Here is a 138,909-nt window from a genome sequence, read left to right as displayed (position 1 = left end):
CTCTGTCATCATTCACTAATGTGACATAGCAGAAAAACATTCATGAACCCATGCTAAGAAACCTTCATTAACAGAGGCCTCAGTATTGACTTTTAACAATTTGGAGAGGTATTAATATGGTTTTTATTGCACTAAGCTAGTACCGTACGTGATGATTAATAAACGATCGGGTCAGAATATTCCTGTTCACGCCCAGCCTATGCAAATCCCCTGTCTAGAGACCTAAAGTAGACCGGCACATTATGGTATTTATGGTGGCATTTACGGCGCTCTGTAGATATGCATGCAAGCATCACGCTTACCCAGAGAGAGCCAGTCCAGTCCGTCGTCATGGCTGTCTCTACCGCCGGACCGGCCGGCCGTCCACCAGGACCAGACCATGGTCCACGGGCATGTAGCAGCAGCAAAGGCGCATCACGCCGCAGACCCGCACCGTGACGGCCTCAACTGTTGACACGCGGGAGTTGAGTTCAACTGTGGTCTATGCAGATCCCATGAACGTCACGTTGCTGGCTGTTTTCGCTTACCTTGGCATACTAATCTTTTTGATCAAATGGTAATTTCTGCTCCATGAAATGCACTTCACATTTAATCTGCATTAGAATATGTGCAATTTTTGTAGTAGTGAAATGTACCGAAGCAAGACTCGTAAAAAGAGAGCCCATCCATGAAATGCAACCACACTTGAGATGAATTCACCCAACTAATGATGATAGTTAACACTTAACAAATTCTTAGAAAAAGTTGGCACTTAACACGATAACATCTCTCATTCTCTAATTAGTGTACTCGTAAAAATACACTCACGCAACATTTAAAAATTGCACTCCCCGTGGTATGCATGCATCTTGTAAGGAATATACAAAATCATAGCATCTCACTTCTTGCACACGACCGAAAACGGTGACCAAGGCAGGACGGCCCCATAGCCCCGAAACCGGTGACCAAGGCGGGGTGTGGGTGCTTTGCTACCGCTTAGAACATTTACATCCGTAACTTGTAAATTCAGCTTCTTAAATGTTCGCAAATATGTTTGGACATATAGGTAACATTGATCGTTCATGTCTTAGATAATGCATTTAATAAAGGAAAGATTGCCTTTTATCGGCCGATCGCGTGTGCCCGTTCGTTGGTTCCATGACCGGCCGATCTTGCGTTGATCATACGGTCAACAGCGTCCTTGCATCCATCGAAGCCGCTTGCATTTTCCTGTAACTCATCTGTTGTTTCAGGACATACATTCCTCATACTGGGTAACAATAGGGGTGTTTTGGGGATCGTCTAGCTAGGAGGGCGAGCGGCTGAATTTGATTTTTTTTCTTTAACATTTAGTCCTGAAAAAAACAAACCAGTTGCAGAAACAACGAACGTGTTGCAGAAACAATTTCTGAAACAACAACCACGTTGCATAAATCATTCCTGAAACAACGGTCGCGTTACCTAATTTTTTTTTCTAACCCATGTTGCACAAATTATGACATCTTTTGACTCATGTTGCAAGATTACGACATGTTATAAAAATTACGACATCTTCTTACCCTTGCAAAAATTACGTCATGTTTCAATAATTACGACATCTTCTTACCCATATTGCAAAAACGGTTGCAAAAATTACGACATCTCGTTTGTTGTTTGAGTTAGATCGAACGGATGCGGACGACTGCACGCGGAGATTCAACGGTTATATTGGTGGCGGATGTTTAATAGACATCTATCGGTAGACGGGTAGCGCTCCCCATTTTATAGTGGAATATTTTAAATTAGAAATTTCAAATCCATATTATTGCATCCAACGAAAACATAATAAACGGAGCTCGTCCGACTCCGTCATGTCCGTGTATGGCGGTCGGCTCCGCCCTCACAGTGTCGGTCCAGTCACCGGCGAGGTAGAGTAGGACACGAGACACGAGCCGGCTCACGGGAGTCGAACTCCCACCGCATTCCATGCCCTACCCTTCCTTGTCGGAGCCCATGACCCAGACAATGTCGGTGTTCATCAGGTCGATGACATATCCTTCATGAAAGGAGATGATGTCGACCGCAATGCGATTACGACGCCCGCACCCGTGCATTATATGGCGCATCGGAAAGTGTGTGTGATAGCCTGGCTTATTAGGGATGATAGACTACTCATATCAATAAGGAATTCCTTCCTTTTCGGGAGCCCATTCGAACAGAACTCTCAGGTTAAGCGTGCTCGGCTTGGAGTAGTTCTAGGATGGGTGACCGACCGGGAAGTTCATCCCGAGTGCACATGAGTGAGGACAAAGTGCGCAGAAAAGACTAGTATTGACATGTGGGGCCAGTCTAGATCCCGCCAGGAGTAACGACCGTCGGCCGGTGTCTTCGGGGCGTTACAGTGTGACTTTGCCTCTCCAACGTCCACTGCCGCTAGGGCCTCTGCCACCTCACGTGCCCGCTGCCTCGCACGACGGACACACCGTGCCATGTTAGCATCCGAGGACGCCCAAGGTGCTCCTGAGTGCTCCAACGGAGGGGTTGCGCGTCTGCCATGGCGTTCAGATGCCACACGAACCGCACCGCCTCACCCGAGAGCGGCGGAGCAAAAGCCGGACAACCATCTCCGCCTCAGGTCGCGTCGTATGAGCTCGTGGTCGATGGATATGAGGGTGAAGGAGTCGGATTCGATGTTCACCATGTCGGAGAATGCAGGATATCGTCGGAGGTTAGTTTGGGTGGCGGATGGGAGTGGAGTATAGTGGCTAGGGTTTGATCCGGTGAGCGGAGGGGAATGAATATATATGGAATCAATGCAGGCCAGCGCGGGCCAGTGCGAGCTAGTCGGTCGTGTGTGGGCGCGTCCGGACTACCCCATATTCGTCCCATATTTGGGCTGGATATAAAGGTGCCGTTCAGTCTGAACATTTGACAAAGTATTGACATGTGGGGCCAGTCTAGATCCCGCCAGGAGTAACGACCGTCGGCCGGTGTCTTCGGGGCGTTACAGTGTGACTTTGCCTCTCCAACGTCCACTGCCGCTAGGGCCTCTGCCACCTCACGTGCCCGCTGCCTCGCACGACGGACACACCGTGCCATGTTAGCATCCGAGGACGCCCAAGGTGCTCCTGAGTGCTCCAACGGAGGGGTTGCGCGTCTGCCATGACGTTCAGATGCCACACGAACCGCACCGCCTCACCCGAGAGCGGCGGAGCAAAAGCCGGACAACCATCTCCGCCTCAGGTCGCGTCGTATGAGCTCGTGGTCGATGGATATGAGGGTGAAGGAGTCGGATTCGATGTTCACCATGTCGGAGAATGCAGGATATCGTCGGAGGTTAGTTTGGGTGGCGGATGGGAGTGGAGTATAGTGGCTAGGGTTTGATCCGGTGAGCGGAGGGGAATGAATATATATGGAATCAATGCAGGCCAGCGCGGGCCAGTGCGAGCTAGTCGGTCGTGTGTGGGCGCGTCCGGACTACCCCATATTCGTCCCATATTTGGGCTGGATATAAAGATGCCGTTCAGTCTGAACATTTGACAAAGTATTGACATGTGGGGCCAGTCTAGATCCCGCCAGGAGTAACGACCGTCGGCCGGTGTCTTCGGGGCGTTACAGTGTGACTTTGCCTCTCCAACGTCCACTGCCGCTAGGGCCTCTGCCACCTCACGTGCCCGCTGCCTCGCACGACGGACACACCGTGCCATGTTAGCATCCGAGGACGCCCAAGGTGCTCCTGAGTGCTCCAACGGAGGGGTTGCGCGTCTGCCATGACGTTCAGATGCCACACGAACCGCACCGCCTCACCCGAGAGCGGCGGAGCAAAAGCCGGACAACCATCTCCGCCTCAGGTCGCGTCGTATGAGCTCGTGGTCGATGGATATGAGGGTGAAGGAGTCGGATTCGATGTTCACCATGTCGGAGAATGCAGGATATCGTCGGAGGTTAGTTTGGGTGGCGGATGGGAGTGGAGTATAGTGGCTAGGGTTTGATCCGGTGAGCGGAGGGGAATGAATATATATGGAATCAATGCAGGCCAGCGCGGGCCAGTGCGAGCTAGTCGGTCGTGTGTGGGCGCGTCCGGACTACCCCATATTCGTCCCATATTTGGGCTGGATATAAAGATGCCGTTCAGTCTGAACATTTGAGGCCCGTTTGAGAGGTCCGGTTTGATCGATTTTAAGTGACGGGTCAGTGACTTAGCGGCCTGTCCGGACATTCAAAATCGATTCGAAGGGTTGAGATGTAGATGCCCTTAGCTCGATTGGGCCTCGCGACGATCACTAACAACGACAAGCATGCTCTTATCATTTATAAATATGGACGTATATTGCATGGTACTCCCTCCGTCCAGGTGTGTAGCGCGACTTTTAGAAAGCTCGGCGATTTAGGCGGGGAAGGATTGGACGAGAGCGCGCGCAGTTTTTGCTAAAAAGGTGAAACAGTTTTGGAAATAAATCATGTCATTAGTGCTGCCGTTTCAGCTAAACCTGCATGCATTGGCTCTTTCCTTCTTTCACGAACCATGCATCCTGGTGGGAACTGAAGAAAGGAGAGGAGGTGGGTCGTAGTACTCCGATGGGCATTCAATTGAGTACGAGGTTGTTGAGATAAATAAGGACATTATATTGAATTACGCCTAACACTTTTGAAATTCTTAAATTCTTAAAGTCGCCCTCTGCGTTTGGACAGAGGGAGTAGTAAAATTCATGATAGAATACGTTGACACACGAGCCACGCAAAAAGGGGTACAGTGTCTTTTTTTTTTAGCTCGGTTGTTGATGTATTTCTCAATGAAATGTCAAATACAACTTCGTAGAAGAGAAAAAAAAACATGCGCACTGGACGAATTTAACGGAGGACGAGGGGGGCTAGGCCCCCTAACAAATTGATTTTTCAACTACAATAATAATTGTTGCAGATAAAAATTCATTTTACATGAACTCCGTCTTCTTCATGAACAAACCTGCTCTTTATTCATTCATGCTGGCTCCGTCGGTGGACAGCCCCGAGCGCTAAAAGGCAGTTCTTCGGTCTGTTCCTTGCTAAAGAAGTCTGAAACAACGTAGTTGCCGAAACCCTGCAACTTCCGCTAGGTGTACTCGTTTCCATCGTTTGGAGTTGAAAACATCCAACGTTTACGATAGGTGCACTCATTTGAATACCCTATTACAACAGAATCCGAGATTCGGAGCCACACTTGTGGACGCCAGAGCTCTACTACTACTCTGTAAAAAATATACACGGAGCTTCCAGCAGAAGCCATCTTGTCGTCAAATCGTGTTCCCACGCCTCGGCAGCAGGGCGTGGCAGCTTCGCGACGCCCGTTGGAAATTTTCCCTGTAATCACCCGGCGATGATGATGCCCCGCCGAAACACCACCACACGTACGGGCGCGACAAGGGGCCGCGCGGGTCAGCGGCGAACCCGGCGACGACAATTGCAGACGCAGCGAGCGTAGAAAAAGAACCGGCGCCCGATGCGCCCGCAGTAAAAGCCCGCGCGCCGCACGAGGGACCGCGTCCGTCCGGACACGCACCGTCGACGCCCCGCCCGCTGCAGGCCTACACACCTACTCCTACTACAGCGCTCCTGCCCCGCCCGCTCACAAGGTCCGGCCTTCCATACTGCCCCTCCCCCCTCTCTCTCTCTTGTTGGCTCTTTGTCAAACCTCTCCGGTCCCGAACCCGACGCGCCGTTGCTCACTCCAACGCCGCGCGCGCACCGGAGCGCGCGCCCGGCTCGCTCTGACCGGCGTGGTTTGTGCCGCGCTGCTCCTCCGGTTCGCGGTATAAATAGCTGCACGCGTCGCGTGTCCAGCCAGCCAGCTAGCTGGCCATTGGAGGAGGTTCCGTTCCAGTTCTCAACTTCGTCCCACGCCGACCCCCAGCTTGCTTGCTCCTCTCCTTCCTCTCTACTAGCTCGTTCTGTCTGCCCTGCCCTGCCCTGCCCTGCACCGTGGTGAAGCAGATGGAGGTAAGGCATCCATGCTAGTGCCAAGTTCATGGAGGACCGGTGTGGTGTGGTGTTGAGTGTTGACCTTTGTGGTCCGTCTGTTTTTGGTGTTGCAGAAGGCGAGGAGGCCTCAGGTGCCGGCGTTCGGGGAGTGGAACTACTACTACCACTACGACGAGCCGGAGGCGGCCGCGTGGTACGCCGTGCCGGAGCCGCAGGCATGCAGCGACGTCTGGTTCAAGTACCCGCCGCCCCCGCGCAAGCCCGCGCCCAAGAAGAAGCAGGCGAGGAGGCGGCGGCCGGCGGACTGCGACAGCGTGTCCCGGGAGCGTCAGAGCCCGAGGAGGCCGTCCATGGACGCCGCCGCCGCCGCGGCCAAAGGCGGCGCGTCCAGGCGGGTGGTGCGGCCCGTCGACGCGGACCTGTACCAGGTGCCGCCGCCGGAGTTCACACCCAACCGGCGGCCAACGAAGGTACGTACGCACTGTACGTACGCCCCATGAAAAGAACGAATGTGTAATTACTGCTGGAATTGGTTTCATGATTGTTGGAGCTGACTGATCCTGGTTTGAATGCGGCTTGTGCAGCAGAGGAGGAGCCTGTGGATGATGGGGTGCCTGGGCTGCGTCGCCTGAGCCTCTCCGGCGCTGACGGGATGCTGCATGTTTATACCGGAGTCCGGAGTAGTAGCAGTAGCAGGAGTAGTGTTTACGTTTTCACTTTCTCTCGTTGTTGAGCTCTCTCTCCCTCTCTATCCGATGTTCGTGCTGCTCTCTTGGCTTGTGGCAAGATGTTTATTACTACCAGTAATCTTTCCGTGTTCGAGTTTCTGCTCTTTTTTCTGCGTGATGATGTGCGTAAACCAGCATCTCGAGCTTATATTCTCTCTGTGCAATGTGGACTGAATGCAACACCTCGATCTGTCGTAGTACCACGATCACTCTTCGTCTCTTTTGATCAAGTTTTTTACATAGCGTGCAAACGAGAGGAGGCGGCCGGACAGACAGGACGCGGCGACTTTTGGCCCGGGCTTGGCCCTATGCATGCCATGCCATGCCATGCCATCCCGGGGTCGTGTGCTACGACAGTCTATCTACTGTATCTACGATAGGCAATGGGGTGGGGGTTGATGAATCATGACCGGCCGTGCATGCAGCAATAGCATGCGGGGCCGCCGAGCCTGACGAGGTCTGGTACCGGCATTGATACGTGGTGCAGTTGGATGTTTGCGAGGCCGGCCGGTTCACGCGTGCCTACTGTTTTCAGCTCACCCTACCCATGCTGCATGCCGCTGCGCAGCGCAGAGCAGAGAGGCGCTGCGGCGTGCCTGTGTTTTTTTGGGTCGGCGTGGATGATCTGAGCGAGGTCAAACCGTCAAACACGGAAAGCGCATGGCTGGCGAGGTCGTTCCTGGCTGCGTGCGATTCTTTCTTCAAGGGGTTCACATCTCAGCAAGGTCAGGTCGGGCCGGATAGTTTGAGCGAGGTGGTCAAACCGCCAAAGACGAAAAGCGCCTAGGTGCACAGTGCATACTGCGGCAAGGCCAGGCCCGAGCGACGAGCCATATGCATGCATGCATGCATGCATTTTTCCGTCAACGGAGTTGGCCAAATCTTTCCGTAGATCAGAGGAACGTTTAATAATAATTGTATTTATTTCGCGGGGAATGTTATTGCCATCCGGGTTTCACGCATGTCTTATCGGACAAGCCTTGTGAGTTCTGATGAGAGAGGACGCTGCCCACGCTTGAATGCTGCTTCCAACTGCGCTACTTGTGAACGATCCGCGTTCTGTTCATCGCCTCAGTCTTCAGTAACGATACGATCGACGTGACCTTTCATGCTGATGCTATCACCAGTCCGCCCTGTAACCTTGCAGTTTGTGTCGACCTGTGTTTGCATGTTTTATAACTTCTCTATTTCTGCCTGGACTCCAGTATTCATGAGACGAAAGGAATGGGTCGATTTGCACCAGGAGTCCATTTTTCCTGCTGGCGTTCAGTCACGAGCACTTTAGAGCAGCGTCCTCGCACCGGCCCCTTGGCTAAACCTAGCCGTCGCCTAAAAAAAAGACTAAGAGGATGCTTGGATCGAAGAGATTAAAATTAATCTTAATTAAAACTAGTCTTTTTAAGAGGTAAAAGTTCCAAGCATTCCTGACTAAAGAGAGGCTAAAACTAGTCTTGAGGCTGAAATATTTTAGTTAATGATACCCCTACTAAAATGTGTATTAGTCCTCTCTCTCCTCATTTAACTCCTAATGCAAGTTTTGGATTGGAGGTTTTGAAGGATAATAAATGCTCCTTAACTTGATTTTAGTCTCTTTAGTACTTAGATCCAAGCATGGATGAGGTAGCAAGTTTTAGTCTCATTACTTTTAGTCATGAGACTAAAACTTATTCAAGCACCCTTTAAGGCCTAGCCGCCGCCTCAAAAAAGCTAAAGCTCCACCGTCTTTCGTGGACGTCGTCGCTGATCCGCATCATTTTCGGTGGTCTTAAGGTCATGGAGGTGAAGTGGATCTTGCTCTTGACGGTGGAAGAGCTTCGTTGTTAGATCTTTCTTCAGATTTTGTTAGTGTTTGTTTTCTGTTCAGAAAGACGAGACGGTGGCGGCTTTCTGAAAAAGGAATAAAGGTCTTCCCGCCCAGGCCCGTTCCGTTGATGCGTCTAGCATCGTTGGTGAGCGTGTGGAGGTGTGTCTCCGATGAATCTATCTTTGGTGGATTTACTCGGATTTGTTCGTCGTTCGTCTTTGTTCGTGTGCTTTTAGGTTGGATAATTTCGATCTACACTCTTCATCCGCGACGGTTGCTGTTCTGGTGTGTTGGTCCTATGGGACCTTAGCATGACGACTTTCCGACTGTCTACTACAACAACATTTCCCCGACTCCAACGAGGGAGGGGCGATGACAGCGGCACGCCTTCGGCTCGCTTCAGTGCTGGTAGTCGTCGTTAGGTGGTCTTTGAATTTGGATGTAATTTTTATTATTTATAGTTTCGTTGTACTACCACGATTAAAGGTGAATAGATTGGAAGTTTTTTGCGTAAAAAAAGCACTTTAGAGCAAAGGGACATATATCTCGGTCCAACGCGCCAACGTAAACGTGCGTAGGGCTTAGGCGTTGGGGTGGGCCCGCTCTGCCAGGTGATCGGAGAGTGTGGCGCCGACGATTTAGACGTCACACAGTATATTATAGCGCTTAAGTATCGGACGTCATCCAAAAAGATCAGACGAGGTGAATTTTTTGCTTTTGGATTCACTTCGTGACTTCTTTGATTTCAAGGGTAATTTTTGTCAACTTTGCCACTACTGAACGATCCGCGTTCTGTTCATCGCTTCAGTCTTCAGTAACGATACGATTGACGTGACCTTTCATGCTATCACCATTCCGCCCTGTAACCTTGCAGTTTGTGTCGACCTGTGTTTGCATGTTTTGTATCTTTTCTATTTCTGCCTGGACTCCAATATTCATAAGACGAAAGGAAAGGATCGATTTGCAGAGTCCATTTTTCCTGCTAGCGTTCAGTCACGAGCACTTTAGAGCAGCGTCCTCGCACCGGCCGCCTTGTCTAAACGTAGCCGCCGCTCCAAAATAGCTAGGGTTCCACCGCCTTCCGTAGGCGTGGCCACTTGTCCATCCCGTCACCGATGGTCTTAGGATCATGGAGACGGAGTGAATCTCGGCTTTTGCTGGTGTAAGGGTTTCGTTTTTAGATTTTCTTTTAAGTTTCGTTAGGATTTATGTTCTGTTTAAAAAAATGAAACTCCATGGGCACTAGCACCCATGGTTTATTGATATAGAAGAAGCATCCCTAATGAGAAACCAGAAATTCGTCGTTCTGTTTAAAAAGTCAAGATGATGACGGCTTTTTGAAGAAGAAATAAAGTTCTCCCCGTCCAGCCTCCGTTTCGGTGATGCGCCTAGCATCGTTGATGGACGTGTGGAGGTGTGTCTTCGGTGAATCTATCTTTGATGAATTTGCTCGGATTTGTTCGTCGTTCGTCTTTGTTCGTGTGCTTTTAGGTTGGATAATTCCGATCTACACTCTTCATCTACGACGGTTGATGTTCTGGTGTGTTGGTCTATGGGGCCTTAGCACGACGGCTTCCCGACTGTCTATTACAACAACGTTTGTCTGACTCCAACGAGGAAGGAGCAATGACAACGGCGCGTCTTCGGCTCGCTTCAATGCTTGTAATCGTCGTTAGGTGGTCTTTGAATTTGGATGTAATTTTTATTATTTTTAGATTTTGTTATACTATCATGATTAAAGATGAATAGATTGAAATTTTTCCTGCAAAAACGAAAGCACTTTAGAGCAAAGGGACAAATATCTCGGTCCAACGCGCCAACGTAAACGGTTGAGCTTATGCTTTTTCGATGTTGTTTCTGTGATTATTTGATCCTCGGATAATCAATGGAACGCCTCAAATTAATTATTATAATTATCATATTTTCTTCCTAATTTTGATATGTGTATACGTCTTCATATCTTTTACTACTGGTTGTTTTTTTACACAATTTTTGGAACTTATAGTCTCGTATGATTTTTCACTAGTTTACTATAGATCACGATGAGTGTATACAATCATACCATCCCCATCCGCCCCTAGCCTACACCACAAACCTCCCGTCTAGAGACCTAAAGTAGAGTGGCACAATCTGGTATTAATAGTGGCATTTACGGTGTTCTGCAGCCATCCATGACGCTTGCCTAGAGAGGGTCAGTCCGTCGTCATGACTGTCTCCACCGCCGGACCGGCTGGCCGTCCACCACTTGCATGGACCAGCAGCGAAGGTACGTGCTCGCTTCCTCACGACTCCGTTTGTTGACATATCGGAGTTGAGCTGTGTTTGTATGTAGAATCATCTCAATCCTGTTGGAGTAAAACTCATTGTCGCAAGATCGACATGACGACCACGAAATGATGTGGGTTACATGGAGCTCCATGCCGATCGTTGAACGACACAGTATTGCTATGATCATTTACAATCGCAACTTGCAAATCCAATCCCTCAAACAACTGCGGATACTGATCGATCATACATCAAATAATGCATTACACATCAAATGTGATATCTAAAATCCATAGAAACAATGCAACTACTATATCGATGCAATATACACATCGTTCAACTATTTCATCACTACTAATATGCCATCACACTATTAAAACTTGAAATGTTTGACTATGATGGACATCCACAACGGCTCTCCTTGCCTTTCTCGGAGACCTTGTCAACCTTCTCGCCGAAGTACCGTTCGAAGACGTTGTACGAATTGAGTCGGATATGCTCGTCACGAAGTTGTCCTCGTTGTCGTTCACCTCCTTCCCCTCCTTCGACGACAATCCGGCCATTTCACGGACCGCCCGATTTTGCTCACGGGGTTAGGGCGTGTGTTTTCCTCTGCTGCCGTTGCTTTCAAATGCCGGTGTGGATGGCTTTCTCATCTGCGGCCGCCCACACCACCGCCTTCGCCAATTCCTCTGCGAGATATGCCTCAGCGATCCTTATCCTCTCCTTCCCACGGCAGGCAACCCATTCCCGATGTGACTCAAAGTCCGCCGGACGGGTGATGGGGAAGGAGAGATTTTTCGCCCGCCAGGACCTTGCTGATCCCGCCCCATAGGAATCGAGTGTCCGTTGAGCGGACACTCTGGAGTCGCGGCGGACAGATCCCGTCGTCTGCCGGGTGCTGTCCTCGCGTGAGTGACGGAGTGAAATGCAAACCGCCATTACCTCCTCCAATCCGCAGGGTACGACCCCCCAGTCAATGGATCTGGACTGATTGGAGTCGTATCCGTTGTCCTCCATGCCGGAGAAGGCTTAAGATCACTCGAGATGAGCTAGGGTGAAGTGGATGGGAGTGGAGGGGGTGGAGTGAAGTAGTTAGGGTTTCCTCGAGCGAATGGATAATGACGAATATATGTGGGAACGATGAGGGCCAGTGCGTGCCAAACGGGCGTGCGCGGACGCGTCCGGGCTTCCGTATGCACCCCATATTTGGGCTGAATATGACGGGTGTTGGTCACAGCACACATTTAAATCCCGTTTGAGGGGTTCAATTGGGTCATGTTTTTATGACCGGCCAATGACTCGACGGTCTGTACGAACATTTAAGACGGGTATGAAGGGTTTAATTGTAGATGGTCTAATAGTATGTGTAGTTTGATGATTAGAGCATCTCTAGCAGACCCCATATAATGCCCCAACCCATAAAATAATCGTCAAAATACGGGTCCGCACGGAAAAAGTTGTCCGATCAAACCCCATATCGAGCCGCAACGTGTGAAAAAATTGCGGGGAGCGGCAAAAGTTTTTGCTCACCCTTTATATTCACAGGGTGGGAGGCCGACCCGAGCTCGCCCTTATCCGCGGCGAGATTTGGCGCGAGGGAAATTTTTGTGTGACCGTTCCCGCTTTCTACCCCTTCGCCGCCATTGCTCTGCTTCGCCCACTCCGGTCCATCTTGGTCGGCCATTCTTCGCAGCCATGGAAGCCTCCCACACGTCCCCCGTCAATGTGGTTGTCGTGCTCGCGCAATCCCCTCCGGCGGATCTCGTCGCCGGCCATATCGCCCCGGCCGTCGCTCAAGGCACCATCACGCCTGTCCGCAAGAGGAGGGCAATATCGTCATCGAGGGCGGAAATCCGGCTGGCCCAGCCGGGAAGGCACGTGCGCCCGACACCGCGACCGCTGCACGATCTGCCCGGCCGCCGCCGGAGAAGAAGGGCAAGGTTTCGTAGGTGAAGCGCAAGAAAGTTCCTACGAAAAATTCGGCGACTTCATCCTCTGCCTCCGCCTCGACAAGAGGTATGCCGAAAATGCCCTTCAACGACGCTTCTTCCACTTCAAGCAAGAGGTTCGATGAAATGGTCGGTTCGAACGATGCCACAATTGAATTCGTCAACTTGTTGGACCGCAACACCGTTGACAGCGATCAAGCCCCGATCGATGATTTTAATTACAATTAAATGGATGGTTGATACGGGGCAAACCCATGGTGTTCGATCTTTTCATAGTTGGAGGGGGAAAAGGGAGAAAACCAAGAGAAACACATGAACTCAAGAATGATCTCCAATCACACATCCACTAGATCCACTCAAACACAAGAGATTCATAGATCCATTGACAACAAAAGGATACACGTAAGTGATAGTCTTCCCTACGAGAGGGTCCTTGTATCCGTGAGGGGATCTTCCCAACGAGAGGAGCATTAGCATCGCTATGGATCTTCTCACATGGAGGATATCTCCATGGGAGGAGGATAGTAGATGGATCAAACTCAACAAAGTGATTGTCAGTACATTAACTAACGGGAGATGGAGATTTGGGAGGAGTACATGGGTCATGGCCCAACGGCCTATGCGTAGACAAGGCTCGGACGTTTGAGAGGTGTTTGTAGTCCGGAGGCTTAGCAGGGCTCGCACGTCCGGACGGGTTCGGGCGATCGAGGACTTTGGAATAGTAGCGGAGGTCTTGGATTTTTGGAGCCTATTGGTCGTGCGAGGCTCGGTCGTCCGGTGGGGTTTGTATTTCCAAGTGTTTGGTTATGTCGTGGTGATTTCGGACATCGAGGTGGGGTCGGTTATCCAGGCGTTGTGGCATGAGGACTAGGGAGGCTCAAGGCACCTGTTGTCCGCACAAGCTTGGACGTTCGGGCGTTGGGATGACTCGGACGTCTCACCGAGCTCGGGCATTCAACCGCTGGGCGTTCAGCTTGAGCTCGTCTTCTTTGTGTTTTTTCGCGATTGGTCCATGGTCGCGTTCCGAGTACCTGAGTATGCAAGGAGTCCCCTCTTGAGGTAGCGACGATGTCTCGAGAGTATCAAAGGTAGGTGAGCAAGGAGGGATGTCACCTTGGTTTTAATGGCACGTGCATGGGCTCTCGTCATGGGACCACTTGGAGCTTGAGGTGTTGGTGACGTATCCGTGGGGATGATCATGGGATGCTCCGTATCATCTCACCCCTCCCCCCTTGTGAAGGATCCGACCTCGGATTAAAGTCTTCATCAGCATGGTAAGGCGATAGGTCCTTGATGTTGAACGCGTCGCTCACATTGTACTTGTCATGTGGGATGTCGATCTTGTAGGCATTGTTGTTGTAGCGAGCCAACACCTTGAAAGGTCCATCCGCTCAAGGGAGTAATTTTGACTTGCGTTCGGTGAGGAAGCGGTCCTTACGAAGGTGTAGCCACACAAGATCATCGGTCTAGAACACCATTGGGTGCTTGCTGATGTTGCGCTTGTTGGTGACGTGTTGCACTTCGACATTCGATGGTACGCCTTGTACCTTCATGCAACTTCTTGATATATCTTGCCCTTGCACTTGCGTCCATGTTCACCCTCTCTTGAAGGGGTACACGGAGTATGTCAATTATATAGATACATGTATGATAAGGGTTACAAGATCAACATGGTACACATACTCACAACAGTCTGGTTCGATACCAATCACCGTGGGAACACACCCATGGGGTCTATTCCATTTGCAAGGACCATATATCGAGTGAGCCCGCTCAGCCCAACCAGATATGCTCAGAATCGTCAGAAGGGGATATTCAAATCTGTGAGGACAACTCAGCAGTTCGATTGCAACAACATTGTCAAAGAATTACACGTCCTACTATTCATCTAAAGGTGTCGACACACGGAACAACCAAAATGTTGGACAAAAAACTCGAAGCATGTGTCCTCACATATGGGAATCAGTCAAAGGATAGACTCCCGTGAACAAGATCTTTCTCGCACAACCTCCGCCAGTCAAGTCAGCATACATTAACGGATGGAAGTCAGAGTAACATATGAGGATCGAGTGAAACAAACCACCTCGAAGCCACGCAGTGAGTCAGATAACCGAGCAGGAGCATCATACCAAGGCAAAAAGGAAACCCGAGTTGGAAACGGTTTCTTCAAGAAGGGATATTCATGTTTGACCCTCATCAACCAAAACTCGAGGACGATATTTCTTTAAGGGGTAGGTTTGTAACACCCTCGATTTTGCTCATTTCTTTTTCTTCTGATTTTGGTGTGGTTTTGCTTTTATGTGGCTTGATGGTTTTGGAACCTAAAGGGATCACCCTTGATTCCTCTTCCCTAGTGGCTTGCCAACCTCCAAACCATCCCAAGACCTTGCCATTTCCATATTGAGACAATCCCAATAATCTTTTCCCTAGGAATATTCCTTTTTCCATTAAAGGAATAACCCTGTTGCTCTGGGTTGTGAACCAACCCATATTTCTATCATTCCATAAATTCCTGAATAATTCTCATAAATTTCTTGGGTCATATCTTGCTCGGATATGACAAAATCCTTCCTTGCCATGTTCAAAAATATTCCTCAAATATTCCTTTTCTGATTCCTCGCTAGTTGTCAAGTTGTGAAGCAAGTACCCTTTATATGTGCTTGCTTTCTCTCAAAATGTGAGGGCACTCTTTCCTATCCATATCATTGTCTCATGCCAAAATTCAACCTCATTTGGATAGTAAATATTTCTTGGCAAATTACCAAAGTTTCTGATCCAGAGGAAGATTTGTTAAGCAAGTGCTAGCTAAGAGTACTCAAATGATTTGAAACTTTTCCATGATCTCAATATGCTCAATTCATGACTCTGCATCAAATTTGAGCATCACCTATGTCACCACAGCATCAAATCTTTGTATCTGGTCATTATTTTGGATTGTGAAGCAACTATACTTTATATTTCTCCATAATTTCTGAAATTTACGAACACATTCTCCTACCTATAAAACATCTCTCCACCAAATTTGGGCTCATTTTGTCTAGCCAATTCTTCCTAGTAATTTTCCTAAGATTCTGTCTAGTGGGATGTTGTGTGAAGGAAGTACCACTTTGGTTTATCCAGATGGTATGAAATTTATACAGTATCTTCATATGCCTAAATAACTAGCCTCCACCAAAATTCAGCTCAATCCAAGCAAATATGTGAGCTCTACCTCATATTTTGAAGTTCTGTCCAGTAGAGCCCTTTGAACTGCAAGTGATATTTATATTCATTCAAATGAGCTGAAAATTTGCATAGATGATTACCTTAGTATTCTATAATCCTCATCCAAAAACCAGAATCTATCCCCTGCTCAATCTCTCTCATTTCATTTCAAAAACTTTTTGTCACGTACCTTCCTAGAGTCCTAAAGTCCATTTGAGGGGAGATGAGATCAAACCAGTGGCATGGGATCCCTACTAGATGTCACGTCGATGCATGGGACAAGGTGTGCGAGTCCAAGTCACAGCCCGTGCGCCAGTGCACGCGGTGACCATGCGGCTGGCATGGCCAAATGCATGCTCTACACGCCGGAGCCCTCGGCAACCAGCAACACGGCGCGGTCGATCCACCTTAGCATCTCTCGACTTGTCCAGTGTCTTCGCGACATCCTACAACCCCTCTAGACCCCTCTTCCCCCTTATCCTTCGTTCCCCTCGGACCACGGCGATCGCCGCCGCAGTTCTGTTGTCTCATGACCCCGTTGTCTTCTTCTCCTCTTGGCAGCTTCCAAACTGATGCGTCGTGTCTCGTTAGGTCAACGCCATGCACGTCCAAAGCCACATCACCAGCGCTCCAGTGCGTGGCTAAGGACGCCACGGCGGCCGGACTTATCCATCCGCCCTAACACGGCTATAAATAGCCATGGCCGAGCCCTCCCCGAGTACTCAGGCATCTCCCAATCTCCCTCCCTCTCCCTTTGGATCTCTCCTGCACCCTCGTCGAGTCGATTCTGTCGCCGGAGCCCTCCAATTGACCGGAGTGGCCACCCGCCACCTCGGCTCGCCACTGCATCTCCGACCATCCTCCAAGCCTATGTCGCCCACCTTTGGATGTAGCGGACGCTGGCGACCCCAACCGCGCCCTGCTACCTCTTGAGCTTGCGTTGGATTTTTCCCTTGAATAGGAAAGGGTGATGCAACATAGTAACAGTAAGTATTTCCCTCAGTTTGAGAACCAATGTATCAACCCAGTAGGAGTATCAAGATGAAGCACCGTTATACCTGCATAAAAACAGCAGAGTTGCACCCAACGCTACAAAGGGGTTGTCAATCCCTTCACGATTGATTGCAATGTGAGATCTGAAGGCGGAAAATGCAACAAAGTAAAAGTATAAGGCGGAAAAATATGATGTGAAGTAGACCCGGGGGCCATAGTGTTCACTAGAGGCTTCTCTCAAGATAGCAAATATTACAGTGGGTGAACGAATTACTGTCGAGCAATTGATAGAACCGTGCAAAGTCATGACGATATCTAAGGCAATGATCATACATATAGGCATCACGTCCGAGACAAGTAGACTGATACTTTCTGCATCTACTACCATTATTCCACACATCGACCGCTATCCAGCATGCATCTAGTGTATTAAGTTCATGACGAACAGAGTAACGCCTTAAGCAAGATGACATGATGTAGAGGGATAAATTCATGCAATAGATATAAACCCCGTCTTTTTACCCTTGATGGAAATAACATGATGGAACTAACCCGGACTGACGTTGTTTTCAGCAGAATTGCCATGGTGTTGTTTTTGTGCAGAAATGAAAGTTCTCGGAACGCCCTGAAAATTTACGGAGAATATTTCTGGAAAATATGAAAAATACCTGCGCAAAGATCCACCGAAGGGGACAGGCCAGTGGGCCAAAAGCCGTGTAGCCGCAGCCTCCCCCCTGCTGCGGCAACCAAGCTTGTGGGGCCCACGTGGCTCTGCCGCCCCCAATTCCAGCGCATTTATTCCCTTTCGTCCCAGAAAAAAATCAAGAGAGAAGAGTTCATCGTGTTTCACGATCCAGAGGCGCCGCCACATCCCGTTCTTGCCCTGAGGGCAGATCTGGAGTCCGTTTTGGGCTCCGGATCAAGGAGATCGTCGCCATCGTCATCATCAACCTTCTTCCCTCTCCAATTCCATGAAGCTCTTCATCGTTCGTGAGTAATCTATTTGTAGGCTCGCTGGGCGGTGATGAGTAGGATGAGATCTATCATGTAATCGAGTTAGTTTTGACGGGGATTGATCCCTAGTATCCACTATGTTCTGAGATTGATGTTGCTACTACTTTGCCATGCTTAATGCTTGTCACTAGGGCCCGAGTGCCATGATTTCAGATCTGAAATTATTATGTTGTCACCAATATATGTGTGTTTTAGATCCGATCTTGCAAGTTGTAGTTACCTACTATGTGTTATGATCCGGCAACCCCGGAGTGAGAATAACCAGAACCACTCCCGGTGATGACCATAGTTTGAGGAGTTCATGTGTTCACCAAGTGCTAATGCGTTGGTCCGGTTCTTTATTAAAAGGAGAACCTTAATATCCCGTAGTATCCATTTGGACCCCGCTGCCATGGGAGGGATGGACAATAGATGTCATGCAAGTTCTTTTCCCTAAGCACGTATGACTACACACGGAATGCATGCCTACATCACATTGACGAACGGGAGCTAGCCACATATCTCTCCGTGTTATAAATGTTGCATGATGAATGTCATCCAACAAATCACCGATCCATTGCCTACGAGTTTGTCCCACTGCCATTGTTACTTGCTTTGCTCTGCTGCTGTTACTACTCTTGCTGCTACTGTTACTTGCTCTGGTGTTACTACTGTTGCTGCTACTGTTACTTGCTGCTACTGTTACTTGATTTGTCCTCCTGCTGCTGCCACTACTATTGCTACTAATGTTACTTGATGCTGCTGTTCCTTGCTACTGTTGTTACTTGCTGCTGCTGTCATTATTGTTGTTCCTTGCGACTGCTATTACTCGTTACACTCCTACTACCTGCTACAATACTTTTCTGGCGCCATTGATACTTCAGTTAGGAATAATCTGCCGTCAACAGATTCTTTCCTAGCACCGTTGCTATCATACTACCTTTGCTGCTTATATCCAGCTTGCAGATACTAATCTTTCAGGTGTGGTTGAGCCGACAACTCAACTGCTAATACTGGAGAATATCCTTTCACTCCCATCGTGTCGAACCAACAAATTTGGGTTAAATACTCTACCCTCGAAAACTGCCGCGATCCCACACGCTGGTGGGCCATTGCAAGACAATTGCTAATTGTTGAGCAACTGGAAGCAGTTATTTTCTGGCGCCATTGCCACGGGACTGCCAGCACCTCGCTACCCCTTTTCTCACTGGGTGAGGTCACAACATGGTATGAACCCAAAACCAAGCACTTCTCCCATTAAAAGAATCATACATCAAGTTGGCCAAACAAAACCCACAACTCGAACAGAATTACAAGGATATGAAATCATGCATATAAGAGATCAAAAGAAACTCAAATAAGATTCATAGATAATCTGATTATAAATCCACAATTCATCGGATCTCGACAAACACACCGCAAGAGAAGATTACATCGGATAGATCTTCATGAAGATCATGGAGAACTTTGTATTGAAGAGCCAAGAGAGAGAAGAAGCCATATAGCTACTAGCTACGGACCCGAAGGTCTATGGTGAACTACTCACGCATTATCGGAGAGGCAATGGTGTTAATGAAGAAGCCCTCCGTATCCGAATCGCCCTCCCGCAGGGCACCAGAACGTGCCCCAAATGGGATCTTGCGGAGACATAAGATTGAGGCGGCGGAAAAGTATTTCCGTGGATCTCTCTCGTGGTTTTGGATTTTTCGGGGATTTATAGGCGAAAGAAGTAGGGCAGACGAGCCACATGGGGCCCACAAGCCTGCTAGGCGCGGGCCCCCTAGCCGCGCCTAGGGGGCTTGTGGCCTCCCCTAGTGGCATGTGCCTTGGTTCTCACGCTCCCTGCGTATCTTTTCAGAAGTTTTTATTCCGTTTGAACATCGTTTAATATTCTCCTGTGAAAAGGGTCAAAAACACGGAAAAAACAGTAACTCGCACTTGGCACTGAGTTAATAAGTTAGTCCCAAAAAAGATATAAAAGGCATACAAAACATCCAAAGGTTGACAAGATAATAGCATGGAACCATCAAAAATTATAGATACGTTGGAGACGTATCAAGCATCCCCAAGCTTAACTCCTGCTCGTCCTCGAGTAGGGAAGTGATAAAGACATAATTTTTGATGTGAAATGCTACCTAGCTTATTTGTCCTTTGTAACTTCTTTCATGTGACATGATTTTTCAGATCCGTAAGATTCAAAACAATAGTTTGCTATTGACATGAAAACAATAATACTTCAAGCAAACTAGCAAGGTAATCATGAACTTTCGAAATAACAAGGCCAAAGAAAATTATCCCTACAAAATCATATAGTCTGGCTATGCTCCATCATCCCCACACAAATAATTTAAATCATGCACAACCCCGGTTTTGGCCAAGTAATTGTTTTCGCACTCTTACTTTCTCAAACCTTTTTCAACTCTCACGCAATACATGAGCGTGAGCCATGGATATAGCACTATAGGTGGAATAGAGTGTGGTGGAGGTTGTGAGACAAAAAGGAGGAGATGGTCACATCGACTCGGCGTATAAAAGGGCTATGGAGATGCCCATTAATAGATATTAATGTGAAAGAGTAGGGATTACCATGCAATGGATGCACTTAGAGCCGTAAGTATGTGAAAGCTCAAAAGGAGAACTAGTGGGTGTGCATCCAACTTGCTTGCTCACGAAGACCTAGGGCAATTTTGAGGAAGCCCATCATTGGAATATACAAGCCAAGTTATATAATGAAGATTCCCACTAGCATATGGTGGTGACAAAACAAGAGACTCTCAATCATGAAGAACATGGTGTCATTATTAAGCACAAGTGTGGAAAAAGATAGTAGCATTGCCCCTTCTCTTTTTTTTTGTTTGGGCACTTTGGCCTCTTTCCATAGCTCTCTCTCTCTTTTTGTGGGCAACTTTGGCCTCTTTTATTTTTATTTTTTTTCCTCACATGGGACAATGCTCTAATAATGATGATCATCACACTTTCATTTACTCAAAGCTCAATGTTTAGAACGATGATGACTCTATAGGAAATGCATCCGGCAGTGTACCGGGATGTGCAACGATCTAGCTTGGCGTATGACATCGAAACATCTCGCTATCTATCTTACGATCATGCAATGGCAATATGTAAGTGACGGCACAAGTCATGAGACGGAACGATGGGAGTTGCATGGCAATATATCTAGGAATGGCTATGAAAATGCCATAGTAGGTAGGTATGGTGGCTCTTTTAAGGAAGGTATATGGTGGTTTTGTGTACCGACGAAAGTTGGGCGGCACTAGAGGGGCTAGCAAGGGTGGAAGGTGAAAGTGCATCTATACCATGGACTCACATTAGTCATGAAGAACTCACATACTTATTGCGAAAGTTTTTATTAGTAATCAAAACAAAGTGCTAAACGCATACTCCTAGGGGAAGGATTGGTGGGTGTTAACCATCGCGCGATCCCGACCGCAACACAAAGGATGACAATCAATAAATCAATTATGCTCCGACTTCCTAACATAGCGGTTCACCATACGTGCATGTCAGGGGAATCACTAACTTCAACACAAGTATTTCTAGATTCACAACACCCTACTAACATAACTCTTATATATTACCAAATCCATCTCTCAAAACTATTTGAGAGGAATCAAACTTATCTTTCTAATCAATGCACATGAAGACGAAAGTTTTATTGTATCCTCTTTGGGTGCCTATCACCTTTGGGACTACTTTCATAGCACAAGCCAACTACCAAGTTACTCAGAGAGATCACTCTCAAAAAGATATAAGTGAAGATCGAGAGTTCTTATTTCTCCAAAATATGACACCGCCGTGCTCTAAAAAGATCTAAGTGAAGCACTTAGAGCAAAGTTATCTAGCTCAAAAGATATAAGTGAAGCACATGTGAGCTAAATTGCCTAACTCAAAAGATATAAGCGAAGCTCAAAGAGTATTCTAGCAAATTCACGATGAGTGCATATCTCTCTCAAAAGGTGTGCAGCAAGGATTATTGTGACACAACAAAAAGAAAAGACTCCTACGATACAAGACGCTCCAAGCAAAACACATATCATGTGGTGAATAAAAATATAGCTCCAAGTAATGTTACCGATGGATTGAAGACGAAAGAGGGGATGCCTTCCCGGGGCATCCCCAAGCTTAGGCTTTTTCATGTCCTTGAATTTGGCTTGGGATTCCTTGGGAATCCCCAAGCTTGATCTCTTTCCACTCTTTATCCCTTTGTCCATGAGAACATCACCCAAAACTTGAAAACTTCACAACACAAAACTTAAACAGAAACTCGTGATATCATTAGCACAAGAAAGCAAACTACCACTTCTTTAGGTACCATAGCAAACTTGATTTCTATTTATATTGGTATTAGATTACTGTATTCTCACCTTTCCATGGCTAATACCCCCTCCGATACTATCCATAGTTTCATCAAAATAAGCAACCAACACAACAAAATCAGAATCTGTCAAAAAGAGACGAGTGTGTAGCAATTTGTATACTTCGTATACTTATGGTATCTCAAAAATTCAGAAAAATTACGATAGTTTGGGCAATTGGCATATCAACGAGCAGAAAAAGAATCTACTCAAAAGCTCTTTCTGGATTAAAATTTAAAATAATTTTGTGAGCAAAAAGTTTCTGTCTTTTTCAAGCAGGATCAAACAACCATCACCAAACTAGTCATAAAGGTTTTACTTGGCTCAAACACAAAAAGAAACACAAAAGACACAATCATAACAGAATTATGATGGTGTGGACACAACAAAACAGAAAGCAAAAAGCAAATATAAATTCATTGGGTTGCCTCCCAACAGCGCTATTGTTTAACGCCCTTAGCTAGGCATAGGGTGATAGAATCACGTATCGCCGTCTTTGGTACTCAAACCATAAGTAGCCCTCATCATGGATTCATAAGACAATCTTATTTTCTTTCTAGGAAAATGTTCCATGCCCTTCTTTAAAGGAAATTGAAATCTAATATTCCCTTCCTTCATATCGATAACAACACCAATAGTCCTTAGGAAAGGTCTACCAAGAATGATAGGACATGTAGGATTGCAATCAGTATCAAGCACAATGAAATCCACGGGTACATAGTTCCTATTTGCAATAATAAGAACATCATTGATCCTTCCCATGGGTTTCTTAACAGTAGAATCCGCAAGATGCAAATTAAGAGAGCACTCATCAATCTCATTAAAGCCTAGAACATCACATAAAGACTTTGGAATCGCGGAAACACTAGCACCCAAATCACACAAAGCATTGCATTCATAGTTTTTGATCTTGATTTTGATAGTAGGTTCCCACTCATCATGAAGTTTTCTAGGAATAGAAACTTCCAATTCAAGTTTCTCTTCAAGAGATTTCATCATTGCATCGACGATATGATCGGTAAAGGCCTTGTTTTGACTATAAGTGTGTGGAGAGTTTAGCATGGATTGCATCAAGGAAATACATTCAATCAAAGAGCAACTATCATAATTGAATTCCTTGAAATCCAAAGTAGTAGTTTCATTACTACTCAAAATTTGATATGCTCTACTCCACTTTAAATGCTTTTAGCATCAAGATAGATAGACTCCGAATCATTGGGGCGTTTTTCAACCAAGGTGGATTCATATCCAGCCCCATCATCATTATGTGTGACACTAGAAAACAAGGATTCAATGGGAGTCACACCAAGCACTTTAAGATCTTCGTGATTCTCGTCACGAGAACACACCTTTTAAGCCATTCATGTCTAGCACGAATTTAGGCGGTTCTTTCGTTACTCTCATTCATGGAAACACGCATAGCTTTCAAAGTTTCATCCATATTGATCTTGGGAGGAGCACATCTAACTTTCAAAGCATCAATATCAAGAGACAATCTATCAACGCTCCTCGCCAAATCATCAATTTTGAGTAGTTTTTTTCTATGGACGCATTGAAAATCTTTTGCGAGTTGATAAACTCTTTAATATTACTCTCTAGATCAGAGGGTAATTTATTGTAATTTCCATGAGCATTGTTGTAGGAGTTGCCAAAGTTATTAGAGTGATTACTAGGAAAAGGCCTAGGAATATAGTTTCCTCTAAAAGCATTGTTGTTGCCAAAATTATTCCTACCAACAAAATTAACATCCAAGATTTCATTGCTACTCTCAATCAAGGAAGACAAGGGCATATCATTTGGATCTAAAGGAGCACCTTTACTAGCAAACAATTTCATTAACTCATCCATCTTAGCACTCAACGAGTTAATTTCTTCTATAGTGTGTACCTTTTTTACTAGTAGGTGACCTTTTAGTGTGCCACTGAGAATAGTTTGTCATGATATTGTCTAGGAGTTTTGTGGCTTCTCCTAATTTGATTTCCATGAAGGTTCCACCGGAGGCGGAGTCCAAGATATTTCTAGAAGCAAAATTCAAACCAGCGTAGAAGATTTGTATAATCATCCAAAGACTGAAGCCATGAGCGGGACAATTTCTAATCATCAATTTCATTCTCTCCCAAGATTGTGCAACATGTTCATGATCAAGTTGCTTAAAATTCATGATATCATTATGGAGAGAAATAATCTTAGTCGGCGGAAAATACTTGGATATATAAGCATCTTTGCACTTGTTCCAAGAATCAATACTTTTTTTGGGCAAAGATGAAAACCAAGTTTTTGCTCGATATCGCAATAAGAACGAAAATAGCTTCAATTTAATCACATAATTATCCACATCTTTCTTATTTTGCATATCGCAAAACTCATGAAGGTATTAAGATGGGATGTGGCATCTTCACTAGGAAGGCCGGAGAATTGCTCTTTCATAACAAGATTCAGCAAAGCAGCATTGATTTCATATGATTCCGCAGTAGTGGTGGGAGCAATCGGGGTACTAATAAAATCATTATTATCAGTATTCGAGAAGTCACAAAGTTTGGTGTTTTCAGTCATGGTGACTTCAGCAAGCAGACAAGCACACAAGCGAACAAAAAGCAAGCGAAAGAAAAAGGGCGAACGAAAAAGGCAAATATTTTTGTAAATTTTTGTTTTTCAGAAGTGGGGGAGAGGAAAACGAGAGGCAAAAAAGTAAAAGCAAGAGATGAGTTTGCGACGGTTACTTGGATAAGCTTCACTTGATGCTCCCCGGCAACGGCGCCAGAAATTGGCACGTTGACGGGAGACTATTCTTGACTTGATCCTCCGCGGCAACGGTGTCAGAAATTCTTCTTGCTACCTCTTGAGCTTGCGTTGGATTTTTCCCTTGAAGAGGAAAGGATGATGCAACACAACAAGAATAAGTATTTCCCTCAGTTTGAGAACCAATGTATCAATCCAGTAGGTGTATCAATATGAAGCACCGCTGTACCTGCGCAAAAACAACAAACTTGCACCCAACGCTACAAAGGGGTTATCAATCCCTTCACGATTGATTGCAAGGTGAGATCCGAAGGCGGAAAGTGCAACAAAGTAAAAGTATAAGGCGGAAAATATGATGTGAAGTAGACCCGGGGGCCATAGTGTTCACTAGAGACTTATCTCAAGATAGCAAATATTACGGTGGATGAACGAATTACTGTCGAGCAATTGATAGAACCACGCAAAGTCATGACGATATCTAAGGCAATGATCATACATATAGGCATCACGTCCGAGACAAGTAGACCAATACTCTCTGCATCTACTACTATTACTCCACACATCGACCGCTATCCAGCATGCATCTAGTGTATTGAATTCATGACGAACAGTGTAACGCCTTAAGCAAGATGACATGATGTAGAGGGATAAATTAATGCAATAGATATAAACCCCATCTTTTTACCCTTGATGGCAACAACACGATGCGTGCCTCGCTACCCCTTTTGTCACTGGGTGAGGTCACCACACGGTATGAACCCAAAACCAAGCACTTCTCCCTTTGCGATTACATCGGATAGATCTCCATGAAGATCATGGAGAACTTTATATTGAAGATCCAAGAGAGAGAAGAAGCGATCTAGCTACTAGCTACGGACCCGAAGGTCTATGGTGAACTACTCACGCATCATCGGAGAGGCAATGGTGTTGATGAAGAAGCCCTCCATATCCGAATCCCCCCTCCGGCAGGGCACCAGAACGTGCCCAGATGGGATCTTGCGGAGACAGAAGATTGCGGCGGCGGAAAAGTATTTTCGTGGATCTCTCTCGTGGTTTTGGATTTTTCGGGGATTTATAGGCGGAAGAAGTAGGGCAGACGAGCCACACGGGGCCCAAAAGCCTGCTAGGCACGGGCCTCCCTGGCCGCGCCTAGGGGGCTTGTGGCCTCCCCTGGTGGACTCTGCCTTGGTTCTCACGATCCATGCGTATCTTTTGTTCCGGAAAAAATCTTTTCAGAAGTTTTATTCCTTTTTGACTCCGTTTAATATTCTCCTCTGAAAAGGGTCAAAAACACGAAAAAAACAGGAACTCGCACTTGGCACTGAGTTAATAAGTTAGTCCCAAAAAAGATATAAAAGGCATACAAAACATAAAAAATAATAGCATGGAACCATAAAAAATTATAGATACGTTGGAGACGTATCACGCCCTAGCCCGTGTACTTGGACCACGCAGCGCGAGAGGCCTGCCGGAGCCGAGCTTCAGCTGCAGCATCAGGGGCGAGGAGGGAGGAGGAAGAAGAAGGAGGGAAGAAGAAGAAGAGAGAGGAACCCGACTGGTGGGCCCTGACCCCACCTGTCGGCGACTAGAAGCCCGCCAGCGTGGATAAGTGGAGGCGCCAGGATGCAAGTGCGTCTCCCCCTATGGGAAACGTATTTCGCCGAAGGCATTTTCTGTTTTTCGGCCATGGGCCTCTATGTGAATAAAACTTTTACAAACTAGTTTGTGGACTTCAAATGCCCATATCTTCACGATCCTAACTTCGATTTCGGTGATTCCAAAGCCCACGTCTTCGTCTCGTCGAGCCCGTCATGTTGGTATCATTTTCACTATGTGTTGACACAGTGTAAATGACCAGTTTGCCCTTGCCATAAACAGCCCCTCGTGCGAGAGAGAACTGTTTCCTGTGATTCCTTCCGCGAGCTTCTCGGACTTGTTCCCGGCGGATCCCTCATCCCAGGCAAGCCACAACCCTCATTTGCATAATTGCATTGAAATATCATAGTTTAACCAATTACTTTAATCGCAATTATAATTATTTGTAGTATGGATTAGATTATGCAATGTTTGAATAAATTCTTGAATAGGCAACTACCACGTTGAGTACGGGATTGTTCGTAACTAGTATTTTACCCACTAGTTGATGCCATGACATTGAAGATTATTGTCTATGATTGTTTTGGGTTTCATCCGTCAGTTTGTGGATATGAGTCAATAGCAATGGCTTGAGCTTATTGGTTATTGGATTACTACGATATCGGAGTGTCAGCCATGACAAAAATATTATTCGGGGATAAGATACTTAGTTGGTTGATCGAGAGTCACCTGTCTGGGCTTATCCCCGCAGCCACATTTTCCGGTATGGGACAACCTTGACTTGGTCTCATCGCGTACTCTTTTACCGGTACCACCAAAGAGGGAACATTATGCGTGCGCGCTGCCCTGGCCCGGTAGGAGGCGATAACCTTGTGAGCCATTTGAGTTGTTTGGGGTACCCATCCCCGTTTGGGACAGTTTTGTTTGGCCACGATGGTGGCAGGTGTCATGAGGACACAGGGGCCACCCAAGGCAGGACTCTGGGGAGGATGAATGCCGGTGGTACGATGAGAGAGTCACGGGTCAAACAAGTTTCGCTGGAGCAACACTCGTCCACCCGAATGGGATCACGAGGTCAGACGCTCCATGGTGTGGGTAAAGTGTGCAGCCTCTGCAGAGTCAAAAATCTATTCGAATAGCCGTGTTCGCGGTATTGGACAGCCCGTCCAGAGCTCAGTAGGTGGTCAACCATATCAGTGTTAATAGTGATGGAAGAACTCGTCTGAGTATGGTAGCACTTGGGCATCATGCCGGTGACAAGTCTTGGTATCCGTCTTGAGGATATTTGCTGAAGGTTCTTGGTGAGATCACGAGTTGGTCACGAGAGTATGGTGAGGGTAGCCTAGAATAGTTATTTTCAACTATCCCTTCGGCGATGATAAATCTTTACCTAATCTTGATTGCTATGATGTTGTCTTGCCTTAATGCCGATGTTTGTTGTGAGCTTGCGAGTACATTCAAAGTACTCACCTCGCGTGTCATGCCAGTTTGGAGGTCATGCCATGATTGCTAGTCGAGGATCCTGAGTTGCGAGCTAGGATACGCGTTCCAGCCAGAGTCCCTCCGGAGTGGAGTCCATCACCACCGTCGTTGTTCTATTGCTAGCGTAGAATTACCCTAGGCAGGTGTAGTATCGTCGTGGCAATGTAATCCAAGTACCCTTGTAACGTTTTTCATAGTAATAAATAGCTAATTTGTTCTATGCCAACGGTGCCGTATTCCAGAAGACTTGTCCCTGGGCTGGAATACGGGGCGTTCCGGTTTCCTCTGAACCGGGGTGCCACAGAACTCACATTTACCAGCCTCGGAAATTGCCACAAAGTCTAACCCATGTTCTCGCACACAATCACTCACGTGTTTATGTTTATCCCAGTCTAAAAGACCTATGCTATTCCAAAACATGCCTCTCATGTGGAAACTCGGGTCGGGGTGGAAACCTTCGCCTTCTTGGGCGTTTTTTTTGAGGAATGAGATTTAGATTTTCGCGAAGATGCCATGAAGTCATAAAACATAGACTCGGGTCTTGCGTCATTTAATCCAACCTCAGCAACCGAGTCAACAAGGTGAGAGAGCAGCAGACCATCATGTGTGACATCTGTCTCCTCCTCATCCCCGTCAACACAAGGTTAGGCAGTGGCGGACCCAGAAATTGGCAAAGACCGGGGCTAAGTTGTGATGGACAAAAAACTACCCAAAAAAATACCTTCTAATCTTCTATTCATATCAGAATATATAAGTCAACCCAAACTAAAATGCATAATTAAACTTCTGAAGTGAAAGTATGTCCAGCTTTTAACCAAATGACACTAGAAAAACACAAAAAATATATTGTTCCATAATCGCATAATTAGGACACATTTTAATACCTACAAAATGAAACTTTTCTCTTATCTTTAGCCCACCATTTCCTCATCAATCACCGGAGAAGAACCATAACCTACATCAAAGATAAGAAAATTAATCAAAAAGAAGTAATGGATGAATACATACGTACATTAATTGTATTGCTAAGTAAGTAACGTACCATTAGCTGCGCGGGGTATTTGTCTTTTGCGCGACCTCATACTTTGGAAATGCTCCAAAATCTTTTCATCTTCAATATTTGCAAATATATCTCGCTCAATATAGCATAACATACTATGATTCATCCAGCCGTCATTCATCTTGTTCCTCAAATCTGTCTTAATAATCTTCATGGCTGAGAATGCTCTTTCCACTGTAGCTGTTGCAACCCGCAAAATCAAGGCAAACTCAATAAGACGGTATACCAATGGAAAGGTCATGTGTCTCTCTGTTTGAACCATCTTCAGAGCAAGGTTCCCGAGATCAATACAATTTGCAAAGCCCGAATCATCTCTTGCATCAACAATAAATGTGCCAAGTTGGTCCCGAAGGACTATACACTCATATGGGGAGAAGTCATCCGCATACATTCTTGCAAGTTCAACTAACTTGTCAATATCAAAATTAGCAAAAGAATTCCGTGGATCAAGACAAGCTATGCACCTCAATAATTGAGTAGATCTTTCAGCAAAGCGATTATTCATCTCAACAATAATTTGATCAAGCACCACATTAAATATTTCATAATGGAAATGATCATAATAAGTTACTAACTGGCTGCCACGACCCCTCGAATGACCTCTAGCTGGTATTTTATCTTCCATATTTGGCACAACAATTTTATGCTCAAGACAAAAGCCCTTTGTTTGTTCAAAAATTTCATTCCAACCGGTGTTTCTCATATTCTCAACTTCCTTCAATGTAGTACCTATCAGCCCTAGAGCATGAACAATGTTTTGATCTTTCTTTTGCAAGCATGTTGATAAGTCATTAGTCTTCCCAAGAATTCTTATCATAAGGTGCATTATAAAAACAAACTCAAAGCTTTCCATTTTTTCCAATAAACCTGAAGCAGTGGTTTTCTGTGTTGCATTAGTGGCATCATCACTCAAATTCTCTAATACATGTAGGACAGGTTTCCACATGTGAACAAGACGACATAAGGTTTTATGATGAGATCCCCAACGAGTATCCCCTGGCCTTGCAAGATTAGTTTCTTGGTTCTTTCCTCTTCCTGTGAAGATATATCCGGTCTCAATTTTGTTCACAATCTCATCATGGTGACTTTGCAGCAATTTATCTTTTCTATGACAAGAAGCATTAACTGTGTTGACAATCATGGTGGCATAATTAAAGAAGTCCAAGACAGAGGAACAACACTTGGCAACAGACACAACCACTACCTGCAACTGATGGGCAAAACAATGGACATAGAAGGCATATGGGTTTTCATCTAATATGCGTCTTTGCAAGCCATGAAATTGTCCTCTCATATTTGATGCCCCATCGTAACCTTGACCTCTCACACTAGAGATGGATAAACCAAGAGATTTTAACATACCGTCCACAACTATCTTCAGTGAAGCAGATGTCGTGTCTGGAACATGCTTGACACCAACAAATCTTTCTATCACCCGTCCCTGATTGTTGACATACCTACATAAAAGAAAAACAAAATTAGCATACTTTATAATTCTGATTCACTCAAGTAGAAGAAATGTAGATGTCGTAGCGGCTAACCTCAAAACCATGGCCATTTGTTCCTTAATAGATGCATCACGTGCCTCATCAATAAGTACCGCAAACTTTTTATCCCCAATGTCATCAATAATAGCTTTGGTGGTAACTTCAGCACACGCTTTGCAAATCTGTTTTTGTATTGTTGGTGAGATCATTTGACGGTTTCCAGGAGCATTGTCAAGTAATTTTGCAACCTTTTCATCCTTCCCTTTATACCATTTCAGCATCTCAAGAAAATTACCTTGATTGCTTGAGCTACGAGACTCATCATGCCCACGAAAAGCAAGAGCTTGCAATAGCAAAAAATTTGCAATGCCTATCATAATTGTAACACGAGCTTTATATTCTTCCTCGTCCTTCTTGGTGGCAGCTGCGAACACATAATCCACACCTTGCCGCTGATTTCTAAAGGCGTCATAATATTTTCTAGCTTTATTGTGAGCACTATTCATATCCTTACCAACATGAAGATCACAAGCTTCAATTCCATTCTTCCAATAGCTAAAACCAACCTTCGTAAATGATTCTATACCAAAATTTTCTGCCCGTGGTTGTTTAAAGAGAAAACAGTGAAAACAAAATGCAGCGTCTTTTGCTACACTATATTCCAACCAATCATACCTTTTAAACCACTTATCCTGAAATCTCTGCATCTCGCTTCCAATTAATTTTGCAGGAAACTTATGACCAATTGATTGGCATGCACCCATTACCAAATACTCTCTCCTAGCAGCATCTCTGATGTTTACATCTAGCTCTTCAATCGGTTTGCGAAGGCCCGGATCCGCCACGATGTCATCTCGATTAAGCTCAACACTAGCATTCTCTTCATCTATGCTATTGTTATCATGTTCTAGATTAATAACATTGTGAGGATCAGGATTATCTTGTCGTTGATCGGTGGTTGAACTTTGCAGGATTGTACTAGCTTCTCTATGTCCAAAAATTGTCCCACTTTCATCGACATTTGTATCAGAATTTTCGGCAGCACTCTCACGAGGTTGGTTTGAATTGGCAAGTTGTGACAGTGACGGAAAATAGGACGACACCGGTCTTGCTGAACATGGCTTTGATCTCTTTTTCCCCTTCATCTTCTGTGTAATCAGAACAAATTAAATCAGTAAATTTTTTGAAACAGCTAGCTAACTACATAATTGTAGTATGTACTTAGAGCATCTCCAACAGCCGCGCTACGCGCCGCGCCTAAAAAACCTGTTTGCCGCGCGCTGGTCGCCTGGTTTGCCGCGTCGCGCAGCGCTGGCTCCAGCAGCAGCTTTAAAATGCAGCGCGCGCGCTCCGCTCCAGCAGCGCGCTAAAATGCAGCGCGCGCGCCGCTCCAGCAGCTTTCAAATATAGGGCATATGGACACAAAATAGTTTGAAACATTCATCAAAATGCAATGAACATGTGAAAATTTTAACACAAACAAGTTGATGAATAAAAGTCATGCCCACAAATTCATCCAACCAAGTTCAAAATGCAAACCAAGTTCAAAATACAAGTTCGTCCAACAAAGTTGAAGACATAAACACATCCGTCCGCCGCCTTCTTTTTCGCGGATGTTTTTCCTTTCTTCGGCTCCGACGCATTGGGGAGCTTTGACGGCGCGGCGGCAGCACGGGACGGCGCCGGCGCGACGCCACCCGTCGGCGTGGTCATCCGCGGCGGCAAGAAGAGGCTGCGCGCGAGGCCGACGGTCGGCGGAGCTCCGGTGGCGGCGGCGGCGCCAGCGCCAACGCTCGCCGCGCTAGGGTTTTCGGCGGCGGCGGCGGCGGCGGCGGGAGGGTCGCGGCTGTACAGCGGGGTCAGCGGGGCGCCGGTGTGCGCGTCCATGGTGGCCAGGGCGCTGGCGCCGGCGCGCGCGGGTGCGAAGGAGGAAGGAAAGGGCGAGTTCGCGCGCTGCGCTCGAGTCTGCCGCGCGCGGAAGTGGACGCCCGAAATTAACCGCGCGGGATGAGGCTATGGCCAGCGCGCCCAACTCGTTTTAGCGCGCGCGCGTTTTTTTGCGCCCGCTGGAGCTTTCGGCCGCGTTGCGCGCGCTATAGTCCCTTTTTTTGCGGCGCGGCGCTAGTATAGCGCGGCTGTTGGAGATGCTCTTAGTAGTTAGTACTCTGTAGGCTGTAGCAGTTCTTCGAACGTTTAAGAAGAGGCGGTCTCTTTGGTGGACGGTATAAACCAAATGTTGTCTGTAGACTGTAGGCTGTAGTCTTGTAGCAGTCTCTTTGGTTAACTGAACAAAAAGAGAAACTACCAATTAGAAGAGCAATCTGGAGGACTGAACAAAAAAAGAAACTAGAAGTCTAGAACTGCTACAGAGTACTACGGCGAGCGTTGGTACGACGGCCAGCGGGCATGAAGAAATTACAAGACAAGCGGTGGTGCCCGGTGCTGATGACTTGATGAGCCAACGTAGAAAAAGAAACACAACCGACAACGACAAGCGCTGGTGCGACGGCGAGCGTGTCACGGGCGGGCGGCGGTCGTCTTGGGGCGGATCTCGGCGGCGTTGGGCACTGCCGCGCGCTGTGCCGCACTGGATGGGCGGCGACTCGGTGTGATAGAACGATGTGCGCGACGGTTCCGTGACTTGCGCCGATCGGAAGAGGAACGAGCGTGATCAGGGGCAAACCCGTTTTTCTCGACCTAGCTAGCCCGATCGGGAGTCCGTTCTTCGTCGCTGCTTTGTTGGGCTTTCAGCTTTGCGTAGCCCGACTCAATTTTACCCAGAATACGGGCTAGACTGCATGTAGCCTGATATTTTTATGAAACATACACAGCATAGCAAGGGACTACACGGGCCAAGACCCGGGCTGTAGCCCGGGCTGCCCTGGACGTAGTTCCGCCCCTGAGGTTAGGCAAGGTGCTCAGACATTTTGAAGAAACCTTTAAACGGTCGATCTCCATATGTCTAAGCGCCCCAACCGCTAGAGAAATTTCATTATCATTTTTTCCATGAAAAAATACCAACATTTTTTAAACTAGTACTAGAAATACGCTCATACGAAAATGAAAGAAAAGATTTAGTGGGTGAAATACTTGTAGTGGAGTCCAAATTACATGCAGCGTGATGACGCATAGCCTTCGTCAAGGAGTGCTCATCGGTCGAAGAAGAACCATCGGCAGAGATTGCATGACAGGTACTACGTAGGGCGTACCAAACCCTCCAGATATAGTAGCGCTCGGCCTCCTCTGTGTTCTAACCGAGCTAGCAAAACCAAGATTATAACAATAGAACTATAGAAGGTCTGTGTTACTTGTGAGTGGTAAAAAGTGTTAGTCCACGGTCCGTTAGTAATGAATGTTTGTTCAACGTTTCCTCTTTCTCAATGCACTTACAAATAGCCCTAACGTTTATAGGACGGTTCTCATCTGTTCTTGGAGATAATAGTCATTTCTACACTCTCGTCCTAGAAACAGCGAACCAGATTTCATTCCATGTGAAGTGCAACGGTTGGACCGTAGTTACCATGATCGACTCAAAAGACAAAGTAAAATAAGGAGAACTGGCTCGGGTTTGGTTCATACAGATCGATGCTTGGTACAAGTGCAATATTGTAGGCACGTGGGAGGAACACTTGGTCTGACTTTTGCCGTTGATGATGGCCGTTCCACACTTACTTTGGAGTAGTACCAATTATTCATTTTTTTCGACGAATCGTCGTATGGCCTCTTTGTTTCCGAGTACTAGCCAGCATATTTCGCTTGTTGAAGTTTGACGCTCCAGTACAATTTGCGAGAGTAGAGGAGGAGGAGCCGCCGTCACTGTACCAAGTCATTCCGACGGCGGAGTCAACGCAAATGCTTCAAACATATTACGACCAGCAGCAGTAGTTGTACAAATTAACAAGCCACCATTTAAATTCTCAGAAAAGGGGAAACCAAGCCACCATTGTTAATTATTGTCTTCGTGTTGTTTCCACCCTCGTCGAACAACTTACTTATTTACATATAGCCGTATGTCTTCTACTTGTACGACTTCCCATTTTATACTCTACGACTTACACCGCTCCATTTCCTCGCACTTGGATCATAGATTAGATTTAGTCCGCTGTTGTCAGCAACACCCACCAATGATCGCTTGTTTGTTGTTCAAGGCTAGAACATTGACCGACGAATTATACAAGATGGGAATTCCCCATGCCGTTTTTAGTTGAGTCGAGCCGATGTTTTTATCTCTTTTGAAAACTTCAGGGCAACGTACCTCCACAAAAACACGACACAACAAATTCATAAATTCTACTCCCTTCGTTCTTAAATACAAGACCTTTTAAAGGTTTTATTAGAATACTATATACGGAACAAAATGAGTTAATTTATACTTTAAAATATACATATGTACATCCGTATGTAGTTTACAGTGCAATCTTTAAAAAGTCTTATATTTATAAACGGAGAGGATAGTAATTATGTGATCCCACACCATATGATGCAAATTTGGACAAGGCTAGGGCGCGCCTTCGCTGCACCAACCCATTCTCCTCTTCTCCTCCTCCTCCCTCGGCTGACCACCATTCTCGATACCCGACTGTCCACCAACATCGACGGTTCGGCCATGCTTCCATTCAAGCTCGAGGGGCGTCTATTGCTCATGCATCGCCCACGAGCCTCTGTGTCGCCGTCTTCAAACCATGCCAATTGTCATACCACCCCCCTACACCCTTGAGGCCTTGACATCCGACGATTGACACAAGGAGGGTGAACATTCAATCACCGCGTTTCCCTCTCCTTCTTGACGATGATAGCTTAGCAAACGTTGTGAAATTCTCCGATCACCAATCTAGAGGCAGCCCGGTCAAATAAAAGTGACGGCATCAATGCGTTGGGGTCGATCGCTCACCCACTCGTACTCGTACGCGCCGTCCCCGTCCCCGTCAGCAGCTAACCACGAGTCCTCCACGCAACAGAAAAAAGTCTGATAAATCCTCCCACCACCATCCCATCCCATCCCATCACACCCCCTTCAAACCCCACCGGTCTCCCAACGGCCCCCGCCCCCGCCCCCGCCCCCGTCGCTGCCACGCGGGCCCCACAGCGCGACCTCCCAGGCCGCGCGGCCGGCCCCACCCGCGGCTGCCGCTGGCGACGCTGCTAGGCGCACGCCGGCCTGTCCCCTCAGCGCGCGTACACATCTCGCGAGTAGTCGCGCTCGACTATTCGTTCCCGTCTCCCCACACCCCCCACCCCCACCCCACCCCCCCCTGATTGCCTCGCCATTTCGCCCCTCGCCTCCGCATCGCCGCCGCCGCCGCCTCCTCCTCCTCCAGCGCGCCACGGCCGCGTCGGGCCCGGGCTTGCTTCGTGCGGCGAGACGCGAGATCTCGGTCGGGGTTTACCGCGGGCGCCGTCGTAGAGGAGGAGGAGGAGGGGGTGGTTGGTGGGCGGGGCCAGGTGGCGGCCTAGCGGTCCGTGCTCGCCCGAGTCGCAGCAGCAGCAGCAGCAGGAGGAGAACTCATCGTCGTCGTCTCGCGGGTGGCGGCGGGGATGTACGTGCCGCAGTCGTCCCGCGGCGGGGGCGGCTCCGCCGGGGAGCAGCCTAGGGTTTACCAAGTCTGGCGGGGAAGCAACGTAAGCGCTCTCCCCTCCCTCTCCCTCCCCCTCCCGATTCGGTGCCGTGCCCTCCGTGTGCAGCCGCGGATCTGGATCTGGCCGCGCTCGTGCGAGCCATGATTGGTTGTCTGCCTAGGGGTTTGCGTGCCGATGTAGCCTTTTCCGGGCGTCGATTCCGTCCTGCTCGGTGGGGGAATCGGATGCTCTGCTGGTGCGGTGTCCTTCGTTCACATGACTGGAATTCGTGTCTTGCTAGGTTTGGGATGCTCCGTTGGTATGCTGAATGGCGTCAAGGTGTGCTGCGTTGAACCAAAGGCGTTGCTCCGGCTGGTGTTGATAGTACATGTTAGCGTGTTGTGGCTGTTGCGCTACCACTTACGGAACGTTGGTCAGAATATTGGCTGTGTACAGTGTAAAGACTTCTTAGATTCTCTGATGGTGTTGTGTGCTTGGTTCAACTGATCGGAATTTGTGGGTTGCTGGATTTTGAATGCTCAGACAGTATACTGGGTGGCAACAAGTTGTTGAACCAGTTGTTGCGGTGTAGTCATTTTTACTTCTTTGCTAGAAATACGTCTAGATACATCCGTTTGATCGTCTAACTAATTGCGGACGGAGGAAGTACCTGTTAGTATGTTGTAGGCTTGTAGCTGTGCCTCTTATGGAATGCTGGTTGGCATCTTGGATATGTGTACTACGTGCAGTGTAAAGAGTTCTTGTATTTTTCAGCCTTTTCATTAAGTTGCCTGGGAAGTACTCCCTCCGTCCCATAATTCTTGTCCTTAGCTTTGTCTAGAAATGGATGTATCTAAATACTAAAAGTTGACTAGATACATTCAAATCTAAATAAATTTAAGACAAGAATTTTGGGACGGAGGGAGTATTAGTTTGCATGACGCCAATACTTTAGTTGGAAATGTTCAACTTCTTTATGGACTTGGCTTTTTTTCTCTGGTCTGATATGTATGCATCATGATTTGTAGTTAGCAAGTAGGAAAGGGGTGTGCTACTACGGACATTATTTCGAGTACATTTGGCACAAGGGCTTTATGTTTCTAGTGCATGGTCATATTTGGCGGGGAAATACCAATTTACGTGGGATTGCAAACTGCCTTTTGATGCACTTGACGTAGTATGGCATAATCATGCTAATATTAAATATCACCTTATCTGCAAAGAAGAGGCACCCGTGCAGCGCTGCCCACCAATTATGCTCCTGCACGTGTACCAATAAATATATGGGTCATCCATCTAGTTCTAAATATCACCTTATAAGCGAAGAAGAAGCACCCGTTCATGCAGCGGCCCCCACACGTGTAATGTGCAGACCCATTTCTGCTCTCACACATGTACTGCCAATAAATATATGTGTCATCCATCTAGTGGTAAATATCTCACCTTATCTTCAAATAAGACAGCATCCGTGCAGCTCCCCCCTGCACATGTAATGTGCAGCCCCAATTCTGCTCTCACACGTTTACTGCTAATAAATTAACGTGTCATCCATCTATGAAACAAGGTCTACCGGAGGCATACTTTCAGAGAGAGTCTGCTTGGGCGGTAGCGGTTCTGCATTTTGTAGATTTTATTAGATAGAATAGTAGAAATTTCCTTCCATTTACAACCAGTTAGAGATGTTACCAAGTTAGTAATCCTTAGTAAATGTTTTCTTAACCTCTCTCATGGTAACAGCGCACATGCCAAGGCATGATACTGTCTGCGCGGTTGCTGCTTCGGAACTCCTTATCCACAGCTACTCAAGTAGTATATGTTAGCATATCTCTTTATTTTCGAGTAATTGTTCACTCTCTAGAGCTTTTAGTTTTCTATTGGCTTCTGTTTTACATTAACCTTTATCTTAATGTGCTGAAAGGAGCCCCTTAGTTCCTTAGCGACTAAGGGGCTAAATTGTTGCAAACAATTATCATTTTTCATAGAATACATGTTATTTTGAGTTTACTACTTTTGTATTTGCAAATATTGCTTTTACTTTCATCGTTGATCTTTGTTGACGACACTTTGAATTTTCAGGAGTTTCTCTTGCAAGGGCGGTTCATATTTGGACCTGATGTGAGATCCTTGTTTCTCACTATATTCCTCATCCTTGCACCAGTGTTGGTCTTCTGTATATTTGTTGCCAGACATCTGATGAATGATTTTCCTGATCACTGGGGGATTTCAGTTATGGTTGTAGTGGTTGTCTTCACAGTATATGTAAGTTTGTTATTACTTCATTTCTGTTTTGCTCTGATCATTTTAGAACAACTTAACCAGCTAGTCTGGAGTTGTGTAATTTCTATCGACAGTTACACTATGCTCCCTTTCATGATAATTGAAGTTTCTCTACATACATAATTATTTATTGGACAGTGCCGAATTATCATACACAGAGGGCCCCCAACTTTCGTGCCTTACTTTTGTTACTGAAACATTGTTAATTCCAATATTAGTTTAGATAAATTCTTGCACCAATCTGTCGGAAGTGACCTTCAATTTAATGTGATGATAAGAGCACCTAGAAATGCAACATGATACTATTACACCTCGCCTCTCCCGTCAGTAGGTTTAACCAGAGCATTTATAACACGACCCAAGTTATATACGCTCACGGGTATCTGAGCAATTCTTCCTGTTGCTTTTATAAAACTTCCCTCTTGATGCTAAACCATAGCTCTAACTGAGTAAAATTCCACAATTTCTAAGAACGATATGCTTTTTTTCATTTTCCACTGTGTAAGCTTCTCTCAATCCCTCCCTAGTCCTTTCTTTCCTGGGCACAGGCTTACCTGGTTGACCTCCCACATTCATTCATTGTTCGTTCCGTTGTGGAATCGAACCACAGAGCTAGCGCAATTGGGATTCAGAGTCCCATGCGTGAAACTAAAGAGGATTTTCATATTTGATAATGACTATTTTCACAGTAGAGTGGTTCCTTGTGTACGCCATCTCCACCCCATCTTCTATTTCACTATTTTCAGCTGAGCATCTCTTGGTGCTGTGTTCCATGTTTTTCAAAATTCCAGCATTTTATCTAGTGCCGGGCAATGACCTACAAATAGTGTTGGGATTGATGGCTGCATGGCATTCCCCTTTTCTGGAAGATGATGATTGGGGAAGCCACACCATGTACCATGAGCGGATCTCTTTGGTTTGCAGGATAGAAGCACAGGAATAGGATCTCTTTGGTTTGCAGGATAAAAGCACAGGAATAGGATGTCATGACATGTGAAGATGTGGAACCCTACACGTGAATAGGAAACACAAAAAATCAGCAATAGAAGTTGTTTAGTTGCACCACAGGAAAAACACAGGAATTTTCTGTAGATACTGAGTGCATGTCATAGTTGTCAGGCACAGAGGGAATTTTCCAATAGTTCTAACCGATTGCTTGGAATCCTTGGAATTGCAGTGTAGAAAAGCAATCCAAAAGAATTTTGAATGGTTCATTCCTTTGAACTCCGTACGAAAAAAATTCTATGCATTGCTACAACATTCTTTTGAAATTCCTTTGAACTATTTGTCTAATTTAAAATCAAACAGTATAGTTGAGCTGCAGTTCTTTCTATCTTGTTGAATTTCTGTTCAGGTCAGATCAAGGTTGATCAGTAGTATTAGCTCACTTTACCTGAACTAGCTGACCTCAGAGCTTAAATTCTTTTAGTGTTTTCCGTTGATTAGCTGCAGTTCGGATATGTTTTAGCAGTAGTCTTATTTGGAATGCCCGTGAAACATTTTGTGTGATCTTTCAAAGGCGATGCTTGTCACTTAATCTCTCTTGTGGATCTTTTTAATAGAAAGGAACCCAGTATTTGTCTATTTTCGAAAAGATGTGTCATTGCTAATACAGCAACCATGAAGATGAACATGGTAGATGGGTGGATGCGATGATATGAAAGTTTAAAACTGATTATTCTGTTCTTACCACAGTTCATATGAATATGCACTGTTGTAGAGTTCACACTTGCCTGAACCCAGTTCCTTCCATTTTCCAGGATTTGACGCTGCTGCTTCTTACCTCTGGTAGAGATCCTGGTATAGTGCCTCGTAACACCCACCCCCCCGAACCTGAAGCCCATGATGTGAACAATGATACTGGAAATGGTCAGACTCCACAACAATTGCGCTTACCACGGACAAAGGATGTTTATGTAAATGGAGTCGTCGTAAAGGTCAAGTACTGCGACACCTGCATGCTGTATCGGCCACCTCGTTGCTCTCACTGTTCTATCTGTAACAACTGTGTGGAGCGTTTTGATCATCACTGTCCTTGGGTTGGTCAATGCATAGGACTGGTAAGTATCTTAATGCCTCACAGTCTAATATTTTATTGTTATCCGAATGTGCACAGTAAATCTCTATTGCTACTATTAATCACTGATCGGCGCTAACTACCACCTTTTCTGCTGCAGCGTAATTATCGTTTCTTCTATATGTTTGTCTTCTCGACCACATTACTCTGCCTCTACGTATTTGGGTTCTGCTGGGTGTACATAATTAAGATCAGAGACGCAGAAGATTCATCGATTTGGAGGGCAATGTTGAAGACACCTGCGTCAATGGTTCTGATCATCTACTGTTTTATTTGTGTGTGGTTTGTTGGTGGTCTTTCTGTCTTCCATTTCTACCTGATGAGCACCAACCAGGTTGCTTCCCTTTCCCCTGTTTTAAAACATTTTATATTTAGAGCATTTTGTCGCAACATGGTAATCATCCAATCTTTCACCTTTGCAGACTACCTACGAGAACTTCAGGTATCGGTACGATCGGCGGGCTAACCCATACAACGTAGGTGTGGTGAATAACTTTCTGGAGATCTTCTGCACTGCCGTCCCCGCTTCCAAGAACAATTTCCGAGCAAGGGTCCCAGTAGAGCAAAGTTTACAGCAATCACGCCCGCCAACCAGGGGTTTCATGAGCCCAAACATGGGCAAACCTGTTGGAGATCTTGAATTGGGCAGGAAGCCAGTATCATGGGACGAACCTCGTTCAGGAGCTGATATAAGAGATTTAGAAGTTGGGGGCATGTTGGATGAGAAAGAGGGCAGAATAACCCATGCGTCACCAGATCTGAGCAGAGAAGCCCTTCCAGTTGAGCTCATGGAAGGCAGGGCTGGTATGCATTCGAGACGATCAAGCTGGGGTCACAGAAGTGGGACCTCAGAGTCAATGGACAGCATCGCTGTGCAGATGGGAGGTGGTGAAACTAACTGGGGCTCGGTCAGCAGTGGCCACGGCACAACTAGTGGAGCTCACTAGCAAACGGCACACTGCTTTCTGACGCCGCACTGGGTCTGATCTCAACAACGAACAACCCTGTCTGATCTCCAAAATGAAGAACCGGCCTTTCCGAGTACCCTGTGAGCTCTTGTGCCATTCACCTAGGGTATATATGCCAATGCTTTCTTACCTGTGTCCGTTTCATCTTTGGAAGGGCGTCAGTCCTTTTGGTGTGCTTCTCGTTCGTTTGGTGTTTTAAGTAAGCAAAGAAAATAACAGAAGAGATTTAACTCATGCGTGGCTTGGATTGTCTTATCTGTGTGTATATATTTATTATTGGAACAGTCTGTAAGAAAGTGTGCTCTGTATGGTTTGCTGCTTGTAATATTCTTAGCTCTGAAATCATGTTCTATAAGTGTAGTTGTGAAATCATCCAGTTTAGGATTGTGATTTTTGAGACAAGTTGCCTAGTGGACAAGTTGTAAACTCGAAGCTGCTTCTTGGGATTTTATTCTACCAACAGCCGGGAAATTGGTGCGGAGGCATAAGAGCCAGCCAGGTGATGTCTAAGTGCGTATATTCTCTCGTTGTTCGTTCGTTCGTCGAGGGGGTTTCACTGGCCAGACATTCCACAGCTCATCCAGCGGGTGCTACTTCCCATTGCGAAAGGTGGATGCTGGCCTGCTCTTTCTCGCTCTAGCACGACTTCTTCCTGGCTGCATTCATGGACTTTGGTTGTGGGCTGTTCCGGTGTTTTTTTTATAAAAGTATAAGACTTGCGGTGTTGTTGACTTCTTATTTTATAACTATGAATCTCCAGCTTGTTTCTGCAGCTTCTTTGTCATTTCACGCTACTTGACCAGCTCAATTGTAATTTCTGTAGCTCAGCCACATGACCCGATGCCGATGAAATGACATACGCTTCTTACTTACTTTTGTTAGGTAAAACAGGAAAGACGTTTCTTATCTATCTAAATTTATTCTCCTTCAGAAAAGAAATGTCTGACGCGAAGTAGCACGACGTGAGACGTTCAACCGACGGCAGGAAAAGTAATGAAATGATTTTTGCGACGAAACAATATCTATGTTCCCCTGTCCGGCTGCAAGCAGAGCGGGCAGTAGGTGAAGTGGAAGGTCCACTGCACCCTTGATCATGGAGCGAAAGGACGCCGGATCGATTGTTCGAGTGACACTCAAGGCATGCTCACCCGGCCACGCACCCATATCTTCCTAGCTAGCACTCCTGCTAGCTAGTTATCAGAGCAGAGCAGACACTTGCAAAGTTGCAGGCGATGATGCTAGCTAGCTACCGCCAAGCCTGTGGCCGAGCCGGTCGCAGCAAGTCGCAGAGGATGGGAGGAGCACCGAGCACGTCGAGCCGAATGCAGGCAGCTAGCTAGCTAGGCGTGCTGATCTGCTGCGATTTTGTGTGCAGATGACAATACAGTTCATGGTAACTACGCCTACGTCACTCGCAATGGTGCCCTACTGCTCTGGCATCATTGCGCCGTGCGCCCGTGCATCGGTGCATGTGTTCCTTGGCGAGGCGCCGTGCTGGCTGGAAGCCTGGAGGCCAGACAGAACGGAAGCTCGGGGGCCGGGGGTATATTCTTCTGCATGCATGCATGTTGATCTCCACCTTAACGGAATCTGACTCTGCATCTTGGTAGCACGCACTAGTGGGCGAATTTAGTGCCACTTGGCCACCGAACGTACCATGCCGTACCATCATGCGTCCACGCGTAGCTTGCTCAGACACCATTTCGTTCATTTTCTCCCTCAGAGATTCTCCGAGGCCGGTTGCACACGTACGAACCCCACTAGCCCGCTTGACCTCGCACGCATGGAGATGGATGGGCGTCTCAAGCCACTCGTGTCACCGTCAGCTTTGCCAAATTGCCAGTCGAGTCGAGTCGACCCATCTCTCGTCTCTCTCGGAGAAAGGCATGCACACGCGGACCCAGCTGCATGCATTATTATTCACAGCAGCAGCAACTGGATGGACGGAGCACTGTTAACCAGCTACTCTGCAGGTGATAATTTGCCTAGGTATCAGGCATAGCTTGAATTGATCGGTCGATGCTGCGCGTGGAACCAGCACTGAGATGTTTCCGTTTCTTCTCCTCGCCAGTGGCACGGCGCAGAAAAGCAGCCCACCGCTGCTGCATGCATACACGATGTACGTACTTGCACGCGCTTAAAATAAAATGCCTCTCGCGCCTGGCTTCATCTACTGTGGTGCGATGCAACTGTAAAGTGAAAGAGACGGTGGGGAGAGCATACATACATATACACGGGTAAAAATGAAAGAGGGAAGAGACCTGTGGACGGCAGTGATGGGTAACTTAATATCACACACGCATGATGGCGATCGTTAAGCCCGTGCAGGTGCATTGTACCATGCGTCCAAAAGTTGGGAAACATCACGCCCTTGACTATCCTTTCTGCATCGAAACGATCTAGCCTTGAGTTGTGTAACCGAACGGACCGAAAGATGCCACACTCAACAGCTAGCTTAGCTGCTGCATCGTTCAGTGCCGGGTGTGACGTGTCGGCTGTAAGGTCAGGTCAGTTCACGTAGGGCGGACGTGTTTGGTAGCCTGCATGGAGAGTGTATGAGCCCAAAAGTTCCCTCCCCGACCCACTTTTCGCTGTTTGGTAGGGTGTATGGGCTGAGGAGAGCATGCATCAACTGATGCAAAAAAGGGCCTCAGCAAGAGGCGAGCTGAGGCGAGCTATGCTGAGCCCATGCACCCTGTCGCCCCGTCGCCCCGTCGCTCACCCCCTGCGCCTCGCCCCGTCGCTCCCCCCTGCACCTCGCCCCATCGCCCCGAGCTCCGGCGGCCCCCCTCCCCCCCTGCGCCGAGCCCGAGCTCCGGCGGCCCCCTCCCCCACTGCGCCGAGCCCGAGCTCCGGCGGCCCCCCTCCCCCCTGCGCCGAGCCCGAGCTCCGGCGCCCCCCTCCCCCCCTGCGCCGAGCCCGAGCTCCGGCAGCCCCCTCCCCCCCCTGCGCCGAGCCCGAGCTTCGGCGGCCCCCCTCCCCCCTGCGCCGAGCCCGAGTGCACCTCCCTCCTCTTCCTCCCTCGCAGTGCACCTCTTCCTCCTCCCTCTTCCTACCAAACACAGTCTCATCCAAACATGTCACAACACATGCATGACCATCAAACAACTGAAGATGAATGTATTCATCATGTCTATACTTAGCATGCTAGGGTGAGAACAGCTGACAAACACACCTGTATTGACCGGAAGGGAAAATGCATAGCCCTCACCGCGGCGGCCACTTCGGCACTCGCTGCAGGTTTTAGCTATACTCAACGGCTACCGGCCTACCTGTAGCTGCGTGCATGCACATATCTTTTCAGCGGGATACAACGATAGCATCATATCCCGCTGGCGAAGTGGCGATCGATCGATCGATAACAGCATGTACGTATGGATGCAAGGCTCACACCAGTTGATGCACCAAATCAATGCATCATATGGCATTGTTACTTGCACGCGCTAACTCTCCAAAAAGTAATTGAACTGCTGTGAAGGCGTACATATTTAAGCATTATTATGCTTTGGTTTCTCTTTCTGTTTTAGCCTCTACTTAATTACACAGTGGTTCTGTGGAGCCAATGAACATGCGCACGTTTGCATTACTCCTTGTACCACTTTCGATTTCGTAACATTGTCCTTGTAGAGTGGCTACGCGCGCGCACGCAGCTGCTAAACAGCACGTTGTATATGGCAGTAACCGATAGCCCTTTTTTGCTTCCGGTAATATGTCCAAATGCTGTTCGACCACGTATTCTTCATCTGGGAAAGGATGTATGCATACATGTTTACATGCATGATACACCGATGCATGCGTAACCACGCACTCACGCACACTTGCTGAATTTTCACCACTGTGGCTGCAGGCTGGCCCTGGAATTCCACTACGAACTCGTCGTCGTAGAGCGGGGACGGGGAGGGGCTCGGCTATATATACACTATACTTGTTCCCGTTCGAAAAACCACACAAGCACTGCCTTCCCTAGTCTCTGGGAAGGAAAAGAACATAGAGCTGATACACCCATCTGCTCTGCTTAGTTACTGTTTCTGCTTTGTACCGCTGATCAGGATGGCAGGAGGGCTCTTCTCCATGGCTCACCCGTGGGCCTCTGCCTTCGGCATCCTAGGTAGGCATCCATCCATGCATGCATGCATGCTGCTCAAGTGTCGATCCATGCATGCATTTCCAAACCACTGTTTTGTCACATGATTAAGCCTCACTTACACGGAGCGTCATTTCTCGTTCCTTTTTTTTTTCCTGCAGGCAACATCATATCCTTCCTGGTGTTCCTCGCACCGACGTAAGCCCGGCCCCATCGAGCACGTTAATCTTCTGCATGCATGAATGCATCTCCTGTTGTGATCACCGTGATTTTATGCGTCGAGTGTTTGGACAGGCCGACGTTCCTGCGTGTGTACCGGAAGAAGTCGACGGAGGGGTTCAGCTCGGTGCCGTACGTGGTGGCGCTCTTCAGCTGCACGCTGTGGATCCTCTACGCGCTGGTGAAGACCAACTCCAGCCCGCTGCTCACCATCAACGCCTTCGGCTGCGTCGTCGAGGCCTTCTACATCGTGCTCTACCTGGTGTACGCGCCCAGGCCCGCCAGGATGCGCGCCCTCGCCTTCTTCCTCCTCCTCAACGTCGCCGCCTTCTCCCTCATCGTCGCCGTCACCGTCTTCCTCGTGCCCCAGCCCAGCCGCGTCAAGGTCCTCGGCAGCGTCTGCCTCGCCTTCTCCATGGCCGTCTTCGTTGCCCCGCTCACCGTCATCGTAATTGCTCTTAACCTCTACTGCTACTACTGCTGCTCCTCTAGTTTGAGTGATCAAGGCCATGAGATTAAACTAATTAATGCGTGCATGCAGTTCGTGGTGATCAAGACCAAGAGCGCCGAGTACATGCCCTTCTCGCTCTCCTTCTTCCTCACCCTCAGCGCCGTCGCATGGTTCTTCTACGGCCTCTTCACCAAGGACATCTACGTCACGGTACATCTCCTTCTTCTACAATCGATCAGCTTCTTCCAACGCTAATTAACCATCCATCCATCCGTATATGTTAGTACTTATTACGCACGGCACTTGAGATTGACTCGTGTATGTATGTATGTATGTATGTATGTGCATGCGTGCAGCTCCCGAACGTGGGCGGCTTCTTCTTCGGCGTGGCCCAGATGACGCTCTACTTCTGCTACCGCAAGCCCGACACGTCGGCGCTGGTCCTGCCGACGGGGATCCACGACGTGTCCACGGAGGCGGCGGCGCAGCAGGAGGTGGAGCTGCCGGAGGGCACCCACCCGGCGGTGGCCATGCTCACGGTGAGCACGCTGCCGATGCTGGCGGAGCTGCAGAAGATGGAGCAGGAGATCAGCTCGCCCACCCCGCGCAAGGGCTACATCAAGGCATTCTGATGGCCGATGCACGCACGCACGCACGGGTGCATTCATGCAGGAGATGGCTCACGGATGATTGGCAAATCGACCGCCAATAGAAATACGTTTATATAGTTCTTATTAATTTCAGTCGTTCGTTACTGATGGTTTGTACGGAGTAGTAAGTAGCACATTCGTGTGTGTTGTCGTCCAAGGGTCTGATATAGCGGTTGGCCGGGCAAGTAATTGATCTACCATTCCATGTGCCCTGGGAAATAAAGTTATAAACAGAAGCTCGATCGCGTTCGTCGTTTATTCAGTGATGCTACTGCGAACTGATACTGCACTAATGTGTGTTGCACTTGCATGTCCCTCTTTATTCGCACGTCCTACCTCTGTCCTGTCCTGGTTACTAGTCCTCCTCGTATTTTAGGTCATATTTTAACCATGATTTTAACTAACAAAATATAAATTGTATATAAAAAGATTTGTGTCAATAAAAATATATTCAAATTCAAAGAAACACTTCGAGACCGCCTTGTAGTCGACATGAACATCTTTTCCCACTGAATGAGACTTGAACCCTAGCGTGCTCACTTCACGAATACAACACGATCAAAGGGGATGCTTAGCATTAAGCCCAGCAACTTGTTTTTCTTCTTCCTTTTTAGCTAATACGACCAATGGCCATATATGATTTATGTCAATTTATTTTCTTTGAAATGAAATCGGGAGCAAATTCTTGTTAACTTGTACTCTAAAGTGAGACTTCCTAATTAAGAAAAATCTAAATCTGGGAAAAGAAGCACATAACCGTAGTACCAATTGGACTGGAAAGCCACGGATTACTGGGCCCGGGCTGGAATCCACCAAGAGCTGTTGCTCAATTGGGGAATCAGGAGCACGATGTTAGTATCGAGCAACAAGTGAAAAGTGATCGAGGTGAGTTTGGTGTTGAGGCCTTAGAGCAACTCTAGGAGAGCCCGCATCCCGTCCCGACCCGTAAAATAACCGTCAAAGTGCAGGTCGGGGCGAAAAACCTGCCTGATCAGACACCGCATCCCGCCCCGGCCCGTAAATATTTTTGCGGGGCGCGGCAAAAGTTCTCCCCAACCTCTAGTTTCACGGGCCGGGAGGCCGATCCGAGCTCAGCCTCTATCCGCAGCAAGATTTGGCGGGAGGGACATTTCCGCGCGTCCTTTCCCGCTCCCCCTCACCCGCCGCCACCATTGCCTCGCCACCGCACGCTCCGGTGCATCCTCTGCGGCCGTCTCTCCTCGCCATGGACACCTCCTTGCAGCCCCCCGTCACCGTCGAGGCCGCGCACGCTCCTTCCCCTCGGGTGGATCTCGTCGCCGGCCATGTTGGCCCCGCCGTCGCTCAAGCTAGCGTCGCGCCTGCCCGCAAGCGGCAGGGGAACGTGGTCGTGCCGGGCAGAAATACGACATCCCCCACCGCGAAGGCTCGTGCTCCGGGTGCTAACGCTGTTGTGCGATCTCGGCCGGCGGCGGAGAAGGTCACCAAGGCCGCGGGCGTCAAGAGGAAGAGGATTCTGGCTCCTTCATCCTCTCACTCCATCCCGGAAAGAGATGCCCCGGCGATGGCGTTCAACGGTGTCGCTTCCCCCACAAGCGAGGTGTTCAACGAAATGGCCGGAAGGTATGCGTCTTCGGTCATGGTCAATTCCTTTCGTTTTCGCCATTTGTTGCGATAGCTCGTGACTTGTCAATGTTCAATATAGCCAAAGATTGAAGAACTACACGATCTTGGAAGATGAAGCTTTGATCCAAGCATGGAGTGCGGTGTCTCTTGATGTATGCACGGGTACTTCTCAAACCATCAAGAGATATTGGAAAAGGATCGAAGATCAATACTTCCGCATTATAGCAAAGTATCCTAATAGGACTCCACGCAAATTTCGGTCGCTTGAAGGGCGTTGAGAGAATATCAAGCCTATGTGCAGCCGTTGGGCAGCTTGCTTGGAGCAAGTACGCAATGCACTTCCAAGTGAGACCGTGGAATCCGACTATGTGAGTTTGTTTTGCCTTTGTTTAAGTTGTGTGTAATCATATTTGCATCATGAGAATTGATTACATCACTTTGTTCACATTGTGTAGGACAAGATTGTCCAACATAGATACAAAGACATGGAAGTTTCGGAAGGCAAATTCTTCAAACTAGAGCATTGTTGGGAGTTGCTCCAAAAGTGCGAGAAGTGAAAGTTGATCGACAAAGAATCTTTGTTGCTCGCCGAAGAGAACAAGATCATGTTAATAAACCGCGATGACATGGACGACCTCACCAAAACATGACATGATATGACAAGGAGAGAGATCTTGAAGAGGAGAATGGTCTTCTCTGGTTCATATGGTGGCAATGCCGATGAACTTCAAGATGGACTCGATGGCGCGGAGTGAAGATCGACCAAGATGATGCAAGACCCTCTTTTGTGTTTGTCGAACTCAATTTGGCTTTTATTTGCCCGTAAAATTGTGTTATGTTTTTTGAATTTGAACTTATTTGTGAGAACTTATGTCAAATACGAGAATTGAGCGTTTTCTGTTTTCGGTGCGACGCGACCGTGTCCAAACAGACCCCGCAAAAGCCGACTCGTATAAAAGCATATTCGGCGAATATACTTTTATACGGATCCGTTTGGGGGTGTGCATCCATGTCAGCCCGCGCCGGCCCGCAAAAGGGTTTTGCGCGAACTGCAAACGCGTTTTACGGACCGACATTATGCGGGTTCTGCTAGAGTTGCTCTTAAGCGCACGGAGTGATTGAGTATTTTACAAAACATCGTACAACCCCTTCGATTCCAAATGGCGAGACAAATGCAGCCCACAAGAGGGAAGATTCCTCCTCGGTTTTAGGAGGTTTCCAGGCCAGTTTAGGGAAGCTTTTGGACCGTAATTTTAAGAACTGGTAGTTGTTCAGTTTTAAAATTTTCTTCATTCCTATTTTTTTGTTTTTCATTGAATTTCTAAAAAAAATCAAGTGCATTTTTTAAATTCAAAAAATTTCTAAATTCTGTTTTTCATTTTTTTATATGCATGCTGTTCTTTAAAAATTGAAGTTTCCTTCGAATTCATGATCATTTTCTAAATAAAAAAAATATTATTTCCAAATTTCTGAACATTTCAAATCATGTGAACTTTTTCAAAAGTACGAATATAATGAAATTCATAAACTTTTGTAAATTTACGTTGTTTCTTCAAAATCTACATATTGTTTTCAAATTCATGATTTCTTTAAATCTGTGAACTTTTCTCAAACCCATATTTGTTTTTAAAATTGATGAAAAATTTAAAATCCTAAATTTTCTTTAAAAATATGTGATCTTTTTCAAACCATATTTTCCAAAATCATGGTTTTTTCTGACTTTATCGGACTTGTTTGAATTTGTGTTTTTTTTTCTAATCAATGAACTTTCTTGAATTCATGAGTTTTTTTGTGTGTTTTTCCCACAAAGGTTAATAGTTGTCCGATCAAGTGATGATCCCTCGAAGTGTAAAAAAAAAGTGAGCAACCGTCGCCTGTCAACCGTTCACTGAGCGAACCATGTGCGCCCCATCGCTTCACTGCGTGATGAACGTCGGAACCCCTAACTGACACCCAAGGCATCAGTTAGGAGGTTTTGGGTGCACCCACAACGGCCGTCCGTACGCCCGCGAGCCCTGCTATGTGAAGTTTTACCGGTTGTACCCTCAGCCCATTCGGCTTGGAACCGCCTCACTGGTCCGTCCGTCCGGGGTTGACGGTAGTACGACTCCATCTCGAGGCCTTGGTTGCTTTCTGTTTTTTCCTGTATATGACAATGCCCATGCATTGCAACGAGAAATATATATTTTAATATAGTAGTTATGATTTACCTGCCCATATTAATGCAAATTATGTGAATAAATGTTTATCAAATCTTATTCATGATTTACCTTATAGTTTGATGACAAGCTTAGTAAGCGGACTTAAATTTAATTTGTTCAGAAGATAACCAAATTAAGGTAATTGATTATCATATGTGGAAGGTTGAGCGAACCAGTGGTTTAAAAAAAGTGAAACATGAAATCTAGCTTCCTATTTAAGTAGTAGAGATAGCGATTTGTCTCTCATTTTTCGGTTTCTAACTTTATTTGTTTGATGCAGAACGTTTGTTCCTTTCACTAAAGTTTAAACATTTTTGTATACACTCATGATTATGTTCAAAATGAGTGAACTCTTTTAGAAAATATAAGGACATTTTAGAAAGTATTGGAACATTTTCTCTGCAATTAAATTTATTCAAAGTATGAAATAAATTTTAAATTACAATAACACTGTTTAATATGCTATCACTTTTCAAAACTACACGAACAATTTTTTAAACACATTTTTTTTTTGAAATCTTCAGAAACATCTTTTGGAAATATATGGTTACCTTATAAGTACATGTTTTTTTTGTAGAATACGATACATTTCTTAAATTAAATGCACTTTTGACATGCTTGTGTACTAAGATATATAAGTTCTCATTTCTATAAAAGTACAAAATATTTTCTTAAACTGCATAAACTTTCTTACATATGAGAGAACATTATATTTTTGCAACATGCAAATAACATTTTTTTTCTATTTCAAACTGTTTTCTTCCAAAATTAATGAAGTAAACATATTTTCAAAAATATATATTATTGGAACCATTTACTTTTGAAACACGGTGTGTACAATTGCTGCCTCCTATTGCTTCAAGTGATACATAGCAGCGCCCAATCTAAATATAGTTGTCCACTAAAAATAACAATATGGAGCACAAGAGTTTTGTCAGGGTTTCTCCTCAAGTCCTCAAATTCGAGTACATGGGATTTGTGCTTGTACTCCCTTCGATTTCCTTTACTTTGTATATAAGATTTGTATGATGTCAAACTTCATAAAGTTTGAGTATATTTACAGGAAACATTATCAACATTTACAACGCCAAATAATTATTATTAGATGCATCATATCATTATTTTTTACATTATATAATTATAATTTTGTAGATGTTGATATACTTTTTTTATAAAATTTGATTAATTTTACACTCAGCAGGCTTGTGGCGGATCCAACGTGTGGGCATGATGGGCCGTGGCCGATCCATAATTTAGAGATTTTGTTTAGTATGTATTTCCTTCGTCCCAAAATAAGTGACTTAAAAGTGACTCAACTTTCTATAAGTAACTCAAAAGTGACTCAACTTTGTACTAACTTTAGTATAAAATTAAGTCAGTTTTGAGTCACTTTTATCTTGCGACGGAGGGAGTACTAATTTAGTCCAAAAGATTAGGTTGAGTTTCTTTTTTCTTGAGATTTGCACACCCTAAAGTCCTTTCTTGGCTCCGCCACTATCAGCGGGTGCGGCTACTTAACTACATCTGACCTAAAGGATGGACATGTAAAAAATCCGAGCTGAAGCAAATTTGTTTCAATCACATTTGGGAACTGATCTGGGCCGGCGCGCCGGCCCAAACTTTCGGCCGGCAACGCGCGAGCCGCAGGATCCACCAACCCCGCGTCGTCCGCACCGTTGGATCCGCATGCAATATTTTTTTCCCTATGCAGCAAAATTTTCATGCGATGCAGCAATTTTTTCAACGGTTGCAACAAAAAATAAAATTTGTAGCAAAAAAAAAATCTACGTGATCGTAGCAAAAAAACGAAGCTGATGGTACGTGTGTTGGAAATATGTCCTAGAGGCAATAATAAATTAGTTATTATTATATTTCTTTGTTCATGATAATCGTTTATTATCCATGCTATAAATTGTATTGATTGGAAACACAGTGCATGTGTGGATACATAGACAAAACATTGTCCCTAGTAAGCCTGTAGTTGACTAGCTCGTTGATCAAAGATGGTCAAGGTTTCCCGACCATAGGCAAGTGTTGTCACTTGATAACTGGATCACATCATTAGGAGAATCATGTGATGGACTAGACCCAAACTAATAGACGTAGCATGTTGATCGTGTCATTTTGTTGCTACTGTTTTCTGCGTGTCAAGTATTTGTTCCTATGACCATGAGATCATATAACTCACTGACACCGGAGGAATGCTTTGTGTGTATCAAACGTCACAACGTAACTGGGTGACTATAAAGATGCTCTACAGGTATCTCCGAAGGTGTTCGTTGAGTTAGTATGGATCGAGACTGGGATTTGTCACTCCGTGTGACGGAGAGGTATCTCGGGGCCCACTCGGTAATACAACATCACACACAAGACTTGCAAGCAATGTGACTTAGTGTAAGTCATGGGATCTTGTATTACGAAACGAGTAAAGAGACTTGCCGGTAAACAGGATTGAAATAGGTATGCGGATACTGACGATCGAATCTCGGGCAAGTAACATACCGAAGGACAAAGGGAATGACATACGGGATTATATGAATCCTTGGCACTGAGGTTCAAACGATAAAGATCTTCGGAATATGTAGGATCCAATATGGGCATCCAGGTCCCGCTATTGGATATTGACCGAGGAGTCCCTCGGGTCATGTCTACATAGTTCTCGAACCCGCGGGGTCTGCACACTTAAGGTTCGACGATGTTTTATGCGTATTTGAGTTATATGGTTGGTCACCGAATGTTGTTCGGAGTCCCGGATGGGATCACAGACGTCACGAGGGTTTCCGGAATGGTCCGGAGACGAAGATTGATATATAGGATGACCTCATTTGGTTACCGGAAAGTTTTCAAGCATTACCGGAAAAGTTTCGGGCTCATCGGTAGTGTACCGGGAGTGCCGGGAGGGGTGACGGGGACCATCGAGAGGGGTGTCACGCCCCAAGGGGTCTCATGGGCTATGGGAAGAGATAAACCAGCCCCTAGTGGGCTGGAATAAGTTCCCACTAAGGCCCATAAGGTTTGAGAAGGGAAAAAACACAAGGTGGAAAGAGTTTCCAAGTGGGAAGGTGGAATCGTACTCCAAGTAGGATTGGAGTAGGACTCCTCCACCTCAAATTTCGGCCAAACCTTGAGGGTTTGAGGCTGCCTCCTCCCCTCCCTCCCTCCTATATATACTGAGGTATTGGGGCTGATTTGAGACAACTTTCCACGGCAGCCCGACCACATACCTCCACGGTTTTTCCTCTAGATCGCGTTTCTGCGGAGCTCGGGCGGAGCCCTGCTGAGATTAGATCACCACCAACCTCCGGAGCGTCGTCATGCTGCCGGAGAACTCATCTACCTCTCCGTCTCTCTTGCCGGATCAAGAAGGCCGAGATCATCGTCGAGCTGTGCGTGTGCTGAACACGGAGGTGCCGTCCGTTCGGCATTAGATCGGAGTGGATCGTGGGACGGATCGCGGGACGGTTCGTGGGATGGTTCGCGGGGCGGATCGAGGGACGTGAGGACGTTCCACTACATCAACCGCGTTTCTTAACGCTTCTGCTGTGCGATCTACAAAGGTACGTAGATCGGAAATCCCCTCTCGTAGATGGACATCACCATGATAGGTCTTCTTGCGCGTAGGAAAATTTTTGTTTCCCATGCGACGTTCCCCAACAACGTGGTAGCAAAAGTCAAACGCCGGTTGTAACAAATATTTACGTGACGTGTATGCAACTTTTTTAGTGAACGGTTGCAGCAAAATATGATGTCGGTTGTAGCAAAAATTAACATGGTTGTAGCAAAAAGTAAAAACCATCGATTGTAACGAAAAATCCGACGAACTGGAATTGCAACCAAACGCATATGCAGCTTTTTTACTGGGACAAAAAATAGTAAAAAAACGCTTAAAGCAAAAATGACGTTGGTTGCAACATATTTAGAAAAAAAGGTTGCATCCATTGACCAGAGAAGCGCGCGAGTGGGAAAAATGTTGCAAGGGCCCGCGCGCGCCAGGGGGCGACCGGCGCGCGGGTGGAAAACGATTCCCATCACATTTTGCTTGTTTGTTTTGCTTTGTAAGAACACGATTTGTCGAAAATAGACCTTAGGACATGGGTAAAAATAGTTTGGTGGTATGCTGAATGAATAAAAACAAAACATTGTCTAGTGGTATGCTGAATGAATAAAAACCGTGTTGAAAGTATTTTTGAAACCTTTTCGGAACAAACATTGTCTGGTGGTATGCTGAATGAATAAAAACAAAACCGACTATACTAAGCTTACTATTCACATAGTTTGTACTTGCGCTCTTTGTCCTTTTGCCAATAATTTCTCGTAAGTCATTTTGTCCTGAAACTTTACATGTGAGTAATACAGTATTACAATAGACAATGCTTACTCTACATTTTTTTTTACTATGTTCAATTTTTTGTGTGTGGCCTAACCGGGTGCGTCTAATCCCAGCAAGCACAGACGAGATGTACTCAACTCCAGCGATTATTTTGCACCGGAACATGACGACTCTAATCACATACACCTGGTCCCATAGTCCATAGACCCAATCACGTGCATCCATGCAGAGCATGCATGGCTGCATCCATCCCAATCTCCGGCGAGCAAAAAAGAGAAAAAGGCAAACCAAAAAAAGTAGGAAGAGAGACCACCGCGCCACACACAGCAGCAGCAGCAGCTAGTGCTTGACCGGCTTCGTCTCCATGTCTCCGCGCCAGTCCAAGCCGGTTCACATGCATTTGTTCTCTTCCATTGTAACCTCTAGCCTCCATCCTCCCCTCTCTCCCCATCCCACCCCTCTCCCCGCAACCTCATCCCCATTGCCAGCTAGCCAGCCAGCCACCTGATCTCGCGGCCGCAATGGCGAGGAGCTGCAGAGCTCCCGCCGCCGCGCCGTTCATGGCGCTGCTGCCTGTGGTGGTGGTGCTGGCGGTGGCCGTGTCTTTCTTGGGCGGCGGCGCCGAGGCCAGGAAGTCGAGCAACATCACGGTGGTCGGCTCCGTCTACTGCGACGCCTGCTCCAACAACACCTTTTCCAAGCACAGCTTCTTCCTCAAAGGTGCACACGCAGCCGCAGCATTGCTCTCTTCAGTTACCATTCCTTCTCATCGCCATCCTGCTCTGCATTGCACTCCATGCTAATTTAGTAGTACTTTTGTTTCCTCTGGGCTAGAATGTGCTAGCTAGCTCTAGCTGCTTAACCAGGCATACACTTGTACATTCAGTATTCCTTGTATTCTTGCAACAGTTTTTTGCAGCGAATCTCCTGGTCAATGTAGAGTTCTGCTACTACATTGCGGTATAAATTAACTGATAAGTAGACACGACAAGTTGCTTCAGAGTAACACTGCAGTTTCACTCGTCTGAAGAACTCATATATTCGCATCAGCAGCGTGTCTCTGATATGGGCCGAGGAGGCTCGGCTGAAAGGTAAAAGAAAGATATGGAGTGAGGAGGCATTAATTCAGCATGCTTTTTAACCTGTGTTTGTTTGAGTAGTTATTGGCTGCGTGTTGTTAACAGATTTGTTAACTGCAAGGTCTGCGAATCGCAATGAACCCTGAACCAGATTAACCCTGTGAATTAGCTGGAAATTATCAAATTCTGCTGTTTCTTTTTTGTTTGTTGCAATGAACTCTGAACCAGATTAACCCTGTGAATTAGCAGCAAACAATCAAATCCTGTTGTTTCTACTGTTGTGTTCAACACAAGAGCTCCTCACACTCTGAATTTATACTAATGGTAGCAGGCGCTGTGGTGCAAATGTGATGCAGGGGCTCGGGTGCTGATCCAGTGCAACTTCAAGGTGAACTCCAGCGCGGCGCCGGAGGAGATCTCGCTGGAGGCGGAGCGTACCACGGACCAGCACGGCGTGTACAAGCTGGACGTGCCCCCCGTCGACGGCTTCGAGTGCCGGGAGGGCCACGAGCTCCGGTCGGCGTGCCGGGCCACGCTCGTCCGGAGCTCCTCGGCCGCCTGCAACGTCCCGGGCCTCCGCGGCTCCACGCAGCACATCGCGCTCCGGGGCTCCCGCGGCGCCGCGGCGTGCTTCCTCAACCTCAACGCGCTCAACTTCCGCCCCGCCAAGCGGGACCGCACGCTCTGCCACGGCGGCGGCAATGGCGGCAGCAGTGCGTTCGGGTCGTCGCTCTTCTTCTGGCCGTTCCTGCCGCTCTTCTGGCCGCCGCCGTTTGGGCTCCCGTCGCCCGCCGCGCCGGGAGCCGCCGGAGGGACGGTGTCGTTCCCGTGGCCATTCCACGTGCCGGAGTGGCTGGTGCCGTTCCTGCAGCCGCCCTTCATGCCTTTCCCGCTCTACCAGCCGGCACCGGGGTCATCGTCGGCGCCGCCCCCGTTCCAACGTTTCCCGCCACCACAACGATCGGCTGCCCGGCCATAAAACGGCCGGCCGGCTTCAGAATCAGAACTTCAGGGAGAAGCTTGACAAGACACGAGATTTCAGCCTTCTTGCCAAGATCAATTGTTAGAAATTTAGTTTCTTTATTGCTTGACTGCTTGTCATGCATGCTAGGTGTTGCCGCCATTGGCATGGTGCTCATTGACCTGATAAATGTGTCTGCATGTGGTACGATCGAATTCGTAGTCATGATCATTGCTAGCCTTCTAGATTTCTTTTCTCTTATCAGGGGTTATCGATTTCTTTAACATGATAGCATTAGAATGCAATGCCTGAAGGACAGTTGAGTGTTGCCCAATTTGCACATGGCACGAAGAGATATGCACACACATGTCTGCAACCGATTGCTGGAAATAGAGTTGATCAGAATCGCTGCCTTGTCTCTTCTCTCGGATCCTAGCAACACAACAGCTAGTGGTAGCATTTTGTCAAGCACGCTGCAAGCTCAATGTTTTTCTTCTGCAAGCAAGGACCAGCTTTTCCTTTGCACACAGTATTTTATTATTTTAGCATTATCCAACTAAGATATTTTTCAGATGGACAGTGAACCTGTGGAGTGTGGACACTCCTACAATGGAAGACAGCACGAAGATACCAATTTTTGTCCAAAAAGACCCTTAGCCGAGTGCATTTGTCGAAAAAGACCACATATGGATGAAATCTACGGAAAAGACCCCCACCCTTCCGTGGCGGCAGGTGCGCCAGGTGACACGTGCCACCTGCTGCCACCGGACGAGGCGGCTGGGGCCTGCCGCCACGAGCACAGGCGGCCGACAGGGCTGCCGCCACGAGCCCAGGCGACCGACGCGAGATTCCGTTCCCGCATCGCGGCAACGTAACGGCGACAGAGAGGTGGGCCCTGCCGCCTCGGCAACTGGCGGCCAGGCGGGACCTGCCGCCTCGGGACGAAGCGGCCTATACTGTTGCGGCGCTGATTGCCACTGACTGCGCTGATTTCCAGGATCGTTGATTCCTACGCTGAGACAGTCTCCACCGACGAAACAGTGGCACAATTTTCCCGTTCTTCACCGACAAAAGAGTGTGAAACTTCTTTTTTATAAACGAACTGCGTCGCTGCCTCCTCTCTCACTCTCTTCTCCTGCCGTTGCCTTCTGTGTCACTCTCTTCTCTTTCTCTTTCTCACTCTCTTCTCAAGAACTACTCCATATGAAGGTTTAAGTTGCGATTTTGGATGGTTTAAAGTTAAATTTTGAAGACGTTGCAGTTAAGGAAAAGATAGATCAAGGTAAGAGCTTTCCATTTATGTTGGTCTTGTTTGCATGCATGATGTTTTATTTTGTTTGATTAGTTTCTAAGTATGTGCTTTCTTTTGTCTTAGGGAGTGTATTATCACTTTTGTGAAACTATTTTGAAGACGTTGTAGTTGAAAAAAGATAGATCAAGGTAAGAGCTTTACATTTCTGTTGATCATGTTTGCATGCATGATGTTTTATTTTGTTTGATTAGTTTCTAAGTATGTATTTATCTTTTGTCTTAGGGAGTGTATTATCACTTTTGTGGAACTATTTTGTCATGCGATATGAACTACTAAGTTGAAGATCAAGGTATGAGACTCTGTTCATATTTGTGTTCATGTGATAATAGGTCGACTCTGTTCATATATTACCGATGATTTGTTCGTGTTTGCATGCAACTGGTATTTAGAAAGCAGCCGAAAAAATGTGTATGTAACTAGCATTTTTGTTAAAAACATGTAATAATATGTTAACTCCATTAGTATTATTACATGCAAGACGCGTGTGTAATATATTTGTTTATGTGATAATTTGTCAACCCCGTAGATATATGACTCGTGATATATATATATATATATGCATGCAGTATGTATTTTAAAACTTTTGCTAGCACGAAAATAATTATGTGTGTAATATTTTTGTTCATATGAAAATAGGTGGAATTCGCTGATATTATACTGGCGATATTTTGTATTTAGAAGGATATCCTTATTAAACCAGAGGTATGAATGACATATTGTAATTCATCTTCTATTTATTTTATAGATGTAGTGTCACGACAAATGGTACAATATAAATTATTATGCGTAGATGTACAATCGTCTGCGAGTATTTTTTAAATTGTTATATGTAAAAAAAGATAAGTAATGGATGTTGTTATTACAATATAAATATAATAATATGATTTTTAATGGACTAACGATGTAAATATGGCTGCTTGTTAGGTACTATGGAAAATTTGTTAGTGTTTTATGGGCACATCGTACGTGAGGGTCCTTCTGGTGTGGATGTGTCTAGGTGCGGGGTGACTACGGTTGTAGTAAGAGACATGGTTAATGTAAAGTATGCGGTGTTGGAATTATGCCCTAAGGCAATAATAAATGTATAGTTATTATTATAATTCCTGTATCAAGATAATAGTTTATTATCCATGCTATAATTTTATTGAATGAAGACTCATTTACATGTGTGGATACATAGGCAAGACACCGTCCCTAGCATGCCTCTAGTTGGCTAGCCAGTTGATCGATGATAGTCAGTGTCTTCTGATTATGAACAAGGTGTTGTTGCTTGATAACTGGATCACGTCATTGGGAGAATCACGTGATGGACTAGACCCAAACTAATAGACGTAGCATGTTGATCGTGTCATTTTGTTGCTACTGTTTTCTGCGTGTCAAGTATTTATTCCTATGACCATGAGATCATATAACTCACTGACACCGGAGGAATACTTTGTGTGTATCAAATGTCGCAACGTAACTGGGTGACTATAAAGATGCTCTACAGGTATCTCCGAAGGTGTTAGTTGAGTTAGTATGGATCAAGACTGGGATTTGTCACTCCGTGTGACGGAGAGGTATCTCGGGGCCCACTCGGTAATACAACATCACACACAAGCCTTGCAAGCAATGTAACTTAGTGTAAGTTGCGGGATCTTGTATTGCGGAACGAGTAAAGAGACTTGCCGGTAAACGAGATTGAAATAGGTATGCGGATACTGACGATCGAATCTCGGGCAAGTAACATACCGAAGGACAAAGGGAATGACATACGGGATTATACGAATCCTTGGCACTGAGGTTCAAACGATGAGATCTTCGTAGAATATGTAGGATCCAATATGGGCATCCAGGTCCCGCTATTGGATATTGACCGAGGAGTCTCTCGGGTCATGTCTACATAGTTCTCGAACCCGCAGGGTCTGCACACTTAAGGTTCGACGTTGTTTTATGCGTATTTGAGTTATATGGTTGGTTACCGAATGTTGTTCGGAGTCCTGGATGAGATCACGGACGTCACGAGGGTTTCCGGAATGGTCCGGAAACGAAGATTGATATATAGGATGACCTCATTTGATTACCGGAAGGTTTTCGGAGTTACCGGGAATGACGAATGGGTTCCGGGAGTTCACCGGGGGGGGGGGGCAACCCACCCCGGGGAAGCCCATAGGCTTTGGGGAGACACACCAGCCCTTAGTGGGCTGGTGGGACAGCCCCAAGGGGGCCTATGCACCAAGAAAAGGAAATCAAAGGAAAAGAAAAAAAAAAGAGGGAGGAAGTGGGAAGGGAAGGGGACTCCTCCCACCAAACCAAGTCCAACTCGGTTTGGGGGGGGGGAGTCCTCCCCCCCTTGGCTCGGCCGACCCCTTGAGGGTCCCTTGGACCCCAAGGCAAGGTCCCCCTCCCTCCTCCTATATATATGGAGCAATTAGGGCTGATTTGAGACGACTTTCTCACGGCTGCCCGACCACATACCTCCATAGTTTTTCCTCTAGATCGCGTTTCTGCGGAGCTCGGGCGGAGCCCTGCTGAGACAAGATCATCACCAACCTCCGGAGCGTCGTCACGCTGCCGGAGAACTCTTCTACCTCTCCGTCTCTCTTGCTGGATCAAGAAGGCCGAGATCATCGTCGAGCTGTACGTGTGCTGAACGCGGAGGTGCCGTCCGTTCGGTACTAGATCGTGGGACTGATCGCGGGATTGTTCGCGGGGCGGATCGAGGGACGTGAGGACGTTCCACTACATCAACCGCGTTCTCTAACGCTTCTGCTGTACGATCTACAAGGGTACGTAGATCACTCATCCCCTCTCGTAGATGGACATCACCATGATAGGTCTTCGTGCGCGTAGGAAAATTTTTGTTTCCCATGCGACGTTCCCCATCAGTGGCATCATGAGCTAGGTTCATGCGTAGATGTCTTCTCGAGTAGAACACAAAAGGTTTTGTGGGCGGTGATGTGCGTTTTGCTGCCCTCCTTAGTCTTTTCTTGATTCCGCGGTATTGTTGGATTGAAGCGGCTTGGACCGACATTACTCGTACGCTTACGAGAGACTGGTTTCATCGTTACGAGTAACCCCCTTTGCTCAAAGATGACTGGCAAGTGACGGTTTCTCCAACTTTAGTTGAATCGGATTTGACCGAGGAGGTCCTTGGATGAGGTTAAATAGCAACTCATATATCTCCGTTGTGGTGTTTGCATAAGTAAGATGCGATCCTACTAGATACCCTTGGTCACCACGTAAAACATGCAACAACAAAATTAGAGGACGTCTAACTTGTTTTTGCAGGGTATGATTGTGATGTGATATGGCCAACGATGTGATGTGATATATTGGATGTATGAGATGATCATGTTGTAATAGAAATATCGACTTGCACGTCGATGGTATGGCAACCGGCAGGAGCCATAGGGTTGTCTTTATACTAACATATGTGCTTGCAGATGCGTTTACTATTTTGCTAGGATGTAGCTTTAGTAGTAATAGCATAAGTAGCACGACAACCCCGATGGCAACACGTTGATGGATGATCATGGTGTGGCGCCGGTGACAAGAAGATCGTGTCGATGCTTTGGTGATGGAGATCAAGAAGCACGTGATGATGACCATATCATGTCACTTATGAATTGCATGTGATGTTAATCCTTTTATGCACCTTATTTTGCTTAGAACGACGGTAGCATTATGAGGTGATCTCTCACTAAAATTTCAAGACGAAATTGTGTTCTCCCCGACTGTGCACCGTTGCTACAGTTCGTCGTTTCGAGACACCACGTGATGATCGGGTGTGATAGACTCAACATTCACATACAACGGGTGCAAAACAGTTGCGCACGCGGAACACTCGGGTTAAGCTTGACGAGCCTAGCATGTGCAGACATGGCCTCGGAACACATGAGACCGAAAGGTCGATCATGAATCATATAGTTGATATGATTAGCATAGGGATGCTTACCACTGAAACTATACTCAACTCACGTGATGATCGGACTTGGGATAGTGTAAGTGGATCATGAACCACTCAAATGACTAGAGAGATGTACTTTTTGAGTGGGAGTTTAGCATATAATTTGATTAAGTTGAACTCTAATTATCTTGAACATAGTCTAAGTCCACTTTGAATATATTTGTGTTGTAGATCATGGCTCACGCAAGTGTCATCCTGAATTTTAATACGTTCCTAGAGAAAGCTAAGTTGAAAGATGATGGAAGCAACTTTGTAGACTGGGCTCGTAATCTTAAGCTAATCTTACAAGCTGGAAAGAAGGATTATGTCCTTAATGCTGCGCTAGGAGATGAACCACCCGCTATGGCTGATCAGGATGTTAAGAACGCTTGGTTAGCGCGTAAGGAGGACTACTCAATAGTTCAATGTGCAGTCTTGTATGGCTTAGAACCGGGACTTCAACGTCGCTTTGAGCGTCATGGAGCATTTGAGATGCTCCAGGAGTTGAAGTTTATCTTTCAGAAGAACGCCCGGATCGAGAGGTATGAGACCTCTGATAAATTCTATGCTTGCAAGATGGAGGAAAACTCGTCTGTCAGTGAACATGTGCTCAAAATGTCTGGGTACTCAAACCGTCTAGCTGAACTGGGGATTGAACTCCCGCAAGAAGCTATCACTGACAGAATCCTTCAATCACTGCCACCAAGCTATAGTCTGAACTCCGTAAAGAGCATCAAGTGTTGATGGTGAGCAAGACCACTAGTTTCAAGAGAAACGGCAAAGGCAAGAAGGGCAATTCGAAGAAGAGCGGCAAGCCTGTTGCCAATCCGCCGAAGAAACCCAAGGCTGGACCTAAGCCTGAAACAGAGTGCTTCTATTGCAAGGGTATGGGTCACTGGAAGCGCAATTGCCCCAAGTATCTGGCAGATAAGAAGGCGGGCAAAGAAAAATCAGGTATATTTGATATACATGTTATTGATGTGTACTTAACCGGCTCTCGTAGTAGTGCCTGGGTATTCGATACCGGTTCTGTTGCTCACATTTGCAACTCGAAACAGGAACTGCGGAATAGACGAAGGCTGGCGAAAGACGAAGTGACGATGCGCGTAGGAAATGGTTCCAAGGTTGATGCAATCGCCGTCGGCACAGTGTCACTTTAGCTACCATCGGGATTAGTGATGAACTTAAATCATTGTTATTTAGTTCCTGCGTTGAGCATGAACATTATATCTGGATCTTGTTTATTGCGAGACGGTTACTCTTTTAAGTCTGAGAATAATGGTTGTTCTATTTCTATGAGTAACATCTTTTATGGTCATGCACCGAATGTGAGAGGATTGTTCATATTGAATCTTGATAGCGATACGCATATACATAACATTGAGACCAAAAGAGTTAGAGTAAACAATGATAGCGCCATATTTTTGTGGCACTGCCGCTTGGGTCATATTGGTGTAAAGCGCATGAAGAAACTCCATACTGATGGACTTTTGGAGTCACTTGACTTTGATTCACTTGACACGTGCGAACCATGCCTCATGGGCAAGATGACTAAAACTCCGTTCTCCGGAACAATGGAGCGTGCAAGTGACTTGTTGGAAATCATACATACCGATGTGTGTGGTCCAATGAGCGTAGAGGCACGCGGCGGATATCGTTATTTCCTCACCTTCACTGACGATTTAAGTAGATATGGTTATGTCTACTTGATGAAACACAAGTCTGAAACATTTGAAAAGTTCAAGCAATTTCAGAGTGAAGTGGAAAATCATCGTAACAAGAAGATCAAGTTCCTACGGTCTGATCGTGGGGGTGAATATCTGAGTTTCGAGTTTGGTGCTCACTTAAGACAATGTGGAATTGTTTCACAGTTAACACCGCCTGGAACACCACAGCGTAATGGTGTGTCCGAACGTCGTAATCGTACTTTGTTAGAGATGGTGCGATCTATGATGTCTCTTACTGATTTGCCGTTATCGTTTTGGGGTTATGCATTAGAAACAGCTGCATTCACTTTAAATAGGGCACCATCAAAATCCGTTGAGACGACACCATACGAACTGTGGTATGGCAAAAGGCCAAAGTTGTCGTTTCTTAAAGTTTGGGGATGTGATGCTTATGTCAAAAAGCTTCAGCCTGAAAAGCTGGAACCCAAAGCGGAAAAATGCGTCTTCATAGGTTACCCAAAAGAGACAGTTGGGTACACCTTCTATCTCAAATCCGAGGGCAAATTGTTTGTTGCTAAGAACGGAACTTTTCTCGAGAAGGAGTTTCTCTCGAGAGAATTGAGTGGGAGGAAGATAGAACTTGACGAGGTTGTCGAACCTCTCATCCCTCTGGATGGTGGCGCAGGGCAAGGGGAAACCTCTGTCGTTGCGACGCCGGTTGAGGAGGAAGTTAATGATGATGATCATGAAACTCCAGTTCAAGTTTCTGTTGAACCACGCAGGTCGACGAGATCACGCGCTGCTCCAGAGTGGTACGGTAATCGCGTCTTATCAATCATGTTGTTAGACAACAATGAACCTGCAAATTATGAAGAAGCAATGGTGGGCCCAGATTCCAACAAATGGCTAGAAGCCATGAAATCCGAGATAGGATCCATGTATGAGAACAAAGTGTGGACTTTGGAGATACTACCTGAGGGCCGCAAGGCTGTTCAGAACAAATGGATCTTTAAGAAGAAGACGGACGCTGACGGTAATGTGACCGTTTATAAAGCTCGACTTGTGGCAAAGGGTTTTTCACAAGTTCCAGGAGTTGACTACGATGAGACCTTCTCACCCATAGCGATGCTTAAGTCCGTCAGAATCATGTTAGCAATAGCTGCATTTTTCGATTATGAAATCTGGCAGATGGATGTCAAAACGGCGTTCCTTAACGGTTTCCTTAAGGAAGAGTTGTATATGATGCAACCCGAAGGTTTTGTCGATCCTAAAAATGCTGACAAGGTGTGCAAGCTCCAGCGATCCATTTATGGACTGGTGCAAGCATCTCGGAGTTGGAACAAACGCTTTGATGAGGTGATCAAAGCATTTGGGTTTATACAAGTGGTTGGAGAATCTTGTATTTACAAGAAAGTGAGTGGGAGCTCTGTGGCGTTTCTAATATTATATGTGGATGACATATTACTGATTGGAAACAACGTAGAGCTTTTGGAGAGCATAAAAGGTTACTTGAATAAAAGTTTCTCTATGAAGGACCTAGGAGAAGCTGCTTACATTCTAGGCATTAAGATCTATAGGGATAGATCAAAACGCCTGATAGGACTTTCACAAAGCACATACCTTGATAAAGTTTTGAAGAGGTTCAAAATGGAACAGTCCAAGAAAGGGTTCTTGCCGGTGTTACAAGGTACGAGATTGAGTAAGACTCAGTGCCCAGCAACTGATGAAGATAGAGAGCATATGCGCTCCGTCCCCTATGCTTCAGCCATAGGTTCTATCATGTATGCGATGCTGTGCACTAGACCGGATGTTAGCCTGGCCATAAGTATGGCAGGTAGGTTCCAGAGTAATCCAGGAGTGGATCACTGGACAACGGTCAAGAATATCCTGAAGTACCTGAAAAGGACTAAGGAGATGTTTCTCGTGTATGGAGGTGACGAAGAGCTCGCCGTAAAAGGTTACGTCGATGCAAGCTTTGACACAGATCCGGACGACTCTAAGTCGCAAACCGGATACGTATTTATTCTTAATGGGGGTGCAGTAAGCTGGTGCAGTTCCAAGCAAAGCGTCGTAGCAGATTCTACATGTGAAGCAGAGTACAAGGCTTCCTCGGAGGCGGCTAAGGAGGGTGTCTGGATGAAGCAGTTCATGACGGATCTTGGAGTGGTGCCAAGTGCGCTAGATCCAATAACCTTGTTCTGTGACAACACTGGTGCCATTGCCTTAGCAAAGGAACCAAGGTTTCACAAGAAGACCAGACACATCAAACGACGCTTCAACCTCATCCGCGACTACGTCGAGGAGGAGGACGTAAATATATGCAAGGTGCACACGGATCTGAATGTAGCAGACCCGCTGACTAAACCTCTTCCACGGCCAAAACATGATCGACACCAGAACTGTATGGGTGTTAGATTTATTACAATGTAAATTCACATGGTGATGTGAAGGCTAGATTATTGACTCTAGTGCAAGTGGGAGACTGTTGGAATTATGCCCTAGAGGCAATAATAAATGTATAGTTATTATTATAATTCCTGTATCAAGATAATAGTTTATTATCCATGCTATAATTGTATTGAATGAAGACTCATTTACATGTGTGGATACATAGACAAGACACCGTCCCTAGCATTCCTCTAGTTGGCTAGCCAGTTGATCGATGATAGTCAGTGTCTTCTGATTATGAACAAGGTGTTGTTGCTTGATAACTGGATCACGTCATTGGGAGAATCACGTGATGGACTAGACCCAAACTAATAGACGTAGCATGTTGATCGTGTCATTTTGTTGCTATTGTTTTCTGCGTGTCAAGTATTTATTCCTATGACCATGAGATCATATAACTCACTGACACCGGAGGAATACTTTGTGTGTATCAAATGTCGCAACGTAACTGGGTGACTATAAAGATGCTCTACAGGTATCTCCGAAGGTGTTAGTTGAGTTAGTATGGATCAAGACTGGGATTTGTCACTCCGTGTGACGGAGAGGTATCTCGGGGCCCACTCGGTAATACAACATCACACACAAGCCTTGCAAGCAATGTAACTTAGTGTAAGTTGCGGGATCTTGTATTGCGGAACGAGTAAAGAGACTTGCCGGTAAACGAGATTGAAATAGGTATGCGGATACTGACGATCGAATCTCGGGCAAGTAACATACCGAAGGACAAAGGGAATGACATACGGGATTATACGAATCCTTGGCACTGAGGTTCAAACGATGAGATCTTCGTAGAATATGTAGGATCCAATATGGGCATCCAGGTCCCGCTATTGGATATTGACCGAGGAGTCTCTCGGGTCATGTCTACATAGTTCTCGAACCCGCAGGGTCTGCACACTTAAGGTTCGACGTTGTTTTATGCGTATTTGAGTTATATGGTTGGTTACCGAATGTTGTTCGGAGTCCTGGATGAGATCACGGACGTCACGAGGGTTTCCGGAATGGTCCGGAAACGAAGATTGATATATAGGATGACCTCATTTGATTACCGGAAGGTTTTCGGAGTTACCGGGAATGTACCGGGAATGACGAATGGGTTCCGGGAGTTCACCGGGGGGGGGGGGGGGAACCCACCCCGGGGAAGCCCATAGGCTTTGGGGAGACACACCAGCCCTTAGTGGGCTGGTGGGACAGCCCCAAGGGGGCCTATGCGCCAAGAAAAGGAAATCAAAGGAAAAGAAAAAAAAAAGAGGGAGGAAGTGGGAAGGGAAGGGGACTCCTCCCACCAAACCAAGTCCAACTCGGTTTGGGGGGGGAGTCCTCCCCCCCTTGGCTCGGCCGACCCCTTGAGGGTCCCTTGGACCCCAAGGCAAGGTCCCCCTCCCTCCTCCTATATATATGGAGCAATTAGGGCTGATTTGAGACGACTTTCTCACGGCTGCCCGACCACATACCTCCATAGTTTTTCCTCTAGATCGCGTTTCTGCAGAGCTCGGGCGGAGCCCTGCTGAGACAAGATCATCACCAACCTCTGGAGCGCCATCACGCTGCCGGAGAACTCTTCTACCTCTCCGTCTCTCTTGCTGGATCAAGAAGGCTGAGATCATCGTCGAGGTGTACGTGTGTTGAACGCGGAGGTGCCGTCCGTTCGGTACTAGATCGTGGGACTGATCGCGGGATTGTTCGCGGGGCGGATCGAGGGACGTGAGGACGTTCCACTACATCAACCGCGTTCTCTAACGCTTCTGCTGTACGATCTACAAGGGTACGTAGATCACTCATCCCCTCTCGTAGATGGACATCACCATGATAGGTCTTCGTGCGCGTAGGAAATTTTTTGTTTCCCATGCGACGTTCCCCATCATGCGGCAGTTAGAAGGTGCATCCGAGCGGTGTTTGGTTCAGCGATGAATGGTAAAAAAATGACCATGGAGGCTTTCGTGGTTGAGGGAGGAAATCGTTGGGTTCTGCCGCGGGTTACTGGTGAAAGAGCAAGGGCGTCGTACATGGGTTTTGCAAGCAATCCCAATAACTCCATGTATGGACAACCCATGGTTTATGTGGAGTTCATTTTTGCCAGTGATGTCGCCGAGTGCAGTAGCGGTGCCGGTGAGGCCGAGTTGGCCATAACTGTAGCCCCCGACGCCGGCCCATCAGAACCAAGGGGTGGCCAACAAGTGGCCATAACTGTAGCCCCCGACACCGGTGAAAAGGATCGAGATGGACCTAGAGGGGGGGGGGGAGGTGAATAGGTTCAAATCCAAATTTTAACAATTACTTAGCAATTTTAGGCTAAAGTGCGGAATATAAGTGTAAGCCTAATAATTGCTATGACAAAGAGTAAGCTATTAGGAGTGAAACAAGGCAAGCGGTAAGCAATAAGCAAATACAAGTATGTAATAAGGATTAACACAAGTAGAGAGTTAGGGTTAGGAATAACCGAAACTCCGAGAGAGACAAGGATGTATCCCGATGTTCACTTCCTTGGAGGGAAGCTACGTCGCCGTTAGAGGGGCGGATGTTACCATGAAGGCACACCAACGCCACGAAGGCTCACCCTATTCTCCCTTTGAGATAACTCCACGAAGGCGTTTCTCAACCACTAGTGGTAAGCCTTGAGGTGGCTTCCAAACCTTCACAAACTTTCCGGGGGATATCACAATGGTTTGATTCCTCTCCGAAGACTCCTACCGCCTAGGAGTCTCCAACCTCCAAGAGTAACAAGATCACGGGGATTGCTCAAAACTTGCTCAAATCACAAATCACTTTGGTGGGAAGGAGGAGAGGGAGACGATCTTTGTTTTGATTGGAACAACACTCTAAAGGACTCACAAATGCTCTTGAGATCTAGGATTTAGTGTAGACAAGAGTGAGTGAGAGGAAAGGTGTTCTTGGATGTATCTTAGCTGTGTTGAACACCCTTTCACGAGGTGGGAGAAGAGTATATATAGTGTGGAGTGAAATCCAGCCGTTGGAGGTGCAATAAGTCACACAGGGTCCGGACGTCCGAAATTTGCCGGACGTCCGGGCGTCCGCGAGGAGCCGGACGTCCGACAGAGGTCGGACGTCCGAGACCTGTAGGAATGACTGGAACTTATCTGATTTTATCAGCGGTCAGACGTCCGACAGGGGCCGGACGTCCGAGGCCTGTAGATGTGCCTGAACATGTTTGAATGCATCAGCAGCCGGACGTCCGGAGTGGCCCAAAAGTCCGTGTTATACAACATAATTTCTTCTGGTGGTGGCTTCCGGATTTCCGACGGGGGTCGGACATCTGGAGCTCGGACGTCCGGAGGTGGCCGGATTTCCGAGATATAGTGCACACAAACTACTGGTGTTGACCTCTGGATTTCCGGAGCTTTGGCCGGATGTCCAGCCCTCGGACGTCCGGAGGGAGCCGGATTTCCGAGATATAGTGGACACAAACTACTGGTGTTGACCTCCGGATTTCCGGAGCTTGGCCGGATGTCCGGCCCTCGGACGTCCGGAGGGATCCGGATTTCCGAGATATAGTGTCTACAAACTACTGGTGTCTGGCTGCGGATTTCCGAAGCCATCCGGACGTCCGGCCCTCGGACGTCCGGAGGGAGCCGGATGTCCGAGGAGATTGGACATATGTTGAATTGTAGAGAGTGGAAAATATGTGATGTTTGATATGATTGTAGAGATGTGGTATGAGCAAGTTTCTCGCAAAGCGTGTGATCCCCTCTTAATAGTGCGGGATCCCTATACTCAATATCAGTAAACTCAAAAGACTATTCTACAGCATCTCTTCTTAATCCTGAGTCTTCTCGAAATATAACTCACCAATCTTTTCAGGCAGCCTTTGGCACAGAAATCTTAATCTACTAAAGCACTTGTCGTCCTGAGATACACTCAACAAATAGGATTAGTTTCCTATGTATGTGCTGTCATTAACACCAAAAGACAATTAGGGGCATAGCATGCACTTTCAATCTCCCCCTTTTTGGTTAGTTGATGACAACATATACATAGGTCTCAAAAATATTAACCATACATTATAGTCTAGGAGATTTTTTTTTGGTACGGAACTCCCCCTTAGGATATGCATGGTAAGAAAATCGAAGCTCCAAATGGATCAACATGGAAGAATAATAGATCATCATAGAAATAAAAGAGCAAGACATAATAGTCTATGATGATAGCATAGCAAATCACAACCATTCATAAGTAGCCATACATGAATTGTATCCATTACATTAAATCTCCAAAGACTAAAAATGACGAGAATAAAATTTTAACTACGATACATTACTCCCCCTTTGTCACCAAGGACCAAAAAGGGAGCCACCAATAACACCAACCAAGCTAAGAGCTCATCATCATCATCAGCATCATCAGCCAAACCACTGCCCCCAGCCTCGTCAAAGAACTCAGACCACTCAGGACCAGAAGGGAAGCCAAAATTAATGGAAGGAGCAGCAGGAGGGGCCTCATCATCACTCACAGTAAGATCGCCCGAGGCTCTCAGACGAGCCTTGAGGGCATTCTGAGAGGAAACTAAGCGGGAAACCACATCATGGGTTTGACCACACTGAAAGGAGACAGCCTTCATCAAAGCAGAGTGAGCTTTGCCAAGGAATTTGGCAATGCGACCGAGAGACGCGGAGCTAGATGAAGGGGTGGCGGCACGTGCAGCAGTGCGGCGAGTGGTAGTAGAGGAAGAAGGGGCGTGCTTGGGAGCAAAATCATTCGCCATGTGAGCGGGAATGGTCCACTTGCGATGGATGTGAGTGGTAGCCACAGAGAAATCAACAACGTGGTTAATAAGTGCCTGAATGAAAGGAGCATGAGGAAAGGCTCGCTTGAACTGAAAGCTAGCAAGCCGAATCTCATGCCATAGGAAATGGGGCACATTGATTTTGGTCTTGGGGTTCTCGAACAAGTGGTACATGATATCGATACAATAGCCACTGCAAGAACCCTTATCACCCATCTTGGGATAGATGGTGCGGATGACACACTGAAAGATAATGAAGAAAGGTGAGCGCCAGATGGATACCTGGTTAAGGTCCTTCTGGTGCTCATCCTCATCAAGCTCACGGAGTGGTTTGAGGAGGTGTCCACACACTTCAATATTCTTAGGTGCATGGTTAGGATCATCCTTATGAATTTTATGACCAGTATGGGGAAAACCCAGAGCGGCAACAAAAGTAGCATAAGTGGCTTTGAGGCGCACGTCAGAGGTCATCCAGGTGACAGTGTTGTCGGAGCCAAAATGACATGTGGCATAGAATTGGTGGATGGCAGCAGCATTATAGTCGCAATGAAAAGCAAACGGGGCGGCAAGCCCCGAAGACTCAATAAGCTCAATGGCACCCAGATATTTCGCCGGGTGCTTGCGAATATGCTCTATGTCAATGTAAAGATGATTAGATAAGCCCTTAGGAACTATGACCGTGGAAAAGACGTCAGCCTGGACGTTTGTGCGAAAACGTGAATCCGTAGAATCACTGCCGACCTCGTATTGATTTACGTCGCGGCGGAAAGTAAAATAGGAAGCAGCCCCAAGAGTGGTAAAGTTGGTGATATCATGACCTAACGTGGCAGGGGGCTCTAAAGAGATGCGGCGAGCTTCACCTTCAGGCTGGGCAGGAGGCGGTTGTGGCATGTAGGAGGCCCGACGAGACCCGAGCTTGGACCTGCGAGCGACGGGTTGAGGAAGTTCCTCGGCTGCAAGCTCCTCCTCGAAGTCGGGGTCAGCATCATCAGACGGTGATGGACACGGCGACCGCCGGGCAGCCCGTTTGAAGGGACGGTATGGCTCATCCGATTCCGACCCCGTGTTCATAGGGATGCGAGAGGATGAGCCGGCCACGTTCTTCCGAGCGGTGTGCTTGGTCTTGCCCATGGAGCCCTACGCGGATGAAGAATCCCCAAATGAGGAACGAACAAGGAGAGACAAGGGATAAATCAAATCCACGCGAGAACAGACGGAGGAGCAACCTGAGATGGGTCCCGTGAAGGGTACGGACGGAGCAGTAGGGGATCCGCGGAAGAGATCGGTTCGATCTTGAGGAGGGCGGCTGTGGGGAGGAGCTCCTCGAGCTGCTCCCAGGGCTGGCGGCGGCGGCTGGGGAAAATGGGGCGCAGGGGATTAGGATTAACGGCCCAGCCCCGCGCCCAGCTTTATATAGGGGCCCCGAGGCGTCGGACGTCCGAGAGGCCTCGGACGTCCGGAGAGTGTTCTGGCGCTGGACGTCCGAGAGGCCTCGGACGTCCGGAGGATTTTCTGGCGCCGGACGTCCGAGAGGAGCCGGACGTCCGAGAGAGAGGGGGCAGTTCTGGTAATTTTGTTGTGATGATGATGACTTTCATGGTATATATATATAAAACAAACTATGAGCACTGGTTTTCTAGAAGCATTACATGCATGAAATGATCTGTGCGTACGTTGTAAGCTTAAAAACACATAGAATTACGACGCACTCCCCCTAAATATATGCGCACATCAAGACACAACCATAATGTGAGTGTATGTATGTGTGCAAGATTTCAAGATATGTTGTCAAGCTCCAAGATACCAAGTTCACGCCTAAGTTGACAGAACCTAGCTACGCTAAGTGGCTTGGTGAAAATGTCGGCTAACTGCATGTCGGTACCCACATGGGTAATATCAATGTCACCCTTTTGCACATGGTCTCTCAAGAAATGATACCTAATATCAATATGTTTTGTGCGAGGGTGATCAATGGGGTTTACGGAGATCTTTATGGCACTTTCATTATCACAGAGAAGAGGAACGTGTCGATACATGATACCACAATCCTTCAGTGTTTGCCTCATCCATAGCAATTGAGTAGCACAGCTTGCGGCTGCAATATATTCAGCCTCGGCCGTGGAGAGAGAAACACAGTTCTGCTTCTTCGAGGACCAACTTACCAACGAGCGTCCAAGAAACTGACATGCACCGGAAGTGGATTTCCGTCCCACTTTATCACCGGCCCAATGCGCATCAGAATACCCAATAAGATCAAACTTTGCATCCTTAGGGTACCATAAGCCTAACTTTGGGGTGTGAACAAGGTATCTAAGAATGTGCTTAACCGCCGTGTGATGGCTTTCCATAGGGGAAGCTTGAAATCTAGCACATATTCCTACACTTAACATGATGTCCGGTCTAGATGCGCAAAGGTAAAGCAGCGAACCAATCATGGAGCGATAAGTAGATGGGTCAAAAGGAATACCGTTTGAGTCTTCATTTAGAACTACATCGGTGGCCATGGGTGTCTTCATTGGTTTAGCATTTGTCATATCAAATTTCTCAAGAATGTCTTTGAGATACTTAGTTTGAGACAAGAAAATCCCTTCTTGAAATTGTTGTATTTGAAAACCAAGAAAGAACTTCAAGTCCGTGTTGAGTGACATCTCAAAGGTCTTGGTCATGGAGGCCGCAAATTTCTTGCACAAATGGATGTTAGGAGAACCAAAAATGATGTCATCTACATAGATTTGGCATAAGATCAAATCACCATTTTCCCTCTTAGTAAAAAGAGTGGGATCGATCACCCCACCACAAAGCCATCATCGAGTAGGAACTTCTTAAGATGATCGTACCAAGCACGGGGTGCTTGTTTAAGACCATAAAGTGCCTTGTGAAGTTTATATACATGGTCTTTGTGATGAGGGTCAACAAACCCAGGTGGTTGTGATACATATACTTCTTCTTGTAGAGGACCGTTAAGAAAAGCACTTTTCACATCCATTTGATGCAAGGTAAAACCATTGAAAGCAGCATAGGCCAATAAAATGCGAATGGACTCAAGACGAGCAACAGGGGCGAAAGTTTCACCAAAGTCCAAACCTTCAACTTGGGAGTACCCCTGTGCTACTAACCTTGACTTGTTGCGTAGAACAGTCCCGTTCTCATCTTCCTTGTTCTTGAAGATCCATTTAGTTCCAATAACATTATGTTCTTCAGTTGGTCGTTCTACCAATGACCATACTTCATTGCGTGTGAAACTGTTTAGCTCTTCTTGCATAGCAAGTAACCAGTCGTTGTCACATAGTGCATCCTGAACCCTGTGTGGCACGGTACTAGAGACAAACGAAAAGTGAGCACAAAAGTTTGTTAATTGTTTACGAGTCACTCTACCTTCCGATACGCCTGTGAGGATTTGATCAATATCAACATGACCGGCCACACGTGGCATGATGGAGGTCAAGGTTTCACGAGGTTCAACTTCGTTTCCATCATCAATGTCCTCAACATATGGATCATTTATGTGCGGAGGAAGATATTCCTCTTCGCGTTGCACCTGTTGAGGTTCATCATCAAGCATACCCATACTTTGGTCTACCTCTTGAGGATCAACTTGTTCTTGAGTGTCATCTCCTACTTGATCCTCAACAACTGGCATGATGGGTGTGCTAGTATCTTGTGGAGGTACGGGTAGTGAACCGTCTTGAGGATGCAAGATGTTCTCATCATCTTCATCATCATCATGGGGTCTTTGTTCCATAGGCAAAAGTGCACCTACACCCATGTTTAAGATATCTTGTTGGGAGTCTTCTTCACCTGCATCATTTAGATCAACTTGCTCCCCATGGGAGCGGTTAAATTCATCAAACGTCACGTCACAGGTTTCTATAACACATCCAGTGGATTTGTTGTAGACTTTGTAGGCGTGAGAGTTTGATCCATAGCCAACAAAAATCCCCTCAGTTGTTTCGGATTGAAATTTGCCTAACCGTTCCCGTTTGTTGAGGATGAAGCATTTGCATCCAAACACATGAAAGTACTTAACATTGGGCTTGTTCCCAGTTAGGAGCTCATACGGAGTTTTCTCCAATATTGATCGGAGGAAGAGCCGGTTTGATGCATGACATGCTGTGTTGACGGCCTCAGCCCAAAAGCTATGTGGTGACTTGTATTCATCTAACATGGACCTTGCCATTTCCACAAGTGTCCGGTTCTTCCTTTCTGCCACACCATTTTGTTGGGGAGTGTAGGGTGCGGAGTATTGATGTTCAATCCCCTCATCACTCAGAAATTCTTCTAGGGTGTAGTTCTTGAACTCAGAGCCATTATCACTTCTTACTGCCTTAATGTCCTTGCCAAACTTCCGCTGGGCTTGTTTGGCAAAATCAATGAAAGTGACCTTTGTCTCGTCCTTGGACTTGAGAAAGAACACCCATGTATATCTTGAGTAATAATCAACAATGACTAGGCCATACTTTTTCCCTCCAAGACTTGCCCATGAAGGAGGCCCGAATAGATCCACATGAAGGAGCTCTAACGGCCTCGAAGTGGATACAACGTTCTTGGGTGGATGTCTTGATTGATGTTGCTTCCCAGCTATGCATGCACTGCACACACGATCTTTCTTAAAAGATACATTTGTTAGTCCAAGGATGTGATTACCGTTTAAGAGATTTTGAAGATTTTTCATGCCAACATGGGCGAGCCGGCGATGCCAGAGCCATCCCATGTCGGCCTTGGCCATTAGACAAGTTGTATGGAAAGTGCTCTCTTTCGATAAATCAACCGTGTAAAGGTTGCCATCCAACTCTCCAACAAAAGCCACTTCAAGAGTGTCTCTCTTAAAGACTTTCACATCCGTTAGTCCAAATAGCGTGTCATAACCGACGGAAGCCAATTGGCGAACTGAAAGTAAATGATATTGAAGAGATTGAACAAGCATGACATTTGCAATAGACATGTCATTAGTGATTGCCACCTTGCCCAACCCAATTACCTGCCCTTTCGACCCTCCAGCAAATACAATGCTCATGTATGGTCGAATGGCTTGCATGAAGTCATAGAGCAAGTTACTATCTCCGGTCATATGATTGGTGCATCCACTGTCGATCACCCATTTTGCTCCACCGGAGAAAATAGCCTGTAAAGAATTAAGACTTGGTTTGAGGTACCCATTTTGTCATGGGGCCTTTCACATTAGTTACAAGAGTCTTAGGGACCCAAATAGCATAGAATCGAAATGCATTACGGGGACCAACGAATTTAGCATAGACCTTTCCTTCCTTTGATTTGCGTAGTACATAGGATGGCGGCATGAATTCGGTTGTCTTGTTGTGAGCAGACGGACCCCTAGTGGTCGATCCACTCACAACCTTACCTTTCTCCGTGTGTCCCTCTGGTACAAATATTTCCTTAAGAGGAGTGGTACACTTCAGAGGAGATGTACTTTTCTTGGCAGTACTTGGGTTGAACCCAAGCCCTTCCTTTGCGACACCTCCATTGTGTCGACTTAAGATCTTATTGAGAGTCTTTTGTCCTTGTGCACATGTCATGAGACCTCTGTCTAGCTGTGCCCTTAATGAACAGTTTTCCTCACGGATAGATGTCAGTTCACTACTAGGGTTAGTAGTGCAGGTATCAACATTGATAATAGGTGAGGAGTAGGCCTCAGCTAGAGTGTCAAGATAAGTGACCTTAAGTTCCTCAAAGCTCTTTGTAAGAACAGTGAGTTTCTCTTCCTTGTCTTTGAGAGACAAGGATAGACGCTCACAGTCCTTAGAAAGAGAAGCATGAGAGTTCACAAGTCGGTCTTTATCATTTAGTAATTCTCTGCACACATTTTCAGCCTTTTTCAAGGAGGCAAGATCATTAGCATGTTTATCAAGGTTTTCACCTACTTTTGAACATAATGCATCATTTTGTGCTTCCTCATAAAGGACTTTCTGCTCAAGGAGTTCATTTCTCTCCTTCTCCTCAGTGACGAGGGTTTCGAGTTCCTTGATGGTATTGGTGTGCTTACTCACCATTTCCATAAGTATGCGAAACATAGTGAGTTTCTTTCCTTTGAGAGAGCCCATAAATTTGTTCATTTTAGCAAACATGGGATGATCTAAATCATTATCCTCATAACGATCTTCCGCATCAAGATACTCATCAGAAGGGGTAGAAGCTAGACTGAAGGAGTTTAGCCGTGGGGTTACCTTAACCTTATCATGGGAGCTTTGGTCTTCCCCATCTCCCATGGCAGTCTTTGCCATCAGACACTTGTGAGCGTTGCCCTTGTAGTCCTTCATATAGTTGTAGTGAACAACATCACCACTTTTGTTGACTTGCCTCAAAGTTCTATGGGTATCTTGAGCTACTCCGGCAACTCCACCAACATCTTATGGATCTGATTCTTCTTGAGCAACCATTGCTCTTCCATCTGTCCTCTTGGACTTGGAGTTCATAGGGTTTGGTAACTTCTTCTTTACGAAGGTCTTTGGAAACCTTGGTTTGTCTTCTCTCTTCTCATAAGGGCAGTCGTTGGAGAAGTGGTTGGTTTCCTCACAGTTATAGCATTTCCTTAGCTTCTTCTTTGGAAATCTTCCCTTGAACTTCCCTGCACTGAACTTCTTCACAAAGAGGGCAATGTCCTCAAAAGATGGGCTTTCATTAGAGTCAACATCATCACCATCTTGACAGTCATCATCACCTTCTTCTTCTTCACTTTCTTCTTCATCATACTCATGCTTGGCTTTCAAAGCAAGGTTGATCTTTGATGTTGAAGTGCCATGCATGGCTAGGTGCTTTGTTGCATTTGCCTTTGACTCTTCAAATAGTTGGAAGGTGGATATGATGTCACCCGGAGTCATTTCTTTGAAGGCATGATGTTGTCTCATGTCCCATACCATTTGATGGTGATATGGAGCAAGAGTGTGAAGTAACTTGTCCACAAGAAATCTCTTGGTCAAGTTGAAACCATCTTGCGTCTTGTCACAGTCACATGACTCAATGTCTGCGGTGAGAGTCATGAGCCGTTCTAGTAGTTGCTTGGGAGATTCACCCTTTTCCATACAGAAATTCTGTAATTGCCCCTTGGCAATTTCATATTGAGCAAGCCGAAGAGTGGAGGTACCGGTCTTGGTCCTTATGATGTTGTCCCACAATTCCTTGGCACTTGTGATGTGAATGTAAGGTCTTCGTTGCTTGTCATTCATCCCCTTTCTTATGCACATGATCGCAGTGTCATTGAGATGCTTGTCATAAGTTTCTCTGGGCGTGAGGCACCTTGGATCAACAGGATTGTACCCATGCTCGAGGATGTCCAGCATCTCATCATTGGCGTACCTAAGATGATCCTGCATACCAACTCTCCACAAAGCAAAATCGGAATTGTCATCAAGCAAGGGAGGTTTTCCTCCAGGATTGTACTTAGGTTTCTCAATTTGAGACTTAGCATAAAGCCATGGAACACTGGTTTGGTTCCTCTCCGGAGGAGGTTGGCCAAATGAAGTACCGTGCACGTGGAGCCCTGAGGCCCTCGGGGACGTGGTTGTCCCCGTGGTTAGTGCTGCTAGTCTCATTTGAATTATGGACTCAAGAGAAGCATCATGCTCCTCTTTTTGCTTGGCAAGGGCCCGTTCCAGGTCCTCAGAGGTGAAATACTTGACTTCCGCGGAAGTCCCGTCCCTCTGCACTGGAGCTACTGCAGCTGGATCTGTGTCAAATAGAGCACGAGGCTCTGATACCAATTGAAAAGGATCGAGATGGACCTAGAGGGGGGGTGAATAGGTTCAAATCCAAATTTTAACAATTACTTAGCAATTTTAGGCTAAAGTGCGGAATATAAGTGTAAGCCTAATAATTGCTATGACAAAGAGTAAGCTATTAGGAGTGAAACAAGGCAAGCGGTAAGCAATAAGCAAATACAAGTATGTAATAAGGATTAACACAAGTAGAGAGTTAGGGTTAGGAATAACCGAAACTCCGAGAGAGACAAGGATGTATCCCGATGTTCACTTCCTTGGAGGGAAGCTACGTCACCGTTAGAGGGGCGGATGTTACCATGAAGGCACACCAACGCCACGAAGGCTCACCCTATTCTCCCTTTGAGATAACTCCACGAAGGCGTTTCTCAACCACTAGTGGTAAGCCTTGAGGTGGCTTCCAAACCTTCACAAACTTTCCGGGGGATATCACAATGGTTTGATTCCTCTCCGAAGACTCCTACCGCCTAGGAGTCTCCAACCTCCAAGAGTAACAAGATCACGGGGATTGCTCAAAACTTGCTCAAATCACAAATCACTTTGGTGGGAAGGAGGAGAGGGAGACGATCTTTGTTTTGATTGGAACAACACTCTAAAGGACTCACAAATGCTCTTGAGATCTAGGATTTAGTGTAGACAAGAGTGAGTGAGAGGAAAGGTGTTCTTGGATGTATCTTAGCTGTGTTGAACACCCTTTCACGAGGTGGGAGAAGAGTATATATAGTGTGGAGTGAAATCCAGCCGTTGGAGGTGCAATAAGTCACACAGGGTCCGGACGTCCGAAATTTGGCGGACGTCCGCGCGTCCGCGAGGAGCCGGACGTCCGAGGTCGGACGTCCGAGACCTGTAGGAATGACTGGAACTTATCTGATTTTATCAGCGGCCGGACGTCCGAGGCCTATAGATGTGCTTGAACATGTTTGAATGCATCAGCAGCCGGACGTCCGGAGTGGCCCGGAAGTCCGTGTTATACAACATAATTTCTTCTGGTGGTGGCTTCCGGATTTCCGACGGGGGTCGGACATCCGGAGCTCGGACGTCCGGAGGTGGCCGGATTTCCGAGATATAGTGCACACAAACTACTGGTGTTGACCTCCGGATTTCCGGAGCTTTGGCCGGATGTCCGGCCCTCGGACGTCCGGAGGGAGCCGGATTTCTGAGATATAGTGGACACAAACTACTGGTGTTGACCTCCAGATTTCCGGAGCTTGGCCGGATGTCCGGCCCTCGGACGTCCGGAGGGATCCGGATTTCCGAGATATAATGTCTACAAACTACTGGTGTGTGGCTGCGGATTTCCGAAGCTAGCCGGACGTCCGGCCCTCGGACGTCCGGAGGGAGCCAGATGTCCGAGGAGATTGGACATATGTTGAATTGTAGAGAGTGGAAAATATGTGATGTTTGATATGATTGTAGAGATGTGGTATGAGCAAGTTTCTCGCAAAGCCTGTGATCCCCTCTTAATAGTGCGAGATCCCTATACTCAATATCAGTAAACTCAAAAGACTATTCTACAGCATCTCTTCTTAATCCCGAGTCTTCTCGAAATATAACTCACCAATCTTTTCAAGCAGCATTTGGCACAGAAATCTTAATCTACTAAAGCACTTGCCGTCCTGAGATACACTCAACAAATAGGATTAGTTTCCTATGTATGTGCTGTCATTAACACCAAAAGACAATTAGGGGCATAGCATGCACTTTCAACCGGCCAATCGGAACCAACAGGTGGCCAACAAGTGTATGACACGGGATATTGGTCTGCGGTCGTTGACATGAGCGAACATGTCGAGGGATTGCCGGAGGCGCTAGATGATGATGATGATGGTCATTCTTCTGCCTCTTCGGAATCAGATGATGATGAAGTTGTTCCTCCTGAGAAGGCGGTCGCTGCACCAATCAACCCAGAGTTTTTACAGGTTATGAGCATCACCAATGAATTTCACTCTGTTGCTGGCCTAGAAGCGGGAAGTCTGGCCGTTGGACAGATTTTCCGAGATAAGAAATCTGCTAAACAAGCAATACATAGCTATACAATTGCTATACACAGGCAACATAGAGTGAAGCAGTCTGATAAAAAGGAGTTGAAGCTCATATGCATCCATCGCGAAGCGGGTTGCCGCGGAAGAGTTATTGCTCGCCAGAAGCCTGGGGTATGCCAGCCATGGCATGTCACAAAAATAGAGCAACATGGTTGTGAGCAAACCGGCACTCTTTCAGAGCACCGCAATGTGATTGTTGAATATGTGTCACAGGTCATGCAAACCATTGTGCAGTAAAGTCTTAATATTAGTATTAGGGCTTTGCGTGCAACTGCATCTGATCTGATTGGTTTCCCTGTCAGGTACAACAAGGCTCGTCATGCAAAGGAAAAGATATTTCAGAGGTTGTATGGAACCTATGAGGAGGCGTACTCTTTTTCCCCTAGAATGGTGTATCAGATTTCAGTTGCTAACAGGGGGACTCAAGTTTTCCGGAAAGAACGTCCAAATCCATTGAACCCGGACGAGCAAATCCTGGACCGTTTATTCTGGGCATTCGCCCAGACTATACAAGCATTCAAGCATTGTCGTCCGGTTGTATCAATTGATGGTACATTTCTCACTAGAAAGTACAAGGGCACACTCTTAGTGGCGATGGCAGTTGATGCAAACAATCAACTTCGTCCTATTGCCTATGCACTAGTGGAGAGCGAAAACAAACATAGTTGGCTATGGTTCCTGTGTTGCCTGAAGATGGGGGTCATCAAAGATCGGGAAGGGGTTTGCATCATCTCTGATCACATGCTCCAGATTTAGGTTCGACGCCCGAATAGACTCATTTTGTAGAGCAGGATGCATATACAGCATATGGCGCACACACTCAAGGATCTCAGCCATATCCGCCCACGCGAGGGATTAGGATGTCCGAGGATAATCGTTGGGCTGAGACAAGCGAGGGAGCACAAAGCTACAACAGCGGTCAGGTATGTACAATTATAATAAGCAATTACATAACTTCTATTTACACGTAATTTTTCATCTTACATAACTTCTATTTACACATAGAAAATTAATGATCCATCATGGGAAGATGAACATACCCAGCATGGCGTACATAAAGAAATACTTACAGAAACCCATGATACTCAATGCAAGCTCCCGGGAATGCTAAATGATTTTTTCGGGTAGGTCGTTATTGGTCCATCTTATATCAATTCTGAGTTACAGCCATTCACCTACAATTTAGAATCATCATCTCAATATGGATTTCAGACTCCACCACCTATGCATGAGTCGCAGACACAGGAACACTAGGGACAGTACGGCCGTGGTCTTCGTGAACACAGACCCCCTCAACGCTTGTCACCCTCCGGTCATCGGGCAAGCCAGCTGGTCGTCGTCGCATAGGGTGATTCGTCTATCTATGTGTGCGAACTATTGTATCTCTCTTTGTCAGTTTCAAACTTTCAGATGTACGTACAAGACATCTATGTAGTTTGATGAAATAAAAGTTCTCGATATATTTCGACGCAGTTTTCCAATTTAAAGTTGCTTGCATAAAATAAGATACATAAAATAACATACATAAAATAAGATACATTAAGATGTAGAGTTCATAAAAAAACTACATAAAGTCGTCGTCATCCTTCGACGATGCAGAGCTCTCGCCCTTTGACGAAGCGCTACTCTTGGCCTTCGTCGATGATGCTCTCTTGTCCTTCGTCGATGATGCGCTCTTGGCCTTGGTACTCGGCATGAAGATATCGTCTTCGTCCTCACTATCGTCAATCCATAAAAAGGATGTTTTACTCCACCTCCACCGCGTATGTGTTGGCCTTTCTTCTTCCATCTTTCATTCAACCGCAGAAGTTCTTTTCGAATCTCCTCATATGTCCTTGCAGGCCACCCCTTCCTAGCTAATGCGTGGGCAACCTCCTTCAGTAGCGTGTCACTACTGACGAGTTCGTCCCATGAAACTATTCTATTATCTATCTTGAAATTGCTAGCTAAGCGCAGAAGACACTCGGACATACCACTGTGAAAACTACGATCGAAAGGATAATGTGACATTTTCAGGACACTCCTTACCCACCTTGGTCTGGTGGGGGTTTTATAGGTGTAGCAGAGCGAGACGAATAACTAATGGCGGGAAAGAAATGGCGGGAAAGCGAGGCGAGAACAAAATGGCGGCAAAGCTATACGCGGGAAAAAATGGCGGGAAAGCGAGGCGGGAAATAAATGGCGGGATAAAATGAACATACACGTAGCTGAAATTAATATACCCATTGCGGAAATGAAGATACAACTTGCCGAAATTAAGATAGACATTGCTGAAAATAAGATACAACTTGCAGAAATTAAGATACAACTTGTAGAAATTAAGATACAACTAACACAAATTAAGATACAATAAAATAAATCTACTGAGTCCAACGTGGATATTTTCCTTTTCCATCACCAGCTTCTTCTGTTGCCTTGGCGGCACGAGCCCTTTCTCTCTTTCTCTCCCTCTCAGCTTCACGGGCCTGTTCCCGCTGTGTGTAAACCTCCTCCAGCCGAAGTTTCTCTTCTTGATTTTTCCTTTTCATCTCATCAATAAAAGCCCTCTGCTCCACACAATAATCTTCCCACTCTTTCTTCTGATCTGCTTTCTCCTCTGCTTTAGCCTTCTCGCGGTGCTCTTCCAAGTCCAAGCTAGCCCATGCACGACGACCTCTTCCACGAATCTCGGTCACCGCCCAGTCCGGCATTTCCATGTCAATCCAACGATAGTACATGCAGAGAGGAGGAGGAGACTAAAGGATGGATCAGATTCAAGTAAACAATAATATCAAGTAAACAATAATCTGGATGACTTGAGCATACCGGAGGCCTGATGTACGCAGAAATAGATTCGGGTGGATCAGATTCATAATTGGCGCACATGAAAAACTTCATGCCCAACCAATCTGAAAAATCCGTCACCTCCTTCACCTTGCAGACATCACCGCACCAACATCGAACTGCTTCCACCCCCCGAGGCAAGCTTGCACTCTGCATTTTCCCAGGCCTAATGCTCTGATCCGAACAAGGCAAACTCATACTGACTATGGAGGTGCAGGTGCTTTGAAGTCTGGTTGATGGTGAAGAGAGTTTCACTCCCTGCCTCCTTTTATAGGCTCTGCCGGATGTCTACGCGGGAAAAAATGGCGCGAAAACGAGAAACTTCAGCGATCCACGTGGGAAACTTAGGCGGGAAAATAACGCGGGAAACTTAGGCGGGAAAAAATTGCACTGCTCGTGCGTCGTTATCGCGTGCATGTGGCGGGAAAAAATACAGCAGACGGCCTCAGTTAGTGCAATCAGCCTTTAGGCCCTGCTTGGAATGCCGTTTTATTTTTACAAGTGTAATATTTTACAAAGGTATTATACCGGTCGTAGTATAAAATCAGTTGAAAACTAAACCGATGGATGGAGGTGTGTATTATTTTTACAAGTGTATTTGGTAAAAAAAGACATCCCAAGCAGGGCCTTAGCGCATGCATGTGGCGGGAAAATTTAGAACGGCAGCCTCGGAGTCAGCGCAGTTGCCCAGGAGCCGAGATTCCCGGCCGGCCGCCTGGGGTGGTGGTGGCAGGGCCCACCCAGCCCCTGTCCGTTACGGCGCGGCAGGGCGGGAACGGGATCCGCAGCCGGCCGCCTGGGCTGGTGGCGGCAGGCCCCAGCCGCCTCGGGCGGTGGCGGCAGGTGCCATGTGCCGCCTGACGCGCCTGCCGTCACGCGGGGAGGGGGTCCTTTCCGTTTTCTCCTGCTGCTTGTGGTCTTTTCTGACAATGACGTTCGAGAGGGGGTCCTTTTGACAAAAATTCCGAAGATACTACATGGGGTCAGTCAGTTTCATGTCGACATTCGCTCTTCCTTGGCAAGTGGCAAAGGCAATTCAAAGTCCGGCAGGGCTCAAGCAAATCAGCTCGAGACACCACGCACACGTCTTGCGCCCTAAATCAAATCTACACAAACCCTATCCACTAATACACAAACACTATCTACTAACGCAAGTGTATATACTTGGTGACGTCTCAGAGAAAAAGTGTATATACTTGGTGCATTATTAGACCCAGGTGTCAAATCCCCAAACCGCCGATGACAGAGGCGGCCGCCCAATTGCAAGCACGGCCGCAGACCCCATCAAACGAAGCCTCGGTTTGGAGCGTTGCATGCGCCGTGACCTCAACAACGCCGCTTCTGGTTGGGAAGTTTGACACCTCAAAAACTAGCCCCAATCATGCAGCAAGCGGGGGCCAGTCAGAGAGGGATTAACTAACCCGCGGCTAAATCTAATGCATTATTTGCCATGACGCCATTGGCCCCCTCCATCCTCCAGCTCCTACCCCCTCCAAGTCGGCCATGAGGGAATGATGTCACACACGCCTCCGCAATCCACAGTCGCGGCTAGCTAGCTCCTCCCCTAGCCAGGTGTTAACCTTCCAAGGCCGCCAAATCGCACTCTGAATCTCTGGCTAACATAGGAGCAGTATTAAGCATGATTACCACTTTCCAAAGATTCAACGAGTGGGCCTGATTGGATTGTCGGTTTCGTCCAAATACACATGTAGAAATATTACAGACCTCAACTGGTCGTTTCATTTCCACATGCAATTTGTTTAGCGGCCGGTAAGATACAAGTGTAAAATAAACACCTTTGTATTTAATTACAACCATTCCAAACACGGCCAGGCGCAAGGATTGATTCTACAATTGTCCAACTAATCTTCATCTGTTTTCGTTTCTTTTTTTAACGGAATGGTGGGTAAAGTCTTGTGCGTATCCACGAATGCCAAAACCTTCGGGTCGCTCTCGCCGGCTTCGGATTTCAAATACGGCCTTTCAATCAACAGACCACGTCTTGGTCGACCCGGCCCCATATTACCCTATATAAACCTCTCCACCCCTTTCCTCTCCACCTCCCAATCCCAAGCCTGCTACACATCATTTGCAAATTTGCAACTAGCTTTCAACCTGCTAGGTTTCGTGCACCATGGGCACGGCCGAGAAGGGGTCGGCGGCGAGGAAGGCCGGGCTGATCGCCAAGACGCTGGACCGGTGCCGGAGCACGACGGCGAGGAACAAGCCGGCAGAGGGCTGCTTCTCGGTGTACGTCGGCGATGACATGCAGCGGTTCGTGGTGCGGACGGAGTGCTTGAACCACCCACTGTTCCGGGCGCTGCTGGAGGAGGCCGAGGAGGCGTTTGGGTACGCGGACGCAGGCCCCCTCGAGCTGCCCTGCAACACCGAGGCGTTCACCAAGGTGCTGGAGAAGATCGAGGAGGAGAAACATGTGGCGGTGGGGAGGAGGCACGGCCTCGCCAGGGGGAACTCTTATCGGTCGCTTGGAGCTGCCTGGCCTATGATTGTTGGCCGGTCGTAACATTTGCATTTATGATCATATGCCGAGTTGATGAGCTCTGGGTTTCTGTTGAGCTTGCATCCTCATACTATCGTGTACACAGTTGTAAGCAACCTTAGCTCCAAAGTATGGTACTGTAAACAACATCACCATACACGGAGTACTTGGCAAACGTTAGATATTTTTCTTCTTTATTCTGTTTTTGTGACTTGTGAGAAGGCAACCTTAGCTTCAAATCCATTTACAAACAGGATTACATAGCCTCAACTCACATGGCTAATTTCCGATCTCAAAGCGTGAATTTTTTTTTGAGAAGGAGGAAACGAGCCCCCGGCCTCTGCATCAATCGATGCATGCAGCCATATTATTAAAAATCCAAAGTAACAAAATAGTTCGAGATAAGCCTGAAGGCTGAAAATAAAATGAATCTGAAATTAAACTAACTCTTAAGAACTAGCCACATCCGGCGTAACTAATAGCAGACTACGATGCCTATACACCTAGTCTATTACTAGCACGCCATTCAAGCTGGTTGAAGATAACCCGTGCGGCCATCTCCCATCGGTTGCACCCAGTAACCATAAGCTCCCTGTTGTCCGCAGGACTGAGTAATGACCACCTACGGATCCAGGACGTTGCTCGGAATATGACCTGCAAAAAATTGTTGAATTTCTTACCATTAAAGATTATGTCGTTTCTGGTATTCCATATAGCCCACAAAAGAGCACATATCCCTATTCTAATAAGTTTAGATACTTTAACGTCCACTCCATTGAGTCAAGTTGTAAAAATTGAATTGATACACGTAGGAGGGATCACATTAAAAGCTATATGGATAGTGCGCCAAAGTAGTTTTGCGAGAGGACAGTCCAAGAACAAGTGTCTGATTGTTTCATGTTGATCACAATAACAGCAATTCGATCTACCTCTCCAACTACGCTTAATTAAATTATCTTTGGTTAATACCACACCTTTGTGTAAAAACCACATAAATTTTTTAATCTTTAACGGCACTTTAATATCTCAAAGCGTGAATGGAAACATGTTTGTCGACTAGACACATGTGTCACCAATGGCCAAACTCAAATTATTATTGTATACAAGGCGAAACTCGCTTATAGTTGTACTTTTTTTACAAAGGAAACTTTTACCGACACAGAATATTGCATGAAGAGAATGCAAGCACAACGAGTACAAGCTCGGTCTCTGCATGACCAGAATGCACACAATAAACAAAGGAAAAAAAGATCAATGCAAGATGAACGACCCACTACAGTAACCGATCGACAACTACCATCGTCGTTGACAAGCTTCCATGCTACGATACGGTTCCCGAGTAGCATCACCTTCAGAAAGGAAATAATGCATGAACACCATCGGTGCCAGATCCAACCACATATGCTGAATCATGGGTTTTCACGCCGGAAGAGGAAGTCCAAGCAAACTCGAGACAATGTCTTCAACAAGAGAGCGCAAACAACTACTGCCATGCACAACTAGTGAAGGTCAGACCTAGCATTTTCATCTAGAACTCGAGGAACACCACCAAAGATGAAGTCTTTTGTGTTGCCGCCATGAACTTGCCAAAGAAGAAGTCTTGCTCCAATACCTCAATCAACATGGAATCATGGGTTGAGATGAACTGCACACATTGGGCATTTGTTGAGATGCTAGCTTTGCCATCATAGACATCGAGCATGCTAACACCTGCACTGATATGGGGCACATTCCGACAATCACTAGAGCACGACGGATACTTGTTGGAGACTATGTGTTACAAGGGTGGGAGGCATGGGATAGCCTGCCATATGTGAAGCCAACGGGCCAAGCCATGTGTATCACTATTGAGCAACCACCACAACTTCATTGGTCGGGGACCGAGATGGGGAAGCCATTGGGAAGGCCGTCGCCATCACCGGTTCAGTTTGGCCCAAATTCGGTGCCCAAACGAGATACAACACAAGTCGCCGCCAAATGCCCTCCAACGATGGTTGCGCCCCCAAGGCCATCGAGCAGATCAAAGCAGCCAACCACCGCTAGAGGCATCTATATTGTCAGAGGAGGAGGACAAAACATCGACTGCCGTAGGCTGTCGATGATGCACTAACATCACTAATTTTGCCATGCCGCCGGTCAAACCACCGACATGAAGGGGAGCCAGCTCGTTCCGTCCACGGATTCAACACAAGTTGGAGGAGTCTGGAGCGATGCTCAATAGGGGAGCATCACTACCCCCCCCCCCTCACCCCCCAACATACACACACACCAGATCTACGCGTCACTTGAAGGGGTCAGGAACACACAACCTTTGATGGCAAAGGTGGGGTAGAATGAGGTCCCAAGGCTCTAGATTGATGGAGGGGGAAGGAAACGAAGAGCCACTAGGAGGAGGAGTCGCCAAAAGACCATGGTGGTCACCAATGGTGGTGGCTGGCGGGGTCTATCGATGAAGGAGGCTAGAGGAGGGTGGCAGTGGGGAGTCTTCGGAGTCGATAGATTTAGATCGAGCGACGCTACTCGTACGGACAGTTTTTACGAAAATTTATGAAAAGAGTTAGGTGGGCTAAGATGATTGAAAGAAACAAGGGCGAGGGGGCCCACACCCTTGAGAATCAGGGGGCGGTGGAGATTAGCTAACGAAGGAGTCCGTAAAACCCTCGTATTACTCTGTATGTTTAGAATTTTCGACTTAGATCATAATCACTTATACTTGTATGGCTAAAAGAAATGGAAAGAAGAAATGAACAACTATTTAGTAGCTGATCTAATAGTTAAGATATATAGCAACCGGCTTTGGTTGTTCCATGGGATGTAGTGGCTGATACTACATCACAAGCAACCAAGGGGGATAAATAGGGTTTCGAACACTACTAATTTATGTAATCCTACAAGGCAAGAGAACAAAAGATACGATGTGTCAGCTTTCATGTCAACTGATGTGTCGACAAGGCATTCGCTCCCTGAATGTCTCTTGGCAACGGCAACTAAAAGATCAGCAGAGCTCAAGACACACCACACACAGAATACACACAAGCATATACTACTCCTAACTAAATGTACACAAACACTATCCACTAATACACAAACACTATCCAACAAGTGTAGTTCGTGCGTTCAGATCTATACAAGTGTTGGACGTAAAGTCCCAAGTCTGAACCCATCAAACAAAGCCTAGATCTACTAGGAGGAGGAGTCACCAAAAGATCAGCAGATCGACGGCCGGGTAGATGTTCGGACGGCGGCCGTGATGGGTCGTCACGTCACGTGAGGCTGTGGGGTCGTAGAAGAAACCGGTCGGACGTGCCGGTGTTGGAGTAGAGGCACAGGGTCGACGACGGCGGCGGGCGACGCGAACCGATCTTTGATTGAAAAAACAAAAACAAAAAGCCGATCAAAGCGATGATAGAGAGAGAGAGAGAAACCCATGATAAGGGTTCGGGAAAAAGACTCTCTAGGTCAGCCGGTCAACACAAACGATGAACGAACCCTAGGTATGGGCGACGCGGCCCCCGGCGGTGGTCATGGAGGTCGACCGCCCTGGGGGTGGCGCGGAGCGAAAGCGGCAGCGACAGCTAGGGTTAGATCAATTAGGATGATACCATGTTAGAAAGGGTAGAGAGGGATTTGTGAAATCGATGAATATTGTATTGAGCCTCACAGACGAGTATATATGAAAGTATAGAGTTGGAGGGCAAGAAGCCTCTCCTAGAGATGAGGTAGAAGACGGATTACAAATACTAGACTACCAAGTACATGTATACCAAATATATCTTTTAGAAAAAGAATAATTACTCACACTCCCTCTGTAAATTAATTCACAAGTAACAAAGGGACTAACATCAAGCTTCAAGCCTAATTTATGCACACTCTTACAAGGGAAGAGAACACAAAGATACGACATGAGGTAAGTTTTCATGTAACCTGATGTCTCCACAAGACATTCGCTCCCTGAATGTCTCTGGGCAACGGCAACTCAAAGATCATCAGGCTCAAGCAATAAGCTCAAGACACACCATACACACATCTATAGTACTCCTAATTAAATCTAGACGAACACTGTCCACTAATACACCAACACTATATCCAAACAAGTGTAGTTTGTGCATTGAGATCTAGGTGTCAAATTTCAGAGTGCTGATGACGTAAAGTCTCAAGTCTGAACTCTGAACCCATCAAACAAAGCCTCCGTGGGCACTGTCGGTTTGGAGCGGTGCATGCGCCGTTGCTACTTGCTAATCTAAACAACTCCGCTTGTGGTTGGGGAGTTTGACACCTCAGAACTAACCCCAATCATGCAGCAATCGCTGGGAAAAGAGGGTTAACTAATCCGCGGCTAAATCTAATGCATTATTTGCCATGACGCCACGCCGTTGGCACCTCCTCCGGCTCCTACTCCCTCAAAGTCGACCATAATGGAATGATGTCACACACGCTTCCACAATAGACAGTCGCAGCCAGCTCCCCTAGGTTAACCCTCCGAGGCAACCAAATCGTACTCTAGATCTCTGACTAACATAGTATTAGCTAGGCATGATTACCACTGTACGCGTGTATCATGAAAGCGTATTATAACGCAAATATGCTGCTAAAGCAACAAGGTGCATCCTTCCAAAGATTCAACGAGTAAGGTGCAAGGGTTGATTCTATATGTGTGCAATAATTGTCCAACTAATTTCCATTTCTTTTATAAACGGAATGGTGAGCAAAGTCTTTTGCGTATTCGCCAAAAAGAAAGCCTTAGGGTCGCTCTCACCGGCTTCAGATTTCAATTACAGCCTTTCGATCGAGAGGCCAATTCCTACTTGACCCGCACCCGCCTATATATGCACCATTCCACCCCTTTCATCCCCACCTCCCAGTTCCAAGCTTGCTACACCTACACCTTCTTTGCAAATTTCCAGCTAGCTATAGCCTGCAAAGTTTAGTGCACCATGGGCATGGCTGAAAAGGGGTCGGCGGCGAGGAAGACCGGGCTGATCACCAAGACGCTGGACCGGTGCCGGAGCACCACAGCGAGGAGCAACAAGCCAACGGAGGGCTGCTTCTCGGTGTACGTCGGCGCGGGCAGGCAGCGGTTCGTGGTGCGGATGGAGTGCTTGAACCACCCGCTCTTCCAGGCACTGCTTGAGGAGGCCGAGGAGGCGTTCGGGTACGCGGACGCAGGTCCCCTCCAGCTGCCCTGCAACACCGAAGCGTTCGCCAGCGTGCTGGAGAGGATCGAGGAGGAGAAGCATATGGCGGTGGGGAGGAGGCACGGCCTCGCCAGGGGGAACTCCTACCGACTGCTCAGCACCGGCCGGCCTGTCATCGTTGGCCGGTCGTAGCATGCATATCCATTTGTATCGGATAGGATGCATGATGCCAAGTTCACGAGCTAGCTCTGAGTTTATGTTGCGCTCATGTTCTCAGACTATCATGTAGAGCAGCAGAGTACATATTTGGAAGCGACCGTATACTAGGCAATATTAGATATTTTTCTTTCTTATACTCCTTTTTCTACTTTTGTGACAAGGCACTGTTAATTAGATGTTAATGTGTATTCTCCTCCTAAGTTGTAGTAACCGTCGGTGAAAAGTGTTATAGTACAGATAGTCAGATACACGACTGAATTTGTAAGTTTTGTGATGACTGGCGTACGGCCATAATTCCGCAGTAGAATCACACACTTCAATTCATTTCACACTGATCGCAAGTTGGAGCACCTCTGCACTATGTTTCTCAGAAAAAAGTGATTTAGACGGAACTATGCCAACATTAATGAAAGCATGCATATACTGTATTATTTTTCAGCAGTTCATCAGCTATGCAAGTACCACAGAGCCTCAACTCCACAAATCGTATGCCCAATTTTTAAATCTCAAAGCATGAATAGAAACTTGTTTGCTGACTAGACACTTGGTACATCAATGAGTTTGGCAACAATTAACTGATCTAATATCAACAAAAACGAACAAACAGCAGACGAGGACCAAACAGAGGAAACTTGGTTATGGTCGTAAGGCTTAAAGAAATGCAAAGAACAAATGAACAGTTATTCGGTAGGATATACTCCCTTCGTTCGGAAATACTTATTTTAAAAATAAATAAAAATGAATGTATCTAGAACTAAAATATGTCTAGATATATCTATTTTTCCGGCAAGTATTTTCGGGGGGAGTGAGTATATAGCAACCTGCCATGGTTATTCCATCAATTGATCGAATAAAACGATGATTTTCGTAAATAATGACTGATACTGTATCACAAGCAATCGAAGGGACTAACATTAGGTTTCAAACCATTTATGGATAGTCCACAAGGGAAGAGAACAAAATGTCCACAAGACATTTGCCCCCTGAATGTTTCTAGGCAACGGCGGCATAGCTCAAGCAATAAGCTCAAGACACACCCCACACACGTATCAAATTAATACTACTCATTTTGTTCCAAAATAAATATCTCAAGCTTAGTATAATTTTATACTAGAGCTAGTATAGAACCGAGACACTTATTTTGAGACGGAGTGATTAGTACAATTTTATATTAGAGCTAGTATAGAACTGAGACACTTACTTTAGGACGGTGTGAGTATTTAATACACGAGCACTATCCAAACAAGTTAGTTCATGCATTATTAAGATCCAAATGTCAAATTTCAGAGTGTTGATGACATAAAGTCTTGTAAGTCTGAACCCATCGAAGTCTTATAAGTCTGAACCCATCGAACAAATACAAAGCCTCCACGGTTTGGAGACCGTTGCTAATGCTAAGCTAAACAACCCTTTTGGTTGGGGAGTTAGACACCTCAAAAACTAATCCCAATCATGTAGCAAGTGCAGGTCAGCGAGGACTAATTAGATTAAACCCCTGACTAAATCTAATGCATTATTGCCATGACGCCACGCCGTTGGCCTCTCCTCCAGCTCCAAGTCGATCATGATGGCACACACGCCAGCTTCCTTCCACAGTCGCAGCTAGCTCCTGCTCCTTAGGTTAACTTTACGAGGCTGCCAAATCGCACTCTAATTAACATACTAATAAGCACTAGTACTGTATGCATGAATCAGGAAACATATTATAGTACAAATGCTACTAAAACAACAAGGTGCAGATCCAACGAATAAGCTGCAAATCTTGATTTTGTTAAGTTTCATGTACTATCCAACGCAACTAAAAGTTCGAACTTATGAAAATAAAGGGCTAGGCAATCTACACGTACACTTCAACATCCCCTCTCACGTTTGACATGGAAAGTCATCACGTGGATAAACTTAGAGATATGGCTCAAGATGCCTATACGTGAACAAAGAGGGTATCATCAATTTTTTAGATAAACTGTGAAAGTGAGGACTGAACTCAAGATCTTAGACTCTAATACCATGTTAGAGCATCTCTAACAGAGGCACTAAATTAGCCGTGTGCTGTAAAAACCGGCCATATAGTACCTATTAAAAGATGAGAACCAAAAAGGGGAAACTTGGTTATAGCCGCATGGCTTAAAGAAACACAAAAAACAGATGAACGGTTATTTAGTACTCTCTCCGTCCAGAATTACTTGTTATAGAAATGAATGTATCTAGACATATTTTAGTTTTACATACATTTTTTTTATGATAAGTAATTCCGGACGGAGGGAGTAAGATATATACCGGCCAGCCGGACATGGTTGTTCCATCGATTGATCGAACAAAACGATGATATACTACTACATCAGAAGCAATCAGAAGGACTAACACTAGGTTTCGAACCCTAGTTTATGGACACTCCTATAAAGGAAGAGAACACAAAGATACGACATGGGTTTAGTGTTCATGTCAACTGATGTGTCCATAAGAGACATTCACCTCATAGATGTCCTTGGGCAACGGCGATGCAAAGTAACATGCCTTTTCTTAGAAAGGCTCACAACACACACACATACTCATCCATGTGAGAGCATACACGGAGAGAGTAGACCGGATCTTGAGATTGACAAACTTGCCACATACACTTTCTGAAAGAATAGTGCCAGAAAGCATGAAATAAATTCAGGAAATATGTGAGCATTATTGCCAAATGTGGAACTTGAACCCGGGTGGCTTGGTTCCACCACAAGATACACACACATCAAATACTATTAAAGACTATCCACTAAGAGCATTTTTTCGGTACCTTATACTGCCTATTGGAGAGAAGCAGTATAAGCCTAATCTAACCATTGATTTCTAGAGTATCATGGATTTGTTCAAATGGTAATTAGGTCAGTTAGATTTGTTCAAAGGGTATTTAGGTCAATAATTCTAACTTCCCTCGTAACCATAAAGGACGTGATATCATTCTTGTAATGAAAAACAAAATTGCCGCCAGAACTAACTCGGTAGAATAATTAAAGGCTGACAAGATCAATCGTTTAAACACACATCTCAGTGTAATAATCAAAAGAAGACCATAACTTTCTATTCAGTGAAGCTCTCTGCTTCATCTGGATTTAGGAATAGATAAGAGCGTCCGGGATTGGAGATGAGGCCGACGTGATGATGGTGCAAGGGGTTAACATTCCTTGACATGTCAGTGATTTCGTCCAGCGCCTCGCTCTGCTTCTGCAGTCTTTCCTGGTCTCACCTGCAGCTACGGAGCTGTCCTTTGCCGCTGCGAACATCTCGCCTGGGTAACCGAGCAAAACTTGGGCAATCTAGGCTTTCCGTCTTCTTGTCGCCGGTTGTATCCGTCTCGTCGATCGTCGCTGCAGGCATAGAGATGACGGCGATGCAGCCTAGAGGTCCGGCGTTCATGCATACAAGTGTAGTTCATGCATTATTTAGATCCAAGTGTCAAGTTTTCAGAGTGTCGATGACATGAAGCCTCAATTCTATCTGAACCCATCAAACAAAGCCTTCACGGGCGCCGTCGGTTTGGAGTGTTCCATGCACCGTTGCTAATGCTAAGCTAAAGAACCCTTGTGGCTGAGGAGTTTGACACCTCAAAACTAATCCCAATCATGCAGCAAGCGCAGGCCAGAGAGGATTAACTAACCTGTAGCTCAATGTAATGCATTATTGCCATGACGCCACGCCATTGGCCCCGCCTCCAGCTCCAAGTCGACCATGATGGCATGATGTCACACACGCCAGCTTCCCTCCACAGTCGCAGCTAACTCCTCCTTAGGCCAACCTTCCAAGGCTGCCAAATCGCACCCTAATTAACTTATCATTAAGCATTAGGCCTGTACGCACATATCAGCAAACGTACTAGCATATAGTACTCAAATGCTACTATTATAAAAACAACAAGGTGCATCCTACCAAACATTCAACGAATAAGGCACAGAGATTGTCAGATTCTATATGAGCAATAATTTTCTGACTAATTTCCATCCATTTCCCTCTCATTTTGAATGGAGCGATGGGCAAAGTCTTTTGCAAATTCACGAAAAAGAAAGCCTTCAGGTCGCTCTCATCGGCTTCGTATTTCACATACGGCCCTTCGATTGATAGACCCCGTCTTTGGCGATCGGCCTATATATACCGCTCCACCCCTTTCCTCCCCACCTCCCAAATTCCAGGCTTGCCACACATTCTTTGCAAATTTGCAACCAGATATAGCCTGCGAGGTTTTGTGTGCCATGGGCATGGCTGACAAGAGGCCGGCTGCAAGGAAGGCCGGGCTAATCACCAAGACGCTGGACCGGTGCTGGACCACGCCGGCGAGAAACAGCAAGCCCGTGGAGGGCTGCTTCTCGGTGTATGTTGGCGCTGGGAGGCAGCGGTTCGTGGTGCGGACAGAGTGCTTGAACCACCCGTTGTTCCGAGCTCTGTTGGAGGAGGCCGAGGAGGTGTTTGGGTACGCGGACGCAGGGCCCCTCGAGCTTCCCTGCAACGCTGAGGCGTTTGCCGGGGTGCTGCAGCAGATCAAGGAGGAGAAGCAGATGGCGGCAGGAAGGAGGTACGGCCTTGTCAGGAGGAACTCCTACCGGCTGCTCGGCACCAGCCGGTCTGTCATCATCGGACGGTCGTAACATACGAATTGGATTGGAATTGGATGATGCAGAGTTGATGAGCTCTAAAGTTTCTGTCGAGCTCATGTTCTCAGATATCATATACACTTTTGGAAGCAAACTTAGCATTCCCAAGTATGATAAACAACATCATCGTATACTGGGCAATGTTAGATATTTTTCTTCTTCTTCTTCTTTCTATTTTTATAAGGTAATGTTAGATGTTGGTGGTGTGTTCCCATCCTAAGTTGTAGTAACTGTCAGCGGAAGTGTCATTTGAATCTGTAAGTCTTGTGATGTCCACAGATGGTATAGTGTCGCAATTCCAAAGCAGAATCGCACAATTCAATTCACCTCACACCGAGTGTAAGAGGTTTTGATGGAACTACGCTAAGATTAATCAACTATAGTGTTTCTCCGCAGATCATCTGCATGCAAACATCCACTGATTTGCTACCAAATTTGTTTTAAATCCATTTACACACAGGATTACAGAGCCTCAACACATATGACAAATTTTTAAATCTCAACGCACCAGCAGAAGCATGTTTGCGGGTTAGACACATGGCACACCAATGGAGGTTTGGCATCAGTTAATTAAGTATTCTAATATCTACAAAAACTAACCACAGACAAGGACCATAAACAGGAAAACTCAGTTATATAGGTATGGCTAAAATGTAGGCAAAAAAACCAATAAGCAGTAGTTTAGTAGATGATGTAATCGGGAAGATATATAGCAACCGACTCAGATGGATGTACAGCAATCAGGGCAAGCTTAACGGTTCCAGGTATTCTTAGACCCTTTCAGAGGACTGAAGAACACCAAAGCATGGGATCAAGTATCAGTAAGGGGGAAAACAGACACTGCAAATTACCGAGTATTAGAATTCACTGAAACAAATAAAAATAAACTGCTTGATCCAGCCTTTTGTTATTTCTTGAGTTTGCAATCAATCAGTTGAACACAGGTATCGTACAGCAACAATACTACCATAACTAAACATAGGGATATTCTCTGAATATCCAAAGACAAGGCGATAAATCATATATGACGTGTCTTGATGAACAGTATTTACAGCCGTGGCCATGGTCTTTGCTGAATTTCTGTCTCTTTATTCTATAGCAAGAGAAGCTAGAGCCATCAGCTTTGGCTCCAACTAATACTGGTACTCCAAGGGTTCCCGAGACGTAAACTCTAACCTCACCTTTATAAACTAACATTTTGTGGCCCCACGGACAAATGGAACCGTTAGGCAGATGCAGAGATCTTCATATAATATTGCCTTAACCATTGACTAATTAATCCAGTGCTAACTTTTGGAGGACCTGAAGCACCAACACGAGTGCATCGGCACTAGAAAATGGGTTAAATGTCCATCTTAACCTGATCCCTCTAGAGTCAAAAGTTAGAACCATATTGTTTTCACTACCTCCAACTTATCTGAAAAGATGGAGTCAAGAGCTTGGTGAAACCCCTGGTAAATTAAGTTTAGAAGCAAAACCAACATATCTTAAACATAATGGTTATGCGAAAGGGGATCAAACTTTTGTCACGCAGTTTTGGATAGGAAAAATCTAGACTATGGCAGCAAGTCTATAAGATGAAACTTATTATTGTACAAGTGCTGCTAAAACAACAAGTCACATCCTTGTAAAGACCAATGAATAAGGTGCGAAGCTTGATTCTATATGTGCAATAATTGTCTGACTATTTTCAATCACTTTCTCACTATTCTTTAATGAAATGATGAGCAGGTCTTTTCCGTATTCACCTTTTAAAATAGCTTTTGGGTCACTCTCATCATCTTCATATCTCAAATATGGCCTTTCCATCGAGAGACCACGTCTTGGTGGATCCGTCTATATATATAATTCCAACCCTTTCCTTGTCACCTCCCAATTCCAAGCTTGCTACACTTTTTCTTCATTTTGCAAAATTCCAACTAGTTAGCCTGCTAACTTTTGTGCACCATGGGCATGTCTGAGAAGAGCTTGGCCAAGAGGAAGGCTGGGCTGATCACCAAGACACTGGACAGGTGCTGGAGCACACCAATGAGGAACAAGCCTGCAGAGGGCTGTTTCTCTGTCTACGTCGGTGCCGGGAGGCAGCGGTTCGTGGTGCGGACAGAGTGCGTGAACCACCCGCTGTTCCGGGCGCTGCTCGAGGAGGCCGAGGAGGTGTTTGGGTACGCGTCCGCAGGCCCCCTCGAGCTACCCTGCAACGCCGAGGCGTTCGCCGGGGTGTTGGAGCAGATCAAGGAGGAGAAGCAGATGGCTGGGGGGAGGAGGTGTGGCCTCTCCAGGGGGAAATCCTACCGGCTGCTTGGCACTGGTCAGACTGTCATCATCGATCGGTCGTAGCATATGCATTGGATTGGATGATGCCGAGTTTATGAGCTCTGAGTTTTGTTGAACTCGCATTCTGGGACTACCGTGTACACATTTGGAAGCAACCTTAGCATTCCCAAGTATGATAAACAACATCATCATATACTGGGCAAATGAGATACTTTTATTTTTTCTTCTGTTTCTGGTTTGCATTTTTGTGAGAAGGCAATGTTAGATGTTGATGTGTTTTCCCCTCCTAAGTTGTAGTAACTGTCGGTGGAAGTGTTATACAGATATATAAAGAATCTATAAGTTTTTCTTTATGTCTATATATGGCATAATGTTGCAATTCCAAAGTAGAATCGCACAGTTCAATTCATCTCGCACTGATTGCAAGTGGTTTGGATCAAATTACGCTAAGATACACCTATAGTGTTTTCCCGCAGATCTTCTCTTACGCAAGCATCCACTAATTTGCTATCCAAATCTGTTTGAATTCCATTTACACACTGGATTACAGAGCCTCAACTCATCTGTCAATTTTTTAAATCTCAAAGCACAGAAATATGTATGCCGACTAGACACACGGCACACGGAATGGAGGTATGGCATCAATTAATCAAGTGATCTAAATCAACAAAAATTAACCACAGAAAAGGGCCATAAACTGGAAAAGTCGTTTGTTGATATGGTTAAAAGGTAGGCAAAAAACAAATGAGCAGTAGTGTAGTAGATGATGTAGTCAAGAAGATATATCCATTGATTGATCGAATAAATGATGATTTGGCATCTATAAGGATCGGTATATCTAATTTCTCGTAAATGGAAAAGGGCTAAAGTAATGTTAGTTGGTACATTTGATTGGATTGATCTCCAGGTACATAAATTTATTCAAGACAAAGCTATAGAATTAGTGCATTAATGTACAATACAGGTAGCATGTGGGTTACCATTTTCACTGTCAACTGATGTTTTTTCTCCAGCCAATACCATTTGATGCTTGCTAGGGACATTTTTGCAGAACTATAACTCCAGAACCAGTCGATAACTTCCTTTGATCCTGCAATCAGGGCAAGGTTAACGATTCCAGGTATTCTTTGACTCACTCAGAGGACTGAAGAACACCAAAGTATGGGATCAAGTATCAGTAAGGAGAAAACAGACACCGCAAATTACTGGGTATTATATTATTAACAATAAACTGCTTGATCCAGCCCTTTCCTATTGTTTGGATTTGCAACCAGTCAGTTGAACCCAGGGACCGTACAGTAACCACACTACTATGACTAAACAAAGGGATATCCTTTGAATATCCAGAGAGAAAAATCGTATATGCCGCGTCTCAGTAAACAGCCTTGACCGGTGCCCGGCTTTGTTGAATCTCTGGCTCTATATTCATTCTACGGCATGGGGAAGCTAGAGTCATTAGTTTTGGCTCCAAGTAACCACCGGCACTCCAAGCGTTCTCGAGACGTAAACTCTAACCTCGGTTTTATATAATTGCCACTAGCATTCCCTGACCTCATGGACAAATGGATCCATTATCCAGATGCAGAGCTCTTCATATGATACTACCTTATTCATTGACTAACTGATCCAGTGCTAACTCTTGGAGTAGTTGAAGCACCAACAAGAGCGCGACAGCATTAGAGAATGTGTTAAATATCGATCCTAATTCAATCCCTCTGGAGTCAGAAGTCGGGTTGTTTTCACCACCTGCAACTTGTCTGAAAAGCTGGAGCCAAGAGCAAGGTGAAAATGGAACCCCCAGTAAACGAAGCCTAGAAGCAAAGCCAACATACTCTTAACAAATAACGGTATGCAGAAGTGGATCAGGCTTTCATCAAGCAGTTTTGGAGGGCAAAAGTCTTATGGCAGCAAGAGCAGACACACTTTAAAATTGGCCAGCAGACCAAATATGGATGTTCCTGCCACAACCTAAAACCAAATTATCTGTCACCTCTAAGTAAAATGTAGAGTACTTGCAATTTACAGCGTTCCCGCCAAGTTCCCAGAGGATAAACTCCCCAGCATCAAGCACCAACTGAAATACCGCTTTCACCTACACCAAGACGATCCAGAATGGGTCGCGAGACCTAGCCGTGGGGATTAAAAGAAACTCTGCAAAAAACGAAGGAAAAAAAATCCCCGAGAATCCATGCCGAGCGGTCAGAACCGGAAGATAACTTTTGTTCCTGCTGACGGGGGAGGGGTGCACCGTGCACGGTGGAAGGCGGCGACTCGCCGGTTCGCTCCGCCTCTTCGCCATGGCCCAAGGTTGGGGACAGCGGAGCGGTGCCTACGGTAATACTCCGACGCGCGAGGGGCTCACACGCAAAAGTGACCAAACGAATGGGCTATAGCCTTTTTTCCGATGGAAAATGGGCTAGTTCACCGTACGAGCAGCCCAGCCCAGTCCAGTCCAGTCCAGTCCGGCCCAGTTATTCCTCCCACTGTCCCTTCGGCCCAAGAGCGACCCCCCTAAACCCTAATCCTGGCACTGGACGGCGGAGGCCGCACGACCCCGCCGCACACCCCGCATCGGACGCTCGTAAATCGTCCACGTATCCCAGACGTCGCCTTTATAAAACTTCCTCCCCGCACCGAAGCGCCAGTCGGCCGCCTCCCCCCTCCACCCCCTCCCCCAGCGTCGCCTCCCGTTCGGAACCCCAAGCTCCCCCCCGCCGCCGGCGAAATGGTACGTCTCCTCCGCCGTAGCGGCAGCGCGCCCCACGCCGTTCCTCTGCGCTTCGTCCTCCCGGACGGATCCTGCGCGCTCCGTCTTTTCCGCTGTTTTTGCTGTTTGAATCTCGTTCTAAAGTGTGCGTGGATCGCGAATCTTGCAGGCCCCGAAGCGAGGCGGCAAGGCGCCGGTGCCGGCGAAGAAGAAGGCGGCGGTACTGCTCCCAGCCCTCTGCTCCTGCTTGCGATCTGTGCGGTGTTCCTGGACGCGGCGCGTGTGATCTGACTGGGTTGGGTTGGTGTCTGGCTTGCAGGACAAGGTGGTGAACCCGCTGTTCGAGAAGAGGCCGAAGCAGTTCGGCATCGGCGGGGCGCTGCCGCCCAAGAAGGACCTCCACCGGTTCGTCAAGTGGCCCAAGGTCGTGCGCATCCAGCGCCAGCGCCGCATCCTCAAGCAGCGCCTCAAGGTGCCCCCGGCGCTCCACCAGTTCACCCGCACCCTCGACAAGAACCTCGGTATGCACACGTAATCCACAATGCCTGAAGTCGTTTATTTGATCGGCTGCAAGTGTTATTTTCACTTGTGGGTATGCAATAGCTAAGTGAGCGAGTATTAAGTTGGTCAAGATGATGGAAAGAGTTGGTGGATGTGTTTTAAAGATTCCTGCTCTTAGGATACATTGGGATCTCTGTTCTTTCATGATTAGGGCAATGCTTGCTGTTCTCCTACATACTCCCTCCGTTCCTAAATGTAAGTCTTTCTAGGAGTTTCACTAATGGACCACATACGGATGTATATAGACATACTATAAAGTATAGATTCATTTATTTTGCTTCGGATGTAGACACCTAGTGAAATATCTTAAAAGACTTATATTTAGGTACGGAGGGAGTACCTGCTATATATTGGCATGCCATGACAGTACGAAGTAATAGAATGGTTAGCAGTAGCTTTCACTTCTAAGGATGCCAGCAGTAGGAAGAACCATTGTAGTTAGGTGACTACGTGGCTGCTGGGTCCTTGCTATGCTTGTATCTGAAGTTACACCTTCTATATTGCTATTCCTTTATGTTGCAACGTGTTTGCTTTCTAGCTTATTAATTATTCTGTAATCTTGGGAAGAAAAGCAGCCAATAAATAGTTGACTGGTTTATGTTGAATTCTCTGTGTACTGCATCAGTTTAGTTTCTGCAAAAACTCTGTTACAAATCTCTGATATGAATTGCTTGTTACAGCCACCAACCTGTTCAAGATGCTTCTCAAGTACCGCCCTGAGGACAAGGCGGCTAAGAAGGAGAGGCTTCTGAAGAGGGCCCAGGCTGAGGCTGAGGGGAAAACCGTTGAGGCCAAGAAGCCAATTGTTGTGAAGTATGGTCTTAACCATGTCACTTACCTTATTGAGCAGGTACTGATATGAGTTACTCATAGTTTGACCAAATTAATCCTTATTCATAGTTTCTTTCTGTGGCTACAATAATCATTCTTGTGATTAACCCTTGTATTGTTGCTGCAGAGCAAGGCTCAGCTGGTTGTCATCGCTCATGATGTTGACCCAATTGAGCTGGTTGTGTGGCTCCCAGCCCTATGCAGGAAGATGGAGGTCCCATACTGCATTGTTAAGGGAAAATCACGCCTTGGATCGGTATATTTTCTCCCGCTGCCTCCTCTTCATCACCTATGGAATCTTTAACAGTAATAGAAACAAATTATCACCTTGTCCAATGTGCAGATCGTTCACAAGAAGACCGCCTCCGTTCTGTGCCTCACCACTGTGAAGAACGAGGACAAGCTTGAGTTCAGCAAGATCTTGGAGGCTATCAAGGTATGTTGCTCATATAGCCCTTGCTATGATTGATATGCAGTCCACTTCTTTGTACCACTCTTAACATCTGCAATGTCCACTATTTTGCAGGCGAACTTCAATGACAAGTTCGATGAGGTCAGGAAGAAGTGGGGTGGTGGTGTCATGGGCTCCAAGTCGCAGGCGAAGACCAAGGCCAGGGAAAGGCTCATCGCCAAGGAGGCTGCGCAGAGGATGAACTAAGCCTAGATTTATATGTCAGAGCATATGCCATGTAGTTTCCCTTTAGCAGCACTGTGGAATCGTATTGTGGTTTCCTGATTCTCTGTTCCGTTCGCCAGACTTATGCAAAGATCAGATGAGGTTTACCCATGTTTGGATTCTATATAGTTTTATGTCCTGTTTCGGTTCAATATTTGTTGTGTGTGATGTCTTCCGAACTTAGCTGAATTTTTGTTAAACTGTAATGACGACCAGCTCAGTCTGTTTGTGAATTTAATTAAAATTGCATGAAAATTGTGATGTGAAATTGTTTCAGGAACGCAATCTGGCATAAACATGTGAAATCGATGATCACTGATTCTTTTGCTATTGCTCGTTTTAGTGGGGGTTTTTTCATTCATTTGTAGTCCATAACGTAATATCCAAAATATTTAGGAGGTGTTTGTTTTGATGAGTCGTAATGTTAACGCAAAGGGAATATATTTAGGACCAAAGAGGAGGAGAAGGCGTGTCGGTTCCTTGACGACCATCGGAGACACGCAGAGCGGTTCCTTGACGACCATCGGAGACACGCAGAGCGGTTCCTTGACGACCATCACGACCATCGGAGACACGCAGAGGTGGATCGACCATGGCTGCGCTGGCTTCTTTTGAGAACTATGGGAGGGCAGACTAGCAGAGGAGCCCTAGATGCGATGCAGGCTTGTGCCCAGTGGCTGCCATGGCGCAGATCCGATGGCGCTAGTCGAGGAAGAGAGTATTGAGGGGAGGCAGAAGAGGGCTCGAAGGGGATCGGGGAAGCGGCGTAGATCCGATGGCGCTAGTCGAGGAAGAGAGTATTGAGGGGAGGCAGAAGAGGGCTCGAAGGGGATCGGGGAAGCGGCGGCACCGGTCGAGGAGGAGCAACAGTTTACAGGGGGTCGTGGATGGTATCGATCGACAGCAAGCCTGGAACGGTTTACGGAGGCATTGGATTACGGCGTACATGTACCGAACATGCGTAACGGTTTCCACCGTAAATAGGTAACAGAGCTTTTTGCCCGAAACAAACACCTCCTTAACACTACCACTATAAGTGTTTTCGAGATGCTAAGTGGGAATCATTTTCAAGATACTACTGAGCGGTCTTCAGATTGTCCAAGTACCCACAAGGAACATAACCACCACAAAGAGTGTTTATGGCTTATGATAATAGAGGTAGTATTGAATGTTTTATTGAAATACTTTAGAAAAAGTCTACTTCCTCCTTTACAGTTTAGAAAGCACGGTTAAATTTACGTGCATTTTCACAATAGGTAAGGTTTAGTGTGCATTGTCTTTACTTTTAGCAGCTAATTAATACTCGGTTGTATTATTTCTATATGCATGCGTAGTTGAATGCTATTTTCAGTCCATCTCATAGCCAATCAATAATCACTTAGGTTCCAAACAATTTCCAAGCACGTCTTTTAAACTGTGATGGAGGAAGTATGCATAAACTACGTAAAGCTGATCTTAAATTTGACACCTCTCCTCTCTATGTTGATAATAAATGACCCTTTACCCTAGATCTGTCGGGTTTAGCTCCGTTAATTATTATTATGCCTTCAAATGCATATACATTTTTTGCGGGGGGCTTTAGTATTTTTTGATCGAACATCTTATTTATTTATGCACTTACATGATGGCGAACGTCCTCGTTGCATGGCAGCCCCATAATCCCGTGTGTTGAATTCCTTCCATATCTTAACAAGATACTCCGCAACCAATAACATATGAAAATGCTAATCCGATGTCAGATTTTTAAGCAAGGCAAATTGAACTTCTTTCTCACAAATTACATGTCACGAGCATGGAGATTCTTTTTAGCAAGCATGACAAATCCCCGCAAAAAATGAACATGCTAGGATTTATCACATTTGCTTAAGGGAATTGCGAGACACACGACACGAAATTTGCCACATATGGCCCAATTCATAGTGTAACCTCTTGCTTTGTCATGCAACAACCCCACAATCCTCGGGATTTATAATTCCTTTATGGCATCCCACAATTGCCGGGAGCTAATTCCTTCATGTCATTTTTAGATCTCACTTCTCATTATCTATCGTACTTTTTACCCTCTCGTTTAGGGTTTACTTTACCTCCGCGGGCGATCTCATGTGCCGACGGGAGGATCTCCGAACCAGGGGAGATTGATCAAGCCATCGCTGCCAATTACGGCAAGGTAAGCCTCGGTGACCTATCGACAAGTCGTGATGGCGGTGGAGGCGGGATCATCATCGCGATCGGGATGGAAGGACGAGGAGGATCTTGAGGAGATGTTGAAGAACATGGAGCTTTTGGATGAAGAACTGGAGGATGTGGTTTTCGAAAAGGAGCAGGCCCAACAATTCTGGGAGGAGGTCCCATGGTTGCCGATCGCTAGGGTTAACACTGATCGACCCTTGAGTTCATCATCCTTCTTTGACACGATGAAGTTTGTGTGGGGTTTCGCACAAATGCCCAAGTTCAGAGAGGCGGGGTCGAACAAATTCATATTCGAGATGTTTTGCTTGGGGGATTGGAAGAAAGTGATCCATGGAGGCCCTTGGATTTTTCGTAACTATGGAGTGGTCATAGAAGATTATGATGCGAGGACTGATCTTGAGGAGTATGCTCTTGATGGCATGTACGTATGGGCACAAATCCACAAAGTCCCTGACCTGTACCGGCATCCCGAGGTGGTGGATGAACTAGCAGGGACGAATTTAGGCGGGGCTTGACCCCCCTAACAATTTTTTTACTTCACATGAACTTTGCCCCCTCCATGAACAAACTTGCCCCCCTATGCATGAATGCTGGCTCCGTCCATGTGAACTAGCTCACAGAATTGGGAAGGTCAGGGAGGTTCAGCTTCGCCCTAATCTTTTCTATGAAGGGGATTACGTCAGAGTCAGGGTTAGAGTCCTTACTGCTAAGCCATTGACAAGATTTGCTTCTCTCACACTGGAAGGGGAGGGGAGAAAGATGTTAATATTTAAATATGAGAAAATCCCTTTCTTCCGTAAGATATGTGGAATCATGGGGCATTGTTTTGACGAATGTGGCAATAGAATTTGGAAGGAGACTGACAAGAAGTGGGGACGTTGGATGATTGCCAATTTCAGAGGGGTTCCTTACTCAGAGTCTAATGCGGGGAGATACTTCTTTCGGGGGGGGGGGGGGGTTCGGGGTGGGCATGGTGGTGGTGGTGCAAGAGGCAGAGGTCGGGCCACGACTAATAGAGGAGGGGACCCAGCTGGAAGCACATACCATGATCTGCATGGAGAGGAACCCGGTGACATACGGGATGGGAGTGTGGAGTCTGAAAATGAGTTTTTCGCGCCGGCGAATAGAGCCAACAACAAAAGAAACTCAGTGGAAAATACTTTAGCAGTAGCTACTAGCATCCAGGGTGCATCCACGGTTGAAGTTGTGGGGGAGGACATCTTAGCCCTAGCTGAGAAAACACCTTTGGGCACATCTGCGATGCCCTCGGTCTACGTGTCACCCAAGAAGTCAAACAAGAGGCCGAAGAAGGAGTTGGAGCTGCCAGATGTGGTGGCAGGAAGGCAAGGCAAGGCAAAAAAAGTTATATCGGTGGTCTCCTTCGAGGAGCGCCGCCGAATCAATGAGTATTATTAGCTGGAATTGTCGGGGAGTGGGCAATGCATCGACAATTCGCAAACTTTGTAAGATAGCAAATAAGTTTCCCCCTACCTTGCTTTGTATAGTTGAAACGGAAGTTGATAAAGTAAGGGTACAAAACTTGGCTAGTTCTGTTGGTTACGATAAATTTTATGTTGTAAGGAGCTCTGGTAGAAGTGGAGGAATTGGTTTGTTCTCGAATAATGAAATAGATATTGAGATTTTGGGCTATTGTGATTACCATCTGGACTGTGGTGTTAGGGAGTTGGGTTTTGATCCTTGGAGAATTACAATGGTTTATGGTGAAGCCCAAACTCACCTCAGACACCATACATGGAGTACGATAAAAACATAGTGGGATCAAGCTCACTTCCTTGGCTATGTATAGGAGATTTTAATGAGGTGTTACACCCACATGAACAAGAGGGAATTGGACAATGTAGCAATGCCCAAATCCAAGGTTTCCGCGACGTGGTTGATACTTGCATGTTGATGGATATTGGGTTCAAGGGTCGTTTCTGGACATTCAAAAAGAAAGTGGCAGGGGGTACTTTCACCAGAGTTAGACTTGACCGAGCTCCGGGATCTACGGATTCATGCTCTTTGTTTCCCTCCGCTAGTTTAACTCATCTTACCGCGGCCATTTCGGATCATGGCGCAATCCACCTGGAGTTGAACAGGGGGATGATCCGAAATGAGGTGGAAGTAACATATTCAGATGTGAAGTGGCCTCGGAAGCGCATGACAACCTAAAAGACACTATTGAGGCGAAGTGGCCTGGGAAGCGCATGACAACCTAAAAGACACTATTGAGGCCTCATGGTCTGAATCTGTGGCAGGCGAGAGAGCATAGGACTTGAGACATAAACTTCTGAATCTATCTAATAGCCTGGTTGTAACGCCCCGGACAAACCCACTTAACCTGGGAGTTCTGTTCGAATGGCTCCCGGAAAAGAAGGAATTCCTTATTGATATGAGTAGTCTATCATCTCTAATAAGCCAAGCTATCACACTGGTGCGCTGGGATAGGAAGACATTTGGATCAGTAAGAAGGGAAATGAAGATACTGAAAAGGAAACTAGAAGAGACGCGGAATGACCCAGCCAGGACTGGGCCGAACCATTCAGAGCGGAACTTGATGACCGGCCGATTGAGATCTATCACAGAGAAGAACTCCTGTGGCGGCACAGATCACACATAGAATGGTTGTTGGATGGAGATAAAAACACCATTTTTTTTTTCATATGAGGGCGAGCATGCGACACAAGAAGAACATGATCAAAGCCTTGATGAATTCGATGGGCGTTAAGGTAGATGATCGGCCGAACTCAAGGAGACGATCAATGAACTTTATAAGAACTTGATGGGGACATGACTACCTTGGATATTATTACAATTATTTCATATATGTATTTACGACGACCCACACGACCCTCATCAACTTTAGTTGCCATGTGTAATTAATTTTAGTTGCCATGTCTAATTTGCTTATAGTTTTCATGTGAAACTAATTGTAGTTGCTATATGTGGTCAAATCATAGCTGTCATATATGGTAAATATAATCGTCATGTGTGATTAAGTAGTTGCTACGTGTGGTCAAACCCTTAGTTATCATGTATGATAAACATAGTTGCCATGTATGATTAACTTGCTACCACATATGCACAACTATAGTTGTCATCTATCGTTACCCGTGCGAGCATCATATGGGCGAAGAGCAGTTCCATCCACACGTTCTGGGAAGCGCAGTGTGTTCGATCGGTCGAGAAGCGCCCACGCATGTGACACTAAATGATAACGTCCACACGACGTTGTGTGCTTACATGGCTTTCGACCCAGATGACAACTGCTTCAATGTTCGTGCAAATGAATCGAACAACATCGACTACGGTTGCGCCATGTTGATAAGTGCCACACGTGTGAGTGTTAACATTTAAGTAAAAAAAATTTGATTTGTACTACGTGTTGATTAACCAAACTACTAGGGGGCTTACTTCAAAACCAAAAATCTGACTCAAAATTGAGTTGCTGGTTGATTACCAAAAACATCAAATGGTTTTCTACAAAAGTGAAAATTTGACTTAAAATTAAAGAGCAGGTTGATTACTAAAAACATCACTCTTTCGTTGCAAATAGCACGACAGATCAAAAATACCTATTTTCTTTAGTATTGCTACAGATTAGGTATATACATAGATTACACCACTACAACGAAATACCAATTTAAAGGAACTAATTAACTGCATGCCTAATTAACTTCCTAGCTAATTAATTACATTATTGTTTGGTTTTCAAATTAATTTGACGTGAAAAAACCCGTAACATAAACGGACCTAATTAATTATGCGACTAATTAATCATATTAATGTCTTGATTTTCTATTATTGTTTTTGGGAAATGCTCGGTTTCCAAGTTTGATTCGATGCTCGGTTTTCAAATTGCTTTCGCATAAATTACTGCCAGGACGAAATGAATAACATTCAAACTCGTGTAGAGAGAGATACTCCGACCTGCTGCACGTTGCAACAGGGAAGAGCTGCAACTTACAATTATGTTTCTGTTTTTCCTTTGTGCTTATTTCCTTTCTTTTTTTCTTTTTAATTCGTTTTTCTTTCTCTTTTCCTTTTACTTTCGTATATGAAGCAAAACATTTTCCGAATTTGAAGAATATTTTTTTAAACAAGTTTTTTTAATTTAATAAAAAAGGAATTAAACAAAAAAGGAAAAATATTTCCTTTTTTTGTGTTACTTTTCTCTTTTTCTGTTTATTTCCTTTTTTCCGTTCTTTTCTTATTTCATTTATCCTTTTCTTTTTGTATATGAAGCAAAAACAATTTTCGAAGTTGAAATACATTTCTGAAAATTTGTGAATAAATTTGGAAGCACAAACAATTTTTTAAAGCATGAATTTTTTTTTGAATCTCGAGAACAATCAAAAAAGGAGAATAATTTTGAAAAAACCCGAACAAATTTGAAAGCGTAAACAAATTTTTAGAGCACAAACATTTTTGAATTTTGAGAATTGTTTTTGAAACTAAGAACAATTTGATAAATCGTGAACAAATGTGAAAGCGCGAACAATTTTTTAAAGCGTGATTTTTTTTGAATCTTTACAACAAAGTTTTAGAAAAGAAAACAATTTTGAAAAGCCCCGAACAAATTTAAAAGCGCGGACAAATTTTTAAAGCACTAACATTATTTGAATTTTGAGAACAAATTTTGAAACCGAGAATAATTTTATAAAATCCTTAACAAATTTGGAAATGCAACCAATTTTTTAAAGCCCGGATTTTTTTTGAATCTTGAGAATAGAATTTTAAACGGAGAACGATTTTGAGAAGCCCCAAACAAATTTGGAAGCGCAAACAATTTTGAACATTTTTTAAAATAGAGAACAAATTTGAAAGCGTGAATTATTTTTAAAGCATGAACATCTTTTGAATCTTGAAAGCAAATTTTAAAAATGAGAACAATATTGAAAATGCATAAACAAATTTGGAAGCCTAAACAATTTTTTAAACATTTCTAAATCAAGAACAAAATTTTAAATGGAGAATAATTGGCAACCATTTTTCGAGTTTTAAGAACAATTTTTTTGAAAATCTAGAACATTTTTTGGAAACCGTAAACATTTTTTGGAAATCCAGAACATATTTCGAAAATCCAGAACATTTTTATCGTATTTGAAGAACAATTTTTGAAAATCCTGATCATTTTTTGTATTTATGAATGAAGTTTAAAAATGATAAAGTTTTGAAATTTGGAGCATTTTTTAAAATCAAGAACTTATGTTGAAATTTAAGAAAACTTTGCGTATTTGATGAATATTTTTTGAAAATGTAGAAGATTTTTTGGAAACAGAAACAAAAAGTAAAAAAAAAAACAAAAATAATAAAAGAAAAGTAGAAAGCGAAAAAGACACTGGTTCAACAACCTTCTAGAAGTTTCTGAAAACCGGAAAAGACCGGCCTGTAGAAGGTTACCAAAGTTGGGGTGACTGAAGCGCTAAATGAGCTAGGCCAATAGAATCCTTCGCACCCAGTCCTGTGGGTTTGCCCGACTATTTGCCGCACCTAGGGAAGGGACGCCATATTTGATTCCTGCAACCTTTTGATACTCATCTTATACCTGTAAACCTCATTATTGATCAATAAAGCAAATCAGTCTTCCCCTCATTTTTTTTGCCGCATATAGAACGATAAATAGGGGATTTCATAATCTCTATGCACTAAAAAGAAGATAATCTCTATACGGGCCCCCGGGATCATCCAAAGGTCCAGAAAAATGCCCAGACGAACAAGTCACGTAAACCCAAAGAAAATTTCTTTGGAAGTTAAAAAGAAAAAAACGTAAACCCAACGAAAAGGGCAAACCTCTCGTGCCTTGCGCAGTTGCGCTCTTGTCTCCACCGAAGCGAGCTCCTCCTCCGCACCCCCGCCGGAGATTCCCCGGAACCGCCTTCGCCCAAGGTCAGCCCGATCCGTCCAATCTCCCAACACGCGCGCTTCGACCGATTTCGCCGCCGCCACCCCGGATCGACCCCCTCCCCCTTCCTCTGAACCCATCGATCGATCGATCAGCCGCCCGGGACAGCTCGCGTTGGCAGTTCGATTTGTTTCTGGGGGGAAACAGCCCTCTCTCTCTCTCGCTAGATTCGTGGGGTTTCTCGGGGGTAATCCGCGCCCCGATCCGTGGCTGTTTGCGTGCCGTGGCGCGCGCGCCTTCCGTGTATTGGCTTCTCATTTCGCTGCCCCAATTGATTGGTTAGGGAGAGCACGCGCTGATTTGATTTGATTTTGTTCTCTTTTCTGGGAGCGCTGTCATAGATCTAGCGGGAATGCTCAGCTCTCTGTATGCGCATCGTGCTCCTGCCCTGTATTTTCCAGCGATGTAGAAATTTTGCGGTTGCTCCGTGTTTTCGTAGTGATGTATAAATTGTGCAGCTGTGCCTTTCCGGCTACCCTGTGAATGAAGCAGTCGCAGGAAGCTGATGTGAGATTCCCTCCTTTAACTTTTAGGGTCTGTGATTCGTTCATGGTAAACTGTCCTGCTGAGGCACTCAGAGTAGCCAGTGCACTAGTGTAATCTTGAACGGCGGCCATGCACTCGTGTGAATTTGATGTCATGGATCAGTGTGAATTTGATAAGCAGATGCTATATGTTGTCCTTCGAGTCGGTGGCCTTGACCGTCACAGGTTTTAGTTGAGAAGCATCAGTGTGACTGTCATGAATGGCATCATGTAGTTACAATGCAGTCATTCGATAATGCTTCAGTCCTAGCTGGACAGGGTCTAACTTGATTACTTCTGTGTCTTGCAGTTAAATGATGGACGGGAGGGGTTTGAGATTGGGTTACTTCTTGGTCCTATGCCTCGTGCCATTCTTGCGCCATGCCGTGGCCATTCGGTTTGTGATGGACAGGGGAGAGTGCTTCTCTCACAATATTGATTATGAAGGGGACACAGTTCATGTGTCATTTGTTGTGATCAAGGCAGACACCCCGTGGCACTATAGCGAGGATGGTGTCGATCTCGTGGTATGGTCTTCTTCTCCATCTGTGCATTACTCCATTAACTTTAGCATGGTGAAATATGTGCTTCTTGTTGGCAGGGAACGATGATTAGCTAACTATCATCGTTTTGTAGTTTATCTGTGTACTTATTTTTACTAAGATGATTCAGTGTAAGTCACATCTACTGAAGCTGATTCAGTCATGATTTATTTCAGGTGAAAGACCCTAATGGCAATCAACTCCATGATTCTCGTGCGAAGGTTAGTGATAAGTTCGAATTCATGGTTCAAAAGAGAGGTGTCCACCGTTTCTGCTTCACCAATAAGTCCCCGTATCATGAAACTGTGGACTTCGATGTGCATGTTGGTCATTTTTCGTATTTTGACCAGCATGCCAAAGATGGTAAACATTCTCTCTCTTCTGTGTGTGCGTGTTACTCTTCTGACAAGCAACATGCCACTGATTCCGTTCTTCTCAAAAAATGGTGCAGAGCATTTTGGTCCTTTGTTTGAACAAATGAGAAAGTTGGATGAAGATCTGTACAACATTCAGTTTGAACAGCATTGGCTAACTGCCCAAACGGACCGCCAAGCAATATGTAAGTTTCTCCTCTCACATTGTCTCTTGTAAGTACTAGTGCATTGTACTCCAATATTCTAAGGCGCTCTTGTTTTCCTCTTTCTCTTTTATCTCGTCTGAAGCTGTAACCTGTAACCATTGGCTAATGTGCGATTCTCCTGTTGCTTAATGAAAACTAATTTTAGCAATGTTAGGTGCTCCAGCCTGCTATTTGTTCATCTTATCTGAAGGTGCCAACACAAGCATCTTCAGATAGAGTCAATATCATTTACCAACTTGAAAAGAACGCCAGTTTTGCACTTTGGGGGTTACCGGGTACTCCACTAATTAGGATTGTGAGCATGCGTGGCATGGTATTTTGTATGAACATCATTTTTTTTAGCAGAGTCCTTCCATTGCAGAGTCTTTATCCCCAATGTCTAACTCCATTATGCTGTCATGCCAGAATTTTTATTTACCCTCTGTTGCATAATTGACATCACCATAAAAAAGAATTGTTGCTAAAGGCGCAATATTTCCCTCATTTATTGTGATGCAGTAAACGAGAACATGAGCAAGAGGGCGATTCACAAGGCACTCCTCGAATCAGCTGCCCTTATTGCAGCCAGTGCTGTGCAGGTCTACTTGCTGCGGCGCCTCTTCGAGCGTAAGCTGGGTGCATCTAGGGTCTAATTTCTACCTCTACCTCTCCTCATACTCACCAACCCGACTGGACTTCATTACTACAGTGTGTGGTTTCAGGTGTTGTTCTACACCCTGTTCAGATATTCATGAGTTTTTTTTCCTTCTAGGATTTTGTAATTTGGATGACACAGTATGGGGCGGCATTAAAGCGCCTTCTGTGATCCTGGTTGCTTCGTGAGTTTCAGTTTAGCTATGATATCCATCAACGGTTGCATACTAGTATGTGCTAAGTGCTAACTGCTTCGTGGCACAATTATGAAAATGTTCGAAACATGAAGGTCAAACGACAAGGTCGCCTAATTTGAAGTTTTGGGAAAGTTGAAGTGATTTTTTGTTTTTTGTTTTTGTAAATAAGTAGCGATCCTTTTCTTGTCAAGCTCTCTGAACAACAAAAATAGCTGGATTGAACTGGAAGGATTGTACTGCCAGCCCGGACCTGCTAGGCTGCAATCACAGCCCATGTTTCCAAATGTTAAGAGATAACTTAGTTTGAACCATCCAATCATCTTGTGATTCTGCTATGATTCCCTGTTCTGATTGCCTGGACATACAAGAGATGCCGATCGTCAGACGATGCCAAATCCAAGGAGACGAAACAGTCGGAACCCATGTGCAGCCCAGCCTCACTTAACCCACAAATTCCTCTTCTCTCCTAGATTTGATTGGTTCCACAGCGTCTCAAACTGATGAGCATTTGAAAAGTCCCACATGATTGGCAACTTGGCACACATCCCCTTTTCAGTGTCATGATCATAATATATGCCCTTTTAAAAATGGTTCACATAATTAACGAGCAAACCTATGTGGGAATAATATCTTTCAGCAAATCGTGTTACAGATGATGCAGCTTCCATTATCCTCAGCTCAATCATGATCATCATCGTCTGAAAAATAATTCGGGATCAAGACGAAAGAGAGAGAGAGAGAGGAAAGGCTGTATACATAGGTACATAGGCCCATCTTGGCTGTCCCCTGGCCCGCCTCTCACTGTCACTCACTTGTAGCGAGAGTGACCAGTGAGGCGAGGCTTGTAGCTATAGCTGCCTTCTCCCCACGGGAAGCCAAAATTCGATTCCAACACGCACGCGGAAGCACCGCACCTTGAGCGGCTGAGCTCCAGGGCCAGGGCCATGGAGCGGCGGGGAAGGGGCGGCTGCTTCTGCTTGCTCGCCGTGTCGGCGGTGGTGGTGTTGGCGGCGGCGGCGGCGGCCGTCGGCGAGGCGAAGCTGTCGCCGGACCACTACCGCGCGACGTGCCCGCGCGTGGAGTCGATCGTGCGGTCGGCCGTGGCCAGGAAGGTCAGGGCGACCTTCGTCACCGTCCCCGCCACCCTCCGCCTCTTCTTCCACGACTGCTTCGTCCAGGTGACCCGCCCGCCCGCCCGCCCGCCGCTGAGATCGATCCTTTGAACCCTCTCTGGAATCAGATTCTTTTTTTCCCTGGGAAGTTCCATGATTTCATCACTGCTACAGCCTAGAGGGGATTGCATTTGCAGATTGCAAACACTTGCAACTTGCAGCCAGCTGCTTTTGCAGTTTCCAGCTCAGCGGCACGAGCAGCTTGTCCTGCCTGCACTAGTGATGTGATGTGACCCCATTATCCACGCACTGATTGGTCCCATCTGGACTCTGGAGCACAGCACGTAGATCACTGTGGAATTTGCTGATTATAATCTGCTTATCCCAGCAAAGCAGAGAGGATTTTGCGCTTGACGAGTAGTAGTACTACTTTTCTCAGTGAGGTTAGGTGGAGATCGGACAGAGCTGGCTGCGAGCGCGCGTCGATCGGCTCCCGCGAGCACGCGCGCGCGCGCCCGTCGCCCCTGCCATGTGACCGCACGACCTCCCTGTCCACCCGGCTGCTTTGCCGCGTCCGACGTGGCCGACCACGTGGTCCACGTCGCCCGAGAGTTTGAGACTGATTTGTTTTGTTGGGCAGGGCTGTGACGCGTCGGTGATGGTCGCGTCCAGCGGCAACGACGCCGAGAAAGACGCGCCGGACAACCAGTCCCTCGCCGGCGACGGCTTCGACACCGTCGTCCGCGCCAAGGCCGCCGTCGAGAAGGCCTGCCCCGGCGTCGTCTCCTGCGCCGACGTCCTCGCCCTCGCCGCCCGGGACGTCGTCTCCATGGTTAGTCATCGGCCACGCCCTGCTTCCACCATGCCATCTTTCGCGTTGCGTCGCGCCTCCTGTTGTGTCACTGACGGTGTCTGCCTCTGATCTGATCCCTGTGCCGGTGCGCGGCGATGGCAGTCGTCGGGCCCGAGCTGGAAGGTGGAGCTCGGCCGGCTGGACGGGCTCGTCTCCAAGGCGGGCGACGTCGCGGGCAGGCTGCCGGGCCCGGACATGCGGCCCGACGCCATCGCCGCGCTGTTCGACGGCAACGGCCTCGCCGTGCGCGACATGGTCGCGCTCTCGGGCGCGCACACCGTCGGCTTCTCCCACTGCGCGCGCTTCGCGGGGCGGCTCTACCGGCGCGGCGCGGTGGACCCGTCGTACAGCCCGTCGTACGCGCGGCAGCTGATGGCGGCGTGCCCGCAGGACGTCGACCCGACCATCGCCGTCGACATGGACCCCGTCACGCCCACCGTCTTCGACAACAAGTACTACGCCAACCTCGCCGCGGGCCTGGGGCTGTTCGCCTCCGACCAGGCGCTGCACGACGGCGCCGCCTCGCGGCCGGCCGTGGAGGGGTTCGCCGGGAACCAGACGCTCTTCTTCGAGGCGTTCAAGGAGGCCATGGTCAAGCTGGGTAGGGTAGGGGTGAAGAGCGGCGGGGACGGGGAGATCAGACGAGACTGCACCGCATTCAACACGTAGGAAGGGGAGGAGGCCGGCTGCAGGGCGAGGTGACACTAGCTTGTACTGTAATTGAGAAATGTTTTACGGTCTTGATGCATGATAAAGAGAAAAAAAAATATAATGCACGCAAGTAGCAAACACAGTCTGATCTAAAACTGTCTACAATGTTGTTCATTGTCATGAGCACTATTGGTTCAGCCAATGAATCTTGTTCCTCGTTCTCAAAGATAGAGCTCTTTTATGTGAATGTTACCCCAGGCGAACAAAACTAAGGACGCATTTGGTTGGCTGCATACAGCCCAATCAGGCCCTGGCGGGATGAAAATGACCGTTTGGTTGTCTACAGGCCGGTTTGGCTCGCATCTGCATGGAACTTAAGCATTCCAGAGCCTGACTCGTTGGGAACAGTTGAATCGGCCGTTTCCAGCGAGCCAGCCTTAGTCGGGCGGAAAATGAAAAAGCGGCGTAGGGCGTGGTGTAGGGAAAGCGGGCGGAGATGGTGGGATGGGAAAATCGACCGAGGCGGGATGACGCCAAATATATCCTCACCACCCCATTTACTCACTCACCTCTAGCTTTCGGACAAACCCTCCTCTGTTGTTGTTGACACCGACGGCGGTGGCAACTCAGATCTGCGGCTTCGACGGCGGCGGTGACTAAGATCTGACCTGCAACGGCAACACCACTCCCCGGCAGCGGCATCTGCTTCCCCCTTCTTCCTCGACACCGTCCGACCATCCTCGTCTCCGCCATGTCTTCACCGACACCGAAGCTGGTAAGCTACCCCTCCCCCTCCTCTGTTATGTGATAGGTCGTTCGATAGGAGCATTTAGGAGCGATAGCGCCTGCCCTGACCGCACCATGGATGTGGCTTAGGTTGTGGATGAACAGACGAAGCTTCTAGTTCAGGCAGCATCGCTGATAGCTGTGGTTCAGTCTTAGGTCCTGTTGGTCCATAAGAGAGTTGTTCGTCGGAATGAGAAACCTCTCATTCGGTATGGTCCGTTGTTAATCTGGGATCATGAGAGGATGGCCAATCTGAACTACATCTACAACTGCAACGACACAGAGGCTATGTGGATGCTTAGAATGAAAAGAGCTCCTTTCAACAGACTTGTGCGGACGTTAGGAGAAGGGAGCTGCTACAAGATAGCATCAACACCACTGTGGATGCACAAGTGGCCCTATTCCTCCATGTTGTTGGTCATAACCAGAGGTTCAGGGTTGTACACAACACCTTCAGGAGATCAATAGAGATCATCTCCAGGTACTTCAAGCAAGTGTTGTATGCTATTGGGGATCTTAGAGGAGAGATGATCAGGTCGCCAACCGGCGGACTCCTACCAAGATTCGCACTAGCCCAAGATGGCACCCATACTTCAAGGTGAGCATTTATACAGTATGTAGTTCATGCCTTGATATGTTGTTATTGTCCTTCTGTGGAGTAATAGCATATTGTAATGCCATTCCAGGATTGCATTGGAGCAATAGATGATACTCATGTCACTGCCAAAGTGCAGAGTTCACAAGCTGCAACATATAGGGGGAGGAAGCACTACACAAGACAGAATGTGCTAGTTGTCGTTTTTTTTATAAAGGGCTTTTATTACTTAAAAGGTTTAAGCATTACACCCGGCCTCTGCATAACTAAGATGCACATAGCCACAGACCAACAGTACGGTAAGTGAAAACAGTAACAGACGTAATACGATCATGTAGATATAAATCATCGTTGCCTATGGAGGCCCAATCCGAAGATCAAGCTGCCACCCATGTGGGATAAAAATATCCCTCGCCACCTTTTCCAATCGCACACAAGCCTTCATAAAAAAGCCTTGAAACTCCGTCCGTTGTAAGGTGGACCACGAACGGAGAATACCTGTGCATCGGAAGAGAACCTGCAAACGAGAGAAATTTTGATCATTAAAAACCTTGTCATTTCTACTCAGCCAAAGCGACCATATAACGACAAGCGCTCCTACTCAAAGAACGGTTCTAAACTTATTATCTATCCCATTTAACCAACTGCCAAAAACATTGGCAACGAAAGTGGGTGGACACAAGTTAGAAGCCATTTGGATAGTTGACCAGATAGAGCGTGCTAGCTGCTGTTGACTTCGATCTGAAGTTCACATATGTGCTTGCTGGATGGGAAGGTTCAACACATGATGCTAACATTTCGAGTGACAACATGAGTCGTCATGATGGCATCAACATCCCCGATGGTAAGCTCTACCTTGGAGATGTTGGCTATGCATGTCGGCCAGGTGTTCTTCCACCCTTTAGGAAAACCAGGTACCACCTGAACGAGTTTGATGGTAGGAACTATCCTAGGACTCCTCGGGAACTGGTCAACCTCAGACACTCCAACCTTAGAGTGACTGTTGAGAGCGCCTTTGGAGCTCTGAAGAATAGGTTTAAGATCCTGGATTAGAATCCATTCCACCCTTACCCTACCCAGGTGAAGCTTTTTCTTGCATGTTGCATCATTAACAACTGTATCCTGCAATGGGGAGTTGATGAATTTGTGTCGGAGGAGGAAGATGTGACTCCTGATGGGGTGATCTGCTTCGGCCATGGTGTGGAGGCGTACGACAATGAAGCGTGGAAGAACAAAAGGTTAGAGTGGCCTCAGGCAATGTGGGATAACATAGGTCACACGAGGATCCTAAGCAGAAGAACAAGAGGAAGAAGAAGAAAGAGGCAGCAGCAGAAGCGAGGAAGAGGAAGCACCTTAGTTAGCATCATTGAACTATCCTTATTCATCCATGTTGGCTCTTAATAACTTGTACTGTCATTTGCTAGTAGCTAGGATAAACTGCCATTTGTTTTCTAGCTAGGACAAAACAATGTTCAGTGTGTGTGGTAAGATCACCGTTTGTGAGAAGTGGTGATCACATATTTAGCCGTTTGCAACCGAACAACGTGTTGCTTGTTTAACAACAATGACGCATGCAACCAAACAACATGCTGACTAGTTTCCCTCATGGAGAAATCCTAATGCAGGCAACCAAACAACATGCATATGTTGGTTTTTAGCCTGCGTTTGCCCAACCAGGCCCAACTGGGACAAGTATGCAAAGTGCCCTCAAACAGAGATGTGAACCAAACACGCCCTAACAGTTTTGCTCCATGTGCATACGGCGTACAAACATACATTACAATGCCACATCAAGGACACATTCACATAAACAACAATCTACACTACATTGGTGATCGGTTAGCCAAACCAATAAAGATAACCAATCCAGAATAGTAATATACTAGGAGTTGAGGCATCACCCTTTGGCACCACATGAGGGGCAGCTGGGCGGTACTAGGTGGGAGGCGCCCCTTACACTGTCATGTTTATACTATATAACCGGTGCATATTAAGCAGTAGTAAGTCGGGATAAATCACGGATTTCGGAAGCAGATCAAACTTAGAAAATTGGAAGCATGTTATATAGAAGATGCATTACATACGTTCGCTTGCTCGAAAGTGAACCAAATTCAGCAAAAAAAAAAAAACTGTGCTATCTATGTCTACAAAGGAAGCAAGCTGGATCTTTGTCAAGGTTTGGTAGTATACACTTTACCAATGGTGACCTACAAAAGTGTAGGTCCTCTACATGAAGTCTTTGAAAGTGCGTTATATCGACTAGATGGGGGTGAAGAGGCGATTTTTACAAATTCGTCACCGTGGAATTACTCATTGAGGAATTTGCTAAGTGACGAAATACTAGCAGCGGATAAGGTACTCAAGTGCATGTGTAACATGGCAGTAGCAAAGTCATCATGATGAATTTGAAGCATACACAAAGTACAAGTAGCGTGAAATGCAGGATAAGTAGATGAAGAACAAGGTGACTGAAGAATTTGGATTGAGGAAATTGAGGAAGTCTTTAGTCAAAGTCTTGAGACAATAAGGACCGATTTCATCAACACATAAATGAGGAAATGAAAAGGGTTGAGAAAATAGATCTAGTAGCTCGGTGAAGAAAATGATTTGGTCTACGAGTTCCAACTGTTATGACAGTCGTACGTCTAGTTTGGACCGACTTGATATTTAGACCAAAGGCACACAACCCTTACCGTATTTTCCTTCAGCTAAGGTCACACAGACCTCGCCCAATCACTTGCGGTAAGTCTTCAAGATGGACTTCCAAACCTTCACAAACTCGGCCATCCGACAATCCACAATTTCCTCTTAGATGCTCTAGATCATGACACCTAATCGTCTGAAGATACACGGTCTTCAAAGGTAACAAACATCAGTTCCACACAGGAGCAATCTCTTTAGTGATGCTCAATCACTTTGAGTTTTAGGTGTTGGGGTTGTGGGTTTTTCCTCACTCGTGATTTTCACTCAAAGTCCTCGGAGGATGGTTGCTCTCAAATGACACTTGTCAATTTCTCTCTCGGAGCAACCAACCAACTAGTGGTTGTGAGGGGTGGCTATTTATAGCCAGGGTGCAACCCGACATGATATGACATAAATTCCCCTAATGATATGACCATTATAAGGATAAGATCCTTTTGGACAGCTGGCGCTAAGCACAACAACGGCCGGGATTTGAACTCTCAATGTCCTCAGGGCTATCATATTCCTATGGTAGGCAATTCGCACTGGCAACATCCTAAATCCTGAGTCAAACCAATTTCCTCAGAGACCAAAAGAACTTTATCTCTGTCACTAAAGAATTTGACTGCACTGTAAGAGATTTCTAAAGGCTTCACTCGAAGTATTGGGTATGTGTAGGCTTTGAGTTAAGCATGAGTTGGAAATGTTCCTTAGTTTTACCTCAACCCCCTATAACAGTACGTTGTTTCCTATGACTCAAAAAGAGGAAAAGAAACTATGAAAACAAAAGTGTTCACGCTTCAGAGTCCTCGCATCAATATCTTCTAGGCCACACCAATTTCTCCATTTTTAAAGTATTCAAGAAAAGCACCAAAGTCTTCAGTTGAAGACATTCATTTTTGGGGGTCGACTTCCGTATGATAACCAAACTCCACAGGGACTTATAGGACCTGTGTACACTCATAAATACATTAATCGCTTAACCTATAGGTCTTCAATATACCAAAATCACCGTGGGGCACTAGATGCACTTACAATCTCCCCCTTTTGGTGATTGATGACAAATAGGTTAAGTTTTCAATAGGGATAAACATATGGAGTGTAGGTACGGAGTTTGAGATATTTGATCGCAAGAGATATAGAGGAACCCCCCGAAGATGTGCATATTTGAGGAATTTTCTTTGGACTGCAAATGCACATGGTAGGTTAGAATCTTGGAGATCCTCCCCTTTAGCTTGTATTCCATTCATGCATTTGACATATAATATGAAGAATTTGAAATGCATGATGAAAAATGGTGTCTGATGAATTTCAGTATGCATGCATCACTGAACTTGAGGAATAAGCATGCAAAAAGCAGTTCAAAAGAGTGAGACCACCATCGGAATTAAGTTTACAACTCATTCAAACAAACATCTTAGAAGAGCGAGAGTTGTAACTTAAACAAAAACATCCCATATATAAAGACCCACTTGAAGATTAACGCAAATTTCCTCTCCTTTGTCATCAAGTAACGCAAAGGGATGAACATTGATGACTAACACCCCTGAAGAATATCATCTTGAAGGTGGTGTAGGAGCGCCAGTGTTGTTGTTGGGGTCATTTGTTGGTGTAGGGACGACAACAGTGTCGTTAAGGTCCTAAGCTTCATCCGTCTTGTGCGATGAATAATATGAGCTTGCAACAAGATTATGAACTTGAACCTTCTATAATTTCTTCTTTGGTGGATATGACCAGTCAAAGTTCTGTTGAAATTCCATCTCATCGAGTTCTTTAGGTGTCTTGAGATGAGATAGAATGGCCGAGGTGCGGTCGAAGATTTCATGAGCATAATAGTGATTTTTCGTCAGAGTTCCGGGTCATAGTCACATTTTGAAGAATTGCACCAAATTGACGCTTGACCCACTTGTGATCACGATCGACTTTTTGATGAAGACTTAACAGAAGTTTGCGATGAGTCATTACACGAGGGACAATAGCTTGAGGATTTTGTCGTGAGGCCTGTGCAGCAGAGTCTTGTGAGGCATTGTCGTTAGTGGTGGAGTAGGATGCAGCTTATTGAAATTGGCCATGCAATGGACGAGTGCCTTAATCAACAACATCTTTGCCTTTTCCTGCAACCGTTGAAAATTTCTTTTTGATGATTTCAATCGGAGGCAAAAATCTAAAGTAATTCTGAAAGCCTGCGTAATAGTGAATTGAAGACCTTGTTCTGATGAATCTCATAATCCAAGGTGCATAAGGCTTCACATCAAATGGTGACATTGCAACATTGGCCAGAGTTCTCATGAAGAAATCATGAATATTTATGGGAATCCCATGAATGATGTGGAATATTAGATTCTTCATGATTTCAACAACGTCTTCTTCTTCAGAGTTGTGGCCTTTGATTGGACTGATGGTTTGGGTCAGAATGCGATAGACTGTCCTGGGAACATATAACAAATCCTTCACAAGGAAGGTTGATCTTGGAACTTGGCAAGCAACCAAAGGCTTCATCAACACTAGCATCATGTGATCAGGGAGTTCAGATTCATCATATACAAGTCTTGCACCTTCTGGAGGAGGACTAACTGGTAAGGCATGAAGCAATTCTGTGGTTGGTGCTTTGTAGTGAGTATCTTCGGTCATCCAGTCCAAAATCCACGTGTTGATGTCAGAAGCCTCACCACAGATGTGCAAAGTTGCATAGAATTGAAGAATTAGCTCTTCATTTCAGTCATAGATGTCCGAGAATAAGTTAAGGAGCTCAACTTCATGAATAATATTTAGTATTGGTGAGAAGCATGGGATGGACTCCATGTCTACATGAGAAATTTGCCGGTGCTGGAAGACTTTGTTCTGGTCAAACAAAACAAAGGCATGAAAATTTATCTGGTTTGAAGTCCAGAACCTATTTCTCCTGATTCTTGCCGAGTTATAAGGATTTTCACCTATGAAGAAATTACGCTCATAAAAAAATCAGCCTTGTTGAATGTGGGCCTCTTCGTGCCTTCGAATGGAAGCATTGGCTTAACGTGAAGATTTGTCTTAAGTCACTTCACAGTTGCCCTAGCCACATCTTTAGTGACTCCAGACTGAGGAATTTGTGCAACAAGTTCCTCAACAGTTGTCTGGGTTGCAATTTCTTCAGCTGATGCAACTGGAATTTCTTCACGGATGGATTTGAGGGAAGTGGGGCTTCCTTGAGATCTAGTGAGTATCTCTTTAGCCTGAGCAAGATATCGAGGAATTTGAGTGAGAGGTGTGGTGATTGGTGAATTTTGTGTGTTGCTTCCTAATATTAACCATTCATGAGTAGAATTTTTGAGCCAATATCAACATCCCGATCCATTTCTTCAACTCCAGCCTCTTCAACAGTGAACTAAGGCTAGGGCGATGATACGTGTGAAAGTGAATCATTTGGTTCAACCTGAATTTGTTCATCCACCTGCTGTGAGGTAGCAACAGAGTAGGTTTCTTCTTCTTCATCATTTGGCAAGATATAGTCTTCATGAAATGGAACAATTTCATAAGATGGCACGGAAGAGATAGGAGTTGCATCTATGGGCTCATCCGAGGAACTTCGCGGAGTCCTCGGTTTCTTTGCAGTTGAGGTTTTTGTAGTTTCTGATGCCTTTCTTTTCTTGGCAGCCTCTTTTCCTGTAGTTTTCGTTTTCTTCACTTCTGATGCAGAAGGAAGTGTGATTGTCTTCATCCTTAAAGATTTTGCACCAGCAGTTATGGAGGATGAATGCGGGGCAGTTTTTTCAAGCTCCAGTGATACAGTCGGCTGGCGTATTTTGATACATGTGATTTGCCTTGTGTTTTCCATGAAGAGTAACGTGTAATCACATCATAATGTGGGTAAGTTTTTCCCTCGATTAAGAAACCAAGGTTTATCGAACCAATAGGAATATAAATCCTCAACCATCTTGTGTGGCTGCACACAAAAGAGCAAACAATTTGCACCCAACGCGGGCAAGAGGGTTTTAAATCCCTTAGATCTCATTATTTGCAAGCAAATGAGGTGTGTAGATAATTGCAACTTGGAAAATAAAATAAAATACATATAATAACAGCGAGAAAATTATAAGCTTTTTGAATGTATTAGTGAATATACCCGGGGTCATAGTGTTCTCTAGTGGCATCTCTCATGAAAGCAACAAACTTCTTTGAGTCTAGTTATATATCAGAGTGTAGTATTCTTTTTTCCCTCTACTATGCTCTGGTGAGGAATCTTGACGTAATAATTTTAATTCTACTCCTCTTCTCACTCAATTTTTTTAGGATCACGCGGATATATTTGGAATCTATATGATGTCCATGTGACAGAGTTCTGACTTGGTGCCTCCTGCTGTGTTGATTTTATTCCGGGGAGTTGAGCTCCAGGGGATTCTTGAGCACATCGTTATCATTCAGATTTCTTAGTATCTCAGGACGGAGGATGTTCGAAATTGCTTCAATACTAGTAGTGGCGAGAGGAGTCTGGCTTCCCCAGTACTGGTTCAGATAGGCCTGGATGTATCGCCATACCTAGTATCGTTGCGATTATGAGGGTCTGAGATAGACGAAGTTCCGAGATTATGGTTATGTGTTTACGGATGTGGTACACTGGACGGGTTAGATGTAGGAGTTGATTGATGAATTTCTCCTTGTATCCGTGGACCCGATTGCATGACCAGAAATTTCGGGAGTTCTTAGGTGGGAATTCTAGTAGTTACTTATAGGACATCCAGTGGATTCGTTTGTACACGATCGTCTTACAACGGTTCTCGTTTTGTCTTAAAGAGTCCTTATAGCTTGCTACTACTCGGGGATGCTTCGTATGTCATGTGCACTGCCTTGTACATGATGGCTACTGTAGGATAGAGCCCGTGCGATCCTATCCACGAAAACATCAGACGAAATCTCTGTCATGAATTTGTTCTGGCTTGTTTCTTAAGCCTCAAACTTTGTTTTGGTAGAGTATGGTAATTCGAGTTGCTTTGAAGTCAAGTGGTGGATGTTGGAAATATGCCCTAGAGGCAATAATAAAATGGTTATTATTATATTTCCTTGTTCATGATAATTGTCTATTGTTCATGCTATAAGTGTATCAACCGGAAACCGTAATAAATGTGTGAATACATAGACCACAACATGTCCCTAGTGAGCCTCTAGTTGGCTAGCTCGTTGATCAAAAGATAGTCATGGTTTCCTGGCCATGGACATTGGATGTCATTGAGAACGGGATCACATCATTAGGAGAATGATGTGATGGACAAGACCCAATCCTAAGCATAGCACAAGATCATGTAGTTCATTTGCTAGAGCTTTCCTTAGACCATGAGATTGTGCAAATCCCGGATACCGTAGGAGTGCTTTGGGTGTATCAAACGTCACAACATAACTGAGTGATTATAAAGGTGCACTACAGGTATCTCCGAAAGTGTCTGTTGGGTTGGTACGAATCGAGACTGGGATTTGTCGCTCCGTGTGACGGAGGGGTATCTCTGGGCCCACTCGGAAATGCATCATCATAATGAGCTCAATGTGACTAGGGAGTTAGACACGGGATCATGTGTTACGGAATGAGTAAAGAGACTTGACGGTAACGAGATTGAACAAGGTATAGGGATACCGACGATATAATCTCGGGCAAGTATCATACCGGTAGACAAAGGGAATTGCATACGGGATTGAGTGAATCCTCGACATCGTGGTTCATCCGATGATATCATCGTGGAACATGTGGGAGCCAACATGGGTATCCATATTCCGCTGTTGGTTATTGGCAGGAGAGATGCCTCGGTCATGTCTGCATGGTTCCTGAACCCGTAGGGTCTACACACTTAAGGTTCGGTGACACTAGAGTTGTAATGGGAATTGTATGTGTGGTTACCGAAGGTTGTTCGGAGTCTCAGATGAGATCCCGGATGTCACGAGGAGTTCCGGAATGGTCCGGAGGTAAAGATTTATATACAGGAAGTCCAGTTTCGGTCATCGGAAAGGTTTCGGGGTTTATCGGTATTGTACCGGGACCACCGAAAGGGTATCGGGGGTCCACCTGTCCCGGAGGGCTGCATGGGCCAAAAGTGGAAGGGAACCAACCCCTGGTGGGCTGGTGTGAGCCAAGAGAGGAGGGGCCAAGGCGCCTAGGGCTAAACCCTAGGGCGTGGGGCTGCCACCCACCGCCTTGGGTGGCAAGCCACCCCTAGGGCGCCGCCGCCCCCTCCTCCTAGGGATGCCGCCGCCCCTCCTAGGGAAACCCTAAGGTGGCCACCCCCTCTCCCTCCCTCCTATAAATAGAGAGGGTTTTGGGAGGGCTGCGCACACCTTGATCACCACCCCTTGCCGGAGCCCTACCTCTCCATCTCTCCTCCTCCGCGGTGCTTGGCAAAGCCCTGCCGGGAACCACTAGCTCCATCACCACCACGCGGTCGTGCTGCCGGAGCTCTCCCTCAACTTCTCCTTCACTCTTGCTGGATCAAGAAGGAGGAGACGTCCACAGGCTGTAGGTGTGTTGAACACGGAGACACCGAATGTTCGGTGTTTGGATACGATCACCACGAGTACGAATCCATCGATCGCATTGCGATCTTCAATGGTATGAAGATGCTCTTCCTATCTCATTGCTGGTTTCTCCTAGTTTGATCTTGGTGTGGCGTAGGAATTTTTTTGAATTATTACTACGTTCCCCAACAGTGGCATCCGAGCTAGCTCTATGCGTAGATTCTATGCACGAGTAGAACACAAGTAGTTATAGGCGATGATTTGGTCAATTTGCTTACCATTACTAGTCTTATCTTGATTCGGCGGCATCGTGGGATGAAGTGGCCCGAACCGAATTTACACGTACTCTTACGTGAGACTGGTTCCACCGCCCGACATGCACTTGTTGCATAAGGTGGCTAGTGGGTGTTTGTCTCTCCCACTTTAGTGGGTTCGGATTCGATGAAGAGGGTCCTTATGAAGGGTAAATAGCAATTGACATATCACCGTTGTGGCTGTGATGTAGGTAAGAAACGTTCTTGCGATAAACCCATAGCAGCCACGTAAAACTTGCAACAACAATTAGAGGACGTCTAACTTGTTTTTGCAGGGTATGCTATGTGATGTGATATGACCAAAAGGATGTGATGATATATATGTGATGTATGAGATTGATCATGTTATTGTAATAGGATTAACGACTTTCATGTCGATGAGTACGAGAACCGGCACGAGCCATAGGAGTTGTCTTAATTTATTGTATGAGATGCAACGCCATGTGATTACTTTACTTTATTGCTAACCGTTAGCCATAGTAGTAGAAGTAATAGTTTAAGAGATGACTTCATGAAGACACAGTGATGGAGATCATGGTGTCATGCTGGTGACAATGATGATCATGCCGCGTCCCGAAGATGGAGATCAAAGCCGCAAGATGATAATGGCCATATCATATCACAATATGATTTGCATGTGATGTTTATCATGTTTCTATATCGCATTTGCTTAGAACGACGGTAGTAAATAATATGATCCCTCGCGCAAATTTCAAGTAATGTGTTCCCCCTAAGTGTGCACCGTTGCGAAGGATCGTTGCTTCGAAGCACCACGTGATGATCGGGTGTGATAGATTCTAATGTTCGCATACAACGGGTGTAAGCCAGATTTACACACGCAAAACACTTAGGTTGACATGACGAGCCTAGCATGTACAAAGATGGCCTCGGAACACGAGAGACCAAAAGGTCGAACATGAGTCGTATGGTTGATACGATCAACATGGAGATGTTCACCATTGATGACTAGTCTATCTCACGTGATGATTGGACATGGCCTAGTCGATATGGATCATGTATCACTTATATGATTGGAGGGATGTCTATGTGAGTGGGAGTTCATTAAATAATGTGATTAGATGAACTTAATTATCATGAACTTAGTCTAAAATTGTCTTTACAATATATTGATGAGGACACCAACACCATTGTTACACCCCACAACCCCAGCTGCTATACATACTGGACCTGTTACTAGAGCTCGTGCACGCCAATTGAATTACCAGGTACTTTCGTTTCTTGAGAATACTTCTAATGTTCATGAACATATGATGCTGCCTAAGTTAGATACTTTTGTTGTGCTCATGAATGAAGGACCTAGCATGGATAAGAAGGATATCCGTTGGAGCGGGATCAAGCATGGAGAAGAAGGTGCACGCGCGAGAGAGAACAATGGAGCTTCCACTGGTGATTTTCGCACTTTAAAGCCACCATAAGGAGAGTATGAAGGCTTTGGACGAAATATTCAAGACGTCACTTTATAAATTTCGTCCATAGGCTATTATAGGTGTTGTGCCACCTTATTTTTGGGCCAGGCCCATGTAATTTCGAAATACTATAATATAGGCTATTTTTAGAGTCCGTATGTGTGGGGAAACCGAGTTTAGAGCTGTTTTCGGACACCTCCTCCAAGGGTCACGAAATTGCCTCTCTATTCCCTCATATATACTGCCCTTAGGGCACCGTTTAGACTTGGGTTTTGTTTAGATTACAAGTTCGCCATAGCTGCAACTTCGCGTTCTTCGTTTGTGTTTGATGACCCACAAGTGTAGGGGATCTATTGTAGTTCTTTCGATAAGTAAGAGTGTCGAACCCAACGAGGAGCAGAAGGAACTGACAAGTGATTTTCAGCAAGGTATTCTGTGCAGGTACTGAAATTATCGGTAACAGATAGTTGTGTGATAAGATAATTCGTAGCGAGTAGCAAGTAACAATAGTAACAAAGGTGCAGCAAGATGGACCAATCCCTTTTGTAGCAAGGGAAAAGCCTGGACGAATTCTTATGTGAGGTAAAGCGTTCCCGAGGACACATGGGAATTTTTGTCAAGCTAGTTTTCATCATGTTCATATGATTCGCGTTCGCTATTTTGATAATTTGATATGTGGGTGGACCGGTGCTTGGGTGCTGTCCTTACTTGGACAAACATCCCACTTATGATTACCGCCTCTCGCAAGCATCCACAACTACGAAAGAAGAATTAAGACTAAGTCTAACCATATCATTAAACTAGTGTATCCAAATCAGCCCCTTACGAAGCAACGCATAAACTAGGGTTTAAGCTTCTGTCACTCTAGCAACCCATCATCTACTTATTACTTCCCAATGCCTTCCTCTAGGCCCAAATAATGGTGAAGTGTTATGTAGTCGACGTTCACATAACACCACTAGAGGAAAAACAACATACAACACATCAAAATATCGAACGAATACCAAATTCACATGACTATTTATAACAAGACTTATCCCATGTCCTAAGGAACAAAAGTAACTACTCACAAAGCATAATTATGTTCATGACCAGAGAGGTATTGAATAGCATTAAGGGTCTGAAGATATGATCTTCCACCGATTAATCCAGCTAGCATCAACTACAGAGATTAATTAACACTACTAGCAACCTCACAAGTACCAATCGGAGTCGCGAGACAGAGATTGGTTACAAGAGATGAACTAGGGTTTGGAGATGAGATGGTGCTGATGAAGATGTTGATGGAGATGAGTCCCCTCCGATGAGAGGAGTGTTGGTGATGACGATGGCGACGATTTCCCCCTCCGGGAGGGAAGTTTCCCCGACAGAACGGCCCTGTCGGAGCTCTAGATTGGTTCTGCTCAAGTTCCGTCTCGTGGTGGCGGCGATTCCTCCCGAAAGCCTTCTCTTGATTTTTTCTGGGACGAAACCCTCCTTATAGCAGAAGATGGGAGCCGGAGGGGTAACAGGGGGCCCACAAGCCACCCAGGCGCGGCCAGGGGGGTGGGCCGCGCCTGGCAGGCTTGTGGCCTCCTGGTGGCGCCCCTCGAGTACTTCTTCCGCCCAGTATTTTTTATAAAATCCAAAATAATTCCTCGTTGATTTTCACGGCTTTTGGAGTTGTGCAGAATAGGTATCTCAAACTTGCTCCTTTTCCAGCCCAGAATTTCAGCTGCCGGCATTCTCCCTCTTCATGTAAACCTTATAAAATAAGAGAAAGAAGCATAAGTATTGTATCGTAATGTGTAATAACAGTCCATAAAGCGATAAATATCAACATAAAAGCATGATGCAAAATGGACGTATCAGTGTTCTACGACCAGACAAAGGCGTCACAGAACCCCACCTTCATCAATAAAGCTTTCCTCTTATATTCGCAATATCTTGATTGCATCTTAGTTTCTTGCTTGTTCTTCGTTTGCGTGCAGGAAACAGACCTTGGTGGTCAGGTTGATCGTGCTCCGGCGTGGTCAATAACCTCTCGGAGTTGGTTTAGCGATTGCTAAGGCGCGACGTCCTCACACGTTTGTACTCGGATCGTCAAAGTCGACTCTACCAAAACGATACCCACGATTTCATCGAAAGACAGGGACAACTACGGCTCTATCAAGTGGTATCAGATTTCCAGGTTGCTCGGTGAGATTTTACCATTTTTTCGTAGTTAGATCACATATGTTCTTCATACCTATCGTCCACGAAAAAGCCATAAAAAATTAGGGTTAGATCATCATGTCCGAACCAATCTGAGCCTTTGTATAGTCTTTTCAGTAGTTTGCTTAGTTGAATTTTTTGTTATATCATCGTGTCGAGTTGCTGGTCTTAGTGTCTAGTCCTTTAGAGTTTCGAGTTCTGTTCACAGGTTGTCACGCCGCCGCCGCACCGTCTATCATCGCTGCCATATATCACCTCCACGCTACCATCATCGCTGCTGCCATATACCAGCTCCACGCTACCTGCATTCTCCCTCTTCATGTAAACCTTATAAAATAAGAGAGAAAAGGCATAAGTATTATACCATAATGTGTAATAACATCCCATAAATTGATAAATATCAACATAAAAGCATGATGCAAAATGGACGTATCAACTCCCCCAAGCTTAGACCTCGCTTGTCCTCAAGCGGAAGCCGAGATCAATAAATATGCCCACAAGTTTATAGATAGAGGTGCCGATAAAACAAAATACGGACATGCAGGCATCATGATCATATTTAGAACAACAATATTTTCATATAATCTCTTATGCTAAAGTGACAATTCCTTCACAAAGTAAAGTATGGATCATGAATCTTATTGAGACTTAACAACCAATAGCCTTTAGTCACTGAAGCAATTGCAATTTATCATAACATCAGAAAGAGTCAAATAAGAGCTTGTAAAGCAAATCCACATACTCAATCATCTTTTAGTCTTCTACAATTGCTAAAACTCACGTGGTACTCATGAGATCAAAGTTTCAGTTGGACACAGAGAAAGATAGGGACTTATAGTTTCGCCTCCCAACTATTTACCTCAAAGATAATGTCAACAATAATAATTCATGAATACTAACTTCCAAGTTGATATATGAATAAAGATCTTTCCCTAGCACACGACGCTTGCCAAGATAATGGCGAAATAAGGAATTGGTGTCGATCACCACGACTCTTTTAAAGATAAAAAGTAAAGGTACAAGATAGGCCCTTCGCAGAGGGAAGCAGAAGTTGTCATGTGCTTTTGAGGTTTGGATGTGTGACCTCTTAGTGTGAAGGAACGTCACTTTATATTGCCTCCTGTGATAAAGAACTTTATTATGCAGTCTGTCGCTTTTATGTCTTCCTCATCACAGGTTCGTACAAAGCTTATTTTCCACACACTAATAGATCATACATATTTAGGGAGCAATTTTTATTGCTTGCACCGATGACAACTTACTTGAGGGATCTTATTCAATCCATAGGTAGGTATGGTGGACTCTCATGGCAAAACTGGGTTCAAGGTTTATGGATGCATGCTACCTCTTGAGCTTGCGTTGGTTTTTTTCCCTTGAAGAGGAAAGGGTGATGCAGCACAGTAGCAGTAAGTATTTCCCTCAGTTTGAGAACCAAGGTATCAATCCAGTAGGAGTATCAAGATGAAGCACCAATGTACCTGCGCAAAAACAAAAAACTTGCACCAAACGCTACAAAGGGGTTGTTAATCCCTTCATGATTGATTGCAAGGTGAGATCCGAAGGCGGAAAGTGCAACAAAGTAAAAGTGTAGGGCTGAAAATATGATGTGAAGTAGACCCCGGGGCCATAGTGTTCACTAGAGGCTTCTCTCAAAATAGCAAATATTACGGTGGGTGAACGAATTAGTGTCGAGCAATTGATAGAATCGCACAAAGTCATGACGATATCTAAGGCAATGATCATACATATAGGCATCACGTCCGAGACAAGTAGACCGATACTTTCTGCATCTACTACTATTACTCCACACATCGACCGCTATCCAGCATGCATCTAGTGTATTGAGTTCATGACGAACAGAGTAACGCCTTAAGCAAGATGACATGATGTAGAGGGATAAATTCATGCAATAGATATAAACCCCATCTTTTTACCCTTGATGACAACAACACGATGCGTGCTTCGCTACACCTTCTGTCACTAGGTAAGGTCACCGCATGGAATGAACCCAAAACCAAGCACTTCTCCCATTGCAAGAATCATAGATCAAGTTGGCCAAACAGAACCCACAACTCGAAGAGAATTACAAGGATATGAAATCATGCATATAAGAGATCAGAAGAAACTCAAATAAGATTCATAGATAATCTGATCATAAATCCACAATTCATCGGATCTCGACAAACACATCGCAAAAGAAGATTACATCGGATAGATCTCCATGAAGATCATGGAGAACTTTGTATTGAAGATCCAAGAGAGAGAAGAAGCCATCTAGCTACTAGCTATGGACCCGGAGGTCTATGGTGAACTACTCATGCATCATCGGAGAGGCAATGGTGTTGATGAAGAAGCCCTCCGTATCCGAATCCCCCCTCTGGCAGGGCACCAGAACGTGACCTAGATGGGATCTTGCGGAGACAGAAGCTTGCGGCGGCGGAAAAGTATCTTCGTGGATCTCTTGCGTGGTTTTGGATTTTTCGGGGATTTATAGGCGGAAGAAGTAGGGCAGAGGAGCCACAGGGGGCCCACAAGCCTGCTAGGCGCGGGCCCCCTGGCCGCGCCTAGGGGCTTCTAGCCTCCCCTGGTGCCCTCTGCCTTGGTTCTCAAGCTCCCTGCGTATCTTCTGTTCCAAAAAAAAAATTCTTTTTGAAGGTTTTATTCCGTTTGGACTCAGTTTAATATTCTCCTCTAAAAAGGGTCAAAAACACGGAAAAACAGAAACTGGCACTTGGCACTGAGTTAATAAGTTAGTCCCAAAAAATATATAAAAGGCATACAAAACATCCAAAGTTTGACAATATAATAGCATGGAACCATCCAAAATTATAGATATGTTGGAGACGTATCAAGCATCCCCAAGCTTAACTCCTGCTCGTCCTCGAGTAGGGAAGTGATAAAGACTGAATTTTTGATGTGGAATGCTACCTAGCATATTTGTCCTTTGTAACTTCTTTCATGTGACATGAATGTTCAGATCCGTAAGATTCAAAACAATAGTTTGCTATTGACATGAAAACAATAATACTTCAAGCAAACTAGCAAGATAATCATGAAATTTTGAAATAACAAGGCCAAAGTAAGTTATCCCTACAAAATCATATAGTCTGGCTATGCTCCATCATCCCCACACAACGAATTTAAATCATGCACAACCCCGGTATTGGCCAAGTAATTGTTTTTGCACTCTTACTTTCTCAAACTTTTTCAACTCTCACGCAATACATGAGCGTGAGCCACGGATATAGCACTATAGGTGGAATAGAGTGTGGTGGAGGTTGTGAGACAAAAAGGAGGAGATGGTCACATCGACTCGGTGTATCAAAGGGATATGGAGATGCCCATCAATAGATATCAATGTGAAAGAGTAGGAATTACCATGCAATGGATGCACTTAGAGCCATAAGTATGTGAAAGCTAAAGGAGAACTAGTGGGTGTGCATCCAACTTGCTTGCTCACGAAGACCTAGGGCAATTTTGAGGAAGCCCAACATTGGAATATACAAGCCAAGTTATATAATGAAGATTCCCACTAGCATATGGTGGTGACAAAACAAGAGACTCTCAATCATGAAGAACATGGTGCTATTATGAAGCACAAGTGTGGAAAAAAGATAGTAGCATTGTCCCTTCTCTCTTTATCTCTATTTTTTGTTTAGGCACTTTGGCCTCTTCCCATATCTCTTTTTTTGTGTGGGTAACTTTGGCCTCTTTTCATATCTCTTTTTTTGTGTGTGGGCAACTTTGGCCTCTTTTTTTTTTATTTCCTCACATGGTACAATGCTCTAATAATGATGATCATCACACTTTAATTTACTCACAGCTCAATGCTTAGAACGACGAGGACTACAGGAAATGCCTCCGGCAGTGTACCGAGATGTGCAACGATCTAGCTTGGCATATGACGTTGAAACATCTCGCTATCTATCTTACGATCATGCAATGGCAATATGAAAGTGACGGCACATGTCATAAGACGGAACCGTGGGAGTTGCATGCCAATATATCTCGGAATGGCTATGAAAATGCCATAGTAGGTAGGTATGGTGGCTGTTTTGAGGAAGGCATATGGTGGGTTTGTGTACCGGCGAGAATTACGCGGCACTAGAGAGGCTAGCAATGGTGAAAGGTGAAAATGCCATAATAGGTAGGTATGGTGGCTGTTTTGAGGAAGGTATATGGTGGTTTTTGTGTACCGGCGAAAGTTGCGTGGCACTAGAGAGGCTAGCAATGGTGGAAGGTGAAAGTGCATCGATACCATGGACTCACATTAGTCATGAAGAACTCACATACTTATTGCGAAAGTTTTTATTAGTAATCAAAACAAAGTGCTAACCGCATACTCCTAGGGGAAGGGTTGGTAGGTGTTAACCATCGCGCGATCCCGACCGCAATACAACGGATGACAATCAATAAATCAATTATGCTCCGACTTCCTAACATAGCGGTTCACCATACGTGCATGTTACGGGAATCACGAACTCAACACAAGTATTTCTAGATTCACAACACCCTACTAACATAACTCTTAATATTACCAAATCCATATCTCAAACCTATTTGAGAGGAATCAAACTTCTCTTTCTAATCAATGCACATGAATATGGAAGTTTATTGTATCCTCTTTGCGTGCCTATCACCTTTGGGACTACTTTCATAGCATAAGCCAACTGCCAAGTTACTCGGAGAGAGCACTCTCAAAAAGATATAAGTGAAGATCGAGAGTTCTTATTTCTCCAAAATATGACACCGCCGTGCTCTAAAAGATCTAAGTGAAGCACTTAGAGCAAAGTTATCTAGCTCAAAAGATATAAGTGAAGCACATGTGAGCTAAATTGCCTAACTCAAAAGATATAAGCGAAGCTCAATGAGTATTCTAGCAAATTCACGATGAGTGCATGTCTCTCTCAAAAGGTGTGCAGAAAGGATGATTGTGACACAACAAAAAGAAAAGACTCCTATAATACACGACGCTCCAAGAAAAACACATATGATGTGGTGAATAAAAATATAGCTCCGAGTAATGTAACCGATGGATTGAAGACGAAAGAGGGGATGCCTTCCCGGGGCATCCCCAAGCTTAGGCTTTTTGGTGTCCTTGAATTTGGCTTGGGATGCCTTGGGCATCCCCAAGCTTGAGCTCTTTCCACTCTTTATCCCTTTGTCCATGAGAACATCACCCAAAACTTGAAAACTTCACAACACAAAACTTAAACGGAAACTCGTGATATCATTAGCACAAGAAAACAAACTACCACCTCTTGAGGTACTGTAGAAAACTTGATTTCTATTTATATTGGTGTTAGATTACTGTATTCTCACTTTTCCATGACTAGTACCCCCCGATACTACCATAGTTTCATCAAAATAAGCAATCAACACAACAAAAACAGAATCTGTAAAAAACATACCAGTCTGTAGCAATTTGTATACTTCGTATACTTATGGTATCTCAAAAATTCTGAAACATTATGACAGTTTGGGCAATTGGCATATCAACCATCATAAAAAAGAATCAACTCAAAATCTCTTTCTGGATAAAAGTGATAAATAGTTTCGTGAGCGAAAAGTTTCTGTCTTTTTCCAGCATGATCAAACACCATCACCAAAACTAGTCATAAAGGTTTTACTTGGCTCAAACACAAAAAGAAACACAAAAAACACAATCATAACAGAATTATGATGGTGTGGATGCAACAAAACAGAAAGCAAAAAGAAAAGATAAATTCATTGGGTTGCCTCCCAACAAGCGGTATTGTTTAACGCCCTTAGCTAGGCCTTGATAATTCAATGATGCTCACACAAAAGACAAGAATTGAAGAACAAAGAGAGCATCATAAAGCATGTGAAAATCACATCTAAGTCTAACATACTTCCTATGCATAGGCATTTCATAAGAAAACAAATTGTCAAGACAACCAATAGTTACCAAATTCAAGGAAGAAGAAAGAGACAATAGCAATCTCAACATAACGAGAGGTAATTTGGTAACATGAAAGTTTCTACCACAATATTTTCCTCTCTCATAGCAATTACATGTGGGTCATATTCAAATTCAACAATATAGTTATCACATAGGATATTCTTTTCATGATCCACATGCATGCAAAGTTGACGCTCTTAAAAAATAGTGGGATTATCATCAACTAAAGTCATGAGTTGTCCAAACCCACTTTCAATATTATTGCAAATATCATATTCATCATGAGGCTTAAACAAATTTTCAAGATCATAAGAAAAATCATTACCCCAATCATGATCATTGCAACAGGTAGTGGACATAGCAAAACTAGCATCACCAAGCTTAGGGTTTTGCATATTTTTAGCATGATTGACACTAATAGGATTTATAGTGAAACCATTGCAATCATGCTTTTCATTCAAGGGGCCTTCGTGAATCACTTCATAAATTTCTTCATCACGATTTTCAGATTCACACATCTCAAGCAAAACTCCATAGAGAATGTCAAGTGCACTCAACTCACTAGCAATTGGATCTCTTAAAGAGATTAGCAAGTGGATGAGGATCCATATCAATAGATTTTTAGCAAGCGAAGATGCAAGAATATTGAAGGCACAAAGCACACAAACGAACAGAAAGCAAGCGAGAGAAAAGGGCGAACAAAAAAGGCAAATATTTTTGTAATTTTTTGTTTTTCAGAAGTGGGGGAGAGGAAAACGAGAGGCAAAAAAGTAAATGCAAGAGATGAGTTTGCGACGGTTACTTGGATAAGCTTCACTTGATGCTCCCCGGCAACGGCGCTAGAAATTGGCACGTTGACGGGAGACTATTCTTGACTTGATCCTCCTCCCCGGCAACGATGCCAGAAATTCTTCTTGCTACCTCTTGAGCTTGCGTTTGTTTTTTCCCTTGAAGAGGAAAGGGTGATGTAGCACAGTAGCGGTAAGTATTTCCCTCAGTTTGAGAACCAATGTATCAATCCAGTAGGAGTTTCAAGATGAGGCACCAATGTACCTGTGCAAAAACAGCAAACTTGCACCCAACACTACAAAGGGGTTGTCAATCCCTTCATGATTGATTGTAAGGTGAGATCTGAAGGCGGAAAGTGCAACAAAGTAAAAGTGTAGGGCTGAAAATATGATGTGAAGTAGACCCGGGGGCCATAGTGTTCACTAGAGGCTTCTCTCAAAATAGCAAATATTACAGTGGGTGAACGAATTACCGTCGAGCAATTGATAGAACCGCGCAAAGTCATGACGATATCTAAGGCAATGATCATACATATAGGCATCACGTCCGAGACAAGTAGACCGATACTTTCTGCATCTACTACTCTTACTCCACACATCGACCGCTACCCAGCATGCATCTAGTGTATTGAGTTCATGACGAACAGAGTAACGCCTTAAGCAAGATGACATGATGTAGAGGGATAAATTCATGCAATAGATATAAACCCCATCTTTTTACCCTTGATGACAACAACACGATGCGTGCTTCGCTACACCTTCTGTCACTAGGTGAGGTCACCGCATGGAATGAACCCAAAACAAACCACTTCTCCCATTGCAAGAATCATAGATCAAGTTGGCCAAACAAAACCCATAACTAGAGAAGTCCCTCGGGTCATGTCTACATAGTTCTCGAACCCACAGGGTCTGCACACTTAAGGTTCGACATTGTTTTATGCGTATTTGAGTTATATGGTTGGTTACCGAATGTTGTTCGGAGTCCCGGATGAGATCACGGATGTCACGAGGGTTTCCGGAATGGTCCGGAAACGAAGATTGATATATAGGATGACCTCATTTGATTACCGGAAGGTTTTCGGAGTTACCGGGAATGTACCGGGAATGACGAATGGGTTCCGGGAGTTCACCGGGGGGGGGGGGGCAACCCACCCCGGGGAAGCCCATAGGCCTTGAGGGTGGCGCACCAGCCCTTAGTGGGCTGGTGGGACAGCCCAAAAGGGCCCTATGCGCATTGGAAGAAAAATCAAAGAGAAAGAAAAAAA

At 45.7% G+C, this 138,909-nt stretch overlaps 11 protein-coding genes and 1 long non-coding RNA gene across 14 annotated transcripts; 11 read left to right on the top strand and 1 right to left on the bottom strand.

Moving 5' to 3' along the window:
- The first annotated feature begins 5,819 nt into the window (after positions 1-5,819).
- Positions 5,820-6,738, top strand: LOC123396119. Of its 2 annotated transcripts, none has more exons than XM_045091166.1 (3): positions 5,820-5,934; positions 6,030-6,386; positions 6,504-6,738. In XM_045091166.1, exons 1-3 carry the CDS (start codon positions 5,929-5,931, stop codon positions 6,546-6,548), a joined length of 408 nt encoding a protein of 135 aa, XP_044947101.1. In that variant the 5' UTR covers positions 5,820-5,928; the 3' UTR covers positions 6,549-6,738. The 2 variants fall into 2 exon arrangements, with proteins under 2 accessions (XP_044947101.1, XP_044947100.1); XM_045091165.1 differs by having other exon boundaries at positions 6,501-6,738.
- Positions 6,739-35,805: 29,067 nt separating this feature from the next.
- On the top strand, positions 35,806-41,842 carry LOC123399802 (probable protein S-acyltransferase 7). Its single transcript, XM_045094184.1, has 5 exons — positions 35,806-36,214; positions 38,228-38,410; positions 40,189-40,488; positions 40,606-40,839; positions 40,928-41,842. The coding sequence occupies exons 1-5, from the start codon at positions 36,131-36,133 to the stop codon at positions 41,450-41,452; spliced, it is 1,326 nt and encodes a 441-aa protein (XP_044950119.1). The 5' UTR covers positions 35,806-36,130; the 3' UTR covers positions 41,453-41,842.
- A 3,578-nt stretch (positions 41,843-45,420) lies between these two features.
- Positions 45,421-47,139, top strand: LOC123396116 (bidirectional sugar transporter SWEET11-like). The gene is made up of 5 exons (XM_045091161.1): positions 45,421-45,581; positions 45,719-45,755; positions 45,852-46,224; positions 46,318-46,437; positions 46,584-47,139. Exons 1-5 carry the CDS (start codon positions 45,524-45,526, stop codon positions 46,857-46,859), a joined length of 864 nt encoding a protein of 287 aa, XP_044947096.1. The 5' UTR covers positions 45,421-45,523; the 3' UTR covers positions 46,860-47,139.
- An 8,282-nt stretch (positions 47,140-55,421) lies between these two features.
- On the top strand, positions 55,422-57,298 carry LOC123396115 (olee1-like protein). The gene is made up of 2 exons (XM_045091160.1): positions 55,422-55,733; positions 56,449-57,298. Exons 1-2 carry the CDS (start codon positions 55,535-55,537, stop codon positions 57,069-57,071), a joined length of 822 nt encoding a protein of 273 aa, XP_044947095.1. The 5' UTR covers positions 55,422-55,534; the 3' UTR covers positions 57,072-57,298.
- Positions 57,299-85,796: 28,498 nt separating this feature from the next.
- LOC123397529 (auxin-induced protein 10A5-like) lies at positions 85,797-86,424 on the top strand. Its single transcript, XM_045092057.1, has one exon. The coding sequence runs from the start codon at positions 85,879-85,881 to the stop codon at positions 86,266-86,268; it is 390 nt and encodes a 129-aa protein (XP_044947992.1). The 5' UTR covers positions 85,797-85,878; the 3' UTR covers positions 86,269-86,424.
- A 4,659-nt stretch (positions 86,425-91,083) lies between these two features.
- Positions 91,084-91,856, top strand: LOC123396429 (indole-3-acetic acid-induced protein ARG7-like). Its single transcript, XM_045091369.1, has one exon. The coding sequence runs from the start codon at positions 91,179-91,181 to the stop codon at positions 91,569-91,571; it is 393 nt and encodes a 130-aa protein (XP_044947304.1). The 5' UTR covers positions 91,084-91,178; the 3' UTR covers positions 91,572-91,856.
- Positions 91,857-94,614: 2,758 nt separating this feature from the next.
- Positions 94,615-100,827, bottom strand: LOC123399798. 2 transcript variants are annotated; one of them, XR_006610429.1, is made up of 4 exons: positions 100,491-100,827; positions 99,481-99,590; positions 95,239-95,400; positions 94,615-94,978 (listed from the first exon to the last, which is right to left on the bottom strand). It is a non-coding gene; the product is annotated as an uncharacterized LOC123399798 (long non-coding RNA). The 2 variants fall into 2 exon arrangements; XR_006610428.1 differs by having other exon boundaries at positions 99,481-100,827.
- On the top strand, positions 95,625-96,557 carry LOC123399796 (indole-3-acetic acid-induced protein ARG7-like). The gene has a single exon (XM_045094178.1). It carries the CDS (start codon positions 95,828-95,830, stop codon positions 96,218-96,220), a length of 393 nt encoding a protein of 130 aa, XP_044950113.1. The 5' UTR covers positions 95,625-95,827; the 3' UTR covers positions 96,221-96,557.
- Positions 97,755-99,468, top strand: LOC123399797 (auxin-responsive protein SAUR50-like). The gene has a single exon (XM_045094179.1). It carries the CDS (start codon positions 98,174-98,176, stop codon positions 98,561-98,563), a length of 390 nt encoding a protein of 129 aa, XP_044950114.1. The 5' UTR covers positions 97,755-98,173; the 3' UTR covers positions 98,564-99,468.
- Positions 100,828-101,146: 319 nt separating the features above from the next.
- On the top strand, positions 101,147-103,427 carry LOC123399794 (60S ribosomal protein L7a-2-like). The gene is made up of 7 exons (XM_045094177.1): positions 101,147-101,228; positions 101,377-101,427; positions 101,527-101,728; positions 102,449-102,618; positions 102,727-102,855; positions 102,943-103,035; positions 103,126-103,427. Exons 1-7 carry the CDS (start codon positions 101,226-101,228, stop codon positions 103,255-103,257), a joined length of 780 nt encoding a protein of 259 aa, XP_044950112.1. The 5' UTR covers positions 101,147-101,225; the 3' UTR covers positions 103,258-103,427.
- A 7,821-nt stretch (positions 103,428-111,248) lies between these two features.
- LOC123399793 (transmembrane emp24 domain-containing protein p24beta2-like) lies at positions 111,249-113,977 on the top strand. The gene is made up of 5 exons (XM_045094176.1): positions 111,249-111,354; positions 112,205-112,421; positions 112,613-112,799; positions 112,888-112,995; positions 113,515-113,977. Exons 2-5 carry the CDS (start codon positions 112,209-112,211, stop codon positions 113,646-113,648), a joined length of 642 nt encoding a protein of 213 aa, XP_044950111.1. The 5' UTR covers positions 111,249-111,354; positions 112,205-112,208; the 3' UTR covers positions 113,649-113,977.
- A 102-nt stretch (positions 113,978-114,079) lies between these two features.
- Positions 114,080-116,688, top strand: LOC123399792 (peroxidase 55-like). The gene is made up of 3 exons (XM_045094175.1): positions 114,080-115,024; positions 115,599-115,790; positions 115,914-116,688. The coding sequence occupies exons 1-3, from the start codon at positions 114,791-114,793 to the stop codon at positions 116,478-116,480; spliced, it is 993 nt and encodes a 330-aa protein (XP_044950110.1). The 5' UTR covers positions 114,080-114,790; the 3' UTR covers positions 116,481-116,688.
- The last annotated feature ends 22,221 nt before the right edge of the window (positions 116,689-138,909 follow it).

Source organism: Hordeum vulgare, chromosome 5H, assembly GCF_904849725.1.
Source record: "Hordeum vulgare subsp. vulgare chromosome 5H, MorexV3_pseudomolecules_assembly, whole genome shotgun sequence".
NCBI classification, from domain to species: Eukaryota; Viridiplantae; Streptophyta; class Magnoliopsida; order Poales; family Poaceae; genus Hordeum; species Hordeum vulgare.
This window is presented reverse-complemented; position numbering and strand designations above follow the sequence as displayed.

Coding starts and splice junctions, on each gene's coding strand:
- LOC123396119 (XM_045091165.1), top strand. Junction 6,387..6,500: donor CCAACCGGCGGCCAACGAAG/GTACGTACGCAC, acceptor CGGCTTGTGCAG/CAGAGGAGGAGCCTGTGGAT.
- LOC123399802 (XM_045094184.1), top strand. CDS start 36,131: ATGTACGTGCCGCAGTCGTCCCGCGGCGGGGGCGGCTCCGCCGGGGAG. Junction 36,215..38,227: donor AAGTCTGGCGGGGAAGCAAC/GTAAGCGCTCTC, acceptor TTGAATTTTCAG/GAGTTTCTCTTGCAAGGGCG. Junction 38,411..40,188: donor TGGTTGTCTTCACAGTATAT/GTAAGTTTGTTA, acceptor TCCATTTTCCAG/GATTTGACGCTGCTGCTTCT.
- LOC123396116 (XM_045091161.1), top strand. CDS start 45,524: ATGGCAGGAGGGCTCTTCTCCATGGCTCACCCGTGGGCCTCTGCCTTC. Junction 46,225..46,317: donor TTGCCCCGCTCACCGTCATC/GTAATTGCTCTT, acceptor GCGTGCATGCAG/TTCGTGGTGATCAAGACCAA. Junction 46,438..46,583: donor CCAAGGACATCTACGTCACG/GTACATCTCCTT, acceptor GCATGCGTGCAG/CTCCCGAACGTGGGCGGCTT.
- LOC123396115 (XM_045091160.1), top strand. CDS start 55,535: ATGGCGAGGAGCTGCAGAGCTCCCGCCGCCGCGCCGTTCATGGCGCTG. Junction 55,734..56,448: donor GCACAGCTTCTTCCTCAAAG/GTGCACACGCAG, acceptor AATGTGATGCAG/GGGCTCGGGTGCTGATCCAG.
- LOC123397529 (XM_045092057.1), top strand. CDS start 85,879: ATGGGCACGGCCGAGAAGGGGTCGGCGGCGAGGAAGGCCGGGCTGATC.
- LOC123396429 (XM_045091369.1), top strand. CDS start 91,179: ATGGGCATGGCTGAAAAGGGGTCGGCGGCGAGGAAGACCGGGCTGATC.
- LOC123399796 (XM_045094178.1), top strand. CDS start 95,828: ATGGGCATGGCTGACAAGAGGCCGGCTGCAAGGAAGGCCGGGCTAATC.
- LOC123399797 (XM_045094179.1), top strand. CDS start 98,174: ATGGGCATGTCTGAGAAGAGCTTGGCCAAGAGGAAGGCTGGGCTGATC.
- LOC123399794 (XM_045094177.1), top strand. Junction 102,619..102,726: donor TCACTTACCTTATTGAGCAG/GTACTGATATGA, acceptor TTGTTGCTGCAG/AGCAAGGCTCAGCTGGTTGT. Junction 102,856..102,942: donor GAAAATCACGCCTTGGATCG/GTATATTTTCTC, acceptor TCCAATGTGCAG/ATCGTTCACAAGAAGACCGC.
- LOC123399793 (XM_045094176.1), top strand. CDS start 112,209: ATGATGGACGGGAGGGGTTTGAGATTGGGTTACTTCTTGGTCCTATGC. Junction 112,800..112,887: donor TGACCAGCATGCCAAAGATG/GTAAACATTCTC, acceptor AAAATGGTGCAG/AGCATTTTGGTCCTTTGTTT. Junction 112,996..113,514: donor AACGGACCGCCAAGCAATAT/GTAAGTTTCTCC, acceptor ATTGTGATGCAG/TAAACGAGAACATGAGCAAG.
- LOC123399792 (XM_045094175.1), top strand. CDS start 114,791: ATGGAGCGGCGGGGAAGGGGCGGCTGCTTCTGCTTGCTCGCCGTGTCG. Junction 115,025..115,598: donor TCCACGACTGCTTCGTCCAG/GTGACCCGCCCG, acceptor TTTGTTGGGCAG/GGCTGTGACGCGTCGGTGAT. Junction 115,791..115,913: donor CCCGGGACGTCGTCTCCATG/GTTAGTCATCGG, acceptor CGGCGATGGCAG/TCGTCGGGCCCGAGCTGGAA.